The 143346-nt window shown below is 43.5% G+C and overlaps 6 protein-coding genes, 2 long non-coding RNA genes and 1 other non-coding gene across 21 annotated transcripts; 3 read left to right on the top strand and 6 right to left on the bottom strand.

Moving 5' to 3' along the window:
* Positions 1 to 5416: 5416 nt before the first annotated feature.
* Positions 5417 to 15091, bottom strand: sdsl (serine dehydratase-like). 5 transcript variants are annotated; one of them, XM_047610590.1, is made up of 11 exons: positions 13682 to 13940; positions 12721 to 12913; positions 12140 to 12482; positions 11214 to 11374; positions 11088 to 11124; positions 10858 to 10997; positions 10655 to 10743; positions 10335 to 10568; positions 10119 to 10249; positions 5835 to 5921; positions 5417 to 5732 (listed from the first exon to the last, which is right to left on the bottom strand). In XM_047610590.1, exons 1-11 carry the CDS (start codon positions 13759 to 13761, stop codon positions 5629 to 5631), a joined length of 1599 nt encoding a protein of 532 aa, XP_047466546.1. In that variant the 5' UTR covers positions 13762 to 13940; the 3' UTR covers positions 5417 to 5628. The 5 variants fall into 5 exon arrangements, with proteins under 5 accessions (XP_047466546.1, XP_047466547.1, XP_047466550.1 ...); XM_047610591.1 differs by lacking the exons at positions 12721 to 12913; positions 13682 to 13940 and adding an exon at positions 14133 to 14253; XM_047610594.1 differs by lacking the exons at positions 12140 to 12482; positions 12721 to 12913; positions 13682 to 13940 and adding an exon at positions 15061 to 15091.
* LOC125023379 lies at positions 5929 to 10025 on the top strand. Its single transcript, XM_047610595.1, has 6 exons — positions 5929 to 8231; positions 8344 to 8415; positions 8509 to 8627; positions 8716 to 8776; positions 8889 to 8983; positions 9093 to 10025. The coding sequence occupies exons 1-6, from the start codon at positions 8187 to 8189 to the stop codon at positions 9478 to 9480; spliced, it is 780 nt and encodes a 259-aa protein (XP_047466551.1). The 5' UTR covers positions 5929 to 8186; the 3' UTR covers positions 9481 to 10025.
* Positions 15092 to 15351: 260 nt separating the features above from the next.
* LOC125023376 (apoptosis-stimulating of p53 protein 1-like) lies at positions 15352 to 59007 on the bottom strand. Of its 5 annotated transcripts, none has more exons than XM_047610586.1 (24): positions 58555 to 59007; positions 46020 to 46167; positions 43436 to 43543; positions 41302 to 41363; positions 32946 to 33041; positions 29514 to 29570; positions 29240 to 29360; positions 28901 to 28980; positions 28624 to 28785; positions 28362 to 28502; positions 28085 to 28274; positions 27609 to 27737; positions 23829 to 23896; positions 23373 to 23565; positions 23045 to 23272; positions 22724 to 22936; positions 22303 to 22453; positions 22169 to 22206; positions 21717 to 22084; positions 21327 to 21464; positions 19974 to 20107; positions 19428 to 19594; positions 19099 to 19298; positions 15352 to 16973 (listed from the first exon to the last, which is right to left on the bottom strand). In XM_047610586.1, exons 1-24 carry the CDS (start codon positions 58561 to 58563, stop codon positions 16932 to 16934), a joined length of 3243 nt encoding a protein of 1080 aa, XP_047466542.1. In that variant the 5' UTR covers positions 58564 to 59007; the 3' UTR covers positions 15352 to 16931. The 5 variants fall into 5 exon arrangements, with proteins under 5 accessions (XP_047466542.1, XP_047466541.1, XP_047466543.1 ...); XM_047610585.1 differs by lacking the exon at positions 58555 to 59007 and adding an exon at positions 50491 to 50766; XM_047610587.1 differs by lacking the exons at positions 27609 to 27737; positions 58555 to 59007 and adding an exon at positions 50491 to 50766.
* A 2151-nt stretch (positions 59008 to 61158) lies between these two features.
* Positions 61159 to 68535, bottom strand: LOC125023729 (protein tyrosine phosphatase type IVA 2-like). 5 transcript variants are annotated; one of them, XM_047611209.1, is made up of 8 exons: positions 68389 to 68535; positions 66509 to 66651; positions 66299 to 66424; positions 65251 to 65939; positions 65067 to 65159; positions 64556 to 64686; positions 63540 to 63614; positions 61159 to 63397 (listed from the first exon to the last, which is right to left on the bottom strand). In XM_047611209.1, exons 4-8 carry the CDS (start codon positions 65344 to 65346, stop codon positions 63286 to 63288), a joined length of 507 nt encoding a protein of 168 aa, XP_047467165.1. In that variant the 5' UTR covers positions 65347 to 65939; positions 66299 to 66424; positions 66509 to 66651; positions 68389 to 68535; the 3' UTR covers positions 61159 to 63285. The 5 variants fall into 5 exon arrangements, with proteins under 5 accessions (XP_047467165.1, XP_047467167.1, XP_047467166.1 ...); XM_047611211.1 differs by having other exon boundaries at positions 68385 to 68494; XM_047611210.1 differs by having other exon boundaries at positions 66509 to 66648; positions 68389 to 68493.
* Positions 68536 to 69261: 726 nt separating this feature from the next.
* Positions 69262 to 76404, top strand: gjb9a (gap junction protein beta 9a). The gene is made up of 4 exons (XM_047611908.1): positions 69262 to 69568; positions 72750 to 72980; positions 74142 to 74443; positions 74530 to 76404. Exons 2-4 carry the CDS (start codon positions 72810 to 72812, stop codon positions 74870 to 74872), a joined length of 816 nt encoding a protein of 271 aa, XP_047467864.1. The 5' UTR covers positions 69262 to 69568; positions 72750 to 72809; the 3' UTR covers positions 74873 to 76404.
* LOC125024187 lies at positions 76201 to 81370 on the bottom strand. The gene is made up of 4 exons (XR_007114709.1): positions 81202 to 81370; positions 80944 to 81092; positions 78216 to 78341; positions 76201 to 77104 (listed from the first exon to the last, which is right to left on the bottom strand). It is a non-coding gene; the product is annotated as an uncharacterized LOC125024187 (long non-coding RNA).
* Positions 81371 to 83886: 2516 nt separating this feature from the next.
* LOC125023642 lies at positions 83887 to 112899 on the top strand. The gene is made up of 3 exons (XR_007114658.1): positions 83887 to 83962; positions 111357 to 111492; positions 112391 to 112899. It is a non-coding gene; the product is annotated as an uncharacterized LOC125023642 (long non-coding RNA).
* On the bottom strand, positions 84235 to 84316 carry trnas-gcu. Its single transcript has one exon. It is a non-coding gene; the product is annotated as a tRNA-Ser (tRNA).
* On the bottom strand, positions 85302 to 88230 carry marcksl1a (MARCKS-like 1a). The gene is made up of 2 exons (XM_047611034.1): positions 87921 to 88230; positions 85302 to 86689 (listed from the first exon to the last, which is right to left on the bottom strand). Exons 1-2 carry the CDS (start codon positions 87996 to 87998, stop codon positions 86144 to 86146), a joined length of 624 nt encoding a protein of 207 aa, XP_047466990.1. The 5' UTR covers positions 87999 to 88230; the 3' UTR covers positions 85302 to 86143.
* Positions 112900 to 143346: the final 30447 nt, after the last annotated feature.

Genomic DNA, 143346 nt, shown 5'->3' on the forward strand with positions numbered 1-143346 from the left:
TCCATTCATTTTTATCAAATTAAACGGTAATTAAGCTCATTCTGCTGTTGTGAGTCAATCACAAAAAATTACTGCTACTTGCTCGTTCCCTCCCTCAAATATAAATATACATTACATTGTGTGAAGTATTTCAGCGTGCTTTTCCGGCCTCTGAAAACCCATGCAGCTGTTGGATTATATGTATGCTGATAACAACCTGTTGTTGCCATAGAAATATATAAAACCCATTAAGTTTTATTTTAGGACTCAAGTTATACTTGCCGTCATCGGGTTGCCATGGATACATCCAGCAGCTGCTACCTTGTGATTCCCTGTGCAGAACATGGGCAAATGTTACCCATTCGAGGCATTAGTAACACCCCATCTGAGCATCCTCGCTCTGTGTCCCTCCTAATTTTAGATGCACAATTTATCAGGCACAGAAAGATGCGTGTTCCAATGTGCGCCATGCATCCGAAGCACATTTTGCGAAACGCATCGATTACACAACCGAAGAAGGTTTTGTAATATACTCCTGACATGCAGTTTATATAGCATCACCTACACTCCAGTGCTCTAATAGGAGGATGCGATAGTTGATCAAGGCTTCTCAAAAAGGCAAGGCAGAGGAAATCATTGTGCTTTGGCCATATACTCACAACGACATCAGCAATGTCTGATATTCACACACGTTGTGACCTGTTGTTGCAAACTGAAAGTTTTGCGTGCTAAAAATCAATGACTTTTTCAGCCTGCTACTTGGTGATGCTGTGTTTTTCGGGAGAGGTCCGAAGAGGTTGCATAGTCAGTTAGTTGGTCAAACAAAGACAGAGAACAAGTTTGAAGAGCACTATCTGAGTTTAAATCGAATGCATGGACTTACCGGTATATAAGATTTTTGTTTTAACTGGGAATGCATGAATTTGAATGTGACACATCAGATTGTAGTGAGATGAACAGACACGACATAATCGTATTAGAGAAAATATCTGCCAATAAATATTTCCCAATCTATGTTAGCTGGTGTCCCCAGGCTGCTTTGGGATCATTTTGGCAGCTTTTCACATTACTTTTTAATGCTGGTTTGAAGCCAAATGAATGTGGATTCACTCTCCTCGAGACAGATGCATGCGCGTGAGAGCTGAAAGTGCACTTCTTAAGCCACTTTCTGAACAGTAGAGAAGAGCTCCATCTGTCCATCAATGGCAACATTTACATACATCATCATCAAATGGCATCCCAGTGGCTGGCTGCAGTTGTGTGTTGCTGGATGATTTCGATCAGCCGCAACATTAAAACCACCTACAGGACAAGAAAATAACCTTGTTAATCCTTGACGAAGGCAGCCATCTCAAGCATGATGCAGGCTGACACAGACGCACACACAAAAGCAGTTTATGAACAACTAAAAATTTCAAATTCCACAATATCTGTGGGATGCACTGGAACAAGCCTGATGCATAGGACCCCCACTAACAACATTCTGCTACCAGACACCACAGGCGGCACATTAGGTGGTCATAATGATATGCCTGGTCGGCGTAATTACAAATGAAATCCAAAAATGGAAAGGATCACGTTAAATTACTGTTAAAGACTTCAAATGCAAGCTCGCCCAGCATGCTTGACCTCTCAACACCTCGTAATGTCACTAGGGTTCAGCTGCAATCACTGTCCAGGTAAAGCTTTTTACTACAGCGACGACTAGAACAACCGTGAAAATGTGATGACCTGCATTTCGAGGAGTTCACTGAAAACCAAACCAAAAAGGGGAGAGAAGTAAGGAGCTAACAATAGCACGCTGGTGATGGATTATACAAGATCCACACATGTACAGTGTGAGAGACATGCATGTGCTAACACACAAACACAGCCACACAATGTTTCCCTCTATATCTCCTCCATTCATTCTTGTTTACTTGCTCCTATTTATAGCTGCTCAAATGCCCTCTGCTGGGCTCATCAAAGCATATCCTTGCTGTTGTCATAGAAATGGACCGGCGCGTCCATTAGCTCCTCCGCCTGCCAGCTGCCCAGATCACATCCACCCAAGGCTGGAGCACAGCCGCGGGTCAGGTAGATGGATAATTCACACTGGTAATATCACAATTATTCAATCGCTTGGGGACACGGCAGATAATTACTCACGGTGTAAACAGGAGTTAATACAAGTGAGCGGATGAGACGACTCCTGATAGCTGGAGGTTCTCTTCTGAATGAACCGAGAGGCTGTTGTTTCACATTTGGCAGCATTTGCAACACAGTCATGTCCACACCACGTATGACCTTGCAGTGCCAAGCGATGACAGCACCCAGTTGAAACCAGCTTGCTGCGGTTCCGGGTGCTGCCGGGGAAAAACTGGTAACTCAGAGGAGCGAATTATAAATGTATTTTCAGCCAGCCACTCATTATAGCTGAAAGAGAGGTGTTTCATAACTGCCATTCACTGACTTATATCACCAAGATTATATTTAAATACATTCGGCAGATGAAGAAAGGATGCTAGGCAACAAGCCTCTCAAAATATACCAAATGTTAAATTAAAATAATTGTTATATTAATTTACAGAATCCCTGTTACAAATCCTCAATCTATCTCTCTCTGTGCCTCTGTGTTGCTAGGGTGTCTATTACAAGGAAAGTAAATTGGATTTCAAGCTCTTTAATGTTTCCTGCATTCAGCGTACATTAAAACAAGCCTTGAGCACCGACTGTAGTATTGATTGGAACTTCCAAGTTTATTTTTGAATGATACATCAATTGAAATTACCACGGATACTGGAGGCCTTAACCTAATATCTTCAGCGCACTCCTCCCTTGATGCGGTCACTTTTAGCATTTTTATTTGTTGCACTTAATGAGACTTGTATACTTCTCAGCTGGTAGTCTGGTCCACTGAGTGCCTCATCCCAGTTCGACAAATTAAGATGTCTGGTCTGATTAGTCTTGATGGATTCGGATGGCAGGGTCAGAATTTGGCGTTTAAAGCACGGATCCATCCATCCTGCCTTGTGTCAATGGTTCAGGCTGGCGGTTGTGTAATGGTGTGGGGGATATTTTCTTGGCACACTTAAAAGTCGACTGCCTACCTAATTCTTGTTGCTTACCATTGTTGCTGTCTATCCCTTTAGAAACAGATTAGTGATACTGTGTAAAAAATATACAGTGGCAACAAGGACCACAGTCCGGTGTTGTAAAGTCGTTTGGCCTGAGAGACGAATGACCTCCTCAACCTGTCCGTGGAGCAGGACAGAGACAGCAGCCCGTCAATGAACGACCTTCTTTGCCTGACTATGGTGTCATGTGGAGGGTGGTGGACATTGTTCATGATGGACCTGAGTGTTTTCAAGGTCTTTCCATCTGCCTCCGATGTCAGGGACTCCAGCTCTCTACCATAGAGCTCTTCTTCTTTATCAGTTTGTCCAGTTTCCTTCTTCTTAGAACTGCCTTCCCAGCACTCCACAGCATAGAAGAGCAAACTGGCAACAATAGTCCGGTAGAACATGTCCAGCAGCTTCCAGCAGATATTAAACGATATTCATCTCCTAAGGGAACAGAGACCACTCTGACCTTTTGTGTATATGGAGCATATCTTAGCCAACCAGTGATCTAGCTGTAGACCCAGACACTTATTGGTCTGAACCACCTCTACACACTCCCCGTTGACGGTTACTGGCTGCAGGTGGGGCCTGGACCTCCAGAAATCATCTCCCCGGTTTTAGTTGTATTGATCAGAAGGTGGTTTGCACCACACCATGAGATGACGTTGTTCACTAGATTCTTGCACTCCTGCTCCTGTCCATCCCTGATACACCCCACAATGGCAGTGTCATCTGAGAACTTCTGCATATGACATGACTCTGTGTTGTAGCTGAAATCTGATGCATCCAGGGTGAATAGGACAGGAGAGAGCATGGTCCTCTGTGGCGCTTCATTGCAGCTGACGATAGTGTACACATCTTCTCATAGCCACTTCCAGTAGAATATGCTTCGTGATGCAACGACTGGTTTCTTGAACATTGCAATGAGTTCACTGCACTTAAATGACCTCCACAGTCAGATCTCAATCCAGCAGAGCTCCTTGAGGACATGGTGGGACAAATTCTTTGTTTATCTTCAGATTTCATTGTCTCCTACAGATTGAAAAGACTAGATTCAGCAAAGTGGACTGATGAGACACAGGGCCTTGTCCGTGTTTCTCGGGGGGATGTTTTTCTTTTTAAAGCACGGTGGCTTGGCAACCTGGATTTTAGTTAGCTCCAGCGCTCGTCTTGTCCGAATGGAATCTTCCTGGACTTCTTCCACGGAGCTCACTTCCTTTCATGGGGCGATGTTTGATTATGTCCATGCAGAGGTCATTTTCCGCCGTTGGAAGCATATATCTGTTTAGACTGGGGTAATTTTTCCACTTGCAGCTACTTCCACGGAGGATGGACCTCAGTACAGCATGTTTGTCAGTTCTGCTTTACCATGTTTTCATTCTCTTCATTCTCAATTCGTCTACACTCATCGGATCTGTTCGCCTACGTTCTCTGAATCCAATCTTTTAAGTTCATTCGTCTGACGTTCCCCCTCCCCTTCCGCAGGATCTCAGCCAAGGTCTCCATTAGCTCATCAGCCTCCCTAGCATCTCTGAGGTCATGTCTCTATCTCCTACGTTCATCTGGTACTCTAGCGTGCTTGGAGACTGCCTTGGACTGAAGACACCTGGGATCATAACTGAAGACAAGAGTCTTCTTGAAATATCCAGACTTATCCATGGGCGGCTTTTAATTTAAACACTGTGTAGAAAGAACGGAGCAGTGTTTTTCAGTGTATAGAATCCATCATAAATCACATATTCAGCCTTCAATACTACTTGATATTCTGCAAAAGAAAGTGCATGATGAAATTAATGCTAGAGGCTGAAAGGGCATCCCTTTATTTATTTAACTGAATACCAGGAAGAATAATAAATTATGAACATCTCACTCTGAACAAAACATATATTTTAAGCACATCAAGGCTGCGCTGCGAACTTCATCATCATTGCAAAGCTGACACGAGGTGTCTTTTAAATAGACACCACTGTGTTGTACAGTAGGTTATACAAGTGTCAAGCGCATGAGGTCCATTATCTGCTTGTGCTCTTTGTTATCAACCTATTATCTTATGCAACAGTGCGAGAGCCGTCAAGGGAAACTGTATCTTCAAGTTGTTAAAATGAACTCGCCAATAGATTTAATTTAATTATATATAACAATTAAGCTGCAAAGGTATATGTTGTTCTTCTAGAAAACAATATATCTACAAAAGGACAAAGGGAAGGTTAGAAAGAAGAAATCCTGAGGCAACGTGTCTGAAAAATGAAGTTTGACACCACCATGTGGGGAAACTTGGAAATTGATCACTGAGGTATAATAACACACATGCATACCGACATTAAAAGACTCAGCAATAATTTATACTTAGAGTTTTATTTGAATCATGTTGTTGCATTTCTAAAATTGACACAGAAATATTAACAACTAATTCATTAATTTCTCTTTTCTTCTACCAGAAATCCATTCATTCATCTTCCCAATCACCATTCACAGACATAGGGTTTTTGTCATGGTTACATACTCTCTCCCTGCACACGCACGTACACACCTACTCTCATACACCTGTTCATGGCTGGAGTTTGTGTTTGAGTTTGGTCAGTTGCTCCATGTTGATGCCGCTGCCACCGCAAACAATCACCAGCAGGGGGCCTGAAAGAGGGGACAGGCGGCCTGCGAAAGAAAAAGAGGCAGGAAAGACAAGAATCTTCCATCTGCTTTTCTTCTTGAGGGAATCATTGTTGTACTAAGTGATGACGGCTCCTGAATTGTTACCTTCATCCTGTAATCTGAGGGTAAGTCCACTGTAGATGGCTGCTAGCGCTGCTCCACACGCCATCTCCACCAACACCCGCTCCTCATCTACAAGACAAGCATGTGAAAGTACATTTACTCAAGTGTTGTGCTTATTACTCAGTCTAATTCAAAGTACTTCCTACTAGGTTATTTTTGGGTAAAAGTTTCCCATAGCCCCTCAAGTCCAGTATCCACAGAGGCTAATTTTCTGATCTCATGTAAAAACCATTTGGAGATTCAAGGATCTCACCACGCAGCAACAAATATGAAGCATTCCTGGTGGCATGTATGTAACAGCTACTACAATGAAAAGTATTACAGACATGGCTGCACCCATAATATTCATAAACAGGACTTTTACTGCGTGCAGCATCCTGAACTCAAATGTATTTACTTCAACATCAGGTACTGTCAAGTACGCCAGTGATTTAGTCGCCTCACAGCAAGGAGGTTGTTACTCTCTGTGCCGAGTTTGGATGTTCGCCCAGTTCATTCGTTATTCATGTGCCCTGGCTTCATCCCACACTCCAAGACATGCACGTCAGACTGATTGGTCATTCTAAACTGGAGGCAGTGAGTGTACCCCACCTCTCCAACTGATGGGATAGGCTCCAACTTATCCTTACAGCACAAGCTTTATTGATAATGGATAGATGGACATTGTGAACATTAGAAACATTCCACTCAGTTGTAATCGGCTTTTGGATCTAATTTCTCCCTATATCTGTGTGGGATTTGTCTGGGTGCTCCAGCTTCTTCTCAGTCCATTGACATGCTTGTTAGGTTAACTGCTATCTTGTCTATCTTTGTGCGTTACCACTGTTATAGACTGACTCTGACCTTCTAAGATAGGGGGTTAATGGTGATAGATGGATTGATGGATAATGGACTTGTAGCAGTAAATGTGGTTGAAGAGCAGCATTAACATATTAATCTAAATTCAGTCCTGCATCCAGTAGAATCACAGTGTTAATAAATCAGTGCTCTTAAGTTCCTCATTATCATTAAGAAGACACTGAAGCATGTTGAATACTGATGAGAAAGAAGGTTCAGACCTCAATTAACAACTTCTTAGACAGACACCAGTATGTGCAGCACACTGACAGCATGCTTTTAAGTCTGTGCTACCAACTTTTTTGGTTGCGCCCCACTGCAGTAACCCCGGATCTCCATCGGGTCCATCTGCACCGCGGTCATAGCTGGGGTAGTAGATAATCCACTACTGTGTATAAAAGGCAACGTTTGCATTCAGTTTTACCCGGACCTGTTCTCCCAGGACTGATGAGTTGCCTCATGACCAATGACCAGCAGCATAAACTCACCCAGTGACTTAAGTACTTAGGCACTTGTCAGCCTATCAATAGAAACTCCATACCAAGACTTTACTCCCTTCCATTGTTGTCCCTTAACATCCAGGTGGTCAAATAATGCTCAAGTGGATGTCTACTGTTACCAACATAAAGATTTTTCTTGTTGATGAACAGTATATTTTTCACATATTAGAATACAGCCCCGAGCGTTGGCTGGCCTCCTCAAACTGAAACAACCTCCTGGAACTGTTCTGTTCCAACACATCGAGCAATCCTGACGCTCTACAGGAATTTATCATTCTGGGTGAAGCATTGCAGTTTACACCTGACCTAAAAGGACAGGTACACCGATCAGCCTCAACATTAAAACCACTGAGAGGAGAAATAAATGAATTCAGTGTTCTGTTGGGAAACGTTTGGACCTGGCATTCAGTCATGTGGATGTTACAACGTTGTGTCGTTGATTACCAACAGAATGTAAGCAATAGCCACTAGCCCCTTTCAGTTTCTTTGTGTGCTAAAATGTTGGATCCAATTATAACTAACTGCAACATAATTTCCAGTTCAGGGTTGATCATAATTCCAAAGTGAGCGATTTTCGTCAACACACACGGCAACTTTCTGTCTCGTACATTTGTTCATATGTGGATTTTGTAAATTTTTATTTTATACTGTTTTATGTAACTAAATTTTTACTCCTCCATATAAATACATATGTTTACTATAATGCCCAGTAATCACTGCTCACTGGGCTCATACCACAGTGTCTTATTGCAGCTGTGCATTTGGGCCAAAGGTCACCTAGAGGTGTTCTAGAATGTTCTAGAATGTTGTTGTCACAAAGTCAGAATTCCGTTGTTCTTCCCTCTGTCTAACAATCGTCATTCTTCATCTCGAAGTGACTTCGTTTACTTGCGTATCGAGGATTTCCTGAGAGCTTTAACACGTTTCACCCGACTCGTTGTAAGACATTCATCGTTTTAGTTTAGTCAGTTCCGTATTCAGACAGCCTATCCTATCCATGGCGTTCACTGAAGGAAGTAGAGGCATCTACAGCCCCATCAGGGTAAGGATCAGTTCAACTGTCTTCAGCCTGATTCTAAACATTTTCAGATGTAGGTAATACAAAATAAGAGGAGAAGAATGATCTAATGAACAAATTGACCTTTTTTCCACAGGTGTTCTTTGACACCATCGTCTATGAGCGGCCTCTTCAGAACTGCTGGCATCACGGCTCCTACAAGTGTTATGTAAGATCCTCCACAGTTTCAAGTCTTCTATATCTATCTCTATATAATATATACAAGATAAGGCATTAACCCGTCTGATCTCGTTTTATTTAGATTGCACTTATTGCTGAACTTTTGCGGCTTCAACAGAACAAACAGCTCTCAGCTAACATATCTGTTGAAGACATGATGGAGCTGCTGATGGAGGAGAGCAAGAAGACTCTCAGAATCCAGTGAGTATTTGAGAAACACACCACACCTGACTTTTACTATGCTCAGAATAAGGAATTGTAAACATTAAACTTTTCTTTGTGTTTAAAGGATGTGGGAGTTTGAAATGGACGGCTTCCATAAGACCTACGCCAAACCTCTTGCCCAGCTGGTAAGGACCCACTCTGAACACTAGTTTGAATTCAACTGATACTTATTTCACTTCTTTTTCTTCTGGAAATATGTTCAATCTGCTCAACACTCATTTTCATTTCTTGTTTCAGGTGTGGGAAGTGAGCAACAGCATGAAAAATAGAGATGTGGAGTTTGAAGCCAGAAGGTTCCTCCACACCTCAGAGCCCATGCCTCACAACTTCCAGTAAGTTACATCTGCCATTCATTTCTTCTCAGCTAAGTTGTTTGGTTGTGATGTTTGTGTCGTTTCCTGAAGTGTTTTAAAACTAACTCTGAATAATTGTAACCCACAGACATCCCATGATCATCAGCCAGGCCAAGGAGTTTGCCAGGAGGCTGACAGAGCAGCAGTGTGAGGCCCCCAGCTCCAAACAGCCTGAACCATGGGAGGTGGTGGCGGAGGTGGTTCCCAAAGTCCTGCAGGGCTTCTGGGACCTTCCTCCAGGCACTTGTGTTGACATGCCCTCCAAGAAGCTCTGTAAAATAGCTGTTGGAGTCACAAAAGCTGTAGAGGACCGGGTCTACGCTGCTCTGTCGTCCATATTCGTGCAGTTCACGTACACTCGCGCCATACGAGACGACATGGTCCAGTCTATCCAGGACAAAGTTAGACAGGCCTACACCGAAGACGTCTGTGCCATGTTGGTGCAAAACATGGTGAAAAACATTGATGTATTTTAATGTTACTGTGTATTTACCTTTGTTTTGGCATAAGTCGGGTGGTTGTCCCGCAGGTGGCAAAACATATTAGACGTGTTTCCTCCTTTGACTGCAATTTTTTTTATAACGTGATTTACATGCTGGCAAGCCGTCCTCAAAAACGACACCATGGTTGTTTTTCCTGTATCCAAAATTTGGAGGGACCAAAACAAAGCAACACACGTGGGTGCTGCGTAACTTTGTTTTCGTTCCGTTTGAGTTGCCCTTAACTACGGTTCCGGCATAATATTTTCTGACAGTATTCAGGAAACGTTATGATCAATTAATCGTAGCTCTTAACTGTGAAATCGAGTAATTGTGACATCCCTGTAGGTGGCTGTTGCATTTGTCCGGCTTGATGCTTGGAAACCGCGTCAATACGAACAGATCCAGTCGTTGGAAAACATAATGGATCTGGGGTTATTGTCAAGAAAGAAGGCACATTAAACTGAATATTTCCTGCTGTGTGGGCACGCCCCACCTGTCACAACTCCGTCCCCCACCAGTGGGTCACGCCCCACACATTGAAAAGCACTGTCTTAAGTCAACAGCGACCATATATGCGTAGGTTTGCATCACGCTATTAAACATAGTCTAATATCAGTTTCAAGGAAACCAACCTAGGAATCTTTGGACGGCATTCAGAGCCTGTTGGTCAGTCACCACTTCGGAGATGATGGTCACCTCGCTGCTCTGGCTGTATTCAAAGGCTTTCTTGCAAACTGTCTTTGCTCCCAGACATTTAGCTTCACTGTGGAGAGGCACACGGACAAAGAGGTGAGGCTGCGTTACAAAAACTACTGTGGGAAAACTTTTGCATCCTCCAAACATCTAACCTGGTGATGTCGTCCAAAGTGACCACTCTCCCCGCCTTGACCGCAGCGTTGAAACAGTCTGCCCCCACTGTCTCCATGGCGATAATCGGCACGTCATTCCAACCTGCGTCCTTCAGGCCCTGGACGACCCCGCACAGGAGCCCCCCTCCACCCACGGACACCAGCACAGCTCCGGGTTTCACACTGGGACCCAGCGAGGCAGCAACCTCTGTGATCACACTGGCGTGGCCTTGCCTGAGTAGAGAAAGATACAGGGAGTATATAGATAGTCTCTCACAGTTAGAGTCAATTCATCAGCATCACATTGCAGAAATATCTACCACAACAGGGGGTGATCAAACGGAGGAACATAGATGAGTCCTTCGGTTTCTGCCAGTCTCAGAGCCTCTGCATTAGCATCATCCCAAACCTGAGAAGAAAGAGACTGCTCTTGATTGTCTTGTCAAAAGACTGAAATCATGGTCCGATGTAAACTGGCATCTGTCCGCAATAAGATCGTCAGAAAAGCAACATTGCTCTTCACCTTGCCCACTATTTTGACAGTTGCCGTCTCATCCTGGAGCCTCTGGACCACCAGCTGAGGGGTAGAGGAGGGGACTATGATAGTAGCAGGCACACCCATTTTCCTGGCTACATAGGCTGCAGCCATGCCTGCATTACCACCTGGAAAAAAGATTGAGTTTCAGAGCCACACGGTCCACCTCTCTAGCTGAATTATTATCAGAATGTTCTGTGCAAAAGTACGCATGTTACCTGAAGAGCAGACAACTCCTCTGGACTGGCTGGCGAGCTGCAATGACAAACAATCAACATCTGGTCAACTGATTCAGAGTGGGGTTAAGGCTTTGGAGCACCAGAAGAGGCTCCGGTGTTTATCACCTGCTGGCAGAGGTGTCCAATGCCTCTGATCTTGAATGAACCAGAGGGCTGCGAGTTCTCCATCTTCAGATACACCGGGGTTCCTGCCAGCTTGGACATGCTGGTACTCTCCAGCAGAGGAGTGTTGACATGGAAATGCTCAGCCATGGTTTCTTCAAAAACTTACAAAAAAACATTGTAGAGGTAGAAAGAATAACACTATTAGCCGGTGAAGCTCAGGAAGAGGCTACAAGTGACTTAAGGAAGAGTATTGGGTTCATCTTTATCAACTGGTATTTATACTTTTGTTTCACGTATATAGAGCGTTGAGTTGTGTTTTAATCAAAAGGAAACTGATACATACATTTTAGCAGTAATATGTCTGTTAAATGTTCATGCTAAACCTTTAGCTAGCTGTTGTTTTAGCATTTAGTGACGCAGCCATTGAGTTCTCACGATAACACAACAGCATAGATATATACACATAGTGCCGCTGGTGCCCGTTAGAACGATGCGTCAACGCGGTCGCTGTCTTGGGCAGGGGAAAGCCACGTCTACTACTAGTCACAACTCATCGAGTTCTAAAGCCGTTTGTTTTTTGGTGAGCATGAAAATGTGGAAAGGGTAATATTTACTTTTGAAGAGTGTGAGGGTGTGTCAGTGGAATTTTCATTGTTTCTCTTAAGTGTGTGTACGCTTTTGGCCCATGCAAGGGCAGGGTTAAAGCAAATTCTCTCTGAGTCGGAGGAAAGCATGATCCCGCCTTAGTTATTTCCAGTGCTATTTCCACAGATGTCTGACCTTTTTCAGGTGTGATTTTTAAAAAATAAGTGGTTCTACCCTGGAAATTCAAAATATGGGGATTAAGTTAGTCTTTAAACCACTAAAAAAGCGTACATTTTACACATGTGTTTGTTAAAAGGAACAGACCGGGCAGTTCAACCAACCAGAGTAGCTGTCGAGTTTCTGCTGCAGATTATCCGTTAGCAATTGTTTATTTTTCAAATCATCTAGCAGGAATTTCATAGCCTTTTTCTGCCTTCTTTCTCTGTCCCTGGCATTTCTTATGGTCCGCTGCGACGCCTCCAGCTTCTTGAGAGCTTCGATCAACTTCTGTTTTGCTTGGACTGGGACAAAGGCATACTGGTGATCCTGACTGAGCCTCACTGACGGTGACTTCTCACTGAGGTTGACTTCTCCAAGTCCGTTGACAGGCGAACGCGAACGTGATTGCTGATATTCTGCCGCTGCCTGAGGTGACGTCCTTTTCAACCTACGTCTACTGGGCACCTGGAGGAAAATAGTAAAAACTACAAATTTGAAGCCATAAAATCAGGTTGAATGCGACATAACTTATGGTAAAAGAATCCATGTGACATGCCTGTCCTCCAAGAAACTACGTTTTAAATGTTTATATTAAGGTTAATTCAATAGGAACAATTTCTAATCTATTTTATTATCATTTTGTGGGCACTGCGTGGTGTTAGTGAAATATTAAGATTATATGAGAAACTGTCACGACACTAACTTTGCAATGATGGTCAGGAAAATTAAAAACTGACGGTATCACTCCTTCCCTTAAACGAGTTGACTGTCCAGTCCTGTCAAAGTCTTCTGGTTTGAAATGACAGCTGCAGACGACTGAGTGCTCCTTTGGCACAAAAGCTCTCCTCCTGAGTGCTGCTGTCCATGCCTGCCTCCTCGATTTATCTTTAGGAAACCTACACACAGAACAACTCCATCTGAACAACGCTCAGCTCTGCATGCGTACGTAGCTACAATTCAGGCACATCACCTATGTTAGCAGTTAATGTTTAGGGGTGTGCATGTCTCCAGTACGCGACGATCCGATATAACGTTATATCGCAATACAGGCGGTAAGATACGATCCATGAATGATACATTTTAAAATTTAACGACTTGGTTCAGTTAGATTCGGTAGAATTTCGATATGATTGAATATGGCACGGTTCAATTAGAGGGGGTACGATGCAATCTGACGCCATGTTGATAGCAGACAATCATTTTACAATACGAATTAATCGTGTAAAATCCGAAGTTCTTCCACACATTGTACTTTATACTTGTTGGTGCGAACTTGTAAAAAGTTTCAGAGTCAGCCATTTTTAAATTTCCCTCACAAACTGACGCGGCCGCGGCAAGACAAGTCTCGCGAGAGTTCTATTGAAGGGGTCGGGACATTAAGTCGAATTCATACAAACTACACTGCAAACGACTGAGGAGTCCAAGTACTGATGCACTCTCGTATCTTTCAAATCAAAATCGATTTTCCGAGTCATATCGGTTATTCGTTACACTCCTGTTAATATTAATGCCACGAAACTGATTTAATAGATCATTTAGAAATAACATGGTCTACGTAGTACAATTACATACGGTGGCTGATTGCAACTACTTTATGTTAGCTTAAGAGACACATCAAATTCAACACGTGCATAACTGTTAAAAAATATAATACAGCGTCTCACTTGTGAAATGTTATTCCTTGTTGCTTAGTTTTGGCGTTTCTTTCGTGGGAACATCCGTAAGCGGCACAAAAGTGTGGCATTTTAGTGTTAGTCTGATACACTGGTCAGAATCCCCTGCCCAAGATGGCGACCGTGTTGACGCGTCCCTGAATGTTTTTTATCCCCTCCAAAAACTTTATTGACAATTTGCAAAATACAAATAACAAAAAATAAACAGCCACCCAGTTTATTTTGGCAATGACACGGGTCACCAACAGCAACATTGACAAGCCTGATCGATGGTGGTGTCTATGTGCTCCATCTAACTATGACACAACACGACGTAATGTAAAATGCATTCATGGTAAACCACTGTAAATCATTGCCATGCACTAATGGCAATAACTAAGGTGTTACACTGCACTGCAGTGTGTCTCAGCAATTTGTCTCAAGATATTGAATGTTGACTTACGCTCGGTTAAAAACGTCTCGTTGAACGAGCCTCTAACCGTGCAGTGTTAAGTCATATTATGGAAACTGTCTCACAATTTGAGTGTTAGCTGCAGCGTGATCTAGCTAGCTCCGTCAAGTTAGGATTCACGACTGCCACTTCCGGTTGTTGCTACTTCAAAATAATATGACTGCGAGACTGTTCTGTGTCTCTCTTTGTAGAAATTCGCTCACGTTTTACATGAAGCTTTATAATAAACTATTACTGATCCGTATTCCTGCTGTGCTCTGAGCCATTGCACCGAAATTTCATTTGGTTGGAAATCTAAATGACAAAGTCTGTCTTTATCTAAATATGCATTCTGATAACACGGGTTTCTATTATTTTGAAAGATATTTCTAGTATTCTTTTGATATGTGTGCTAACTTAACATCTTCACAATTTATTCATGCAGTGTATAGGCATACGTTTTAGTTCTTGAATGCAAGGAGAGGTGCATAACAGACACAAACACTGTGACCATGACTTAATCCAGACTAAAATTGTCACAAAAAAAAAAGAAAATGTTAAAATATGTTTTTCCACCTCATATCTAACTTGTTATCTATTCATATCATTGTAAGCACTCTATTAAATGTTCTAAAAAAAAAGAAAAAGAAAAAAAAGTCAATTGAGCCAAAATTGATCCACAGAGCAAACTAAAACATTTTCTCTGATCCATAGGTGCAAGCAACTACTGAAATTCTGGTGGGTCATTTTTGTCCGAATAACACAACAAATGTTTCACTGTTACGGTAAAAAATGTTGTTGTGTTAAAATAGCTGTTAAGGATCTCATGAAACCTTGTTCCCATAAAAACAAGGAACATGTACCTTTAACACATTTTAACTTGCAAATGGGTCAAATTTGACCCTAATACAAAACAAAGGTTAATCAGAAAGAAACTTACGTGTGCAACGTTTTCTTCCAGTGCTGAGACTTGAACGACCTGTGAACTATAATTCCTCTCTAAAGTCCACAGTTTATTACCATGTCTTAAAACCTCTTCTCTCTGTGTTTCTTAAAGACATCTAGCCAGAGGGATGCCTTTATAGTTTTCTTTTTATCATAATGTATTGTAACCATGCTATGCTATCTGTTCATGCTATGTATTTCCACCTTTTCCTAACACATATCAGCCTGTTAAAGTCCTTTGATTTGTGTTCAGACTCCTCAGCGAGCACACACAGTTTTCGTTCTCTGCAGGGATTATAATTCCTTTATTATTATTATTGTACATTAGCTGTACAGTTACAGGTTGCATTTACACAAAGTAATGGTATGCCCTCTTCAGAACAATGTCCCCCTCTCACACTAAACATCAGTCAACTTATTGCTTCATATTTTACACTTCATGTTTTGTGTTCAAGGAAATGATGCAAAACCCTTCCTGTACACTGGGTGGCAGCAGTGAGTGGCATCAGAAATGAAACGGGAGAAGTCTGAAGCAATAATAATAATAATAGAAAACAATATATATTTTTAAATAAAACAACAGAATCGGGGGAATAATACATATCATACAGGAACAGAAATATGAAAATGTGAAAAAAGATGAAGAAACTTTTTTTCATCTTCATTACCTCTGGGCTAATTAGCCCCTTTTTAATACTGACATATTTTACATATTTTGCTTTTTAAGTCACTGTTCTGGGTTGTAGAAAATAAACACGGGAGTTTTAGTTAATATGATTTAGTTCATGGATATTAAATCCTTAAATCTTATGGGAAACACTGCTCTATTTTATTGTTCGTTTCGGCTCCTTATACACGAGTGGCGCCAAGACGAGAACCAGTGTCTTTATTCTGAAACGAAAAAATGACTAGAAGAAGTCCGATTATCCACCCCTCACCTTTAAAAACATTTTCTACACTATTCCCACACCTACTTCCCTTCCTCTCATCCTCCTCTCTCCCGTTTTACCAACCCGCGACTGCTTTGAACAAACGACAGAAAACATCCAGTGATTCATAAATACTTTTTAAATCAGTTTGAGAAAATAGAAGTAAAAATATTTTTCTTCTATGACCTCAAACATTTTTTAATTTGACCACTATCTCAGCGTCCGTGTGGGACGGTCCCATGGTTTCACTTCCTGCTTCCTCCGTCCTGACTTTGCTAACACAGTACTGAGAAAAACTTGCTCGAACACTTGCCACTTTCCTCTCCAGCTTCACTTTCACGTGTCCCATCTCACACATACTTTCACCAGATCTGTAAATTTCACAGCGTGAAGGTGTTTCCTTCACCGCCATCCAGTTAGAACACTTCCTTTTTCTGTGTGGTTAATGAGGTTGGCGTTATAAACATCCACATAGGTGTTCCTTTTTTTAATTAACAACCTGTGAAAACGTGTAAAGATGAAAAATGTTTGGACATTTTCCACATATTACGCTGGGCGGATGTTCGATGCAGCAGCCAAATGACGTTTCATTTTTTAATACCTTTGTTTTGTTTGTTTGTTTTCAATTCAGCGTCTCTCATGCTGCTGAACTCTCGTGAAGTTGTCAAGCTAAAAATGAAGATTCAGGCAACTTGCTGCAGCAACTCAGTGAAAATATATTCTGCTTCTACTGTAAAGTGGCTCCGTCGCATTCGAACAAACGAGAAAAAAAGTGTCTCCGTCTTTGCCTCTTCTTCTTTGCTCTGTCAGCCTCCTGACCTCCTCCGACTTTTTCTGCTTTTCTTTCTTCGACCGCCGCCTCCTCCTCCTCCTCCTCCTCCTCCTCCTCTGCTTCTTCATCTTTTCTGTGTGTGTGTGCACATTCATGGTCTGGGCTTTATGCCAGCGAGCGTTGTCTGGGTTTGATCCTTGGATACAGCTGGAGAGAGGGAGAGAGAGAGAGAGAGAGAGGGCAGGGTCACTACATCATGTTAACATTGTTCTCAAGGTGCCTGAACATCATGAGGCCGACATTAAGAAGCCGTTTCCGCCGGTAAATTATAGCCACCCGTTCCACTGAGCTGATGGAAACGAGTATTGATGATGCTTCCTGTCTGCTGTGAAGTGTTAATGTAGCTGTGTACGCGGTTACTACCAACACTGAGGCAGATGGAATAAAAGTCAAACATTACCAGTCCAAAGCATTTGTAATAATTATTAATATAAGTGAGACACTAGTTAACAGTTTTCCTGTACGGTGCAGTTTTGAGGATTTGCACAGTAGAGAAGCGTGGACATTTTTAGAAAGAGCAATGAAAATGTTTTTTTTTTTTTTTTTTTCTTTTTGGAAGACGAGAAGCTGGATGGATTTTATGGGTGGATTTTATTTTACTACCAGTTGCTAATTTTCCCACAAGATTTACCATAAATTCGAGTTAGCAACGAATGCCTCCTCTGAACACTCAGTGAACTACAAGATGGACTGATGAAGGTTCATGGAGTCACAGTGAAGTTGACTTCTGACCTTTTGGATGTGAAATCTCTTCTTTGTGTCGCATTAGACATTTTATGTGACATTTGCACTTGATAAGGTCAAAAAAAAAAAAAAAAACCCTGTTCTGTGAGGTCACAGAGACCCTGACCTTTAACTTGATGCTCATCCGTGAATCAAAGTGGACGTTTGTGGGAAATTTGAGAAGTGTCGCGGAGACGGTCACTGGCACAGAGGCAACAACAAATAGTTGTATCACACGATTTAACTGCGCCGCTGATTTAAAAAACTGCAACGCCGCTGCATCACAACTTTCATCTGCGCATTTTCACTGATCAGAGACTTCAAATTCAAACATGTATTTCAACAATTGGGTTCGGCTCAGTGTTGCTGCTTTCATGCCCAGTTGGGTGGTTTTCAGTTTTATTGTACAGATAAAAATAGAGTTGGGCGGACAAACAAACTTTGGGCTGGTTTGGAATTTTTTTGGCAGAAGATTCGAAACAAACTTGAAGTATATTTACTTCTTACGTGTGTGTGTGTGTGTGTGTTTGCTCTAAGAGTAAAGAGTAACATGCCTATTGTTAGTGATGTAAGTGGGACATTTTTCTACCCTGTGGATATGGAGTTGAGTTTTCCCATCATGCTCAGCTGTACAGCGAGTTCTCAAATGTAGCGTCTTCTGTCGGTTCAGGCACTTAAACTACATTACCAGGGGTGTAGGTCAACGAATTAACAAGGTGAGACGCCGACATCACAGAGCGCAGACGGTGGATTGATTCGGCTTTACCTTGTGCTGCTGTAAGTCACACTGAGGCGAGAAGTGAAGCTGCCTCGTGGGTTACGACGACGTTCATAGCTTACATCTTTTTAACAGGAGGTTTTGTTTGACTGCAGCAGTTTGATCTTGTTGATTTAAATGTGGGAGCTGTTTTTAATGTTTAACTGACAGATTTTCACTTTGAAATTGACATTTTCCGTCAACAGCAGGATGAAGGGTGTGGCCAAAAAAAAAAAAAAAAAAAAACATACACCGATCACTGCTTTCATTGAATGTGTGGACAAAGAGCTCTTTCTTTGACTCTGGCGCTGTGGCATTTTATATTTGCGTGCTGGCAGAGATATACCTGTTTATGCTTGTGATGCACTCTTTTATCTCATTCACCGACACGTTCGAGGAAATCACCACACTGTCGGCACAACACCAACGAGTAAAACAGGCAGAGACAGAAAGACTTACTGGGGGGGACAATTCATGTTTTTCACAAATTGGCCCCCCCGGGATCTGCACCCATGTACATAGGGGAAATGGGTGTCAAGCAGATAAGTGCTTCCCCTTTTTTAATATCTTAATTCAGAATATAATTTACCTGTGCCTCAACTGCTTTTCTTTCTATCATAGCATAAGCAATCTGGGTAGTTAAAGTACTAACCAAGATATCAGTCTAATACTTTGGGAGGTTTTGTGAGCGTTTCTGAACAACTTTTGGGCTGGAAACCATCAGCTGTATCTGGCAGCGCTTGCGCAATAAGTCGTACCCAGCATTACACTGAGTGTCTTGCGTTCTCTTACCCCCAGCAGGTTTCTCGGTATATATCCTTCGCGATCGTTCAGCCGCGCCCACCACCACTCCGTCTCAGTGTCGTCGCGGCGACGCAGGACAGTAACAGCGTCGCCCTCGCTGAAGGACAGCTCATCCGCCTGCTGGGCGGTGTAGTCCCACAGAGTGTAGACCAAGCCTTTGTTCATCACTCCCAACTTTTCCTGAACACCTGCAAGGAACAGAGAAGAGTTAAAGAGGTAAATTCTTGGATAACAGAATTGTTGTTAATTATCATAATTTGTATTTTTTTTAACATAAATTTCACTGACTCGCCCTGATTCTTTCCGTTTGCACCTACCATAGAGGAACTGAGAACACTGGGTGTAGCCCTCTTCCATCTCTTCACATTTGTCTGCCGCAGTTTCAACGTCACTTATGGTTGTGGCGAAAATGGCCGCCCCCGACTCCACCAGCATCTTACAGAGGTGGACGCTGTTACAAGAAGCTGCACAGTGCAGAGGGGTCCTGAGAAGAACAACATGTTAAACGGACTTCAGACATTCCTCCGCCAGCCAAGGTTCAACCAGCTCCAATAAACACAGGACATGTTTCACGTTCCAGTGATCAAAAATCAACAGGTTACAATAAGCTGATGTCGGGCTGATGGAGACTAAAAATAAATTAGACTAACGTCTGAATACACAGCCTCGCTACATATGGTAATCTCCTCTTTCAATACTGCTGAGGAAGCTGAGCCAAAATGAATTTAGAAAGTCAGTTATCTCTGTCTTTGTTGCCTCGGCCTGTGCTCATTACTCAAACTCCCAGAAGTCTGTGGGCAGCCGCTGCTCTCTCATTAGTCTGGATTATTGCATGATTCATTGACTGAGATGAAGACACTGACCATCCGTCACTGTCGGCTGCGTTCACATTCACTCCAAAGTCCAGCAGGAACTTAACAATGTGGTGGTGACCAGCGCACACGGCGTTGTGGAGAGGCGTTATGCCCTCGTCGTTTGGCATGCTGGGGTTTTCCACCTTAAAACAGAGATGTGCACATACAGACATGAGACAAATTCAGAGATGCTCAGATTTCAGCTTCGAGAAAACCTTTACAGAGTAACGCCGCATAAGTGCCGACTGGCAAGTTGAACAGCAAAACTCAGGATAGCTGTTGAGCAGTCCTGCTTCAGGGTATACTGTCAGACTCAGTTTGTTGTAGCATCAGATTGTTTCCTTGAGAGCATCATCTGGAGTTTTGAAAGTCAGTAAGCACTTTTTCCCTCCAGTGAAAGATGTCAGAGATAGATGGGGGGTTTGCTTCTAGAGATGTAAGGCTTTGTTCTCTCCGTGCTGCTGTAACACACTGGGATAAAGAGCCCGTGTCCTCAACAATAACTGCATGCCTCGCAACTGAGAGACCACCTCTCCCCTGACACAGCTGTGGAAGATCAAAGATAGAAAGCGCTGCCGTGAAGGTATTGAAAAAGCTTCACACTCTTCTAGTGGATGGCCAATCTGTTGAGACAATCTGCATGTGGGTGTAATTATTGGCAGGTAATAACGTTATTCTGTTGCATAACAAAATATTTCTTCCCGTTATTTAACACAGAAAAGCAACTTTTAGAATTTTAAGTGGAAGTATTAGACCCAAGCTGTGTCTGTTGAGAATATGAGGCCCTGGTGAGTTTGTTGTTTCAGAGACATTTTTGGTGAGGATTCAGAGCATTTCCAAGTCCAAACGTAGCCTTCATTTCAACTGTTTTCAACATACCTGTTCTATGACAGAGCACTCTCGTGGTTTAGATCCTTATAAGACACAGGTCACGTTTTAGATGATAAAAGTCATTTTCTTCACATTGTGTAGGTGAAATGGCGTCCCACAAGGCCACATACTGGGCCCAGTATATTTCTATATGCTACTATTCTATGCCCGAACTTGCAGCTATGTACATGACGATCTCTTCTACCTTTACGTCAGTCCTAATGATCTGTCTCATCATCTCCATGCCCAACCATGTGAATAACCTTGTTACCTATAGTTTACCTACAGGCCATTTATTTTTATTATTGTGCATAGTTGCAACAGAAGGTTTCAACTTTTGTTTTTGTATTTGCTAATTTTTTGGTATTTACTAATTAGCGGTGTGAAAAGCTTACGATGTGTTTGGAAGCATAAAAGCATATACGTCTGAACCATAATATTATACAATTAATATAACAAATACATGTTACTGCAATGTAGCCTAATATTTACCTCATATATGATTCTCTGTACCAGATCAAACTCTCCCTCTAGTGATGCATCCAGCAGCAGAGCTAGAGGGTTGAACTTGACTCTCAGACCGTGGCCCGTCCGCTCCGATGAAGGTTTCTTCAGGTTGGTTCGCTTCGTCTACAGCACACAGACAGAGGGAAACAGGAAAGTGTTGACAATGTAGAATAAGATCTGCCATGTAAGCACTTGCTGCTTAAGTTGGTACATTAGCTCTTGCAGAGAACAATTATTTTGATTAGGTTAGCATATTTCTGTCTGAGAAACTATTAAAATGTTTTGTTAGTATTCAGAGTGAAAAAACATGAATATAATGTTCTGTCGTCCACTTGTTTTGATGTGTGTAACCAGATTTAATTTTACTCCTACTACCTTAGGCAGTGCAGGTGGAGCAGGAGGCGATGGAGAAGGGGAGGCGTGGCCTACTGAGCTGTTAGCGGGACTAGATCCTCTCTGGTTGTTATTGTTCTGATCCTCTGACTTATCAGGCGCAGGGGACGTGCTGGGCTGCATTGTCGGGGACACATTATTGCTCTTCTCTGCCTTTGCTGTCGTCTCTTTGGATGTTTCCATGACAACAGAGGGAGGAGACAAGCGACGGGAGTCAGAGTTCAGGTTCTGACCTTCACCTCCTGCGGTTGCCAGACTAACTTGCTTGTCGCCAGGTTCTACGTTCCCATTGGCCGTGTGGATGTTGTCCATGTCTCCCAAAAGGCAGTCGGGCTGGTAGAAGGTGTTGCCTGGAACAAAGAGGGAAAGTTAAACGTATGCAGCACCATTTAGACCCACTGATGTCACTTGGCCATCATGGCTCAGTGCCTTACCTGAGCCTCCCTCCATGCCTCCCGCCAACGTGTTAAACCTGTAGCGCCGAAACAGAAATTCACATGAGCGTCATTAAGTAAAGGTTTCACATCTTTTTTTTTTCTAGTGGGCTGTATCATACAGTGGCGCCCACCTCTGGTACAGTAGCTTTTGGATGTTTGGCCCCTGGGGACCCTCAGGTTCAGTGATGGAGCTGCGTTTCTTGAGAGGTCTCGGCGCGTTGCTGAGGCGTCGACGGAGAACCTCCAAGTCTGCGTCACTCTGGTATCTTAGCTGGGAGTGAGCTGTGGAGAGCAGAGATGGAGAATTAAAGTATTTAATGTGAGTCTGCAGGGTTTAAAACCAAACATTCTCTTATTTTTGTTGTTTATGGCAAACTAAGCTGCTCCTGCTTCTACGATTGTGACTCAGATCTTAGAACTTAAGAGTGTGATGAATAATTGAGTAAATATTTCTAAATAGTTGTTCAGCCCCTAGTAGGTAATGCTGCTTCACTTAAGCTCAAAGTCAGCCATAATGATCCAGTTGTGTTTGTTCTTGTTTCTGGGACCTACCAACTGGGGTGAGTTTAGTGGGGCTAAGGGGACGAGGGATGTTGTCCACGCTAGGCGGAGGCACAATCTGCCCATCAGTGGTGTCTCCTGCTCCTCCTCTGCCTCGATCTTTATCCATGACATCCTCCCCTGCTGACTTTACGCCTCCTCCCATGAAGAAAGGGACGGGGGATGGAGAAGAGGACGATGTGGGGAGGATGGGTTTACCATAGACTGTGGGACAAGAAAAGGAGAGGTAGTGATGTATTTTCCCTTGCAGACATAATACTTATACAATACATCTTCTTTCTAAACTTCTAGTTAATTTGTCCGTTGAATTACCTGCTTTGACAGTGGCCCTGTTGCTGAGAGATCCATAGTTTTTGGCTTGAGGGTGTTGGAGGTACATGCTGTAGATGGAGCTGCTGTTCATGGTGGCGGGGCCCTTCCTCGGGGACTGCGGCCTGGAGGGATGGTCTGGGACGTAAGGACGCACGGCCACCGCCGGAGGGGGATCCGTCCGCTCCGTTTGTGGGGACAGAGGAGAGGGTTGGGAGGTGGTGGCCGGACCTAACAGCAGAGACAGGACAAGCAAAACACACAGTGAATGCGACGGTTCATCTTTCAGTTTCTCTCAAACAAACCAATTTAAGAGGCGGTGTTGGATTACCTTGGCTTGAATTAGGAGGGACGGATATACGCTGCTGTATTTGCTGAGAAGAGGAGGACGTTGTAGAGGAGGTGGAGGTGGATCGAGGCCAGCCCAGAGTACCGGGGGCAGAACGGGGCAGGGAGCTTGTGGCACAGTGATGCCCCGCTGCCTGGTGGGCGGCGCTGGGGTAGGTACCATAACCAGAGGGAAGCTGACAGGAAGGAGACACAGACACGAAATCTCCATGACAGTTTCCAAAGGAGATTTTCCTCCTAAGAATTTTCAAGTTGAAAAGTTCAATCCTTCACTGCACTGGTCAGCAAATTCAGAGCCTCACGGGGGCTTTAAACGAAGCGAGTTTGTGTAACGTGACTTAGCGCACATGAAATCCTTTCTCATCATTCCGGCGTGTATGAGAGCAGCTCCCATAAATGACATCCTTCACTTTTATCGAGTCTAATGTGGAAACAGTACCTGCTCTGGACTGTTGGTCCTCCAGTCCGGCACATTCTTGCTGATGCTGGGCCACGGCGCTTCATTGGCTGAACGGAGGGAGACAAAGACAGAGCGGTGTGAGAGAGAGAAAGAGAGAGCGGAACAGATGAGAAAAGGGAACAAAGGTTAAAACAGGAAAGGCGATTAATGAGTGGAAGAGGCAGACAAAACCCAAACAAAAAGCAGCGTGACAAAGCACCGTGGAAAAACACAGGATCAAGGTAAAACAGAGTTAGTAGTTAGAGGGTACGACTAAATCATTACATGTGTTATAATGAGAGGAGGCCTGGGAGCTCACTTGTTGCTTTAAATTAGCTGTGTTTTCCCGTATACATGGCAAGGCAAGCAAAAATAAAAGCATGTTATTATCCATATATAGCAGAAGACGAGGCTGCGAACATGTGCCCCATTACTTAGCACCACAGCACACGGGCAGCGCAACAATTATGCCATGTCTGTCACACACTCATCGAGTTATTTTTAATTTGACCCGACGTGTCTGCCTCTCAGTTGTCAAGCCTCAACAAAGCAAACACTGTAATGTATAAGGACAAGCGCTAAATCACTTAACAACTGCTCGACATGATTGATTAGAGTGTGCACTCCACGGCAAACATGTGGTTTAGTCCTGTAAGTGGCGCGGCGGTGGATCAGACGAGTCTCCGATCATGTGCTGGGTTATGAAATGTTTGGGTTGTGCTGATGCGGCCGGATAAAAAATACACACATTCGTAGGATTGGGTTGGGCTGGGATTTCAGCTATAAAATATGATGAAAAGATACGCTCTTCAAACTGACTTGACCTGACTGTGCTGTAGAGACCCACTGGATACGCTGCAGTCTAACCTCAGGCTCCACAATAGTAGTGTTACATAACTCCGTTCAATGAACTAAGGTCACATGTCTGGCCTGTCACTAAATCTCGATCCGATGTTGCCTATTAACATGTGAGGGTGAAGGTCAGTGGCTTGATGATTCAGAGTTGCAAGAACTCATCTACGCCTCGCCCATAGAGGCTCATTAAAAGGTAACAGCCTAACGTACTCTACTACTAATCAAATGTTTGGACACACCTTCTCACTGAATGAAATGAAAAGGTGTGTCAGACGATTTCTAATAAAGTGATCTGACTCACAGATCACAGACGGACCCGCCGCCCATGAAGTCATGTTGCTAAAGTGGGAAAGATTGCACGATAATATTTACTCCTTTACTTGTGGGGTGTGGACAACATTTAGCATCGATTTTCAAAGTGACGCTTTTAAACTGTTACCTAACCGTTTGGCCGAGCTGCCTGTGGTGCAGCCACGTCGCAGTTCTGGCAAATGCCAGACTCACACTGATTAACTACTGAGCCTTGTCAGTAAGTACAAGGAGCTGTGGTTCCGTAACCTGTTGACTGGCGCTGTAACGCGCTGACCTCAGGAAGAAAACAACAGGAACGACAGGAAACAAACAGCTCTGTGGAAACTTGGCCGTCTGCCCGAGAAGCTGATTAGAAGCGGTTGCGGGGTGTCGGGGAGAGAAGACAGAGACCATCACGGTGCGTCCTGGTGCTAGTGACAAAGAGGTGACTCGGGCCAAGAGTTTACTGAAGCTTGCTCACTCTTTATATACATCTAAGTACATTTATTTAGCGTTAATTTAGCAGTCTGACATTTTGGGATACATGGGACTTCCCTGTCTTGCCAAGAGTTGGGTAAGATGTTTGATATTGTCACATCTATTGGGAAAATATGAAGCTACAATCCCAAACAATCAGCTGGTTAGCTTAGCTTAGCATAAGGACTGAAACAACTAGCCTCATAGATATTATTACAATTACTAATAGACTTAAGGTTGTAGATATATACTTGTAGGTTGGTACTTATTAATATATAATTAAATATTAATGATGATTATTGTAAAACTAACAATACTAACTGGCCAAATCTAATCTAATGGACACACCCCTACAACAAAACTTTCAGGATCTGTTGGTCTGTATTTGACTCAAAAACAAAGCTTTTGTGTCAGGGAATGTGGCACGCAGATCTTGTTACCACTTCCTAGCAAATATTAGTTCAGGTCAGTGGAATATGAAACCATTTTTGTCCAACAATGTAATTCCTCGCTGGGAGTTTTCTGGAATCTCGTCTTAGCATTCGTACGGGAAATGATAGATATTTACAGCTGAATTCACAGCTGCCATGTCCCCCCCCACCCCACCACTCACTCCCACCCCCACCCTCCTGTTGTATGCCTCAGACTTCCTTTCATTCAGTAGTTGAGCCCAGTGGACTGTTGACATGACTTACAACTGTGTATTATCCACTTTACATAAGCCTGGCAATAAATAGAACTGTGGCATTTGCTTTGGCATTCAAGAACACAATGGGATTTATAACAGTGCCGGGTCAAGACACGTTGCTTATATCCAGCTGTAGTACTAAGGATTTTTTCGCACTGATATTTTGTTCCAATTTGGGGAGCATTTGATTCAGTATTATAATAATGTTGTGTTTGTGTCCACAGGGCAGTCGAGACAAAGTTGTGACGCACTCCACATTATGTTCTCGCAAACAGTTCTGTGATTAGTCATAATTTTGTGGAAAAAATTAGATTTCAGGAAACAAGGATATGTGGTTCATGCACCACTGCTGTGTATAAGACCAACATGTTCGGTTTGATCAAGCACCGACGTTATGTGTAGGAACTGTTTATATAAATTGTCAAGATAAGAGCAGTCAGCTGGACTTTGGTTTCTCTTTGTGCTAAGCTAACTCGGCTCGACTTCATGTTTGCTGCGGATGGAAGTATATTTCTGCCGATGTGATGGAAAAAATATTTTTGAGATACTGAGCCATTAGTTCAACAACGTTTCTACAATGACTTGTTTTTTTCCATCTCATTAAGGAAATAGGTTTCCACAGATGTGAGGGCGATGGCTCCAAATGTGAGTGAGAAAGCGAATAAGCGTATTTCCCGAAATGTGGGTTATTACAGTAGGCTGGCTGTTAGGATGCTTAGACTCTTTACTTCAGCGTTTCACTTCTTCATTCAGTACAATTAGCTCCAACGTGTCAAATATCTCAGCGGTAATTATTCTAAACGTGCAGCTCATGATCTTTTCATCTCTTTACAGCAATTTACCTCCTGCTTTCCCCCATCATGTAGGGAGACACGAAGAAATAACTGAATATGAGCCTCGATGCAGACTGCAGTTTGCCCTCAGTTTATTTTCTGAGGCTGAGTTTCCTAACCCCAAGCAGCTGCTGGCTATCAGATATCACGTCTGTGTCCTTATACGAATGACCTTTACATTTTAGGGTCATTTTGTGCAGCTGATTCAATTATGTTCTCTGTCCTAACCATCTGGTCTGTATTGTAGCACTGACAGGAACACACTGTGAGTGCCCCCCTTTGATTTTTCTACCCAGGATTCTCCTCACACTTGACTTTAGAATCATTAATTGATTTATGAGCCTCCAAGAAACTGAAATATACTGTAATGGTATAAATGAAGTGAATTAGTACAGAGAAGTAGTGCCTATACATGTATATTTTCCCTTAGTGGAAGTCCATCAGTGACAAATGATTTGATGCTTTCATATGAATGAAGCAGATCTTAGTTGTGGTTAAAGAGCAACTTGTCTCACATGTAGGCATCCACACACCAGGGGGCACCGAAGAGAGGGGTTAAAGTTCAAAGTTCTACTGATCTATCACCAACGAAGCTAGTTGTGAGTATGATTCTCTAGCGACTTCTCTGGGACTCACTGTTGTTACTGTCCCCGCCCTGAGGGGACCGAGGTCCCTCCCACGTCTCAGTGGGCTCTGACAGGACGATGTCTAAATCTGACACCTTCCATCGGCTGGGAGGCCTCTTGATGCCACTCCTGTCCTCCTCTGCGTGGCCACACCCACCGCGACAGTAACACAACCGAGCACGAGACAGCGATACCCACCAAAAACGACACGGACGACAACATCGGGATGACATCAAGGATGACAGCAACAGCCACCACAACAAGCGACACAACAACGATAATCACAAAATCACCATGTTGAACCATGAACATCGGAGGAAACATCGACGACAACAGATACGGGGGAAGGAGATAAGGAACCAACAGACAGGACAAAGAAATAAAAAGAGAGCAAGTTAGAGCTCAGACAGAGATATGAGACATCCAAGTCTTGAAAGGAACAGCGTCTTAAAATGCCAAACAAAGACGCACAACCATCCTACCAACCTGAGAGGGAGCGGATGTGGCTGAGCGGGGTGGGTTTGGGCGGAGGGTCGGGAGGGTACCCCGCCTCCTGTCTCCCGTCAGCCGGAACCTGGATGTAGGGGCAGACGGCCGCCACTCGCCCCGAGACTCCGCCTCCAGGCTGGGAGGAGGTTTGAGGAGAGGGCGGGCCTCCGCCGTTCATGCGACTCAGCTGGAAGAGAGCGGAGAACGAGACGTGCAGTAAACGTCGAAGTAGTGGGGTCAGTTAAAACATTATAACGAGGTTAAAACTCTGTACTTCTGCTCTCTTCTTATGCAGACGTTCTCTCAGGTCACCGATGCGTTGGTCCATCACCGTCACCTGGGCGTTCCTCTTATTCAGCAGCTCCTTGTTCTGGGCCAACCTGCTGCTCTGCTCCAGGTTGTGACGGTTGCGAGCCTGAAAAACAACGCAATTCTTACGGCGTGTGAACCATTTCCCACCTAAAGATGTGTTGATTTAGCTTCATGATTTCTCTAATTTAAAGCAAATCAGGGTTTTATGAGAGAGTATATTTTACTTGAAGCTCCTGGTAAAGCTTCCTCAGCTCCAGGGCTGCAGGGCCAGACAGGGACGATCCTTTATGGCCGGTGGTGGCACCCTGGGACCCGGTGGGTGCCCCCTGACCTGGTGGGTGCAGCTGAAGGCGTCCTCTCCTCAAATCCTCCAATTGTTGAGTCAACTGGTTGAACAAATACCAGAAGACAAATCTCACCCACGTGTACAAACCAAATAAATTAAAATTGAATTTTAGCGATCCTGAAAAATAAACTCTAAAGTAAACAACTCTCCGCTACCTGGTCGACTCTGACGACCGCCGACTGCAGCTCCGCCTGCTTCTCCTGAAACAAGCTGCTCACATGGTCGATCTCCGCAGCTGGATTCAACAGACACAAGAGAAGCATTCACCACTGTTCCCTTCCCTGTTGGAAACTATATTACGCAGTGTAAGCCACGTTTAAGCTGAATGGGATTTCGGACGTTTTTCTGTGAACAGTTTAAAGAAATCCCTCGTGCGGGCTTCCTTCATCCTGCAGCAGTACGACTATTTCAGATTAAATTCATGGTACGCAGTTCCTTTAATGTGTAGCCTGTGATCCATCATCATCATCTCTGCTGTGTGTGTCGAGGCTTACAGAGGTTTCCGTTGATCAGTTTGCTGTAGTCGACTTGGCCCCTCATGGCTCTGATCTTCTTCAGCTTCGCTTCCTGAGTTTCTACTCGCTCCTTCAGCCGCTGCAGCTTCTCAGCTTCGGACTAAAGACGAGAGGAAAAAAAAGACACAAGTTAAATTTATATATAATGTATAGACACTTTATCTAAGACGGTTTTTGAACCATCGCAAAAAAACATGAAGGGTTTTAACTTTAAGGCTTTTAGACATAAGGAAGTTAAACATCTGGAGCCCACCTGTGTCTGTCCCTGGTTAGATCTGCCTCCTTGCTGAAGATACCTCAGTCTCTGCTCCTGCAGGGAAATCAGATTTCAGCGCTTTACAAAACCACAGAAGCATTACCTTTTTGTTTGTAGATAAGTATGACTAAGTCCTTGTGTGGGAACAGTGCTGGGTTATGTACATTATGTCGTCAGTACTGTCAGTTCAACCTGATCAAACCAGCTTATCTGCACACAGACACGGTGTTTTACAAGCTTTCATATGCAGCATGGAAGGCAGGAAGAGAACATGCAGTACAGTCAGTGTGTTTTTAACCTGACACACTGTGTAAGGGGAGAAAAGTGTTTTGAGTCATTCATCAAGTTTTTAGTCCAGCTTGCTATCCTTTACACACACTTAGGTGTATTGTGTTTCAGCGGCTACACATTCATCAAGCTGTCATGCAGAATTTCGTTAGCACGTTCTGTTGCTGTGAGTTTGCCGTCTGGAAGACGTCGCAGGCTGCGAATACACTGGCAACGGGATCATTTCCTAGTGATTTTTCTTAATCCCTTTGAGAACGAACCCTCAGGTGTGTTCACTTCTCAGCGCATTGCACGCGGCCACTGACTGATCGATTGACAGCGACCCCCTCGCTTTCCTTTCTAATTGGCTGCAACACGATTCAGGTTAGATAGTATCGACCATGCGGCCTCACCGGGACATTTGGTAGAACCGATCCAATAAGTTTCCAGAGAAGTTCAGTTTACACCATATTATTTTCTGCATTTGTGTGTCTGCATTTGTCCACATAGTTAAACACCACCGGGCGTCGACGTTATATGACACTGATGCAGTTACATTGTTGCAGCTAAATATTTTAGACCCATCCACCACCCAACTGTCCGCCCGCCACCACCAACATCCCACACCTCAAACAACGTCCCCCAACCATCACACAGGCCGGAGACACCCCCTGCCCGACCAAGGAGACCCACATGGGGGACGCAGACAAGCACCAGCGCAGCCAGCCTAGATAACAGGCTGCAAGGGCAGAAGGCCATGGTGCCAGTCCCACGCCCGGGTCAAGACGACCGCGGGAGGAGGGAAGCTCCATCCCCCACAGGAAGCCCCCAGCCCACCATGGAAGGGAGAGGGGAAGCGGCGAGCCACCGTCTTATTTTCAGTCGATTGACTTTGACGTAGTTGCAATCTTAACACCCGTTAGCGTGTTATAAAAGTTCTCCTTCTCCTGGCTTCTTCTAAAAAATTTAAAGGTTGCACATTTGGTTTTCTGTTGGAATATTGCTCAGACCACCATGTTCGCACCATCGTATCCTTTCAACACCCACCACCCACTCTTGCTAAGTGGGAGTAAACAAACGCACCATCGTGCTGAAACCAACAGGCGGACTGGAAACGCAGCAAGAGCCGCCTTCGTGCACCGGAGGAATGAATCAGATCCCAGCGGGAACACAAGACGCCTTAACTGGAAATAGTCATTTGTCTAATAGAAAGTAGTCCTGCACCTGTTTTTACGTAACATTGTTTAACTGTTCAATTTATCAGCCCTGTTGCTACTGTAGTTTTGGTTAGTTTGAATGTAAACTCAACAGCTACCCACCCAAACGCTCACTGTCAATCAGACACTGCAGGTCTGAGTACTGTTGATGCACTGCAAGACTTCAAGGAATAGAGGAAGGAATGGACAGATGGAGTGCATCAGAGGAGAAGGAGAAAAGTAGATCTAGCACAAAGTGAGATGGAGATTAGGCGACAAACTTAGAAAAAAATGGTTAATCACCCTCAAGTCAACGTGCTCGCAAACAGTTATATAACTGGCTATAATTTTGCCAGAGTTCGGGAAATCACAAAATAATCAAATCAAAAATGGAGCATCAGCGGGGAGTGTGTTCACGGGCATTTACTGCTGATGTACCAGCGTTCTGCGTATGAACAACGCGCTCGGTTCAATTGAGCGACTACATGTCGGCGCACTGCTGCTGCCAGACAACCCAAAGGGAGAAGACGAGCACGACAACCTATTCCTCGCTAGGTAAACTGCTTGGTAGGGGTAGTCGTATGGGTCTGTGGGTAACATGTGTTCACACTGCAAACAAAGCTCTCCGGGGAGCCACTGCAAGCAAGCTGAGACCAACACTTTCTAATCGGTCTGAACTCTGTAGATTTGTTCCAGGACGGTGTGCGAATGCTAAACCCTGGTTCCAACCAACTAGGCGTGAAAGCGTCTCAGTAGGGGTTACCCACCCCCTGCTTTACAAACTGAACATTTTACGACTTTGTTCAACAGAAAAATGCACCTGTCAAGCACACGGTAGATATCTGATCGCATCATTTGTACTTTTTGCAACTTTCAGCAGCCATTGATTTTCACTCATGTTGTCCGCGTGTTTGTTTTCGACCTCCGCACACATGCTATAAAAAATAAAGAGTCTGCAGAGAAGCAATAGGCAGCGAGAGAGGAAAACAAGGCCTGCCATGTGTGATGCTGACTGAGGCAGTTTACACCTCTCGCTGTATCGTGCTGGCACGTAGTACAGCTGACCTCACACACACACACACACACACACAGAGGAAGAGGGGAAACGGAATGCTGGCAAGGAGCCACACATCATTCGCTGGGGACGCTCACGTGTTAATAACACGTTACATAACAATGGCTTGTTTCATCACATAGATAAGCGAGAGTAAAAGTTGTTGCTCCTTGGACTTTTTGTTCTTGGAAGTCGTCAGTCAGTGACACATTAATGTCGAGAGGAAGAGAAAATGGGGGAATCTGTGAGAGTTTTCCATCCAGCAAGACCAGGAAATGCTTCAGCACTTACACGCTGGAAGGAAACACTTCGCTGTTATTTTACAGTAGCGGGGAAATTGCCGCTTTTAAAAAAACCCTGGATGTCAGCATAACACCGACAGAGAAAGAAAGTCACAAACTGGCAAAATAAACGTCGGTGTTTGAAAGCATTTATCCATTTTAGCCTAAGCAGACACTTAACCAAATGAAAGCACACTCCTTTTTTTCTCTCGCTGGCCCGCCCTCCTGACTCTTTCCTGGAGTGCAACTCTGATCCAACTTCCCGGCAGCTGTGGCTCTGCGGTGAGCTAATTTCCTGTCAACTCAAAAGTCGCTTCCTAAATGTGGGAACCGAGACAACTGACTGAGTGACTGAGACTTTTTTCCCACACAAAACCTGGAGAGGATAATAGTGGAGATGTCTTTTCCTGCCAGCCCTTCAACCCTGACCTGGATCGCACGTCCTGCTTCTGTGCCGCGTCTCTAACGTTCACGCACACATTCCTCCGATGCCTCGCTGCTGACCTTTTCAGGCAGACTCTCTAATGCAGATAACCTCACGCTGACCGACAGGCTATTCATCCAGAAGCTGTGTGTGGGCCTGAGAGTGTGTATGTGTGTGTGTGTGTGTGTGTGTGTGTGTGAAAGTTACCTTGGCGACCAACATCTGTTGCTGAGCCTCGATTTGTTGCTGTTGTCTTGTGGCCATTTCCTGGAGCTCAGACAGGGTCAGCTCCACACGGGGAACCTGCACACACAACAGAAGCAGAGGTGTATGTTAATGCACAACTGCTTCCATCCATCCACCGGGCTGTCGCTGACATGATGAAAACCCAAAGAGTGACAGCAGATAAGGCAAAGCTGCACATACATATACAGTATATCACCTCCCAGTTTAGGTCACGGCGCAGCTTCACTGTGCTCCAGAAATGTTATTAGACTAGCAGCTGGTGGCCTTGGCAGGGTGACAGAATTATCGTATGGGTTTAGTGAAGCACTGGTAACTACCCTGGTCACTGAAGTGCTATTAAATGCACCTGGAAAAAAAGATCCAGAACTTTTTACTTGGTGTTAAGATGGAAATATGTATGAGGCTATGTCTGAGAGTGGGGTAAGGGTCAGAAATGTCTTTAGTGGACAACAACGGAAAGTTTCAGCCCGGCTACATCCTGCTATTGTGTATGTTCATGGACACACACGTGCACATACACAACTGGTGTAACATAACATTAATTCCAGTCTGCAGTGAAGTCACACAATTCTGAACTAGCGACTGTCCCTTGTGATAATAATCTGTTTACACGTTTACACCTTAAAGAACTAGAACTCTACGATGAGTGATTGTAATTGTTATACATACTTTATTACAAAGTCATATCTGGAATAAACTATTTGCTGTGATTGTAGCTTAAATGCTTGATAATACTAAAGGTTTTACTCACTCAAAGTTCACTGGGGTCAATTTGTCTTCCTTAATTGAAAGAACAGCGACTCGCCTCTCTTTCTCACTTGATGTTTCTGTTTATTTATTTTACTGGTGTGACCGTGTTTATTTTACATACAGTTTAATCTGGCCAAGTGAGAATCTTAATATAAACAGGAAGGGGCTTAAAATAAAACCCTGAGGGCTGCCAGAGTTAAACAACAAAACAGAACAGAATAACAATAACAACAACACTGAACAAGTAGAGTTTGTGGTGTTCAATGAACTGATAAATTATGATGGAAATTCTCAATCAATCTGTTAAGGAGGGCGTAGTCGGTACTAATGGTAAAATTAACTTCAACGTGGCTAGTAATGGCACTTTAAGGTCATGGTCAGGTCAAGTTCGAATAATCTTCTTCATGGGTCTAAATGACTCTGACAGGAGCTGATAAAAACATCATTAATGTGACGAGAGCCCTTGGGTCATGGTGGTCCTTAGATATGAAATGAGTAAATCAAATTAAAATCCCAGGTCACTTAACGACTCAGGGAGCATAGGTTCTAACAGGCAGCATTAGCAGAACGCTACATCAGTGTCTGTGATTAACGAGTCCAGCGGCCACGCTCTGCTACAGACAGCCTTGAGTAATGCTTAAAAACATACTGCAGCCACGGAGAATTCCAGCGTAATGCAGACTATATCATGCAGCAGACGATGTCATTATGCGCCGCGTTTCCAGTCCGAGGTGCCACCTATCATTAGGTAACTGCTGACCCATGAGGTTCTGCAGATCCTCGCTTTGATGTGCACCGCGAGGAGTCCGTGTATTATTAGGACACGGCTATCATCACGTGAAAACAATGCAACTAGTGATGCAGAGGGACAGAAATACATCTAGCAGCCAAAAGACATAAAGCAATGACACACTCAGTGGTATCAGAGCAGAAATCTTGTTTTGCAGTTTGCTTTGGCATGCTGCATGGATCACTTCATTATAACAGTGCCTGCTGGTCCAGCTTTCTGTCAGTTGACTGTCGGTTTTTCTGTCTTTGCCGTCCTGTATACACTATATTCATTGGTCACAGCAAAGGGTTACGGGTATTTTAAATATAAGAAGATGAAAAAAATAGGGTTGCAATCGTTAGTGTGTTTTGCTTCTGAATCATGACTGAAATGTAACTTCTAAATGTTACACCTCCAAGTCTTGTCTAGTTAATTCCCGTTTACGTCAACCTACGTAGCTTAGTACAGCAGTAAATACTTATTAAATTAAAGTTCCTATAATTACATGGCATGGAAATGTACATGTTGTAATGATGTGTTTGATTTTGTAGGAACTTTCAATGCATATTTGTTTCTGAATCCAATCAAGGATCCTCAGAAGTACATTTAACAGGCTAACATCTTGATATAGAACCTAAAAAGCGGACATGTAAGATGTGTGTTTTCTGAAAAGCAAGTGCAGTATGGAACACTATTAGCACTGCACAACGCGCTGCACAATTTGCTGACTTGATTGGTTTCAAAACATCTGCAATATCATGTTTGGTTGGATAACGGATCACTTGTCAGTCAAAACAGTGTGTGTGTGTGTCTGTGCGCCAATGTTTCTTCTGGGATTCCCTGCCGGTTAAGTTTAAACCCTCGAAATGTTTCTCTTTCTATCTTTGTATTGTTTCTAATAAAGACACACATCCCTCAGTTCCTGAAAAGTGAACAATTCTCCTGACGCTCAGCCTCCGTGTCATGTATTCATGCTGTTAACACGCCGCACGACATCCTGCAGACTGCGCTGCCGCCTGCGAGCCCCCCACTCCCCCCCACTCCCGGCTGACGTTAACATGCAGTTCCTATCAGCGTCCCGTCGGGCCGTATTTACCTGCAGGCTGTCCCATGTGATCCTGCAGGAGCGGACTTTAATTTTGCTGCATTGTCCTTCAACAGTAAATTCCTGCACCAAATCCACCTCATTCCACTCCATCCTCGCTGCCTCTCAGAGACACAGCAGCAACTCTCTGTGGCTTCAGATAGGGAAAAAAAAAAAAAAAAAACGTTCCCGGAGGCTGAGATGAGAGCCGCTTAAAGGGGGGGGGGGAAACGGGAGCGATCCTTATCGCAACTTTCCCTCTCGTCCGCCCGGTGATGTGCTGTGATTTACGACACTCGCTCTCCACCTCTCTCTTTCTCTCTCTCCTCCTCTCCCTCTTGCTCTTGCTCGGCCGACTCTCCCTCCCACCTTTTCTCTCTCTCTTTCATACAAACTCTCTTTCGGTCATTGGTGTGTTCTAATATGACGTATGAATGGAGAGCACACCCCGATAATGTGATCCTGCATTCAATTACTGCAGCAAACAAACCGGTAAACTTACAAACTGCTTCTAAAAGACAGAAGGGAAGTCAACACCTTCACCGGTTTCTTTATACCTCTCTCTTTCTTTAATCCTTATATCACCTTCTGTTCTGTACCTCCTGTCTCTCCTTTCACCATAGTCATCTAATTGTTTCTTAATTTCCCTCCGCTCCTCCCTTAATCTCTTTATCTCTGCACCTCCACCACCACTTTATCCGTATCTGCATTCGTTCATCTCTTCCCCGCTTTTCTTGTCATCTCTCTGCAGCTGGCTTTTTGCTGCAGCGACATCCCCTTCTCTCTCTCTCTCTCTTCCTCTCACACCTCCCTTTTCTCTTTCTCCCACTTTCTCCGAGAAGGGAAATCACTGCAGCACAGCCCGGTGGGGCTCTAGCTGCTCTCAATCAACCCCTGCCTCTCCCTCCAGATGGTAGGAAGATGACGATGGTGCCGGCAGATTAGCGGGAGCGTGCGCAGCGATCCCGTGCCACGCGTCCCCGACAGTCGCGGCCAGCGGCGCTCACGTATGTGCATGCACACAAACACACACACACACACACACACACACCGGAGTTAACAGTTGACTGCTGCTGCGTCATATTTTCATCCTCTCTTGCTCAGTCTCTCTGCTGCGTCACACAGACGAACGCATGCATCACAGATCCAGGACTGAAAGCTGAGAGCAACTGTTTTTGCTGTGACGCATTTTTTATTTTAATTTTAAGCATTTAAAACTGTATTTCCTGACCACGCACATTATGAAAACTGGATATTTTACTGTGTCCACAGGTGCATGAAGCATTACAAACTTCTTCAACTGTTTATGTGATTATTTCAATCCCCTAAAATGTATTCGACTCCAGCCTTCTACATCTGAGTGAAACTTCTCTCGAGTACGGCGGAGCAAACGGAGTGAAGATGTTATTTTTTTTAAATCTTTGGTTGCGGTTCAGTTTTCATCATGGGTTTAATGTCTGAGATTGTGGACCACGTTTCTCAAGCATGGCCTCTTATTAGCAGAACTGAACGTAGGCCAGAATGTAAATTCTTCCGAGTGGAGGAGAAGAACATGGACACTGTGAGAATCTGCTTGGCATCTGTAGAGTTCAGGCATTTGGGGTTTTAAGGTATTAAGAGCTGTATTTGAATGAATCAATACTTCCTATCCTCCGGTTAGACCTTCATTTAGTCCAGTAGGCTGCGAGAAGAGTTGGCTGCTTGTAAGGCAGTGACAGAAAAATCAAATCCTTCCATCTGACAACACAACTCTATACGATCCAGAGCTACAGTCCTAGTTTATGGGAGAAAAAGCAACAAACTCTTATGACAGATTACAGTATTAGGTGTCAATTAAACATGGGAGCGGTGGTGGTTCAGTCTTTTTTAGACGCAAACTACTTTCTCATGTTGGCAGAGTTGCTATCATCTATAATAATAATAATAATAATCCGAAGCACATGGGGAGATTTCACCTTCTTAGTGTGTGTATTACATTCCCAACAGTTCTCAGAGTTGCGCGTACGCACACAGACGCACACGCTGCTCCGATCATAGGTCCCTCCAGTAATAAAACCCATCCCATAGTCATCTGCTGGGAATCCCTGTAAAAATATTCCTCCTGAGCTACAAAAGCAGCCACGGCCGGACCAAAGGGGAAAAGCTCTGTTATTAATGCTGCTCCAGTAACCATCACTCACACACAGCAGGGTGGCCTGGTGGCTGCAAACACCGCCCTATAATGAAAGATGACATCTTTGAACAGCTTGTCCATCAACGGCCATGTGTTCTGACTGAGGCGAAGCATTGATGTAACGTAGAAAATGTAACATGCTACTAATTTATACTTTAAAGTGATATCTACAAACCATCGCCAGGACTAACTTGCGTCACATGCGGTGATTCAAGTCCGTCCACGTCCCTGAACCCCGGCTATCACATTTCCGAGGCCCTTCTTGCGATGACCTACAGTGAAAACATTCATCTTGATCCACATCAACACAACCCCTGACATATGTGTTTAGTCGAGAGCACACACCTGACATCTTAATATATCCCTCGGCAGCTCTGACACACAGCTGGATGGGCTAGAGTTACGCACAGTTGGATCAACAAACTTAATTCTGTGCATGTGGACGTGTGTGTGTGTGTGTGTGTGTGTCTGTGTGTGTGTTAACTCAAAGTGTGTGACCGTCCCCGTGGTTGCTCTGAGGTCAGAGGAGAGGTTTATAACAGGGTGTGTTGGGGAGGGGAAGGACGCTGCCTGAGTCAGAGTGTTATGTCAGATTCTTCTACTGAAATATTATAATAAACATATTCACTGGTGAATAGCGAAAGTGAAACCCAGCACTCAGTTTTGAACCAGCCAACCAGCACTAACCAAACTCATACCCTTTAGTAAACATAGTATATAATGTCACTGTATCATAACTTTGTGTTATTGACCATAAAACTCCTCTTTAGATATATATCTGATGCTTCTTTGTGTGTAATGTAACAATATAATGTATTTTCCAACCAAAATCATGAACCTTCTACTAACTAGACACGAGTCTGATACTGAAACAAAACCTTTTTCCTTCACAAATGTGTGTGTGAATCTATCCACCAGCTTGTTAAAAACAATGGTGTTTCTGAGCATCTCACAAGGCGCTAATAGCGAACTCTCCAATTCCTTTCTTAAGATACGCAACAATGACTACGGATTGATTTTATAATTTGTGCAGTTTCATACTCTGAAACAAATCTTTGATTATCGCTTGCACACGTATCCCGCAAGCGATACTTCTACTCTTTGGCTTCATTTGTTGGCGTTGCTAAAAATAAAGTGAAATGATGGATTTTGTTTACCGGGCCACCTTCAATTACTAAAGTTAGAGACAAATCACTGTAATTAGCGCATGAGATATCTAAAGCCACTGCAAACTAAAGTAATCCCTCTCTCTGTCACAGTCACCACTGTCATCGCTGTCATCTTTACATCATTCTGCGGAAAAGAAACACCATCTGGTGTGTGTTTGTGTGTTAGAGTCAGCGAGCGCTTTTGGATATGATTACACGGTGCCAAGAGTCACGCCCTGACTTGGAGTCATCGCGCATCCACATCCCGAAGCAACGCTCACACATACGCTCTCGGACAAAATAACGCTGTCAAGTCGAAACACAGATGGCCAAAACAAGCCACACCCAGCCTTCACGAAGAGTCCAGTTGTGACGAGATGTAAGCCACACCACGCTCCGGTTCAGTGACACACACGTTGAGAGACACGGCCTTGACACAGGGACAAACTGCATGTCAAGCAGTCTGTGTGTGTGTGTGTGTGTGTGTGTGTGTGTGTGTGTGTCATTTGGATCGTGAACAGACTGGAGTTTAAGGGGACAAGAAAGTACACACACACACACACACACACACACACACACTCGCTCACATTTCAAAGTCACCCCTACGTTTGATCCTGTGAGCTCCAGTTTTTCAGTGATTCCATTATTTATGATGAACTGGCATGAGAAGGCAGCAGACACACTAAAACGCACTTTTCTGAGCTCGGCACGCACACCATCAAACAAGTGTAGCAGCGCGCACACACACACACACGAACATAAAAGAGAAGGAGAACCATTTCCAAAACTCACCCCCGCGTTCCGCTCTTGGCTCAAACTCTTAGTGTTTGGCAAGCCAAGTGCAAAAAGGTAGAAGAACGAAGGAAGACGGAGACCTCAAGACGGGCGTGAAGGAGTGAGTGAGGTGAGAGGAAGAGGAGAAGGGGGAGAAGGAGGAGAAGGAGGAGCTGTTTGGCTCGCTAACAATCCTCTTAGCCTGGTTATGTCATGGGACCAAGCTAATCCTACCTTCACTGACTGACCAACACACACACACACACACACACACACACACACACACACACACACACACAATGGCAGACTGACCAGCAGACTGACCAACACAGTTACGCATGCACCTACACAAAAACAGAGATGGCGAGTGGTTAACCGAGGCCTAAACAAGATGAACAAAGCAAACGTCTGCACCGGAGTTAAACACGACGACTGACATGGTTGAAAATAGCAGTTAGTGACAAATAAAACCTTCCTAGCATGAGGTCAGCTGCTCTTTTCACTACATGACTCATTATTGTATGAGGAAGATAACAGCGTAAAGCAAGCTGGCAAAAGAAAACACCGTTAGCTAATGGGAATGAATCAGGCTAATGACAAGGGGCTAATTCCACCTTTTTTCTGTGGATATACTGTACATACACAGCAATTATAAATAATGCAACAGTCTGTACAGTATCTACTCTTTGTGTGAGCGTGCGTGTGTGTTTGTGTGTGCGCATGTTCACATGGTTCTTACTGCCGGAGCAGTATAATCATCACTGTCACTAATCCGCGGGCTAATCCGCTAGACTACACACAGAGACAAATACGTACACACAAAGTGCACATGCATTGTGTGGCATGGGAATACCCGCTCACACAGACACACTGGTGTATTTATGAAACTGCTTTCAGGGTTTAATTTGTGTTCCTCAAATTAGATGCTGAGAAATAAGATCCAAGCGGCATCGTCCGGCTGCAGACTGGCCTGGTTTTTTTTTTTTTTTTTTTTTTATTAGAAGCCACAAGTCTCTGAGCTCATATCGCTTTGTTTTTGAAGTCTGATGCACATCGCAGCCCGCAGATCCAAGTGCTTTTAAAGGGACACTGCCCGGCTCAGTTAAAAGCTAGAAGAATCCACACAACTGCATTTTTAACGTGTCGTCTCATATATTTCCAAAACAAGTTAGTTTGACACACTGACGTGCTTTTGTGCTAGGATACACATTTAGAAAGAATCAGCAGCCTCTTCCCTCCGTTTCCTTCCTTAATGCTAAGATCATTTCCTTGGAACCTCAGGGGGGCGGCACAAGTACACAAACCTCTTATTATTTCTTATTTATCAACAGAGCCAGCTAGCTGTTTCCCTCTGTTTCCAGTCTTTGTGCTAAGCTAAGCTAGGGGTAAACAGGATGTAGCTTCACATTTTTAACAGCCAGGTGTCGAAGTGGTATCAGTCTTCTTTATCTAGGCCCACAACAAATAAAAAGATACTTGTGTTCCAAACATGCAGGTATAGAGGAACATTTCTCATGTGTAAATATACTGTATGTGATCTTCTGCGTGTACCGGACATAACATTGTATCTGGGTGGAAGCAGAATCTGTGTGTGTGTGTGTGTGTGTGTGCGTGCCTACCTTGTCATTAGCACTCTCTGTTGCCTCCGTGGTCCAGCTCTGCTCCAGAGGCTGCTGACTTCCTGCATATAAATGAACAATGAGAAGAAATGTGAGCATGAATATTAAAATAACATATTAAAATGGACCTGGGTGTAGTTGAGCCTTGTGAGCTGACACACACACACACACACACACACACACAGAAACAAAGAGAAGAAAAGAAAGAAAGAGAAAGGTTTTGGTCCTGATTAACCACTCAACCACATGTGTGCCTTAAAGTAAAGATTAATGGACGGCAAACATTGCTGTGAAAACTATGACTATCCTTTCCATAACACTGCGCATCAATCGGGAGTTTCTTATTCTATTAACAGGTCTTGATGCACGGCTTCATTTTCTGTCATGATATGTGTGTAAAAATTGCTGACATATTTCACGCTCTTCTCACAGTATTGTCTACGGCACTCTGCCGGTGAAAGGTACATATTAAGTGTCTTTATTTATGTTCAGTCTACTATCCACTAATAAAGAGGGCGTTGTTGGCAGCGTGCCTTTTACAACACCTCTAAAATGCTCAGGGCGAAGTGGTGGCGTGAAGTAAAACCGATGCTGCTGCCAAGGCTGTGTGCACGGTTGTTAAAGACATCGGAAACATGCGGCAGAAAAACTGACAATGATACGCTTTGTTTTCCTTTATTCTATATGTAGCTCTATATTTCTCTAGTGGCGTAATCTATAAATAGCATCATTTGTTTTCCTCCTACTGAGACCAGACAGGGTGAATCTGGGCTAATCCCAAGCTGCTTCAAGTCGGTTAATAAAGCGCTTACTGTACGGCAGTACTCTGTGTTCAATACTGTCCACGGCCAGTAAATATCCAATCGGCATCAGTTGATTAGGTGTTAAAATACGGTGGAGGCCACAGAGCAGTCACACTATAGGACAGTTAAGATAGTAATAATTTATCAACTTATCGAGTCATTTATTTAAAGGACTTATTTGGCTATGAAAGAGGGACAGAGGAAGTCACCACAGGCGCCCCCAATAAGCCTCAGGGGGCAGATGATGTTAAATTAGCCTGGTAGGAGGTAATACATTAGGGTAATGTGATCCTCCGGTCCTTAGCTCGTTTAAGGAGCTGCTTTATAATATTAGCTGCAGAGCCAAACGCAAGTTGGCAGCACATGTGGAGGGACAGTTTGAGTCCCATCAACCGGCCTGTCCCTTAAAACCACAGAGGACGTCTCCCGCTGTGTCAATATGTACTGACAGCTTCAAAATCACTTCCAAATTACAGAAACAGGCGGACCGAGCGGGAGAGGCTGCCTCTTATCTCCTCCGCAGGCAAATAAACCCGCAGCTGTTCCAGATCTGCTGCTCATAAACTTATTATAGATTTGTGTGGAAATGAGGTGTAGATCTGTTTCTGTTCAGCAGGGCGTTTGACAGGCAATGGAAGCAGGTGTAGAATAAATATAGTATTAATAATGTGTTAGAAATAGACGGTTAACAGTAAATGAAACGCATGAGGAAACATTAATGGGCTCTATGACTCAGCCAAGACGGCTAAAAAAAAAAAAAAAAAGGTGTTACATACGCTTCGCGGGTCACCAGCATATGATAATAAGGAATTCTAATGAATGGTAATTATGTATTTAATGAATGAGGGGTGAAATGGCAGCACACCAGTAGGTGGTGAGGTTGTCCCATCCCTGCGGGCAGCAGGCACAAAAACACTACGGCACAGTGGAGCTATTCCAGCTATGAAGAACTAGTTTAGCAGGCCGGTGTCACAGGAAGTATTCTTTACAGCGTTGAGCAACAGCCAAATATTTCAGCAGAATCTCCTCTGACATCTCTGCAGCATTCTTCTGTCCTCATCCTCCCACGGCCACACCCGCCCCATTATGTAATTCTAATCATCTTATCTGGCTAATTACTGGCCAAGTCCCTGACCTCACCTCTAAACCTCACACACACACTACTGACACTGGCTTTATGTTTTCTGCTCACCCTCTAATGGCCATCCCTGCAGAAAATGTTTCCTTTAGAACGGTCCCCTCGTCGGCCAACGACTGGATATTAACTATTAGTTTGCTTTAATGGAAAGCTTTCATGGGATCGTCGTGCGTGTGTATTTGTCTTGCCGTACCTTGTGGCCAGGAGGGGCAGTGTCTGAGGTAGAAGCTGACCTCGGGCCTCCTGGCCCCCCACTGCTGAAGGAGATCCAACAATAACAACTCCTGTGGGAGAACTCGCTCTGGGAGAAGACACAGAGAGAGAGAGAGGAAACCTTTGACAGAGTTCCCACTAATTGTTGAGAAACAACATCACATTACTGTGGTGCATGGCCAGGAGCCAGAAAAAGGTGATTCATATGTTAGTCAATTATTTACTATACATTCTGTTAAACAACATATCTTCACAATTACTGTACACACTTCCATTGCTCTCTGTTTGCTGGCTACAACTGTATAACCTGAACCCATTCTTAAAACACATTTACATAGTAGGTTTGAAACGGAGATCTCAGTTTCCAAATATAACATACATATATTTGAGAAGACGTCTATAAAATGATGTACTAGACAGCAACGGTGCAGTACACTGATACATGTTGTATATATAATGTAAACAGTACCACTCTGACTATTCTTCTTGTTTTTTGAATGATCTCTGTCGATCACTACTGTGGAGGGTAACAGTCGTCTTAAATCTCTTTAGAGATGGTTCTGTGAGTATTTCTGTGCTCCTCAAATAATCTCCTTTTTCTGTGCCATCATACATTTTCACACAAGAGTGGAAACCTTGTCAATCATTCTCTGTTGTGGTCTAGAATTGCCGATTTATTATAAAGATCCAATTCAAGCACGTTTAACAACCTTAAACAACATTCTGCTCCGAATAACAACTGACATGCGATCATCGTTTTCTACACCTCTTCTCTAATCAAGATCCTACTGTGCCAGGACAGGCCTCTAAACTGGTTGTGTTAGCTCACAACTGGCTTGCGGGTTCATTCCTCAAATTCAGACACTGGGTGAGACAGAGTTCTCCATTATGTATTTACACATGTATGTGCTCTAGAAAGCAGAAAAAGTAAAAGAAAGGTCACAAGTGTAGAAGCGTTTTGATAAGAACAGCAGCAGCATTGTGACCGTGAAATACATCACTCTATCACAGCTAAGTGCGCGCATGTAGACAATGTGTCAAGACACACATACAACAGCCATGAGGCCATGTGCCCTTGAGGCACGGCCTCTCTTCAAACACTGACAGTCTGACACACAATCTATTCCACCCTTTATTATGTGCTTCTTTACAGTGTCACCTTCTGGGACGCAGCGTAGTATTAGAGCCATTTATAGCCCGTCTGACCGCTCAGTCACACCGCGCCGTCACACAAACACACTGTGTTGTTTCTTCGACGGCGGTGATTGAATGTATGTGGGCCGCGCTTCAATGGAGACGGCAGTTTTTAGTGTCTGTATGTGATGGACTGGTCTATTCAAGCTTACAATGGCACACAGTGTCCAAGAGGCACTTAGCGCTCTATCGATTTCTAAGGATTTAACCGCGATATACGTCTGTTTATAACTGGCTTTGCAGTGTGTGATCTAGGTTACAGTCACACGCGGTCCTTGTCCCAGTTTACATGCAACGGAGAAAGTCGAACAACTGACGGGAACATGTCCTCCTCCTCCCCAGTAGGTGGCGATATGTGTAATTTTCGGGCCCCCTTTCCGGTTGACCTATTATGTCATATAATAAACAACTGGAGTCGTTAATGCGGCGCACAAGAAGATGGATAATAGTGTAGCTTTTCTTAATCTTGCGCGTAATGTGCGTGACGTTTCTGGGAGCTTCTGCCATGTGGCTGCTCAAGGTGATTCTTCCACCAACTCTGTTTACCTTCTTCCCCGAAACTACTTTCTTGGATGGTTTCGTTCTGAGTTCACACGCCAGCGTAGTGGTCGTGGGGCGTGCGAGCACACGTTGTACAGTTAAAGTCTAATTGTTCATTCCGGAGAATCGCATTATCTGGGTGCCTTAGTCAGCCCGATATTAGTCGGAGTAACGTCTTTACATGTTTGTCACATAGTACTAGAATATAATCAGGTAAATACTGAAGACAAGTCGTCGATAGCAATTATATGATAATGAGACTCAACGAGATTCAATTATGTAAGAACAGTTTGTGGCTCCTTTTCATTAGTTTGATATTCCCTGTTTTGTCTTGGCTTTTATGACTGCAAAACCAATATTTGACCAATCCTATATACAAATTTCATTTTATGTCAAAAAGTCAAAGGACTGTGGGGGTTTCTGAGTGACAGACCCATCATTCATTCATTGTATTTAGCCTATCCATTCATTCCCACAGCGGGGTGTACACTTGGAGTAGTGGGTTTGTGAGTGACGATCTTGCTGAAGGCACCTCCGCCATGGACACAGTGGGATGCCAACCCCCATGTCCTCATCTGACGATGCAGTTCTGCTCAGATCTGTGGAGTATTTTAGCATCTTCCAGCTGAGAAGCCAGGTATTTTCATCAAGAACCGGTTGAGACCATATCAGAGTTATATGGAGAAGAACATCAAACGAAGCTTCTCATCTGCTCAGTGTGTAAATCGGCAGCTTCTGTCTAACAAACTGAATTAGATGCGGTTACAGCTTTTTCTGCTTTTTCTTTAAAGGCAATAAGAGTTCATATTTTTTATTTATCGTGGACTCACCATGGCCATTCCATATCTCAGCGAGGTGACACTCCCCCTCTCCGGCCTCTTTGCAGTACTCAACCACGTCAATCACTCTGGTCGCCGGAGTAACCGGGACCTCTGTGAGCATCTGCTGGGTGTCATTGAGGTAAACTGTCAGGATCACCTGTAACCATGGAAACAAAGGGGATTACATGTAAAACATCCAGCATTCCCATTTTCAGGATATCTCCCACTGACGAATGACTGGGAGCAAGTCACCAGCTTTTACTGAATACTTTCCTTATCCGTTTATTGGTAGTAGTTAATCAGCTCCTTGTAGCTGATAACAAATGATCAGAGAAACTCTTATCTCTGCATTCAGGAGTCATTGTCTCCAGGCTGTGTGAAAGTGACTACATGCTGATAAAAGTCTAAAAGTCGAGAGACTGAGTCAAGATTGGATCAATAAAACCACCTACGGAGCTGAAACTCAGCTAGACATTACGTGGAGGGCAACGTCTGGGTAAATTGGAACTCCGGTCACATACACATGGAAGGGTTTTCTGAGACTGGAATGAATAGCGACAGAAAAAGCAGTTTTCATAATGAGGCTGCAAAATATGTTCATGTCAAGCTGTTAAATCAGCAGGTTTTCTGATGAAATGAAAAAAAAAAACATTAAATCATATCAGAAAAATTTAACCTGAAAATCACAACCTATGCCTCTGAAATTGGTTTTCAGAGAAGATTAAAAAAAAAAGTACGTAGATATGGACACTTCTGATCTAATAGCTAGTTGAAGCACCCTTTGATTTGATTCCAGCACTTAGGCTGTTTGGATAAGAGTGTATTAGCTTGGCACAACTTAACTCGGGAATAAAAGATGATTTATGTGCGTTTCATTTTTGTTTCGTTTTCATTGGTTTTCAGCATCAGTGCGTGGGTCGTGATTTTTGAAATAAATAAATAACAAGTTCTGATTAATAATTATTAGTATTTTATCTTTGTTAGATTTCTGTACATAACAAAAACACACAATTCTATGAATCATAGGTTAAATCCGAGCAATGGCATAATTTTGAAGAATCTAACACTGTAAAGACTTAATACCTTGTCCTGTCAGTTTATTATTCTTATTAATGTATCCGATCTTTAAGGCATGAGCTGGACAGAAATGATTCCCACCCCCCATTATTTTGTTATGAAATCCCGTACATTCTGTGGTCAAAAGATTAAAATAGCAATCGGAAAAGGACATCCTGTGTTATCAGCTGTGATGTCACCAGTGATGTCATCAGATATCAGATAGTCAGTCTGCAGTCGAAAGATACATTTAGGGTAATCTGGGATAGGAGCACACAGACACTCTGAAACACACACAGATACAGATACACTTTTAATCCCAATGTTGCTTTCTCCTGCTCTCTCTCTCTCTCCCACACACACACACACACACACACACACACACATTGTACCCTGTCTACATACAACAGGATGCACAGACATACACTCAAAATATATACTGTACACTAATCCGGGGTCCTCTACACACCTGTCCCAGATCGTGTGAAGTAATCTGTGGTTGCATGCAGACAGACTGAGCAGAGACACATTCACTAAAGCTCGGATTAGACACACTCGTTTGACACGCGTATACCGTACAAACGCATGCAAACTCTAAAGCCCTGCTAACACAGTAGGGGTTATCGCTAGTCCCGCAATATATTTAGAGCAGGCTAATCACGGTGTCATGTTTCCTGTGGTCAGAAACATCATAGTGTTGGCAGGGATGAAAGGACGTTTCATAATCAAATCATGCAGAGTGGTTTTGGCACTGGAAGCAGATAGCGGTGAAATATTAACAAAAACGGTCACTATAACTGAAGCACAGACACACGCTGTCATGTGATGACGGTTGAAAATGTGAAAAACAACATCATTCAATGCAGATCCACTGAAGTTAAGGTTATTTACTTATGACTTAGGCAGGAGTTGTTTAGATACATTAAAGAGATGCTAGTGCAGGTCACTGAGGCTTTACACTGAGCCCAGGGTTGCTACATGATGTCCTGAGCTCCCATTAAAGAAGAGTCACTTTCTCTTTTGAAACACTACTGAAATTCTTCCACATGCCCATTAACTGTGCTGGTCGTACCCATAATTAAGTGAGCAGACGTTGGGCCATAAAAAGGGTAATATTTGGAGCCTTAAAATGCACTTCAAAGGATATTGTTGTTCACATCGACTGTAAATGCAGAAAAATTTGCTCTTGTCGAGAGAACAACCTGGCAGGACTTTGAAGCTGAACTTTCAAAAGATCCGTTTCTTTCTTAATCATTTGTTTTGGCTTGTTTTGAGATTTTCAGCAGTTATGTCAATGCAGACCCTGCCCTCCACAGGGAAAAACTATTCACTAAGGCTACACTTCAGATTCTGCTTACTTTTTAACACGTTACTGCTGCTATGTTCACTTCCAGATTTCCCAAAATACGGTGTGCACCAAGGTCATAATGAAAGAACGTGTGTGTGTTAAATGCACATTAACAAAATGTATGTCATTAAATATAATTTGCGTTAACTTAATTACAGCAAGTTAGCTGTAAGACAGCTTTACTGTACTGTTGTAATTGTGATATTGTATTTTTAAGCCTGGCCAGGGACGAAGATTAGCAAATTAGGTCTTATATACATCACATTTTCCCTGTTGTCTGTTTCAATGTTGTATGTATGGCCCCTGTTAGATATAACAATAAATAAAATAAATAAATAGTTATGTAACGGCTTTTAATCTTTGGTACAGTAGGCTAGGTTTTGTTGTTCGTAAGCTTAATCTACTCAAGTTTTAGAGCTCTGTAATTACAGCATGTTGTCCCCTCTGCCCCACGTATCTGCAAGGTACCGGCTCCAACTAGTAAAAGTGACGTAGATCATAAACCCATCCGGCTCCACTGTAAACCAGTGCCTGCTTCATCCTCCTTTACAATCAATCTGTGGCTCTCGTTTTTTTCTTAATGCTGCACATTGTCTTGCGTTTCTTCCGTTTCCAATGCGTCTCCTCAGATTGTAATGTGTTGAGATCTCAGGGCCACTAGACACACGGGTTAAGCACGGTACACGGCGCCGTGCAGAGATGAGTGAGAGCTAAACGGTGTCTTGTGATCCTTTGGATCTGGGATTCTCCAAACTGGAGCGTAAACACATGTTGACACGTACATCAGAAAACTTTTTGTCGTTTAACTCTGTACCACACATCGTCCTCACAGAAACCCTTGCTTCGTCTTTTGAACAGGCTTCAAGTTTGATTGAACAGCTTGCCTAGAATCGTGACACATGTGAAGGTTATTTTAATAATAACATTTATAAATACCATTTCAGTATAATATATTGCACACAATATACTCCACCACACATTCTGTTTGTGTACGGGGCAAATAAAACAATCTACCATTATGATATCCAGGATACTCCAAGCCAAAGGGTCAATAAATAGCAGTAGTTTGCATTTTATTTGTGTACCTGAAAGATGCACGGACTTTAAGTGTCTGCCATTTAAAGGGGATTTAATGAGCTAATTCCCAGCTCTTTGTTTGCTTGTTTATTGTGAAAGTGAAATAAGCCACGAGAAAATAGTTATCTTTGTGTTTAGAAACCCAATCTGCTGTTTACTCTCACTGCAGACGTCAAATATGGCCACAACAGGTTAGGTCCTCTATAGATAGCCCTGGCTATATAGGTCAAAAGCAGACCAAAACTCACAAATAGGCCAAAATAAAGAAGATACACATGGATGGCTCTTTCAGATTCTTCTACACCAAACTAACTATGAGCGTGTTCATCTTTATTGCATGTGCACGGGACGGCGCTTAAGACGTTAAACCATAACAGATTTAAAGTACGGGATGATCAATGCGCTCATTAGTACGGACTCTCTGTGTTCTCTGAGTCGTATCTCTAAGTCCTTATGTTAATTTGAGTTTTTAAGGTCAACTTCTTTCTGCTTGTTAGTGAGCACCAGCACAGACACAGAGAGAGGGAGAGATTGAGTTGTGGTTCTTAAAATGCCTCCGGTGCTGAATGGAGTGACTCCTGCTATTTTTGGCATTACAGGCGAAAAAGAGACAGTCAGAGAGAAGAAGTGAGCCGTAGAAAACATGGATGGTCATGTTATTAATTGCTCAGTGGCATTTCAACACACGGTGTCACTTTTAGAGGGGTGGGGGGAGGAGGATGGCACGGTGACAACTTGCTCCCCGTGTCACAGCAGAATATTAAAGTACAGTAAACTCAAACCAGGTCTTTTCTAACGCACAGAGCCTCCCGCTGTAACGTTAATTTAATCAACTGAGTTGATAAAAGTGTCTCAGTGAAAGGAAACCAAACTCACACTAATGTTTAAGTGAAAGGCACACACTTCATGCTATTTTTCTTCCGTGTATCACACATTATTGCGTATAAAGCGTTTAAAAATAACTCTCACTAAAGTCAAACTACTTTCTGTCTCACTCACCCATTGTTTGCTTGTCCTGCTTTTGACCTTCTTCTTCGGCTTCCTGCGTTTACTCTGTTTGAGGATTTTAGTCAGAACCACCAGTCGCTCGAACACAAGCCCCAGAAAGCGTCTCATTGGGAAACCATGGCCCGGAGGCACAGGCGGCGGCGCGCCGACGCACGAGTCTCCGAGCGCATGTGCGTCCGACCCGGAGAAAGAAACGCGGAGGGATAATTAACGGTGTCACACAGAGAAAGTGGTGCCTTTGTAGGTGACAGTGGGTTTGAAATATGCGAGTGGGTGTGCGTGAGCCCGGGCAGGGAATATAGGAGAGTGTCTCATCGGGGGGGAGGGGGGGGGGTCGGCTTTCAGTAAATGTGAGGAGAGGGAGAGGGGGTGAGATAAGAAAGAGAATGGGGACGCTTTTTGTGCCCCCGTTCCCCATGTCCCCTTTTTTCGTTGGTAGAAGCAGACGATCTGATGTTGTTTTTTATCTATTTGATATGGTCCTCCGATATGCGTGACGCGTGAAGCTGTTGGGAGGGTTTTATTCATCGAGGCCGGGTTAAGGTCAGGGTGCTGTAGGCGTTTACACTGTAAAAGTTTAGTATTTCATGATCCAGTTTAAAAAACTTTAAATTATTAGTTAGTTAAGACGCTGATTTCTTCATATTTCAAGCGGTGACGTACACTCCAATGTATTTCTAAATATTAATATAGGAGTATAATCATTTATTTACACCGGAGATGCAAATACATTGGATTGGAAATGATCTGAAATGGGAACAAAACTGTGCTGCGGGACAAACTGCTGCTGTTAGCGAGGCAGAAAAATGACTGCAAATAAAATCAATGCCAGATTTATTCTTGTTGTTTGTTTGCACACTAATAAATCTGCCTTATCTGCTCTGCTGATCCAGCAGCTCCACTATTATTCTAATTAAACGGATCTGTTCCGTGCTCATCTAGGATCAACTCTTCCAACACTTCCTTCTGAGTTCTCAGAAATAGGAGCGTGTTTTTCAGTCAAAAGAAGCTTTGTGAGCACCAAACTAACACGTAACCATCAATCACAAGATTATCCACCAAAATAGTCGTTTCGCTCGGCTCACTCCTTGATAACTTCCAGCATGTGACAACTGTATAGTCCTAAAAAAAAGTCCCAGACGTTACGTTGCCAGACTTTTTTTTATAGCTCTGAGTGCAGCAGAGCTGGAGCCGGTCAGGTCAGGACCGGGGTCAGGACTGACAGCTTCACTTAGAAAATCTTCAGCAACACAATCCTTAAACACAGGGTGTTTGTTACTTTGTTCAAGTGTACTCCCGGTGTTACTCTAAAACTGATCACCTATAAAACACTGAATGCAACAGTCATGATTACAGTAATTCTCACGCCTGATATAACTGCATTGCTGGAAACAGTTACGTGGAATTCTTCCTCTGGTCTTTAATTGCGTCACTTTTGACAGACAAAAAAATGCTTTCAAGCGACAAGTGACAAGGAAAAAGCTTGAGCAAGAGACCCCGGCTGAGACGGGGTCTGCCAGACAGAGATAGAAATAGAGGGAGAAGGGAGGAGAGATACATACACACATACATTCACACATACGTACATATATGCATACAACTGGATAAAGCATGCAAGCAGCATACCGCATACAACTGGTATAAATGATGCAAGTCACATGGTAGATTTATAATGAATAAAAAGAATGGATGGATGGAGGCTTGTCAAAAGTAGCATGTTTACAACACGTTAAGGGAAAACTTTTAACAAATTATTAACACGTGCATGAGCTGCTATTATGACCTCAGATGGCAGTTTGGGAAATAAGCAGATAATTTAACCCTTTGGAGGGCAGTAATATCAAAAGCCCTCAAAATCCCAAAAGAAGCTGATGCCTGCAAGCAGAGAAAAACAAAGTTCTCTGCATTTACTGTCAATAGGAACTGAACAGGGAGTCAAGACATGGATAAGCGCACAAAATCCCAAAACACAAACCTGAGAAATATCCCTTTAAGGTCCTTTTTTTAAACAGACGTCAGAAAGAGTGAATAATTAGAACAGTTGTTCATTAACTGTGGAAATCATGTGGTTAATTAAACAGTAAACACTGTGTGTATACAGCGTCTGAACTGTTTGGACTGTGGTGTGGAGTGAGGCTGTCCAGCAGCAGCAGCGGTAAAAGCTGGGGGGCAGAGATTAGAGAGGCTCCACTGATACGCTGCAGCACGACTGCTCTGTCCCACACGAAAAGAACACAGAAGGTGCATTGGCAGAAGAGCTGTGCCCCCCCCCCCCCTCCTCTCTCTCTCTCTCTGTCACACATACACAAGGTCACATGTTGGCTGCATGTGCTTCACATACACACACTAACACCCCGTGTCTCCACCACATCTATTAGAGCGGGCAGAAAATCGGCGGCCGGTTCAGAGGAGCGGGGGCGTCTCTGCTGACTGAAGTGATCAGCACAGCATCGCCGGCGCGGCATCTCGTTCACAAACACGCCGTCATAAATCACAGATGAGCCGTCGCGCGGGGTCTGATCGATATTTAGGCCCCGCAATCCTCTGCAGCTGCTTCGTGGAGACCAAACTATCATAACCATTTAGTTTTGCAACATCAGCCAGATTATGTTAATCCAGACAAAGTGATGAAAGTTATATTCAGCTCATTTAAAGTGGCGAGTGCCAGTCATCATAAGTCAGAGAAGAAGCAGCTACGTGACAGAAGTATCTGTGACTGTCAACAAATGTTCTTCTAAGTTCTTTTAACAAACAGTACTGTACTTCCAGCTACTACACAAGACAAAACCACATAACAGATAATCAGACTCTGCCAAGTTCTAGTGGAATAATAATATTGTGGAGCCTGTTGTCCTTGTGAGGCCGTTTTCATTTAAGACTTGGTTTGAGAACAAAGGTTATAATTAGGTTATGGTTAGGGTCAGACACTTGGTTGAGATGGTTAGGGGCTAGTGAATGCATCATTATGAGCATATTATGTGCATTTTTATATGCTCATCATTTAGAGTTACGGACCGGAGCAGTAACTTTGTGCAGTCTCATCTGGTTACCTGTCAGCTCCACCTATCCAGTCAAAAAAGTTGGTCCGTAAGTGAAATTCAGATGTTTTTTTTAAACTGATGGGTTCACTGTGTTCCCCTGCTTCCCGTCTTAGCTGCGCTAAAAGGGTTTGCATGGAGAGTCTGTGTTTATCACGGTAGAATACCGCTATTAAAAGTCAATCTGATTGTGGAAGAGCACAATCAAGTATTGTTAGCAGCGATCATTTGCTAACAACGCTGGATAATTTGAGAGGCCCTTAGAAGTGACTCTCATTAATACACAGGATAAGATGTTACAATCCCTTGTGTCATGATCTGAGGCAAAACTCATTTAGAAGCCTAGTCCAACTTAAAAACTGACCAGCAGTCAGCTACCAACTAGCAACCAATAAGAGGACACCAGCTAACTAATCTAGCCAACAGCAGCTGCTAAGAAGTGATGGGACATGGGACATGCAACTACACTTCAACCAACACTTCTCCCCTCTGCACAGATCAGAATTAAAACACTAGAAGACACCAGCTAAGTAGCCTAGTCAACATCAGCGGGCAGTATGCAGCACATCGTTGGGTTTTCAAGCGGGCGCCTCCCTTCACCGACGTTTCGTTGAGTTAGGCCCACGACATCTAAAGAAGGTTTAACAGTGAGTTCCAGCGTCCTGGATTCACCCCCCTCAATGCAGCCACCACGCAACCGTGTGACTTTCAACCAAGAGATTAGCTTAGCCCCACTACTAACTACTAAAACCACTTAACTATTCAGCTAGCCTTACCTTCAGCATGCTCCCCAGCTAGCGCGTCTCCTCCTTATCCACAGCCGCTCACTCACTCGCTCCACTGCCAGGGACACGTTGTTTACTGCGACCCTCTGTTCTTTCCCGCGATTCTTTCCCCTGATAATTTGAGAGGCCCTTAGAAGTGAAACTCTCACTGCTCTTGACCTTTTCTCGGGATTCATTTTCCTTTTCTGCTTTCAAAAAGTGAGAGGACGGCAAACTCCTCTACGCTTCACAACTCCATTTTGTCTAATTTTGCAAAACAGAAATTGCTGGTTTCTCTAGGCAACAACTTTATGCGATGAAAGATTTTCAAAAATGCATTCAATTTATATGTCTCGGTATGTGAAGACCCTAAACCGAGACCTGTTGGCTTTTTCTCATTTCTCTGCAACCAAGTAAATAACCATACATCTGAATGAGACAACAATACGTAGAGTAAACCAGACCTTTAGTGACTACCCTGTGACAGCGGTGTCCACTACTGCAGATATGTCTGCGTTGTGTAACCACAGCAAAATTAATATTGGTAGCTGGGATGGTGACATTTGTGTGGATGTGGATTATGTAACAAATGTGGTTAGATGGTGTTTGGGCTGCTTTACTTTTAAATTTTGAATGATGGCGGACTGTGTTGGGATCTGGGGATGTATTGTGCTTATACATGCTCTACCAACCATTCAAGGAGAGGAGACCCTCTGGGAGAGAAAGGATTTTCAGTCTGTGCCATTTGTCTCAGCGAGGTTTTTTTTTTTTTTTCGTCCTGTCCTGCCCATTGTCTTAGTTCTTCCTATTCACTTCGCTGCATTTCCTACAATTGCTTCAGCTCTCGGTGTACACCCAGACCCTTACTGGTCTTAAGACCTAAATGAATTCAGGAAGATGAGCTAAGAGCAGATGGTGGCAGCGGCCTACGTGGTGTAACTTGAATTTTTCTGACATTTTAGACAAAGATCTGCTCACCAGTTAAAGATGAATCATGGCAGGATAAATCAGCTAATGTGCGTATGTGAGGGGAAGGCATAACTACCTTTAAATACCACTCATGAGGACATTGTTTTAGGCAGCCCATCGACTAAAATTACAGTACACAGAGGACACAATAGTCCCAACATCCTGTGTCTCCAGTGAAGCAACTTCAAGTAGCATCTGCTAATAGACTGTAAGAATTTACAAGTATAAATATAGAGTCAGAATCTGTATGTAGTGGCACTCACTGAGGACAGTCTTGGTAGTAAGTCAACGCCGACAACTAAAACAAAGTCTTAACGGAGTAAATAAATGCAAGGGGGCAACGGCTGTCGTGTTATGAATGAGAATTATGGATGAAAACAAGCACGACTGGAAAGAAATACATCTGTGTGAGTGCAGTGGACCACAGTGACAGCTGAAGGTGATTTGCGTTCCAGACACCCGAAGCCCTGCAGCCCACACCCAAACACACACACACACACACACACACACACACACACACACACACACACACATCAGTCAGTAGCGTCTCTATAGGAACTGCATGTGACCAGTTAAACACTGGCTTCCTGCTCACTGAATAGGAAACAACCCTCACACTCGGGAGCCAGTTTAGTGTAATACTTAGAGTGTGAGTTGATAAATTGTCCAATTTCATGGTTTAATACAAAATCAACCTTCATGTTGTCATGTTCATGTATGGTGTAGTTAAGTTAATTAGTTAAGTTTGCAACATTGTAATTGGTTTGAATCTTCCATAAAGGCCCTTTGTCAGTAGTATCATCAACATTAATACAATAGGACATATGGTAGTTTGTTTTGCTAAACGTCAACCTTTTACTAGATACTATTTAGTGCTGACAATCTATGAATTTATGACACAGATAAAATGCTAATACTGAAATACTACATTTTCTGGTCAATACAAATATGCCCACAACTATAATAACTACAAATCAAGCCTTCATAGACTGAAAGAGCTAATGTCTGTATTTCTCTATTTTGCTTTGTTTACCACAGAAAGATTTCTTGATTTGTTGTTTTGATTGCTAATGTCAATGCTCACGAGTCATAAACTTGGTAACCTTAAGCTACTATTTCACAGATTGGCCTCAGTACTACCTGGCATCATGAGAAATGAAGGTAGGGACAGTGGTACTGCCAGCTCTCTGCACAGGAAAATGTGTGTTGGCTGTTTGACATTTCAGAAGAAGTTGCCAGATGATATGAGGCTCTGTTTTGCATTTGCTGAATCAATCATGTGAGCTGTTTTAGAGGCACGAGGACAAAGCTATGAGAAGAGCAGCACGGAAAAGTCAATACATTCCCTCGGCAGACTAAATAATCAAATGTGCCTGTTGATAGCACCTTTGGGCAAATACTCTCACAAGGGCTGTGAGTTATAAAGCAGTGAACTGTGGTGGAAGCTGAAAGTCCCTGGACTTCGGGTCAAATGATAACCAAAAAGTCTGAATATATATCGATATTCAAAGTGAAGTCAAAGGGTCAAGGTAAAAGCTTTCTCTCTCTCTTTCTCTTTGCAGTAAACACATCTCTATATCTTCAGTGTATTGTCTGGAGCTGACAGCCGCCCAACTCTGACACAAAGAGGTGTAGTGTTTTCTGCATTTGTGTGTGAGAAAGAGAGAGAGACATGGCAACTGAGAGGGGAAGGATAAAATGGAAACACAAAAGCTAATGTTAAGTGATTACAGGATGGCAGGTTGACACTTTCTCTATGAGAGAGGTTTTTTGCATGTTCATAAACATCTGTCAGTAAGACACGTTTCTAATCACGTAAAACGTGCAGATTTAACCGTGAACATTTTGGGTGTGAGATCCAGACTGAACAGAGATGCATGAAACTGTTTCCAGTGTTCAGGATGAATAAATGACAACTACGAAAGTGAGTGAACAAGTGCGGTTGAGCAACTGGGCGACACATGCACAACAGCATACGCGCTGTTTGTGCAACAGTGTCAGGGTGTTCCATGCAAACGCACAGACACACACTGACAAACAAAGTACAGCTTTGGATCAAGACCATGACTCCTTGACTTATATGAAGGATGAAATAGGTGTGTTACCTAATATCCATTATAAGCCATGAATACAATGAAGGAGGGAAATCCATCTATTGGACTCCACTGAACCATTAATCATCAAATGTTTATACTACTGAAAAAACAAAAGAAAAAAGAAAAGAAAAAAACAACTCACCATTATGTTACTTTGCTAATAGCGGACGACAACTGCTCGATGTCTTGTAATTCTACATTTTTACATGCGCATGTTTATTTTATTTTATTTTATTTTATTTTAACATGCTGAGCCTTTTTACTCTTTGGACAAGCTCACAACGTTTTGTATTGACAAGCAAAGAAAAGATGCAGGAATTACATTTCTGGACAGTTTTAATTTATTATTTTACTTTTTACCATAAGCATTTGCTAAGCCACATAATGTATTGTTCTGGAAGATAAACAGAGGGAAATAATGATAATAAAAAAAATCAATGTAGAGTAATAACCAAAATGCAGTAACTACACAAGCACTAGCTAATTAAGGCTAACTTCGCTATTAGCGTTTGAGAAAGCTAATTTGGATTTTTTTTCCTGATTTCTTATAATTAAAAACTAATATTTATGCAAATTCCAAAGACTAAGCCGTCCCAAATATTATTATTTTCGTGTACTTATTTGCTATACACTTAAAATGAGTCAACAGCTAAATCTTTAATCACATTGAAGGTAAAAGTGAGGAGATAACACACAGTATCCTGGTAACCGCTAATTAGCCTAGCATAGTTGCTTAGCACTAACTCCAGCTGCTGCCGGCGCAGCCTTAGAGATAATCACGTTTTGTCTTGGTGGTTTGGGTCATAGATATCAAATAATGCTTAAAGCTGTAAAGAAATACGTCAAATATTAAAATATTTATTAATTTAAATATATATCTATTGGCATATAATGATGAATATGCTTGTGCAGATAGTACAAGCTAACGTGAAGCTCATTCGTTAACGTTATTTTATTAATGTCAGTGACTATTATTAGTATTAAAGGTTAAATTCAGGGCTTTTTAAGTTATGCAGAGTCTTATCTCAAAGTTTGACTTCAAACTACAGACACCTCTGTCTGTCTCTGACGGACTGTGACTGCTCTCTGTCTTTGTACGGAGGTTAAGGGTGGTTCTGGTTTAAAAGGTGTATAAACCTTCACATCCTGCTGGATTCATTCGGGACAAACACATCAATGAAAACTCACCGGCAACATTCCTGCGGGTCAGTCCGATAGTCCTCCTGTCCCGTCAGAAAAAGAAAAAAAAAAACTTTCTTCTCCTTACTTTTCCTCCTCCCTTCGTTTGCGTGCGTGTTTTATATCGTTTCCAACGCTTTCAGATACTTTTCCATGCATCCAAGTCCTCCTCCTCCTCTTCTCTCTCTCTCTGAATCCGGCCAAATTTCCAGATGCAAGCAAACCTAAAACTCCAGCTCCTCTCCACTTTCCTCTTTCAATCCCTCCCTCTTCCTTCCTCTCTCCCCGTCACACACTCAGCTGTTTGAACCCCACAGGGGAAAATGCAGCTGTACGTTTAAAAATAATAACCTGCAAACATCCGTTGTAGTCTCATTATGAAAATGTCACTGATTGCATCCTTTGATCAGCAGCGGGCGGTCCTCTGGTTTGTTCTGCGGGGTGAACTGGGTCACGATCATCCCTCCCATCTGGCCCCGGTCTACTCCTCCTCCTCCTCGTCTTCCTCCTCGGTCTCCTCCTCCTCTTCCTCACAATAAAAACCCCGTGGGTTCGATAAAACACGGAGCAAAAGTAGCAGGCGGGACACTGTCCACTGTAATAATCCATACCATTATCCGTAACACGTTATATCGTGTTGATTAAGAGCGCCCTCTCTCGGCCGCATGAGCAACGAAAAACTTAAAACACCAGAATTCCTAATATTATCCCAGCAGGATCATTTTATATTTCTAATACACTGCTGCTGGGACACACGGACTTAAAAACAGTGATGAAGAAAGTATTTAGGTATTTCACTTAACTAAAAGTTCTACTTTCACACCGTGAAATACTCTGAACACGTGTTGACAAAAGTAACTCAAGAAAACGTATGCGAATATAATCAGGAACTGTGCACAAAATATCAAAATAAAAGCACGCTTTGATGACGACCCTTATACTTGTCTTTTACGGTATTTGTTTAAAATCCGTGATTCCTTTCAGTATTTAGTTTAATTTGAAAACATAACTTTAGTGCTTGCGCTCATTGTCTGTCCAAAAATAAAAGGAAAAGCACACTGAGACATTAAACCCTTATTAGTTCTCTTGTGCAGAAAAGCATTACATTTTATGAGTATGATCTTCTTTGTAATGTCGTCAGATATCAATAGTTTATAAAGTAGTACAATTTCCATGTTCTAGTCAAAAGTAGCTCCCAGAAATGGAAGTACTCGGTTAAATTTGTAGATGCTCAAAAAGTGCAGTTTAAAGTGGCTCTTGCAGGGCTCAGGGGTCTACTTTTTCCCCCATTTCATTCACAGCAGACTTTCAACCAAGACTCTTATTTTCTTTGGTTAGAGGAATCAATTTCAAACTGAAAATAAAAGAGATATAAAGATCTCAACTGTATATACACTGACCACACACGAGCTGAGAGCTGTTCATAGCTGTCAAAAATTCAGCAGATAATTATAGGGCCGCAGCTGTTGAAGATGTTGTACGTGAGGGTTTGCCCTCAGCGTCATGACCTCTCATTTTAAAGTCGTAATTTACAAACCATAAAAACGTGGAACCTTCGCAACTACTTTGCCGGAATTTTTTGTAGTTGTAAGTGTTTATGAGGGAAATGTTATTATTTTTTGTGATGTGGTTCACCGTTAGCACAGTCATAAATTCACAGTTCAAAAACCACTGCATGTGTCTTCTGGGTGGATCATTAAGAGCTGCGAGGGGCAGGACATTACCGCCCTCTACTGTCTATGAGCAGTCAACACACAGGCGGAGGATCCCTGTGAACTTCACCTCTAGATTTTATTTACATCTCTAGTGTAGCAGCTGTTCGGTGTATTTGATTAAGTCATATTAACTTAAAAGCACAGACATATAGCTATGGCTTACCTTCTGGTGATAAGCGAGTAGTTTCACATCCACTCAGCTGAAACGAATACAGTCTAACCAAAAGTCCTGAGATAAATAAATACTTTAATGTGATGTTCAACTTGTTTTCCCTTGAATGGAAAGCAGTCAGTGTTTTCTCTACATATTTCCTTGCTCAAGTCTCAGATTCAGTTTGTGGATATCTGTTGTATTCATCCGCTCTGGCCTTTTGTTCAAGGTTAGCTCCTGTGCGTGTTCGTTGTCAGGCCAATAATAAGTCAATAAGTCAGTCAATAATAAAAAAAAAAAACAATCAACCTCCAATCATTCGCTGTCCTAAGTGACACTGCGCTTCCACTCCGACAGCCACATTCACGCGGCATCACCACGGCCAGAGGCGAGCTCGCCCACAGAGAGTTCACAGAGTTTAGGCTCAGCTTCGCACTGGCCAGCATCCTTTCACAGTCCAATCACGGTGACCTGGAACTGCTGCACAAGCAAAACCGTGTGAGGCTAAATTACCAGAGAAAAACAAAAAAAAGTTTCCATTGGCATAATGGTCCTGATTTTTCATTATCGGACGTCATTATTGTCATGATATATTTAGGAATTTGGGATAAATAAAGTATCTATCGATCTATCTTTCTTCAAGAATTTGATCAGTATTAAGCAAATAGACACTGGCTGACGCACTGAACTGAGTTGTCGAGATGAAAAACCTCCTGTTGTTCTGTGACAAACAGTCAAACACCAACATTTACAGTACTAAACACTTTAATTTTCCAATTTGACTAATAGATTTTTTTTTCTCCATCAGACGGACATTGCACAAAGAGACAATCAATAAATAAATAAATAAATAACAGGTACAAACAGATACAGTTGACAAAGGGAAAGGAAACAAGATCCTACAGAAAAACAATAACATCACAGAGACCAAGATCTTACAAACACAGCAGCTGACCGAAGAATTACCCGGAGACAGACAACGACTACGGCCACTAAGGTTTCGGTGGCAGCCACGTTGGCTCCACAGACACAGGAACACACCAAGTATTTGACAGATTGTCCTATTAATTAGTGAAAAGCTGGGCAGCAAAACAATCTTTGTGTTTTTGCGTTAGCGAAACATCAGCCTTCTTTTGTTAAATGCTAGGCTGAAGGCAGCATCCACACTAACACTTTTTTTTTTTTTTTTTTACTTTTTGCTTAATCTCTGTCCACATGAGTGTTTTAGTGTAATCTCGTTTTATATTATCTCCTGAAAACACGTGTCGCTCCACGTTTGGGACCCATGATGCAGCTGGACACGGAAACAGTTGCAGATCGTTTCGACTAATATATTCCAGAGCAAAATGCAGAATTTAACTGCACAACAGCTACTAACACACACAACAAAGACGACAACACTTGAAGTTTATCATCTGTGTTGGATTAACCACCGAGAAGTGAAGGGGGTTGTGAAATCGATCGGAAGGTCTGAAAGTGTCGGGTTTCTTCTGGTCCAGACTAAAACGCAACCACGGAGTTTTCAAAGTAAAAGTGTTTGTTAAGGTCACAGTTTTCGGGTTCGGAGCTGTGTGAATACTGAGGAGAAACGTCGAAAGGCTTAACATTTAAGCCTGTCGAATCTAAAAGTGTATCAGTGTGGATGCAGCCTAATAGCAAATCCTCTACTATCGTCCAACTGTGCATCCAGGAGTGTTATCATGCAGATTACCACCCAATATAATCTACGCTTAATAGTCAGCAGGAGGATTATGATCTGATAGTGTATACTGCCATCGCTCATCGCTGTGTATGATTAAATATACAGGTATATGTATAGAGATTTTATTTGTTGTTAATGTTTGAGAGCTAACAGAATAATCTACCAAAATATTTAAGTGTTCCTTTGTTAATACATTCACCAACTGGGCTTTAATTTGTTGGTTCACTGGCATTGGTGACATTATGACGGTCAGCGCTGAACATTTACAGCCAACACAGATTCACATCGTTTCTTTCTAGAGAAGCAGCCTACGGCTCCACTCTGGGACATATGTTATAGGTAGGTCAATTTTACTCTTGTTTGATAAAAGTGTGTCCCACGTTTGCATCAGACTGAGGACACTTTCCTCACGCTCATCTCTTTTTTTTTATCCTGACTTGCTGAAATTCTTCGTCACGTGCGCCTCGATCTGGCTGCAGGACGTCGATTTGGTCAGTGTGGATGGTTGGAAATGAATGAGCAAGTTTCAGGATTGTTGTTCAATAACTCAGCACTACTCTGAATGTACATGTTGTGAGCTTTTTTTTTTTTTTTTTTTGAGTATTTTTAGAGTTGTCGCTTAGAACGAATATCAAGCTGCTGTCAAACACACCAGGTCTACAGATGCTACATTGATCATGATGTCTGATCCAAAATTAAAGAGTTTGAAAGAGCAACTTGCAGGTTGTCAACTCAAGTCAATTGACGAGCATCTCTATCTGGGCCGAAGTAACAGCTTTTACTCCCGTTTATACCGATAAGCCTGCAAATGAGTCAGGAAATATAAAATGAAAAATTAGCCAAAGAGGTCAACTCACTAAATGACAGTTGCTCACATTCATTATGGTGTAATCAGACACATTGATTTTAAATGAACTAAGGATTTAAATTGTAAAAATTTCAACCTGCAAGTTGCTGTTTAAAGTCAAACAATCTTCACTTGTAATAGTAAACAGTGAGAAGGTGAGCTTTGGAGCAGTTGTTTTGAATTTTTACAAACAAACAAGCTTTCAGTTCTGTCTGACTTTAATTCAAATAAAGAGTATTCCTGGGTACTTTGCTACATGTTCGGGCGGGGTTACAAATCAAGGAACAGAGATAAAAACTTCTAACGCCTTCACTTTTTAAAATGCCTACTGTACGCAGCAGCTCTGTCCGTTAGCGTCTTTGGAGCGCAGACACAGTTTGGGCTTGTAGTTCTCAAGGTAATGCAGCTGCTTGGCGTTAAGCGCTCCACGACGCTTCCTGGGGGGGAAAAAAAAAACGGAGACGTGATGCTCAAAAAGAAACGATATTCAAGAAGTGAGAGATGGATGTGTGGGCAGTTAAAAGGGCAGAACAAAATGAAAGGAAGCAACACAAAGGAACCACGAGGACTGGTACTCACTGTCTGATTAAGTGCACTGCATCTTCATATTCCATCCCACACTCAATGAGAGCCAGGGCCACCAACACAGGAGCTCTGAGGACACATCCAGACAGTGTCACACATTTCGGATCAACTTCTCACAATGTCGCTAATTCTGTGACTCACATCGCCTGGTTTGTTTTTTGGTAATGTTTAAAGAAAGAAAAACATGAGCACAGCTAATGTTATTGACACACCAAGGAGAGCTATTGACGGCGTAGGGTGACTGTGACGCTGTCTCATATAGCCTGGACAAAAAGGTTTCACTTGTCCGCAGACTACAGTCAATGACCAGCTGGCACATGCATTCACGTGCCACTTCATTAGACACACTAGTGAAAACAAATGAAAATGCATTTCTTTAATATAACTCAGAGCTTTCATTTTGGAGGCTGTGGGCTGGTGTACTATTGAACTGTTCTGTGTTGTACTGACGTGTTTCTATTCCATTTCAGTGAGTGAGCTCAGCTAAATGTCCCTTTATACCACAAACTACATCCCCCAAAACGAGAAAATTATATCACCTTTCTGATTTCACTTTAAACTGAAGATTATATCAGTGAATAAGAGGGATTTAGTGGAGCACTATCACATTAGAAAGGACTGTGCTTCAAAGAATGGAGTTCACTAGTGTTACTAATGGTTTAGCAAGTGAGCGTACATTCCATGCTACGTAAAAGCGCACAACCCTTCCCAGCAAGTCACAAAACGAGAGCCACAGATGTTCAACGGCGGCCCGGCACCAGCGACGGCCGGCCATCAGCTTGGTGCGTCAAAGCTTTAACCAACAACGGAGGTTAAGTTAAAAGCAGATTACAGCGGCTGGTATTGTGCCATTTTAAAAGAGGCCCACAACAGAGCTTAATACACAGAGCTGAACAAACTGCCCGTTCACTCCATGGTTTACATAACAGATTGCTTGCATATCTAAAATAATTCCCTCACATGTAATGAACACAATACAAAAGCAAACCGCATTTCAGCTTCGTACTGACCGTCCCAGTCCGGCAACGCAGTGCACAGCCACACAGGAGCCGGGCTCCTCTCTGAACTTCGCCTGCAGCAGACTCAGCCAGTCATCAACAATCTGGTCTGGGGGGGCAGAGCCATCATCAAATGGCCAATCCTGGAAAAAGACATGTCTTTATTGCAGACTACATATTGTTTGTGGTTTTGTGATCTTAAGTTGTTCTATTGCTGAAGAACGTTCTAGAAGTTGCTGCATCTAACCTGTACTAACAGCTTTGGAAAATCAGCTGATGCCGTGCTATGTTCGCTGCTGCCAGTTTATAAAGAAAGTGCAAAGGAAGCTCTATAACCAGCCACTGTAGCATGATTACAACACTTCATTACTGTACTCTGTTAAAGTGATTTATGTGTGTATTTATTTAGATGTTTGGGTCATCTAATCCCATAATGGCAGGGATGTACTTAGACAGCTCTGAGTCATGATCCATCTCTTGTCTTCACTTATAAAAGACCAACAACACCCCAGGGTGTACTTACCACGACTTGTATGCCTTCTTGTTCCACTGGTGTCTTGTCATACGTGGCAGTGCACACCCTCACCACGGTGTTAACGCCAAATGCCTTGAGATCCTGCACAACAAAACACATTGAATTTACTGCAACACGACCGTCTCTTCTTTCAGGATAAGAAATGACACATAGTAAGAGAAACACGTGGTACCTCTATGAATCTTCCCATTTGTGCATTGGTGGGATTGTGCGTGATGAGAAATCTCAGACAGTCGTAAGAAATCTCCACTGGAGCTGGTCGGTTCATTTTCAGGGTTCCCAATGAAGAACAAAGGCCAGAAAAAAAGGACTGTGCTTCAAAGAATGGAGTGATAGGGAGTCCTCAAAAATAAAAAATAAAAACGTCTTCTGGATGTTTTTAAAAAAAGCTATTAAAAAAAAGCTTCTACTTAAAGAAAAACTCAACAATTAATTCCACTACTATATCAATATTGTTCCGGAAAAAGCAAAAATGTTCTATTCCTTTGATAATGAAAAGTACAAACTAAAGAAACTATTTTTTGGTAAAGAAGTAGGCAGAAAAAACTTCCTTGGCAATAAAGGACAAACTAAAATTGGCTTGGTCAAAAAAACTTAGCAGAACGAAGACCGGTGAGAACCCACTCAAAGTTCTGAAGAAAAAAAAAGCTCGGCCTTTCCTTTCTATTAAATCTGTTAGCCCATTCGGAGAAGACTTCCACAAATCCAGGCAGAAGAAGAAAAAAGGAAAAGCAGGAAAGAGGAAGAGTAAAGAGAGTAAACTCCTGTGCTGGAACCAACTCCTCCACTTCTCCCCAGGACACGTTGCAGACTGAAGGTTGGCTTGTCTTCATATGGGTCGAACAGGATGGCAGTAAGGACCTATGAGGACACAGAGATTCACTGCTTCACTGCTATAAGCAAGCATGACTAAAAGTAATGTTTCATTATAAAAAATCTCTACGGTCCTATTTCAGTTGTGACTCTAATGTGAGCATGTTTCATCTGAAAACCAACTCTGCATGGATTATATTGAAATAGTTATTATTTCTTGGGTCAAGCTATGTGGGGCTAGCCTGGTGTGGTCAAACTCAAGAAGTGAAACACCATCTGGATTTCATCATGGTGCCTGCTTCAACCAATACGTAGATAAAGTGATTACTGATTGCAACAAGTGTTCCTGTGTTAATATAACATAATAAACAACCTTAATGTTATGTACAGTGAGTGTTGTGCACCACCTGTGTGTATGAATGGCAGTGATTGTGCCTAGCTGGTGTCTCCTGTTCACTTGTCCACAATAAGCAGCAGGTGCTGGGCTTGGCAAAACTCCCCTCCGAGCCTCGCAAACGCCATACATGTGCAGCCTGGGAGAGACAAAGTCATGATCAGGTGCGACTGTGTAGCGGCCGGTTCTCACTGCATCGACACACGAGGGCCTGTGTACTCACTGCGCTGAGAGCTGAGGAGCTGGTTCATTGAGCGGACACAGGAGAATGTGACGGCTCCGGGATGTAGACACACCATTGATGATGATGCTGCTGCTTTTTCTGGGTCCTGGCTGACAATGGCCCGCTAGCTTAGTGCTAACCTGCTGTGTAGAAGAAAACATGTTATTGTTATGCGCAATGTATACTATCACGCATGGCTACGCAAGGACCTTGCCAGTGTCAATCTCGCTCACTCTGTAAAAACTTCACCGTTACGCCAGTTGGGTTTATTTTTTATTTCTGCTTCCTGCTTCACTTTCAACATTGGAGACTGAAACTTTCACCAAAATTTCGCAGTCATACAAATGTCTGTATCACCAAACCTCCTTGTTAACCTTACAGGTTTTTATCCAAAACAATCAATTCGAAAATCGCGGAGATGAATAAACTGCGGAAACAGGTTCTACTAACAAGAGGACCGACAGCTGTTGCGCTCTGCATCACTGCAGCGAGTAGTTACATTTCTGGGGAGGCGCACATCACCTACGGAGTGATGCTCTGCGTAGGGCCGGGGTTGACGCAGAAGCATAAAGTACGCATTACTCAGCTTCAGTGTCGTGTGTTTCTGGATGTAAACCAGTTTAAGTGTTGCTAATTCGTCTATGTATGTGTAACAGGGTCAAATATACAGTACTGTACAGTATACAGTATTATAATTACACAAAATCTGTTTCACTTTAAATTGTTCTTACCTGATATGTTTGTCCTCCTAAGTTGTTATGTGGAATCTTTAAAACTGAGCTACTGTACCCCTACGTTTATTTTCGGGGGTCCCCCCACCACCACCCCTATAAATGTGTCTCCCGCCTTTACCTCTCCCCTTTTCTTGTTGTGCTCTGGAGAGGTAAAGCGACACAGTAGTCACGGAGATTTATGTGTTTTAGCTATGTGCTAAAGCTATACTGTTAAAGTTCGCTCGCTAGCTTAAAGCTAACATATTTCTGTCCTTTAATGCGTGATTTTGTTTTCATTTATACTTTCGTCAGGTATGCTTTTCTGTGTTTTAATGTATTGTCGGCCCTTTTCCTGTTGTGCTCTGGAGAGGAGCTCATGTTGTTCGTGACTGATGGGAGGATTTTGTTTTCATTTATACTTTCGTCAGAGAATAAACGGAGACTGCCTCCTCCAAAGAAATCCTGGTCTGGGCCATTAATCCTCATCACACAACGCAGAGGTAAAAACTAGCCGGTTACATATGCTAACCGAGAGAGTTAAAATTATCCAAGTGGAAGCTTATTTGAACACGGATAACAGAAGAAAATATTACATTTTATCAGAATGTACGTAGAGTTACATGGAGGGACTGTCCATACAAACAAATAGCGGTTCATTTCTAAGATAACGTTACGTTCAGTTAACGTTACCTACCTAAATCAAGGGTCAGCTGTGATGAGAGTAAAAAAAAGAGCTAACTAATCCGAATAACGTACAATTTGAAGCTCGTTGTTTATCTAGTGAAACAGCTGTCAAGAAAATGTGTGTTAACGTTGGTTTGTGATAACGTTAAATTACCGAACGGCTAGCTAGCTAGCTCAACAACAACCCCGACAAATACGTAAACTGTCACAACAAAGGTCGTGATAAAATGTTAACACATGGTTTAGACACTGACTCACTGGACTCAATCAATTGTGGCTAATGTCAATGCAAGATCCGCCAGCCAGGTCATGGAAAAATCAGGTCAACAACCGTGTTCACGGTGTAAAACGGCAAGCTAACACGTCCAAGCTCAGAGCATCCGCCGGACTTCAGCCTTCAGCGCAGTGACCTTGTTAACGCGGACAACGTGTTAGCTAGACTGCATCGACGTTAGACACGAAGGATTCACGATAGGTACTTACAAAACGCAGTAGTTTCGCGAAAAATCCAGACGCGTCTAATGACAGAGGAGAGTCTGAAAGGAAGACATGTTGAACAGAGATGTCAAGTCAGCCGGAATAACGACACCACTTCCGGTTGCAAACGTTTAAAAATAAAACCATTTCCGGTGTGGTTCAGTTTTGTGATTTACACACTTGACAAAAAAGGAAACGTACAACAAAACAACCAAAAGATTTAACTCTTCTACATTTTACAACATAGAAATCTGATTCTTACATTTTAATGTATTTTAATAGATAGATAGATAGATAGATAGATAGATAGATAGATAGATAGATAGATAGATAGATAGATAGATAGTTTATTGTCCTACAGAATAGTTCCATATAATACAGTTTTAGCTTCCACGACAACAGCTTCATGACAAAAAAAAGTTATTTTCAAATTTTGAACCTACAGTAACTGTAACATTGTTTGGTACACATTTTGCTTTTAAGTGTTCTTAAAATTGTACTCTTAGACTGTAGACATTTTTTGTCCTAGTTTCTTCTGAATTCATTTCGCAAAATATGATTAAATGCCTGTTACAACCTTCATTCACGACGTGCCGGTTTATAAACTGCTACAATAAGTTTCTGAAGCTGTTTAAATGTGCTTGGTTTGTTCCATTCATCTGTGTTCCATTTGCATAACTTCCACAAACCTCACTTTAAGGGTGTGGCCTTTTCCTCTGTCTCGCTTACACTTTTTCTCCTACACACACACACAGACACACACACATACACACACACACACACACACACACAGAGACAGAGAGAGAGAGAGAGCCACAGGCATTCTGGTTGGGTAGGATGGATGTTGTGTCCCTTGTGCTCAATAAAGCATGTGTCAGTTTCTTTACCTATTCATAAGGTGTTAGGTTACATGGATCATAGGGAGTGGAGTCTCTCACAGGCTCACCAGACAGAACATGTAATGCCTGTGTGCTCGTGTGTTTGTTTGATGACGTAGCAGCTGCTGAATCTGGTTTGGCAGGATTTCTGAGGAAGGGGCGAGAGAGTAGAGACAGGCACAGAGAGAAAGGAGCTGAAGAGCTGAAGCTGGTTTCTCCCTCAACTATTTTCAACTTCTCCGCTGTCTTATCACTGGTCTCCTGCTGGTGTCGACATATTGACCGGTTGAGCGAGGCTTCAGCACCAGGTACGGTTCTTTTTCTCGTTTTATTTTCATTAAAGTTACTGTATCTTAAAGTCATGACTAAGCAGTAAACAAAAAAACTGTAGCCAGAGGTGTTTAAATGCTGCGTGGGCTAGATTACCACAATATTTTTTTTCTGTGTTACCCCCAAGAAAAGAGGGATACAAGTTGTTCGCTATGCCACAAATGGGGAAACCACTGGAATTCAATGCAAAAACACACCCACGACGGGAGTAACTTTTCCTTTTCGCCGTGACTGAGAGTCAAGTCCATGAAGATAGTGACCATCAATGTAAGGGGAAAAAATGAGATGTTCACTTGTAGGAGGAGTGGCCTTCCTCAAAGTTAAAATTTTCCACATTAAAATGAGCACAGGAGTATTTTAGCGGCTTAAAAGAATAACGCTTTCCCCTCATAACATACACTCTCTCGTGCTAAAATAAAACACATAATCTGGAATAGGACAACGCTCTGTGACATACCAAGCCGTCATTATTAGACATATTAAGTTCGGTAAGTAAACTAGCGTCAGAACAACTTAACCACAAGGCTGACTGGTGCTGAAATCTGTTATTTGGGTTTGAAACATTAACAGAGAAAAAGTTCTCAGGACTGAACCACTGCTGTTTTCTGAAATCCAAATAGTTTACTCTTTTCTAAACAGTGAGTGGTCCTCCACTGTGCCTGAAACCATACATGCCTGAGGAGCGTGTCACAGAACCCATATGGATTTTATTTCTCTAGTTTTCCACCAATATAGTGGAAAGAATAATTTAAGCCTTAAAGGTTCTTACAATCGTCAGTTACGGTCCAGTCAAATTTCGTCCTTTTCCCTTTGAACCCTGCACCCCTAGACTCTCCATCAGTTTAATAATAATTCACGCGGAGCTTGATTTATTGGAGATTTACGTCAGCTAACGGAGAAATAAATTTTGCTTTAAACCTTCGATTCTCAATATGTATGATTGTGTACATGTATGATTCATGAGGATCTACTAATTGTTGTTAGCGTAGAATGAGATCTTTATATATGCACAGGGAGTCTCCCACACAGACTGCCATGTTGTTTTGCCATGTTTCTATGGTAGCCTAGAAAAGACAAACCAAACAATGGTCTGAAGAGGGCCTTTCACATTGTTATGCTGAAGTAACAGGCATTATGGGTTCTCGTTAACACATGGACTGGGAGGGCTACGGCCGCCTCCACACAAATATGATTTCCGGGCGAAACCGCAGAAGTCTTGAACGTTTAGGTCGACCTTCGTGACGGATCTGGATTTTTCGGTGACTGGAACCGCACCTTCATTCCACGTCCCAGTTTGAAAAAGACAATTGCACAGCCTTTTTTTCATTCGTGTGGATGCGGACGCGATGATGTCGACATCGACGGTCAACATCTCATAACAAAAAAAACATTAATGGCGGAATACAGACTTGTGACGGCACTAAATCGTCCACAGTGTTCCTTTAGGGTCAGGCTGTCTTCATATGGAAATTGTGAACTTAGGGTTATTTCATGCGAAGTCATGTGCATGAAATGGTTGGAGTTCACTTGGTAACAATACCCATAAGTTGTTTAGCAAGTTAGCAGCTGCGTAGCTTTATGTAAGAAGTGCAAAGACACGATTAAAGGATGGGGTCGTTGGGAATATCAACATTTTCCTATGTAGAAACCCTTACATGACAAAATAATAACATATTGACTTCTCATCCACCTCCACCATTTCTGAAACTGTCAACAAACAAATCAAACCTCTCTGGAAGTTTCCAGTTAGAAGGTTGTGATTATCACAAGAGGCGGCAGCTCTTACGAAGTTTACTCTTGAAGGCAGCATAATATCCAAGCAACATAAATTTTCTGAAAAGCTTTCTGAAATTTTTCCAGAAGTTTCATACCAGTTGAAGAGTAAGTGACTCACCAGTGTCATAAAAAAGTACATGTAGTACATTTTGTTTTTTAGAGATATTTGCTAAGACAGACACTGCCCATAGATAAGAGAAACCGCACATGTTTGTGCCAAGAGGTTTATGACTGAAGTTATATTTATAGTGGCATACATGACTGAATGGCTGTTTCATTCATGAGCCTCATTCTCTTCACCCACATGTGTCACCGCGTTCATTAAGACAGCAGCAGACAGACACGCGGCGGCAATATTTACTGATAACACACACACAGAGGTTAAACGCATCCAGAACAGGTTCAGAGATAAACACTGTGCAGATGCTGATCAAACACACAGATGTGCGGTTGTGCTGGACTCACGGCGTTAAAAGCACATACACCCGTGGCTGTGGAAAAGCTGTCAATTAGCTTAGCTTAACTTAGCATAGCAAGTGAAGAAATAGTGTACGCGGCCAGCTTTAAAGCGAAAAATTTGACAATTTCCAAGATGGCTGCCGTACTAGCACTATAAAACACTACTGTTTCTGCACTTTCTACGCTTCAGTTTTGGTGTAGCTTCCTTCTTTCTGGTAAGTGTTGCCTTAACAGAAAGAACCACTTTTCTGCTAAACTAACCCAACCAGTTAGACACGGGCTTCAGTTGCTTGAGAACACAGAGCAAATCTCCCATAAATCCTGAACTGTCTGAAATTGACAAATTAATCTACACGTTTGTGGGTTTAAAAGTACACCAACTGGATGAATTGGTTTGATGGTAAAGATAGTAGTTCACGTGTCAGTGTTAAGATAACTGGTTGGCGTATATTGGTTCGTCAATCATGTGCTGCTGCCGGTGAACAAAGACGTCAATTTCCACCCCGACCCTGACACGGCTTTATTTTCCATGGCCTGTGTACATTTTGTTAGACTTACTGAAGCGTTCACTTCTATTAGCGAGGAGTCTGATAATATTAATAGGCCTGAATAATAATTTATGAAGCATTTAATAAAAAGTAAGCAGGCTTTCAACTCAGTTTGTCACCACGCATTAGAGCCTAAGACACAGAGGTGTAAAATGAAACAGTGTTTCTAAATGTTAACTCTCTCGTCTGGGAGTGTGTCTGTTCAGCTGCTTTGAATGATTTCCTGCATGCCCACACATGTACCCATGTACTCATGTAGCTGACATGCATCAGAGAGAACAAGGTGTGGCTAATTCCTAACCGTGGCAATTATAAATGTGACATCCGCATTGTAAGGAAGCGTACATCTTATTTTCTTTCTCGCTCTTTTCCACAGGGTGGACTTGTGTCCATCTTCCGGGCCAGTGCAGCAGCAGGAGCAGCAGCAGCAGCAGGGATGAACTGGTCGGGGCTAGAGAATCTGTTGAGTGGAGTTAATAAATACTCCACGGCGTTTGGGAGGATCTGGCTGTCTATGGTGTTTGTGTTCCGTGTGCTGGTGTTTGTGGTGGCGGCGCAGAGGGTGTGGGGCGATGAAAGCAAGGACTTCGTTTGCAACACTCGTCAGGTAAGAGCCGCACTGATGCTACTTTCAAGTGGATTTATAAGTTTGACCATTAGTAACTGTGACCTATGTGACCTTTCCACACGAATATCAGTTTTTCCATCACAGGGAGCATTGCTTCAAGTGGAAAAAAAAAAAATAAAAAATGCTCCTCCCGTAGAAAAATCCTGAATTGATGAAACATACTGTGAGATAATGCAGATTTTCACAAAATAGATTTATTCCTGGTTCAACTTTCTCACTATCAAACATAAAACAAAACTGTCCCGCAGATTAAATCAGGCCAGCAAAAAACAAACAAAAAAAAAAAAACTCACACCCACGCCACCACTCCTTCATGTCACTCCCGTCCGGCAGGTACCACTGGCCATTACTACTCTGAACAATATTAAGTAGGCCCTACAGTCTGTTGCTCTTTTTTGGGGTGTGTGTCTTTTATCACGTCTTTCAATGTGTGTATTTCTGCACGTCTTTTACATGAAGTCTATGTGACTGTTCCTGTCAAACAGGAGTTTATGCCACCATCTTATCTTATCTTATCTTATGCTCAATGTTAAGTTTTCCCTCAGCCTATATAAACTATTCAAACTAGCAGTGTGTTGGCTATCAATGCAACAAGAAAAGTCTCAGTAAACCAGAGGGTAACTCTCTGGCATCCAGTACCACAACTTTTAAGTTTTAAAGCTTTTAAGCACAGGGAGTACTATTCAACCAGTGAAGACAGTAATAGAGTAGACACAAAGACAGATAATCCAGATCTTCTAACCCAGATTTCATTGGGCTTGTTAAAAAAAAAACAAAAAAACACAAGAAATGAATGCTTTAGCTCTGAAATTGTGTTGTGTAGCTTCAAATATGCGAATATTTAGACAGTGTTGAGTTGAACTACGGGAAATATGGTTTTAAAGTTTACACCAACTCTTATGATCTAAAAAATAAATAAAAAATAAAATAGAAGTCTAATGCTAAACTCTGCATTTAACACCCTTGTTTAAAGTTTACTGGTAAAAAATACAGCTTATCATCATTATAAGGCTTTATTATCCTGCTGTATTTACATATAGAACTCTCAAATTCAAATGTTAATAGAAAACTCTATAAATACCAGCAGTCTCACTAATCTTTTTTGTCTAAACTAATTAAACCTCTCCGACTTTTTCTCAGCCCGGATGCACCAACGTGTGCTACGACCACCTCTTCCCCATCTCCCACATCCGTCTGTGGGCGCTGCAGCTGATCTTCGTCACCTGCCCGTCCCTGATGGTGATGGCCCATGTCAAATACCGAGAAGGGAAGGACAAGAAATATGTGGCGCTGCACCATGGCTCCCACCTCTACGCCAACCCTGGCAAGAAGCGGGGGGGCCTGTGGTGGACGTATGTGGTCAGTTTGGTCTTCAAAGCTGGATTTGACGCCTCGTTCCTCTACATTCTCTATTACCTGTACCACGGATATGACCTGCCCAGGTAATGCTGGCGACTTAATGCTGTTCAAATGAAAACAGTGGTGCTCTCCACTGGCTGTAAACCTCCACTCCGCTCTTTTCTTTCAGGTTGTCCAAGTGTTCGCTGGATCCGTGCCCCAACACTGTCGACTGCTTCATCAGCCGCCCGACGGAGAAGAAGATCTTCATGCTGTTCATGGTTGTGTCCAGCGCGCTGTGCATCTTCATGTGCATCCTCGAGATGATTTACCTCATCGGCAAGCGCATCGGCAAGCTGCTGAAACGGCGGCACGAGAACGAGAGGCTCGTGTTCGCCGACCAGCACGAGCTCACGACCATCGCCCCCCCCAGGTCCCAGTACAGGCGGCCCGATCCGACGCTGACGGAGAGCCAGCTGAGTCTAAACAAGAGGGATAAGGTTAAAGAAGGCGGTGTGAGCACGCCGCTGTAGGAAACCACGGGGCCACCGAGCAGCGGGTTTGTGATAACGGACGGCCAACGGGAGCACAAGTTTGCCCTAATGTAACTGCTGAGACTGACGGAAGGGTTGCTCCTGGGTATTATGATCCTGTGATCGAGCCGAACATAAAACATTCATGATTCTCTTTCGGAAGAACGAGCGACGACTTCAGCCGTTGCGTTGTAGGACGTTGTTGGAGAAGAGGACTACTGCGGGGTTATGCATCACATTTCTAACTGTTTGCCGCAGACTTATGAGCAGAAAGATTCACATCACGCTGACTTTTACGGCACAAATGGAATCTGATATATGTTGTTCATACATCTGTTACATTTAATTACATATTTATGCTTCTTGTAAATATCATAGATTGCAGCACTTGGTAACTTCGGCACTGTTAACAGCACCCGTAATGATCAGACAGAGAAAAAGGCTGCCTACAGAGTTCTACGGGTTCATATTTCCTCCACTAACGCGACTAAAATTAGGCTGGAAATGCAATGAGCTGGTCCTCCATGAAGGGTTGAATTAACTCTTTGCCTTGTAAGAGCTGCTCTTGGATTTTTTTAAGTGCTGCCTGGGGTGGATTTGAGAGACCTTAGTGTCCTATTAAAAAGAGCCTTAATTAGCAGGATTCAGGATGCACAACTTACACTGCATTGCAGTAACTCAGCATCAGCTCTAGTTTAATGTTGGAATGATGTTAAAGGATGAGCTTATACTCACATTGGCTAAAGGAGCAATTTGTAAAATATTTCGAAAATATTTCTAGAAACAAATGATGTAGTACCTATACTGTCCACACGGGGTCGCTGTCGTTTCTGATAAACACTGAAGCCGCCTTCAACATGATATGTACAGAATATCAATACACAAAGATTGTTTAAGCCTTGGCAGAAGTAGAGTAAGGAGCGAGTATGTTTACAACTAGCCATCAGAGAACGTGTGCTTCTGCAGTATCACTCAGGACTATAAAAAGTGGTATTTTTTATTTTAATACAAATAATTTCTACGACACAGAGATGTTGGAAAGACTGGTGTTCTACAAATCATCAGCATAGCCGTTATTTTTTTACAGGTTTTGTGGATAATCTTTGGCTGTTGTTTTTTTTGATTGTCACATTATGACAAATTGCCTCCGATCTTCAGGTTTGCAATACAACCTCTTTTGTTATATTGGTTCTTCAACCCCCTTTCCTCCACATTGTATTATTCAGACATTGTGGACTGAACGACATCTGCGGTTACTTGAGCTGAAACGTGACGGACACAACCGGGTGACATATCGTTAGCCTAATATCATTATTGTACGGTTTTGGAAAACAAAAAAAAACACAAACACAGTCAGTCAAAAACGACTTGGGCAATGTGTATGTATGTATGTGTAAATCTTAACTCTCACTTCCAGTTTGACTCGGAGTCAGCTGGAATGTCATAATTAACCACTAGTTTCTTTTGTGTGGACTGTTGTTGTTTTTTTAACCACTATAGTGATGTAAAATAAAAATACAGGTCCAACTGTTTGTGCAGACTCCTTTTAAGAACATTTTATGCAGATATGCAGCACATGCCTAAACACAACAATACTACTTTCAATTCCATTCACAAATGCCTCAGATTTCATTAACAGTATACACAACAAATAATGTCACACACCACAACCAGTAGAAAATATATCAACATACACACACACACATATATATATATACATATACACACACATACACACCCACACACACACACACACATATATATATCCAACCTGACATTTCAGCAGAAATACGTCATCTCTTGTGCACAGAGCCTATCAAGTTTCTTGATGAGTGTCGTATTCCATGTGAATAATCCCTTATTTCCAGTTCTTGTCACAAATATTACAGCTGTTGCCAGCCCTCTGCAACTGTTTGCTTCTCTCATAATCTCTACTTTCACCTATAGTGCATTTTAACCTGAACGAGTATTGGACACTGGCAATACAAACTTATAGGTTAGTGTACATATCAGAAAAAAGACTAGAGAGCCGAGGAAGCAGTTTTGTCAGTGGCTAGTTGACGGTTGCTGCACTCACCTGCAGCTGATGAAGTTAGACACAGGATTAAACAGTCGGGCTTCCACTGGATCAGGGTCGTCTGTGTCCTCTCCTGTCAGAACCGTCCGCTCCTCCACGTGTTCACACACAAACACTCTCCACTGCTGGGATACGCACCAACAGCACAAAGTCAGCTGTAGACACACAACAACACAATCCACCATTGAGATCATCATCATCGTCCATATCACCATGGAATACTTGTTTTTTTTTTTTTTTTTTTACATACTATCTACTTTGGTAATGGGACAGACTTATGAATTAAGATCATCAGACACTAGAATAAATAAAGGATTAATAACTGTGTTGACATTTGAACAGAGGGACAAGTGACCAGTGTCTCCCTGATTGGTCAAGCTGGTTTAAACCTGTTTTCTTATGTCTTAAATGAGAATATTACAACACAGTTGTTCCTGTCACTGGAACATTTTACTTTGTACATGTAAGTGTAAGTGTAAGTGGGTTTCACTGAAACCACTATGTCATTAATTCATACTGGCAAAATAGAAATACACACTGTTGATTGAATGTCATGAAGTGACAAAGCACACACAGAACCACAGGCACAAAAACTGACCTATAAGGTTTTGGGAGTTTGGTTCTGTGTGGAAGTCAGGCAGATAAATCCATTTAATGAGAGAGGAGTTCATGAACAATGGAGTGTTCCGACGCCACGGGTAGTCTACAGCACAAGAGACACACAGATACATAGAAAGGTTTGAGTAGAAAGGTGGAAATGGGTTAATCATTTACAGACTGGCACTGAGAATACTGAAGCCAACAGCTTTTTTCAAATACATCTAGTCCTTTCTATTACTCTTTATGCACCATGCATAAAGGCATGCAGGAAAGGGCGTCCGGTGTGGGATTCGAACCGGGGCCATCTGCCTCAACACCACCCCAAGAAAAGTAAAGCTTTTAAGGAATTTACTGCAATGATGTATACATAAGGACTGAAAATTGTTGGTAGCCATGGGTACTAATTTATTAATTAGTTAAATTAATCTGTTCAAACTTTCTGCTGCTCACATATCGATAGAAGGCAAATTTATTAATAAATACATTTATCTCATTGGGTGAGTCTCAGGCTTTGTAGCTTAGTTATTTACGTGATCACCTTGACATGATTCACTGAAACTTATTAATCAATTAACGGGAGAGGTCCGAGCATGGCCCACGCTACAGAGCTAAGGCAACTCATATAATCTGTTTTGGGAACAACTAGGAAGTGTGAACTGGCCATACCTTCATGTATCCAAGCGCTGTGGCATCTTTCCTGATGCCGAACCATTTGGCTGGGTCCCCTGGCTCATTATACAGAGTTGAATTCATCATCTCCTCAGGTGATAAGTTGGTTTCATTTCTTGGAGGCTGTAAAGGAAAGAGGAAATGAAGGACTGATAAAGGACCTTTACCAAAGGTCACAAGCCCTGTTCACACATGGTGGCCATTCATCTCAGGTGATCCCAAGTAGGCAGCTCTTACTACAGGGATGAACACACTAGAGGTGGGCTGGGGTTGAAATTCATCCCAGATTCTTTTTTTGGAGTGGCCTTATATCCGATCGCACGACGGACGCAAGTGGAACTGTAACTTTCTGTGCAAAGACCTATCGCCAACCCTGTCCTGGACACTGCACCTGTACCTGGCAATGATTTTTGGTGGTTCCTCCTCCACTTTTCTCCTTGTCTCCCTTTTATTCCTCCTTCTTCTCCTCCTACTCTTCCATCTCCTTCTCCTCCTTCTCCTGTCCCTCCTCATTTGTCTCTTCCTGCTAACCTGCTGCTTGGTCCAGTGTCATCAGTGTCCTGGCTGACTGTAGCCACGTTGATTTTAGCCCCTCCACCACAGAAAAGTTACGTTAATTTAGCACATTTGGCTGCATCCTGTACTAACTTTTTTTTTGCCCTTAATTTTTCAGCCCCACCATCTTTGTCTGGCTTCTTTCTTGTTGGCATTGTAACCTACTTCTTCACATGCATATCCTTAATTAGACCACCTATCTATCCATCTATCTATCTATCTATCTATCTATCTATCTATCTATCTATCTATCTATCTATCTATCTATCTATCTATCTATCTATCTATCTATCTATCAAAATTATATTTAATCCCATTCCTAAATTCTCAAAAGCCTGTTATCCACAAGTAGAAAACTCAAAGAAAACTCAAGGGACAATATAAAATTGAAACAATACATTAAATAAGATAATGAAGAGGATAATTCCTAAAGCACAAAGCAATGAAAACTGACAAATGATTCAACCTTTGTGTCCACTTCCTTAATGATCTTATCGTCTTATTGTCTTATCTTATAACCAGTGTTATTCTCTACTGCTTGTCACGTGTCAGTCATCTAACCATGCCATAGCTTGGTGATTACTGATAACTTTAAATGTGCAACACAGGAAGGTAACCGAAAACGTGAAGGGAGAAAATCCATTATGAATTGACTGCACATCCTTCTACACAATGGTTGTCAAACATGACATCCAGGGCTTGACATTAACACCCGCCAACCCTTCTCAAACGGCATCTGAAATAACAGCACTGCGTGTGCACAGTGTTTGCTCATTGGTTCATTCGTGACCGACGTCACTGTAGTCAGGCGTGCTCTGGGAGAACATGGATAATGTGGAGGCATATTGCAGGTGTCAGAAAACCCGGGGAGGAGACAAACAAAAGAAAAGTTGAAACGAAGGATGGGGAGACAAAAAAAAAAAGACAGGGCTGTTTAATGAACACGGCTCTCTTGGAGACTCGATTCTGATTGGCGAATCGCCAGTATTCAGCGTTCATTATTTCTCCGCTGCCCCTAGCAACGACACAGACACCCAACTTTAACCCACTTAATAACTCGGAAAATGGAGTATTTTCCAAATATAACATTTCATTTATTTGGAGAGGACAAAAGACTGGATGCATGGCTGAAGAATAACGTGTCCCCAACAAAGAAGAAGAAGAAGAAAAGAAAAGAGCGCAAAACGAGCAAGCAAAAATAACTAGGAAAGTCATTTTACACAAATAAAATCTCTTTGAATCATTGTTTTGTGTCACAATATTGAACTTTAGTCATTCTAAGTGGGCTTTCAATAAGCGATAAGAAACCATACTTTTTATTACTATAGGCTGCATATTTTCATATAAAGGAGCTTCAGGTCTACACAGAACCTTATCAGAGCTGAATACTTGCTAATGACCTGCAGTGTTGTACAAGGGTCATTTACATTTAAAAAGTTAGTAAAACTTTTTTTAAAGATATTCTGGGGGGATTTTACACCTTATATTAGATAGAGACAGCTGAAGTGAGACAGGAGGGAGGTGCGAGAGAGCGGGAACGACATGCGGTGAAAGGGCCACGAGCAGGAATCAAACCCACACTGCACTGAGGACCAAAGCCTCAGTGCATGGGCTGAACACTCAACTGACTGAGCTATACGGCAGCCCAAAAAGGTTGTAAAGCTAGTTGAAGTAAACTTTAGCACATTAAACATAATTTCCCAAGAACAAAATTGCAGCTACTGAAAATGCTGTGTGGCAATGGAAAAAAAAACAGCCGGTGGCTGGTGAACAAAAAAGTTCATGTCAAGTCCTGATGACATCCCAAAGTTGATCACACACAGAAAACACAGAACAACACCTTATATCACTTGGTAATGGTTATATCATTTTAAAACTATAAAAATATATATTAAATGAATACACATTAAAATACACACACACACACTTCAAATTATTTATTCACAGTTTGTTATATGTCTTTTCCATGTTTATTTATTTTATGTAACTTTATAATTGCCCATTTTTATTTGGTGTTTTATGCCTTTAAGGTCTTTTATACTCGTAGACTTTTTTCTCCCACTCCCATATAATTCTTTAAGTGTATTCCTGATTATTTCACATTCCTTAACTAACTTGATGATTTAATCTGACCCTGAATAACGATCAGCAAAGTTTAAAGACTACATACAGTTCTTGTGTGAAGCCAGTGAAGTCTCTCCAGTATCCAGGAAAGTCTTCAAACTGGTAAGTATAGATGGAGACCAGAACCAGCACGGTGTTGGCCACAACAAGCCACCAGAAGAGCTTTAAGAGACGCCTCCATAGAGAATAGTACACCTGCAAAATAATCACAAGTTACAAGAGATGAGTGGAATCAGTGTTAAACCAGTGTTAATATTATACGTTAGACAAACTGAATCAGGGCTTTCTTGTTGTCTGTTCATACCTGATAGAGACACAGGCAGAGCAGGAACAGCAGCACATAGATGATTTTATAAGCAACAAGTTTTCCAGCAAAGGAGACCATGGTGAACATCCCTCCAGAAACGTAGATGCAGTATTTGGCAGCTCATGACCATCGCTCCCAGAACCTCCAGCACTGATTCATTATCTGTCTCTTCTAAGACAGACACGGGTAAGAGGGAGGGAAGGATGTCTATGTTAAAATGGCAGGAATATAATGTACACATTAGTCTGTAAAACAAGGATAGATAATGGGGTCATTTAATGGACTCCACAGAGGAACTCTGACACAGATCCCACAAAGTTTTAGAAGAAAACAACAGGGGAATAATAATTTCCCTTTTATATAATAACACCAAGGTTATACTGTACCTTTAAATATATAGCATTTCCTGATAACTCAACACAGTAAATCAAATGTGGTAAGACAATACAGCAATCTAGAGTATACAACATCCTTTGTCATAGAATAGTTTTTGCTCTGCACAATATCGCAGACCGAAGTCTGGAAGTGGAATTCCATGGATGCACCTCCAGTTTTAATAACAGTTTTAATATTTTATTTTGTATTGTTAGGATTATTTTTTTTGATTTTTGCCTACACGTGTGATAATTAGTTGAGACTTTCTAGATTTTATGTACAAGTGTGTATATTAACTTCACTAACAATTATATAATCAAAATAAAGAATGAGGTCCTCAGTGAGAGGGTCAAGAGCATCAACCCTGTTTAAGTTTACTTGCATTGGGTTGATTCATGTTGAGAAAGTAGCCATCGACTGACTGGGATGGAACATATGAGCATATATATGAGCCTGAGAGACAAAATAGAGAATAAGGAGCTGTTCTGAAGTGATAAAAGTTGCAAAGGAGGAAGTCACACAGTTGCACGGGCAGAGAGGAGGAGCGTGGGGGAGCAGGTGATAAGGGCACTGTCTAGGGTGCTGTCCCCAGGGAGTGAAGGACTGGACTGGGAATAGGCCCAGAACCGGACCGTCCACCAACGATGGGTGAGTCAAGTTTAAATCATGACTTCCCTCACCTGTATCCAATCATATTCATTGTGTTGAAACTATAACATCATAATGACATGAAACTTTGGAAAATCATCCTTTCTGGGAGGTTCGGCAAGGTTAACAGAACAGACCAGGTCCATGTGCATGTATTTCTATAATCCAACATCAATACATTTGTGAAATAGACAGCTAAAAGTGGTTTTAGTTTTTCTTCCATTAGAATTAACAAACATGCTGACATTTTGCTACCATTATGTCCTGGTCAGACAGATTATTTGTTGATATTCTTGTTTTCTAATCATAAAACTACATATTTCCCTGTCACAGACCATCAGCCATGTCACAAGAAGCACAGTGGCCCACCCTGGCTTTGCCAACATAAAATGAAAGGAACGGCTGCCTCATCCACTATAACCACAACCCATCCATGCTGTACATAAAAAGTAAGCTACAAAGCTTGTAAGGTTACTACTGAAAGTCATTTAGTGTTGTGTCATGTTATTGTAAAAACATAGGGAGGAAGTGGACGGATACAACAAGATCATTGGAGTTGATATTGTCACAGAAAATCACTGCGTACTGCAAACTCTAGATTTTATGTCTATGTGAAAAACTGAAACCGGACCCCAGAACCAGAAACAGATAAAATCTTACAGAGAGTCTCCCTGGTTACAGCCACTGAGTAGCAAAAAGTGACAGTTGGCCAAGGAGATTAGCTGCATTAGTTTGAATCATAGGTTTTAATAGCGTCTAAATTGTAAAAAATAATAATAATAACAACTACAAAAAAAAAAAAAAAAAAAAAAAACAGGCGAAGAGCTATTGTGTGATTGTTTGTACTAACAGATTTGAAAAGCAGTCAGAGAAATATTTTTAGAGATATCTCTGACTCCCAAAGACAAGAGAAGTAAATGGATCGCTACATTAGAAGAAACAACTGGAATCTAGGCACAGAAACCTGGTGTTGTGGTTAAGTTACTTCTTAAGTTACATTCTGGAGGGCTGTCAGATGAGTTTGGAGATGTTGTTGTTTTGGCGTAGTTACGGTCGACAGTAACTATTTCAGTTCCAACAATAAATAACAATAAAACAATCAATGTAATATTTGCGATCACTCCTGATCATCCTTTTAACGTCCGGTCGGACATTACAGTATTGGCTAATGGTATTTCTCAGTAAAGCTCTTGGCGTTAGCGTCTTTTCTTTAGCTATATTTATCATAATGAAATGACCTAAAACTAACTTGAACTAACTGAAACTTTTCCAAATCCATTGTATGGATCATTGTTGAGTGTAATTGTCCTTAACTTGATCTGATAATCCACATTTTTCTCAGTCTTGCTGTATTTACTGATACATTTCACTGTGTTTTTGCTACTCCGTGGATCATATAGTCTATGCTAGCGATCTATGTTAGCGTAGCACTCTGTTGTAACCGGAAATACGTCACCATCTCTCGTGCATAGAGCCTATTGTCAAACATATTTTATATATATATATATATATATATATAATATATATATATATATATATATATATATATATATATATATATATATATAAGACTATAGTGAATAAATAAAGAAAAACGTTTACCTGCGCACACACTAGTCGAAGTGGCATCATGCCAGGCAGCACGGTCATATTACTTACCTTGGCAACATGGCCTCGTGCACTAGCTTCTGCAGCACCGACTGTCTTCACGTACCAGCTGTCCTCGAGTGTGAATGTGAGTAGTAAAACTCTATTAAACGTGGTTGTACTTCGTATTTCTACACCTGTGCTAGCATAACGTGTCGTGCAGCTAACGAACAAGCAAAACAGGACATTACTTTTTGAATAGAAATAGAAAAGTCATTATGTTGAAGCGGCTCATGAAAAAACTCAAAATAAAACTGAGTTTGAAAAGGTGAGGACAAGCAACGTGTTGTGTCTTTTGAAGTCTGTGACTTTTTTAATGATAATGTAGCATAATTAGAAACTTACATGGGGAAAATAATTCGACGAGGATGGGATTCGAACCCACGCGTGCAGAGCACAATGGATTAGCAGTCCATCGCCTTAACCACTCGGCCACCTCGTCATACGATGGGAGTGGTTTCATGCATGACGTAGACGCTGCGATACAGTTTCACTAGATATGTTTGGTGAAGAGAGTTTTCGTTTCCGTGCCACATTAGCAGCAAGGTTTACAAACGAGTCTTGTAAAATACAGCTATAGTAAATCGCTGACTAATCACCAACAACGTGCAAACGAGGTGTTAATGTGTTGACTGAAAGCACATGGGCCGAGTCGATCACATTTGTGACCACCAGAGGGAGACACAGGCCAGCTAAACGACCAAATAAATTAGGAAGGAAGGGATGGGCCCGACGTCCGTTAACTTGATATGTTGGCATTTCGTGTTGACATATTATGTCAAATACATAGGTTGTTTTTGTGTGGCTCACATTAAATGTTCTGCTGTGTATATCTGTAGCTGTATGGGAACAAAACCCATTAATAGATACAAAGATCGAGTGACAGTTGTCACTCAAAACGCCCACTCCCCTAATTATCCATGGAATGGATAATTAGCTGTTGTGACCAAAATAATTATTTTGCACCAGAGCGTGTTTATTAATATTTCTGTTAATATTTCTTCTTAAGCTGTCATTGGATTGCAATTTTTGGGCATTGTCTTTTTTTCAGCCCTAGAGGTTATATTTTATGTAGAGAAAGAGTGTGTGTGAAATGCTGTATGGCAACATCCACAGTAGCGTGCATATTTCATTAGTAGATATAGCCATGCATATATAACATGGCCTTACTTTTTTATGTTCTTGTCTAAATGAGTTTTCATTTCTTCTTTTACACTCATGATCTAGGTGACTAGCGATGTCATAACTTGGATGTGTGTAGACATTCAGTCTACATCTATTTATTTTCTTTGTGTTGTCGTTCCACTTTCATATCTAATGTGTGACCACGTTTGTTTGTATGATGTAAATCTGAACTAGAGTGCAGTTTTAAGTAGTCCAACCTTCAGGTGTCTCGTCGGTGTGAATCACAAGGCAGAACGCAAACAGAGGGGATCAAACATTTATTTACCCTTATTAAAAGTTACAATAAAACCATTAACATCTTCAAACGATAGCAAAATAAAGAGAACCAAAAATATTGGCCAAAACATATTTACAGAGACAGTTTGCAGAGAAAAAAGCTCACATTTTGTACACAATCCCAACCCCCTGCGTCATAAACTCTGAAATGTGAACACTGCAATACTCAAGAAGCTTGAATGTGGTTTTAGCCAGAAAAAGAATCAAAATGCACGAACAAAGACATAGCTCTTTTCCCACCTCCCCTCCTCGGTTTTCACTTTTCTAAACATGACAAAATACTTGAAGTTTGGGGGTAAAACAAAGGAATGTAGAATTCTAAAAATTAATCATTTGAAAGGTTTATGAGTCCGTATAACAGTCATTTCGAGTGAGGGAGATGGTCCGCACCGTCCCGCTGACAAAATTTTTTAGATCCCAAAGAGATGAGAAAGAAAAGTAAGATGTTATAGGGCTGCCACGCTGTTAAAAAGGATGCTTCTCCATGAATTGGGAAAATAAGTCAGTATTCCTGATTCGCTCCACATCCAATCCATTACCTTCGCCACACGCCAGTCCCTGTGTGTACCATGAGAGGGGGGCGACACAAGCCGACGCTGTCATCATGAGAGGGCCCGGTGAGATTCCGTCTGTCGAAGAACTAATAAAAGGCAGTGAACTGGTGGTTGAATCAGCAAACGTGATATATCCTTTGTCTTCTTTTGTAGTTTTGTTTTATAACTTTAAGAACGTGGCACAAGTCTCTCATATATATATTTATATACTTTAATCTTGGAAAATCAGTTCAGGTGCCGTGGCGGGGGTGCAGTCACTCTGCCTGGGCCTCGCCCTCGGAGGCTGCAGGTGTTGTGTCCTCGGCGGGGGCGGGGGCGGCGGCCTCCTCGGCGGGAGCGGCCTCTGTTGGTGGAGCCTCCTCTTCCGCCTTGGCCTCTCCTTCGGGTGCGGGGGCTTCAGCGGCGGCGGCGGCGGCCTCGCCCTCTTTGGCCTCGGCGGCCGGCGTCTCCTCTTTGGTTTCCTTGGCCGCATGGCCGTTCTCCTCCGGCTTGTCCTCCGCTGTGGGGGAGGTGGCCTCCTCTTTGCCCTCCTCGCTGCCCTTCTTGCTCTTCTTCAGCGAGATGCCCTTGAACTTGAAGGAGTTCTTCAGGGAGAACTTCTTCTTCTTCTTGGCCTCCTTGGCGGCCTCGCCCTCGGCCTTGGCGGCCTCGCCTTCGGCGGCGGGAGCGGGCTCGATGGCATCCCCGGCGCCGTTCTCGCCCTCCTTGGCTGGTTCGGCCGTTCCGTTTCCGTCTGCGGCGGCCACTTCCCCATCGGGCTTGGCTGAGACGTCGCCGTTAGTCTTGACATGGCCGTTCTCCTGCAGGGAAGAGAACCATTTAGTCATGGATCAGACATAATCAAGTACAAAACAGACACACACTGCTTCTTGAGATGTAAATTATGTTATATATGCAAATGAAAACTCACAGATGGAATTAACACATATTTGTGTATAAATAAATCGTGGTACGGGACAGATTAGCCTTAACTAATTTCCTTCAGCAGCTTAAATGATTGAGGGCAGCTGTTTGCCCCGACTGTAGTTCAGAGTATTCAACAGCTGTCTGCATGACCCGGAGCAGACGCGTGGGGGCAGTAGTGCTGCACCAAAACACCAACACGGCCAGCGAGTCGAGGAACAAAGGAATCCCCGTGAAGCCTGGTCTCTGCTCTCATCCAAGAGCTGCAGCTCGCGTCTACCAGGTCTCTCTCCTGGAGCTCAGAGCAGCCAGCTCCCTCCAGACACGGCACAGACACGTAAAAGCCACGTCCAAACCAACACCGCGCTCTTTAATAAGAGACAGAGATCTATCATTGTAAATGCACCACGCAAGTTAATCAACATGTCTTATGAACAAAACGTAATTGATCTTCTGATCTGGGGTAATTTTTTTTTTTACCTAATTCGGCGCACACAATTTCTACAAACTTCCATTTTTTTTTTTTTTTTTTTTTTGCCATGCACGGAAACCCGCCTGTGAGAGCTGTAGGGCTGGAGGGGGGGAAATGAGGTCTGAACTGGCGCCCGCTTTGTTTGCAGCTCCGCAAAATGCGCCTCCAGCAGAGCGCATTTGCATCCTTTGCACCGTTCGCCTCTCATCTTTTGTTCGACGCGAGAGCGACTCGGCTGCTCGACCGCAGCCGACTCATGAGAGAAAACGTGATCCAAACGCACGTCTAGACCAGAATATGACTCCCCTTCCTATAAAAAATGTGCGGCTGGGTCGCCCCCGGGGGAGCGGCAGATAGGAGAGGAATTAACAAAGGCAGGTCTGGTGCGCGCTGAGCGGGGACGAGCGCGGACGCTCGACGGCTGCTCTGCTGGAGGTCGCCTTGGTTTTAAATTTCGTTCCCCCCCCCCCCCTTCCTAAAGTCATGAGGATGGCTGAGGCTCCGGTCTGCTCTCAGCTCAGACTAAGAAAAAGCAACAGCTGCTCTCCCACATCGCAGCCCTGCGCCCAGCCCTGGCACCCATGCTGCCAGTGGGCGGTGGGTGCCATGTGGCTCCCCGCTGATGCTCAGCACATCAGGGTCCGCTTTCAACTCACCTGGCCGTTGGCTTTAGCAGCAGCAGGGTCGGCTTTCCCCTCAGCAGCTACTCCACCCTTGGACAACTGGGCTCCCATCTTTATTTTTCCTTTTAGGTGTTCTTAACAAAAAAAAGAAAATCGAAAAAGAAAAACCTGGATGAGTTCGGAGGTTTAAAAGTCCAGATCTGGGTTGGGTGAGGTCTTGCCCAAAGAGGTGAAAAAAAATCCGAGCTCTCCTTCTCCCTGGCGAGGACTTGGATACGAGAAGATCCCCCTTTTCTGTGAGTGTGAACCCCACGGCGGCTGAGCTCAAATTAAAGGATGGCAGGGAGACGACTGTGAGTATTTCAACCGCGCCTCAAAATCGACCAGAGTCTCCTCCCCTGGGCGTGACGGCCGGGCCCTGTCCAATCTGGAGCGGCGGGGGGATGGGCCTCCTTCAGCCCCCTGTCACTGCAACAGTCTGCCACTCCACTGGAGGATCAGCAAGACTTTTCCAGTTTTTCACAAGTCTACAAGATTTTGGAAAGATTTTAAACTTTCTTCATTAAGTTACACAACACTTTAAGTCCAATCTTGTCTCAAATGCGGCACAAGGAAGTCCAACTCTGTAAAAAAGAAAAAAAAAAGTGCTATAACTGTTGCTTTAAATGATGTGAAACCACCACAAATGCCATCAAAAGTGTTTCATCAGCTTGCTAACCTAAGGGTCAGGACCCCACAAATGGCCCCTAGATCAGTCTGAAGGGTCACAGCTTGATAAACAACTGTAAAGATCAGAGAGTTTTGCCACTAAGATTTATTCAAGTCTATTCAAGTGCATCAGAGACTTGAGTACCTTTTAGGTTCAAAATGGTTCAAATCAGTATGTAAAAGTTCATTATATCAACTTTCTCTTGAGTCTCTTTTCGACTTTGTCCGAACACAACTCCTTTTCACACACTCAGCATCATCCCATCGCTCAAACAAGTCCTCGCTGATTGTGTTTCTCGACAAAGGAAATAAGTTTGTCAATGAAAGACGAGGAATTTTAATGACCTCTGGATTTTGAGCAACAAGGCCGGCTTTCCAGGAGTGAACTCGTTGCGTAACGCGCGGCCCTCTGTGGAGACTCTGCGATGGACTGGGTTTGCTTTGTCACCGACGCAGACAGGGAGACAGTGAATCAGCCTGTCAGCCAGTAATGAGGACTCTTTGGCCAGACCGCTGAATCCCACGATCGCGGCGGTGACACTGCATTTTTTTTTTTTTTTTCTTTTCTGGTTTTGGGGAGCCCAAAGCTGGTGGGACACTCTTGCGATCCATTTAGGTCAAAGGGCCTTATGTTTCAAGTGGAGTTATGAGAGCCAGTGGGCGGCTTCTGCAGCATGGATGCATTCATTTATGTACGGCAGCTGCCTCTTTTAAAACCATTACTCTTAATTCCGGCAACCTTAACCAAATTAGCCTTTCTTTCCCATCAACAAGGCCCTCATTTGTCCCAAAGATGAACCCATGTTAACAAAATGGCACTCTGTCTGCTTGTCATCCCTACAGGACTTCATTAAGTGGAATTTATGGTTTCCTCTCTCTTCAGAGGCATCCCTTTGTAGGTCCATCTCTCTCTGTCTCGGTCCCCCTGTCATTGTTTCCATCAGCCCCCCCCCCACACATAACACGCACTCACCAAAACATGTCACCGCTGCGGTATGCGAGGCATGCACACACCACCCAGAGAACCATCTCCAGCCACACAGCGGGGACGAGCTTCCAGGGGTGGATCGCACCCCAAGGGGCTCGAAATCTGCAGCCACTCTCCCGCCCCTCCCAGCCGACCACCATTCTCCCGCACTCAGTCAAGAAAGAGGACAATGATGTTTTTACCCCCCACCCCATCCATCCCCCATCCACATGCTTTTGGGATTCCTCCACATGTCCTGATGTGGGGACGCCAGAATCGAAATCCTCGCTCTGGCCTGAGGTCTGTGTTCCTGACTCGATCAGAGCGGTGTGTCCAGTCTCAGGATTTGGATAGCTCAGGAGTTACTGTTAAACAATCATTAGCATTAGTACCGGCACTGCTTTATGCACTTTTAGTAAAAAAAAGAAAACGTGGTTAAACTCACCATTAACCACGTAGTACACACTAGCAGAGCACACACTAATAGAACGCACACTGTGACGATGACACGACCCGATTTCCATGGGAAACTTGAGATTGCGGCCGGACGACTTCCTCTCTCCCCTCGCCCTGCCAACTTATTTCTGTCACGTTTAACATGCTGCCCCTTCTCCTCTTCTCACACTCTCCCCTCCTCGAGCCGGTCAAAGCCCCCGTTTGTGCCGTCGGCCATTTTTCATGCCCCCCGACACAGGACGAGCTCTCAAATCCCCGCTAAAAAGCCCCCATTGTCTCTCTTTCTCTCTGGGCGCCAACTGATGAGCATCACAAGTAGAAAGTCAAGGGAAAAGATGACTGGAGAATCGGAAACATGTCTCTGGGGCTCCTGTTTGCTTTGGGGGGGGGGGCGTTATCTTTGTGGCGGTCACCTTGAGCAGATTACTTGAGCACGTCAGCGTGATGAATATGTAATTTCCCGAGGTTCCTCAGTTTGTGAGCAGTTCATGCATAGACAATTGCAAAAACAAGAGTGCAGGCTGTTTCCTGTGCGCTTCATTTTGTTTGCGAGGGGTTGATGGTTGCAAATATGTTGCACAGATAAAAGCCTGCACGTCTCAATACATAATGTAGCGTCCCTAAAGGAGGCGCAGTCATGAAAAGGGGAAAAAATATGTGTAGGCAAACTAAAATCCTCTCGTATTAATGTCTCGCAAAGAACAAATGCAACACAGTTTTTCTTTTTAATGCTGCTCAAATGTGATTTCTAAGCAGCTCCGACAAGCAGATATTTGAATTTGATTCCGTATGTATGATCTAGTTGGGCCTAAACACAACATTTGCATTGCCAAGCACCTAATTACAAGGAGAATCAGGTGCACGGCCCTCTTAAGTAGGCTGAGTAGGGGTGCGTCGACTTAAAAGAAAGGCCTTTGTGATGCTAATTAATTCGATCAACTGGCTTATTGACTGCAAAAAGGCCCTCGCCAGCAGGCGACCGCAGAGCTGCACATGGCAGCCATCTTGGCTGGGGGCTCGTGCAGACGTATCGGCTCTGGCTGTGGCTCTCGGAGGAGGAGGAGGAGGAGGAGGAGGAGGAAGAGTTGCTAGCGTGGTTGTCCAGTGCTCAGCCAGGCTTGCGTGTCTGACCCGTCTCATTGATAAAACAGTCGTTCCTGTCACAGGGGAGCTTTGAGACGCAGAGCGACCTCTGAAAATGGAGGGAAGCTATCAGCAGTCAGGCCGACGTGTGTAAATTTCCCCCTTTCTGCTTTTCTGTCTCTCCGTGCGCCCAAGGTGGCAGACATGACGCGACCCCCTCCACCACAACCACCTAGATTTCACTGCTACGGAGCCGGTCGCCACGGCAACGGCCACCTCCGTCGACGTCTCTGTCTGGTGTTCCAGTGGAACGTGGTTTGGTGGGAACCCGTTCAGGAGCGGAATGGAAGAGGATATGGCTTGGCCGCTGTTTTTGTTTGCCTTATCATCCCGGCTGTGTTTATTTGAAACGACTCTGACTCCCACAATTTATGCAGCGGAGACTCTCAACCCTCTCGCGGCACCGCGGGGAAATGAAGCGTGGTTTCCTTTTAACCTTCACCCTCGCTGACTCCCCGTCAGCCTCTGTCTCCCTCTTCCTCATCATGAATTCTTTTTTCTCTGAGACACATCTGCTGTTCATCGCCCCTCCGCATTCGTCTCTGGTGTGAAAGCTCGAGCCGGTGCGGTGAAATTCGGCCAGCGGTGGCTTGTTTCTGTCTGTTGTCATAACATTGCAGGCCAGGTAAGGAGGCAGAGAGAGATAAAGCAGATGGCGAGACGAGTTAAAGGAGAGGGTGAGGGGTTAAGGAGCACAGAAAGTGTGGATGAGTGAAGCAGACGGAGGGGTGCTGTGTGTGTGTGTGAGAGAGAGGGAGAGAGACAGGGGCATACAGTAGTAGGGCAGCTCATCCCCACTGGCAACTGCGCTGCAGCGTTACTAGGTCAGTGTGCCATCTTCTCATTCATCATTATCGCAGCCTGCTCTTCCTCCTCTGCTCTCCTTCTTCATCCCTCCCACACATGGATGCGTTTATTCTCCTCGTCTCACACACACACACACCACAAAGAGAGAGGCGCTAACGTTGAGTGACAGAATGGATCGTAAATCCAAAAAACACCCAATAAAGGACACGCTTTAGGTGCAAACATTCTTACCGGGTTAATCTTTTATCACCAGAACAACACTCGTCTCGTCTTAGACAGTTTTATACATTTACGGGGCAAGACGGATGTCCACAAAGCGATGGAGAAAGAAGACCATATGGTGAAATGTTTTAGGTTTTGCCCGTTAAAAAAAACATGAACTAATCTCAGCTTCGAGGCAGCGCGATTGAAGAACGACCGGTGCAGCTGATTGACGGATGAGGCAAACACAGACTTCGGTTCCTACCACAATATCTTCCATCGCCACAGCAGGCTCGGAGCCTCGGGCTAACCTGGATGGAGCGGCAGAGGTGTTGATTCGGATTCTGAAAAATGTATTTGTCCCTGGGGGGCAATTTAAGCTGATGGTGTGTTCTTTTAAAATACAGAGCAGTGATGGTGAGGAGAGCTAGACCGGCCACTCACCATTAATATTTTCCTGTTCAGCTTTTTTCCACCCACTGAACATTTCCTGTCTCAAATGTCAGAAACATGTGAGACAGGAAATGTTCAGTGTGTTTACCTAGACAACCTAGTGACCAGCTGTCAGTTACAAAGCAACGGGTAACGAGTAAACGTCTCTATATGTGCTCCAACCTGAGTCATGTTTGTAGCATAACTACATAGAAATGTTGTCTGCTGGTCCTTGATCCAGCTCAGAATATTTTCCACATATCTGCCATTACATTGTTGTAGATAACTAATGCTATATAGTAATAATTGAGCTAATAAACACCATGTTAGCATTGTCGTTGTGAGAATGGTAGCACGTTGGGTTTAGCATTCATCTGCGCCACCTCACAAAGTTACATGGCAGCAAGAGACGTGGTTTATGTGCAAAAACCACATGCATTCGCACGACTGTTTCCATGGTGTTTGCCTTAAAAAATCCATCAAAATGAAATGATGAATCCCTTTCATGTCCTTTCAGTTAGTAAATTGTGAATCACATTTCTTGAACACAAAGTGTATGCACTGACAACTTAGATAAGTGTCCCTATTAATTATTAATAACCAATTATTTATTATCATGCATAGACTTGGGACATCTGTACGCTAACCATGGAGCCCTGGGGTTAGCTTAGCTTACCAGGAAAATGATTAGTTCAGCTCTATCCACAGTTTACAGAATCCGTGCTTTTAGGACTCCCAATAAACAAAACATACAGTGCATCAGTGAAATGAACTCATTATTAGCTTGCGTCAGCCCCAGTGACTTCCTGAAATCTCCACTGGTTGACTTTCAGTAATGTTAGATGCCTTGGAGAGAAGCTGTGATGTTTAGCACTGACTGCGCAATCATCATTTTTAGTGGCAGAACTTGGGTCGTGTAAAGAAAAGAGACACTTTAAAAATGGCGCTTTATTTGTGGCTGCTCTGAGAAAACCGCTCTAGCCCTATTTACAGAGTCAAAATAGGAAGTAAAGTTGCTTTTCAGATGCATCTTTCTTAGGTCTGAATAAACGCCCTGGCGTCTAGTAGACACAGCGGCAATCTTGCTAGGTTGGCTTACGAGACATTTCTTGTGAATGAACGCAGTCTTGCAGACAGAGAGGCACTCACGCGGTTACTGCGAATTAAATCGTCGCCTCTTGTCAGAAATCCAGAGCATCAGATGTCCTTTGACACTTTTGTGAGTTCAGTTTAATGTTGCGCAGGCAGAGGCAGAGATACGGCCGACACGCTCCGCGCTGTGAAAAGCAGACCGATAAAACATAACACGCTGGGTAATATGACAGCTTTGCATTCCTGCATATAATGAAAAGGCCTGAGCCTTAAACAACACACACACACACACACACACACACACACACACACACACACACACATACATACACACACATATATCTTCCCTGCTGCTCAGAAACAGTTGGCGGCAGAAGTGCTGTTTGTTTGCCAAACACAAAGACATATATACGACAACAACCACTTGCGTGCACCCACATGCAAATACATTTACCCCCCACTGGTGGTCCACACTCACACACAGACAATGCACACACACACATAGTCAGACTCATTAGCTCAGCACTGGGTTATCTGCTTTGGGTTTTTTGGCCAGTCTGCGATCATCACTCTCTCTCAGCCCCTGTGAGTTTTTTCCACTCTGCCAGCTCCTTGCACCCCCCCTCCTCTATCATCTTCATTGTAATGCAGATTTGAGGGTGGAGTGGGGGATGGGAGCAGGGGCCTGGGGGATGGGGAGAGAGGAGGTTTGTGGCGAGGCTGGGGTTGGTGTTAAGTATGACCTGGCAGCCCCGCTGTGCCTCAGCGGGCGGTCCGGCGTGGGCTGGTGGGGGGAGGAGGAGGAGGGGAGCCCGATAGAAAGAGAGAAAGAGAGAGCTTTGAGGGTTATCCCCCCTGCCTGTATACATGACTCAGACTTCAGATATCATCATCATGAAATGAAAAGATGGCAAACACGCCCCCCCTCGTATCTTCACGCGACAGTAATCTCATCCAGGAGCGGAACGGAGAAGAATGCTCGACGGCGTTTTGTGCTGTCTAGACATAATGAGCTTAATGTCACCGAGGTCATGTTGTTGTCCTCCCTGTCATAGACTAATACCACGTCAAACTAACTGGAAAATGAATAGTGATCATCATTTGCAAACGGCTGGGTATTAAGCTGTGCGGGAAACGGTAAAGCCGTGACTCGGAATCTCACTAATTTGCCCACACAACCTGCAGCGCGAGGCAGTGGTGGGCAGATTCTCCAACAAGGGTGTGTGTATTAGTGTGTGTGTGTACAATGAATTTGTGTGTAAGTGTGCATTTGGGGTGGGTAGCTGTTGTGTCTGCAGCTTAAGCTACGGCCAGGCTCGTCCCAGCTGTCGGATTGTAATCCAGTTTCTAGCTCTGTCGGAGCACAAGTCAAACGGTGGCTGCAAAACCTACGCCATCCCTCCTACCGCACACACACGCACACACAAACACACACACACACCACAATGGAGGGCAGAGATGGTAGACAGCAGGAAAAGGCCTGCAGCGAAAATAAATAAATGTCTAGAGTCGATACTCAGCCATTGTGCTTTAATGAGCCGTGTGTGGGCTGGATTCATTGACTTTGCACCTCTTATTGCCATGAAAAAAAGGCATCCAGCTCACTTCTGTTGTTGACTCCCCCTCTCTCTGTTTGATTGCACGGAATTGCACTCTCGCAACACGCAAAAACAAGGTCGCTCAATTAGGATTCTTAATACAGTTAACTTGTACACGCTTGTAAATAATAACAACAATTAGGTGATAATGTGCACGCTCTAATTTCCTGCCTCCCCCTTTTGTGTGTAGACACCAGGATGCAGGTTCAGACACGGGGCCGGGGATTTAGTGGCGTTCGATCCAGCGCGACGCAGCTGAAGGACGACTTTCACACCCGCTCCAGTCAGTCTGGAGTTGTGTGTGGCTCGCGCCGCCTTGACGTGATTTACGATTTGGTTGTCATTTTTGCTCCACTTTTTCTTTTCATCCATCTGCCATTGCAGCTGGGTAGTCGCGGAGCATCGCCGCGATTGTGAGTGACCTATTTATAACCCGCTCGCCCCCTCCATCTCTTGCCCCCAATTCTCTCCCTTGTCCTCCAGTTTATCAAAACATGGTTACATAAAAACAACTCCCTTTGAACCGGCGCTGGGCAATCTTTGTGAGATATTAAATAATTCAGGAGACGAGGTGAGGCGTTTAGTCTGGGTTATTTAAATCTCTGTCTTAAGGGGTATTCTTAGCCCCAAAAGTGGCATTAAGGAGACATGTAGGTGCAGTTTTTGTCTGGAGAAAGTCAAAAGAGGCCAAAGGTGACATGTTTGCTAACTCCGTTCTGGTGAATGTGGATGGGAATTCACCTTTTGTCTTGTGCTTAGGTTACCACATAACAGAAGCCACATTGATATTATCTTCCACGAGTTGATGAATATAGATAAATGAAACATCTGTGTTAGATCAGTATGAGGAAGTTTCTACCAACTGATATCCGCTGGCTAGTATAAGCCGCAAGTTAATGGTTTATTGAGATTTTTCATGATAAGCCAAGTTAGCTAGAGATCAAATGACCAAACATAGATTTAACAGGAGGAGAAAGTGTGGCATTTCATGAAAATACATACAATTAAATGAACTTAGTACATACAATCAGACACTGGATTAGATAATGTGAAGCATATTGTCTGCTGTAGAATATCTGCTGTAAGTGTGTCGTGTGCATGATCGCCTCAAGACATCAGATGTCAGTCATGCAAATGAGGTCAGGAGTCTCCAGCCTGAAGGGTGTAATAACTCCTTCTCTGTGCTACTGAGTATTACACTGCAAAAACAATCACTGCCACTCGTCAAAATCGCACCTAGCGTGCTAGCGTTGACGTCGTGCCAGCCTTCTCAGTTTGCGCTGCCTTCCATAGTGCCAGCACGCTTCCCTCCTTCTTATCAGCACTTTAATTGATCTACAGATATCTGAGTGTACTCGCAGCGTAAGCGCTGACCTCACCTCCACTGCTCTGCCGAGACGCCTGCTCTACCAGCCTGCCCAGTTGATTCTGCATTAACCTCCCGGTACACTGGGCCTGGTTAGGCTCCTAACCCTCCGGCGACTGCCCGACAGTGATTGTGAATGATTGATTAGGGATTGATTGGTTGAAACAGGGGGGTAGGGAGGGAGGTGGAGTGAGATGGGAGGTTTGTGTCTCATCAGGAAATGAGCACAGTCAGGTTAGGCAAAGATTTACTGTTACTGCCTACATTATTCTCTCGTAGGTTCGGTCCTTGTCAGAGCCTGAGATACTGCCCTGACGGAGCGAGGCATTAAAAACAAAACGGGATGAATATATCTGACGGTGACAGGCTCAATATGACAGACGCCCGCTCCGACAACAGCACACAGACGAAAGCTGTTTGTCAGTTCCGAAGGGAGACTCCTTCTTTGTGTGTCGTCCCCTTGGGATGGGCTAACAAGGTCGTCATGGGTCACTGATGAGCTTTGACTGGAGATCAATGGGAAAGCATCGAGAAGACCTTTAGCATCCACAGTGGGCATGAGGGACGACAGCAGGTATGGTATTGGGGCCAAGGGCATTGGTTCAGGTTCAATTCTCGGGAGGTTGTGCCCCATATGATCAGGTGCCCCAGTGTAACATCCTCAAATACCCAGCATGTAAGCCGATCAGGCACCATTCACAACAGTGAGGGAGATAATCTGCTTTAACCCAGCAACATTGGCTTAGATGTATAGATAGAGGCCCATGATTTGATGAAAGTGTCAGCTTTTTTATTGATGTCACCGGTGGATTTAAGCCTATAGACGTGTAACCTAAGCACGTAACCTGTGTCACGGGGAGATGACCGGACGCGCAACGCACAACAGGAGCAATTTGATCGCTGCCCATTGTGGCCTGGTTTCTGGTGTGGAGCGCCCTCGGGAGAACTGCTGCTTCTTTCTGCTAAGCAAAGGGTGTTGGAACTGACAAGGCTATTTGGTGTCATGAATTTCATCCCTGGAGCGTGGGATGAATGTCGCTGCAGCTAAGTCGTGGCTCCTTTTTCATAAGAATTTGCCCCAAAGGGGCCCATTCCCGAAACATTCCACAGTGTCCAATTCTCACCCCAAATTTAAAAGTAACCAAAACCACAGCGCTCTCACAATGCAGTTGTCTAAGGGTGGACAGAAGTTCAAATGATTCCCAGAAACGTTTATTCGAGCTTGAAACCCCACAGGCTGTGTTTGGTAGATGGGCAGGTGATAAACCGCTTAAAAGGGCATCTTATTAAACCCTGCCGTCTGTCTCTGTGCTCTCTGCAGAGTATTCAGAGGATTCTTTTAGGGAGATTTATGTGGGTGTCATGGGAAAGTTGGTTGAGTGGAGGGAAGTAGTTCCTCCTAATGGGCAGAGTGACCCTGGTCTCTTCAAGGTCAGTGAGATCTGAGTAATTAACGACCAGCGGCGAAACGGTCTGACCGCCGTTATCTCGCCGCTGCACTCGTCATTAAAAACCCCAAACCTTCAGAGACTCCTGAGTCAACATGAGAACCCGCCGCACACCTGTGCGTGCGCGTCCGTGCGCCCACACAGACGCACTGAAGGGCGTTCAAGGACGCGGTCCTCGGCGTGATCGATGGGCATGTCGCATGTGCACGCATTCCCAAAAGTTGCTGTGTCACACTCTGACAAGTGGGTGCCTCAGCGCAATAATGGCTCAACTATAGGCAGGAATCTAACTCAATGAGCTGAGTGTCTCGGGATTCAGAGCTGCACACGAACAACAGCTCTTCCTAATGGGCTTGTTTCTGCCACTCAACCTATAGACTTAGCCCTCTACGCCCCGTCCAACCGGAGCCCGGGTCGCCTTATAAGGAATGAAGGAAGGTGTGAGCCTCAGGCAGATTGTCAGCGAGCTAGTCACTGCTGGGCCTGATGTATGGCCTTGTTATTCCAAACAGAGAAGAGGGAAACGCCTGATTATTGATATCTGCTAAGTGTCTGGGAAGAGTAATGTGGTTGTCCGGCCAAGCAGCTGTTCACCAAGCTTTTGGCAGGTGGAGCAAATCAATAGCAAGACGCACCTTTCAGATGAGGTTAACGGATGAGATGAAGGGGGGGGGGGGCTGCTGTGATGGAAAGATACCTGTTTTAGCTGCTGCCCGGGCCTCTCCTGCAATTACACAGGCAATAATGCTGTGGTGATGATTCAAGCCAGCCCGGGAGTTGCCTGCATGTTTGCCCAGCAGTGTCTGTAACGCCGTTCCAAACAGACACAATGGGTTTGCACAAACTATCCAGTGGCTGAGGTGTTGTCTCTATTACGATCCCCAAATTGGATTCAGCCAGTGTAACTCTTTCTCCAGGTGTCCTCCCAACCCCCGACTGACTCAGATGCGGCCTCGTATAGAATAAGACGTCTCTCACCATGCGTGGCGTGCTCCCTGCAGGCATGAAACACATTTCCTTGCTGAGCCGCTTTTCACTTTTTCATCAGCTTGCATCACTGGATGTCGCACATCAGCCGCTGATACATCAAAGAGTAGGAGCCATGCACGTCTTTAAACGCACAAACAGGGGAGTATATCTTAATAATCACACCGAATACAGTTGTTAAATGTTTAGCTGCATGTATGGAGCACATTTGGGACTCACTTCTTTGACTCTACGCTCTGGCTGTCGCTGTCTAAGAGTAAAAGGTACAGTAAAACACACCTGATTGTTTCTCAGCCCTCATTCTCTTTCTGTTCTCTCCATGTTGCTCCCTCTGGTCACTCCTCTCTCCCTTCCTCTGTTGTGCAAATGCATTACTCTTGTAGCTCCCAGTCTGAAGGGAGGGCACAGTGGCGTGCTTGTGTTAGGGCTTGGTGAAAAATACATGTGTGTGCGTGTATGCGACAAAACAAAAAGGTAAAGGACAACAGTGTGTGGTTTATAATTTTATAGTATGTATGAGTAAGACTCGGGAGGCGAGGGGACAACCGCGCAAAAGAAGCGAGATGAAGCTCAGGGTGGTTATGTGGGAAGAGCTTTTGTTTCTGTGTCATGACACAGAAGAAAAGGAGAGGACTGGAGCCCGCATGCCCCCGGCTATGTAAAGAATAAGCCTGTGATCTGTACATTTTCTGCCCTCTCAGGCAAAAGTTCATCCCAAAATAGAGTCACGTCCATTAATAAACCATGTACCTGCTGTGCATCCCAGCTTTTTTCCAGTATCCCTGAAGGAAGGAGAGACCTAGAGGAGGGGACAGTTAAGCTTCGCACGAACAGAACAGGATCTTTGTAAAGCTCTGAGTCACGAGTAACACTCATGTCAGCCAGTTCTGGCAGCGTATCTGCATTATTAAAAATGTTTTAATGGTCAGATGTACATTAAATATTCACTCTCATCGTGCCATTTGCAGTAAATCTCTCTCCGTCATTTCTGACTCCACATTTTCCCCCTTTCACCTCCTCCTGCCCTCATGTTTTTTCTCCTTTTTCCGTGCCCTCTGCCTTTCTCTCATTTCCCCTGTTGACTGAGCGGCGGCATCACTGACAGGGATCTAAGTGGTTGCCATGACAATACCATGACGACAGTGATGGAATCCATTTGGGGGATCGCATGAATGGAAGAGTTTGAACCTGAGGAGCCTCACGTCTGGTGGCTCACTGCTGACGGGAAAGAATGGCCCAGCATCCTGTGCTTGCGGTCGCAGATATTATAACGTCCATCACGAAACCTTTAGCTGTCCCGAAGTTGAGGTTCACATCGTGGTCGGTCAGCGTTTTACCTTTTTTAACATTCAAACACAGTTAGTGGTTTTAACCGACACTAACATTCATAATCAGTCAGTAATGTCAGTACAATTCTGCAGTATTTAGATTTAGATCGAGTTCGATGCCAGCCTTTTAGTTCTCCTCTATCCGTTTGTCTGTTTTGTTTTGGTTAACTCCATCACACTCTGGAGCCAAACAAGGTTTTATAAGACTTTTTCTACACGTGTAGCTGTACTCTCCAAGACCTACAAACAAACCTTTGAAAGAAAAAGAAAAATGAGTGCACTGTCTCTTTAAAGATGCGCCGTCTAATCTTCTAATCTCCTGCATTAAACATATCACCATATATACGTATTACCTTACAACATTTGGGATTTGGGATGAGATGCAGCATCATTCAATACGAGGAGAGTGTGGAAAGTTGAAAGAAGGGCCGAAACTTAAACATATGACAAAGATGTGATTAACGGTGGCGACGGTTTAAATGACAGCTGCAGTGTTTGTTCTGTGGGGGAAACGAAGCGGACAGGGACAAGCAGTGGACGACCTGCGTGCCGTAAGCGCTCACCACTCGTCCCACCACACTGAGGAATCACAGGAGGTCAGGGTGGGCGAGAATCGCGATGTGACATCCATCATGGCGACCACAGGCCCCAGCTGCCACCAGCTGTTGTACATTAAGCAAAGTGCATCGGCGGATTTAGCTGAGCCAGTTATGGGATAACTCAATAACATTACTGCGTTAGAGGCTGCCTTGAGCTCTTTATTTCATAATGCATCGCGATTTTAACGCACGGTCCGCACATCTAAGTCTCCGGAGCTGTCGTGAACTTCAAAGCTGATTACTGCCCCTAATGCTAAGTTTATAGGTCATTACCATTGGCCTCTGCTCATAAGTTCAGGTCTTACTACACCTCGTCGTCTCCATCTATGAAAACACTGTTGATATTAAGGTTATTGTACAGCTGGAAGAGCAGAATTTCATTAAGCAAGGCCGTCAAATCAGATTGCTCAATGTTTCTCTGGCCTGCTGGGTCTTAATGCCTCCACAGAAGTAGGTTAAGTGCCTCATGCCAACACAGAGCGCCACACAGCATGCCTGCATAAATATGACCCACCACAAGTGCCACACAAGTGGTCCTTGGTGAATTGCCAGGGTTCCAAAAACTCTCCCAGTCTGCAGAGAGAGACAGAGAGAGAGACAGACAGAGAGAGAGGATTGTGAAAGTCAGCAGTTGAAAAAGGGATGAATGTGTGGTCAATTCCAAGAAATGCCAACATCTTTCCATCCCCTGCTGGTTTACTGTTGGTCGGGGTGTGTCTTTGGTGTGCGGTGGACTTAAAGAAAGCAGCGGAGCAGGGAGTGAGAGTGCAGTATGTAGCAGGGCTTTTTGACAGTAATTGTTCGGGATGGAGGTGGCAGCTGCAGGAGAACTCAGGGGCAGAAAGGTGACTCCCTACTTCTTCTGAGTTCTGCTGCAGCCATGTACACGCTAATGGAGATAAATCTGAAACAGCGTCTTTTTTTTTTTCCTCCCCGTTTTGGCCTCCATCCATTCTCAAATGACCTTTGCCACCATTAAATACATTCTCAGAAAAAGATTACATCTCTGTACATGAGAAAAGGAAGCCAGTTACTTGAGAGAACTTTACAGAAATCCTTGTGTATGTCTTAATAACAAAACTGCTGAGTGTCAAACTTTCTGTCCTCTCGAGATCTCTCCTCTGATACTGTAAGTCCAACAATGCTTACCCTAATACATGGCCTAAGTCCTTTTGTGATTTAAACACTCTCTGTTTTTCCGTGTGATTATATATGTTCATTGCCCCCACCCAGTTACAAGACTACATATTTCGCATTTTCGACAGTCGTTTGCTGTCACCACAAATAAAATCCTTAGTTAGTTTAGTATGGCAGCAGACACATCAAGTCTACTACATCTATAAACTGAGAACATGAAAAAGACAAACTGGCAAAGGTAGCTAGAGCCAGCAGCCATTTAACCAAGCTAACATTAGCAAGCTGGACAAACTATTCCCTTTCCTAATGGAAGCTTGTTTCCATAGCTTATACCTAGTTTAGCCTGCAGTCTAAGCTAATTATCTTAAAGTTTTAAGGACACCACACAGGAAATGTAATAGGCCAGACAACTAATAATATGGACGCATTCGTCAAACATACTTTGCACAGAAGACTATATTGTAGATTGTGTTATCTTTGGTGGAGGAGAAGCATTTTCCACTAATACCGAGCTTTCCAGAAAACATATTTGTGTGGCCTAAATTCTACTGCCAAGGAAATATTCCAGATGGTAATCATAGGTTCTAGTCAGTATTTGGACTTATAAGCATGTATTAATAGTTCAAGCTTGTCTTAAAGAGAGGATTTGACAAAGTAGTTCAACAATCGCTACCAACTGTTACATGAAGCCTGGCTTTGCTCCAGATCACAAATGCTTCTTCAGCTATCAAAAAAGTTCACCCTTGGACTTTCCGTCTTCACTTTTGATTGCATACTGTCTGGCTCAGCCACCTGGCTTTATCCTTCTGCTTCGATATTGGCTGTACGCCTGTTAGCCTGCCTCACTGTCTGTTGTCTGGCTGACCCAATGGGAGGTTATAAATACCTTTTACAAGCTTCCCTGCGACTATCTTTTCTTTTACCTCATCCTGTCCTTCACATCCTTCCCTCGATTTGATTCTTGTTTCGTCTGCCTTCCTTCCCTTCCAGTCTGTTTTTTGTGTGGGAGGTTGCACAGGAGATAACAAACACGATATATATACGGTATGTTTATGCCCCGAAGCATACAGAACACACCCACAAACTCTTGTGGGTGTCTTTTCTTGCCTTACTATGCAAACGTGGAGAACACAAACACAGCGTCTGTGTATGTCATTAGCAGTTATGGCTGCTCGTGGATAGTGGGGTTGCGTTTAGTGACACAATGATAAACCCAGTAGGCACAAGCGAAGAAAGAGTGGCTCAGTGGCTCACATGCAGGCCTGGGGGTCGAGCTCTGTTCATGGGGGTGGAGGTTTTGGGGGTTGCACCAGAATCTAATGTGGCCGTTATAGCAATGTGGGTCATCCAGAGGCTTGGAGAAAGAGAGAGAGAGAGTCTTCCAACTGGATGACCTCATTGCTCCTGCATTATCATGATTTTCCCAGTCAGTTGCTACGCTGGAATTCAGGGGGACTGTGCACCAGGAAGTACGTCCAATCCCTCTCACCCCCCCCACCCTCGGCGACAGTGCATGTGCACATACACACACTTCTTACCCGGGGGAGAGGAAACGTAGTAACGACAGCACTGAACCAAGAGGTCAGAGGTTACCATTACAAATGGCTCAGTCTCACGTTTAACCATTCAACAGCAAACTAATCACACTCTCTCTCACACACACACAGACCCACACACGTACGTGACCCTGAACCCCTCTCTGCGTCCATGGTGCAAGATCATGCATCTCACGGGTTGGGGTTTCATGTGGGGCTACAAAGTGGGCCCCATTTTCTCACCGTGTAAGTGTTTCCTCACTAATCTCTCAGGCTCTGTGCATGAGCGAAACACCAGAGCCATCAGCGAGAGAGAAAAAGATTGTGCCACCTCTTTAACAGAACATCTGTTTAGATCTCTAGGACACCGACCAGCAATCTTTTCCACTTCCATTGCTTCTCTCTGTTCCCCTTTTTCTCCCCTGAGGCCACCCCCCCCCCCCAAGCCCTGAACTTCTGCCAGTGACTTAGTGGAATCTGATTTGCGTTGACTATATTAACATTCTCCAGATGTTCGTAGTCAGAGATCTGACACCTCTGTCCCACAACTGTCTCATCACAGAGAGCAAAGAGATGGAAGGCTTCATTGTGTCTGTGAGCTATGAGGGAGTGCTCTATTTCAACATAGCATGAGCAGATATGTGAGATGAACTTGGAGCAGGTTCAAAGGAAATGAGGTGTGAGCTCTAAAGAAAAATATAGCTGAGGTAGAAGACAGAGGGAGCGGGATACAAATGATGCAGAAAATAAATGGGCCCACATGAAACAAGGAGATAAAGCTAACCAGAAATGTGTGTAAGAATCAAGAAGTGAAATGCTGAGGGAAGACGGAAAGTTTGTGCAGAAGTGGTGCAGCAGAGAGAAGAAATACTCAGTTCCCTAGACTCTGCCCTGTCCATCTGTTCAGTCTTGCCTTTGTGGGGTTTGGGGCTTGCCGCTTGTCCACAGGAAGTGGTCAGCCTCCCCCTACACCCCAGGTCTTCAGAAGAGAACACGATCCTGTTAATATAAACCCTGACACCCACGACTCCCTACAGGATGCAAGTCTTGCTTTGGCCTTCGAAAAACGCTCAGTTCCCAACTCCGAGATCGTCTGGGAGGCCAAACTCAGCCTCGTAAACAAAGCCAACATTTTGGAGTTACAAGCTGGAAAACATGTTTGATGACTGGTTGCTACAGGATCAGGGGTTTTATAGACTGTGGTGGAACGTGTATACTGCAAAGCTCAATCAGAACCAACAGTCTCCTAGAACTTACATGTATTGTTCATACTGATAAATAGTTTTGTTTTAATGTAACATTTCTTCAAGGTGGACAAAAAACAAATTATTGCCTTAATCAGACTCTAGCTGGACAACTTAAGTCCGTGCAAACACTTTAATCTGACTAAAATCGGAGTTCTCATTGTTCGATTAAGACACCCAGATAATGTGATTAGAATTCGGTTTTCTCCGGCATGTATACGCTTAATCAGACTACAAAGGGATAACATGTTGCCACATGCTCCATAACCACTGCGCTGGTGTGTGACCCCAGAACACAAACATCCAAGAAAGCCGCTACAGAAGAAGAACCGTCTGAGAGATAGCGTATATCTTATCTGCACCAAAAGTAACGCGCACATTACGTACGAGATTGAAAAATGTAGTATTATCCATCTGGTTGTTGTTTGAGATGCTGGTCTGCAGCATGAACCACTCTTGTTTTTTATATGACGTAATAGGCCATCCGGAAAGGGGGCCACATAAACATGGTATTATCCCACTGAAAGGACACATATCGCCACCTAGTGTGGAGGAGGTGAACATGTTCCTGTCACTTACTCTATTTTCTCCGCTGCATGTAAACTGGGACAAGGACTGTAGTCAGAAAGTTGAATTTTGAGCTGCTTTCTCGATTAAACTCTGCATGTAAAGTGTCTGTGAAGACTTAACAGTTACCATGTCATAAACAAGGCTAAAACAAAGACAGCTGGACAGAAATTAAGAAGCCAGATGTATGAGTGGTAAAACCTCCTCAAGAAAACTCAAATAAATCCTGTTTCCCTTTATTTATCCTGGTGTAGTGTGAATTTTGTCAGTAGAATCCACTCAGAACTACAAAGGTCAAACTCAAAGTGTTGATTTTGAGTACTCATGAAAATATATCATGTGGTTACCATGAAATTCTGTACATATGTCCTACATTTTATAGATGCTGTGACATATCTCATCTCATACCTGCATTGTTTACATTTGAAAATCAGTTGCACTACATGCCCATCCACCACCCCAACCTCCGCAACCTTAAAGTGATGAGAAATTATCAAGTTCGAACAAACTTCTTTTCCCAAGCAGCAACCTGAGCACAATCAGTCTTCTTTGATTTCATGTTAACTGCTAGCTCCGGCTAAACTATAACCATGTGACATATCAAGCTGATCATGCCTGAAGTCAATGACAGTTCCGACTGTGGCAAGATCAGTGCGCATACTTATAGGTGACTTACTGTGCCCATAACCTGAATTAGCACGACATCTGTTCAAGTTCTGTGTTGGCATGAGCCAGAACATTTTGAACTGAGCAGACTATGTGCATATGTGGCAGAAGTATAAGCACTAAGTTGAAATAATGACTTCTTAAATCTTGTTTTTGCAAAAGTCAACAGCCTTTATGACAGGCCATGTAGTTTCCATGTCCTTGTCGCCATTTAATTTACAGCTATGGCTCATTGTTTTGGTTACGACCCTGGTCTTGAAACCCGAAATAGCTTCCCTGTGAGGTTTGTACGAAATTCTGCGTATTTCTAGAAAACAAAACTCTTAGTTCCGGCTGTAAAAACACTGCAGTATGTGACATCAGTCAAGGAATTCATAGTACTATAATTTAGCTAGCAGAAGGCATCATTTGTCATTGTTGAAGCACCATATGTGTTTGTCTTTTCTAACAGCACTGAACCCCAGTCGTCTTCCATGTTTCATGCGCATGTGTGACATGTTAGGTGATGCATCGGTTGCAGCAGTTCCTACCATCTCGTAGCTCATGTTCAGTAAGAAAGATTCAGTCGGAAAGTGGATGTATAGTGGGGAATTATCCCAGCATAGCTAGATTTGATGAATTTGATCCACAAATTTCAGTCATTCTAAAAAATTTTTAGTATTCTGCACTAATTCTTTGAGAATTTGCTCTCCTGTTTTCTTTTTGTTTTTTTCATATGGGAGCATTTAGACCAGCATATCAGATGGTCAGAGGGAACATTTTTTCCACATGTGAAACCCCTGTGTATCTTGGCCTGTGCAAATGTTGCTGGCTTTCTCTGGAATTCTCTTTTTGTTGTTCGTTTTATCAGAGTCGCCGTGAGCTCTGGCTCTAGTACTGCCATCCTCCCTTGTGCGCCAAGAAGAAAAATCAGAGAAACAGCTACAAAGCTGAAGAGGTGAAGGACAAAGAGATGGCAATCAGAGAATGTGTTGTAGAGGGAGTAAGAAGGCAGCTCCTGGCGGGATTGACTCTAACCAGACTAAAAGGGTTTTCGTCATTTGTTTAAAAAGAACTATTTGGCGTCATCTTCAAGTTAAATCTCGTCACTATCTAAACTCTCGCATTCCTCCAGCTTCATCTCAAGATGGTGGGCGACAAACAGAGAAGAGTCTCTATCTGCTTTTTGTAAACATGGACAACCAGAGGAATCCCAGCTATGAGAGCTATGGGTTAGGTACTGTTTACACATGCATGCAAAACGCACACAAACACACCACACCGCACACATGCGCACACTGATAACAATGTAGTGCAAACAATCCGTCATTTTTTGGTGGGTGCCAATTTTCACAGCGGGCATGTGCGTGCCTGACTGTGTCCTTTTTCATGTTTGTGTCAGAATAAGTGTCATTTTTGTGGCACTTCCTCACTGAGAATGGAAATGTGTAATCTTGGTGGAGATTTCCCCTCGCAGTGCCGAGGAGAGGATGCTTGTTGGCTCCGTATAGTAATTATGCTGCACCGCTGTCAGTGCATTCTTTCTTTGTTTTGGATTTGCTGCAGAGGAGGCCGGGGTGAAACAACAGTAGCAGCGCTCGAGACAGCTAGTAAAAGGTGTGAAGTCAGCTGCCGTGCAAAGTAAAACTCTGAAAAACTCAATACTATTGTCACATCTTCATTATGAGTTCACAGTATCAGTGTTTAATGATATTTTCACATCTTCGTGCTATATATAGTGAAAATGATGTGATATTTAAATATGACCTCATGCATATTTTCATTAACGGTTTTAGGCCAGAGAACAACTGGTTGTTAATTCAAATTCAAATGAACACAGATGAGACATATCATTATGACCACCCGCCTAATATTGTCTAGGTCTCCCTTGTGCCTCCAAAACAGTTGTGACTGATCAGAGGATGGACATGGGTCTTCTGAGGATGTCCTGTGGTGTCTGAAGTCTCTTGTGTCTAGTAACATAATGTTGTTAGTGGGGGGTCTTTGGGTCCTATGGGTTGAGGGGAAGGGCCTCTGTGGATCATCCCACTGATACTTTATCGGTTTGGGGTCTAGTGAATATGGACCTTGTGCTGTTTAACATATTCTTTTAGTTGTTCATGAACAGTTTTTGTGTCTGTGTCAGGCTGCGCAGCTGTCATTGCTATGGGTCGGGGATGCCTGGTCTGGTCTGTTTTTTGTTTTTTTTTCTACAGTTTTTGTGCGCTCAGTGCAGTTATTTGTTGTCCACAATTCCAGCATTTCATAGTACTAAGATCTCCTGGATCTCCTCTTTTTGCTTTACTTAAATAAACAGCCAAAAACGATCATTTCTTTCACTAAAAAGCCTGAACTTGCTCAATTAATTGATTTCTCTGTCAGTGTTGATAAATGATCACGACACTATTTAAGGAAACAATCTTCTCCGCATAAGCATCCCTGTCATTGTGTCCATCGAAACAACAGGAATCACTAAATATGTGTCTGAAGTCTCTTGTGTATATTCAAAGTGACATTTTATAGTATTTTGAGTGGTTAAATTATATTTCCATGGACTAACTGCAAGGTGTGTGTTTCTTCAGGCGCGAGCATTTTGCTTTCCAATCTAAAAGAACTTAACCGCAGTCGCAAAGCGGGACGGCAGCTTTGGATCTGTTGCTTATCTGGATGACTAATGTGTATGTGAAGAAGTGCACACTCGTTAGTTTCGGTCTCAGCGTCTCTGGGGCAAAAATGAATGAAGAGACATATTTTGCCAAGCACAACACCTTGAATTACATAAATTATTTTTTTTTTTACCCTTTCAGCTGCTTTCAGTTCCTCCTCCAGTCATCCCAAACAGCTCCTCTGCCCCCGGGTCGCACAGGAAGTGAATAGCACCCTGCTGGGCAGCAGAGCATACGCAGGATGCCGAGCCACTCATCCTGCAGGAAGAGGAAGTGCCCTTGCATGTTTTCCCCAGAGACGCGGTGACACATGTGTGAAGGATTGTCAGAACGAAACAGAGAGGGGTACGAAGAGTCGGACTGTCAGGCTGATAAACTCTGAAAGAATTTACAACATCTGCGGGAGCCAGGAGGATATTGGGCAACAGTGGCTGGGCTGACGCTGAGTCACAAACTAATGAGACCAAACAAGGATAGGAAGCCATTTATTCTCTGTGACACAAAAAAAATGAAGCACCCAGATAAGTAGGGTGAATAGAGTAGCAGATATGAAGGATGAGGATATGCAGTTAAGTTTTGACACAGTGCTTCCGGCCATGAGAGGAAAGAGGAAATCCTTTCATGACCCAATGAGCTTCCACTTGAGACTAACAACACAGTCTAATAACTGAACGGCAGAGTAATCGGCTCTCTCCATCATCCCAGGAGTTTGCTGATTCACTGTGCTACGGTCTTTATGAAGTCTTGTGGAATTCAGCTGCGTGCTTATGAGTTCGCTTTTTGGCATTTGAGAGCCGCCCCCCCTCCCAACAGGTTTGACACCTCTTAGAAACTGGCTGTTTTTGTGAAAGCGTTAATGGCCCTGTGACACGCCACTCCCGGAGGCTAACTGACTGGCTGACCAGTCGGCCTGTTCGCCTGATCCTGCCCTATTAACCTGCCCCCCAGGAGAGATCAGAGGAGTCCGTTTCTCGAATGCGGCCCCATCCCAGTTGCCTCCTGAAGGCAGCCCTCCACCAATTAGGAGCTCATAAATAACATAAGGCGGGGGCGGTTCCAGATATGGGGTCCTGTTAGGCTAGATCAAAACAATCAAGATATGGTGTCAAAACCCATAAACCAATAAATAGCTGATGAGTGCTAAAATATTAATCAAATCTTTTTCTTTTTCTTGTCACAGCAGCCAGGCTCATTTACGTTCTTTGATAATCCATATGTCGTGAAAGCTGCCACACACATCCCACTCAGCTGAGATCAATGTTTAATTCGGGTTTTGTTTTTAGTCATTTAATTTCTCTCGAAGTTCTCACAAACAGCTACACCACTTCTTGAGAACAGAAGTCTTAGGAAGAATGTGACAGTTCGGCGCACGGTTTGGATTAACAACAACAATCCAGCAGACGTTTTTGAAGAACTGATGTTGGCTCAAGAGAAGTGTAACAAAGCTTTCAAAAGACTGACATGTGTAAACTATCTCCATCCTTAATCCTTTGAGTTTCCATTTCTTTCTTTCTTTGCATTCTTGGAATGCTTGAGTTTACTGGTGACACATGCCTGTGTTCTTCGTCTCACCTCCAGGCCTTTACCCAGTTTCAGGAAAAAACAAGCAGAGGTCTCTTCATTTGGAAAAGGATATCAGAAGATTGAAAAAGTTATCTATTCTTAAAAGAATGTCAGCCTTCAAGCTCAGTTGTATTTTGCGTGGGATGTTTATCTCACAGCATTTTTCTCCTTATATTCCCCGTAGGGAAAGGGTGTTTTCCCACAGCGGCCCAGCTGTGTGAGCACGGGAAATCGAACATTTTTGACAGGAAGTTCTATCGACACACACACACACACACACAGGAGCGAGTCAGGAAGCCTTGCCAGGCTATGGCCCGCCAGTTCATTCATAAATCTCGACACGCAAACACAAAAGAGCAGAGCATAACTGGTGAGACGAAGCTCCGTGTTTCAGACACTGAGATTTGACAATTCTGACAGGATACGTAAAGGTCAGAGGTCAAAGGTGGGTTTAAATCTGGGACGTGTGTGGGTGGTTTTAGAAATTTACAGGGAAGGGAAAAGGACTGGATCATTCTTTGACTTCACGTGTATCTTCTTTGTTATCTTCAGATAAAGCTGAGATAAGCTGTAAAGCGCAAAGGAATTTCCTGGAAAGATGCAGATCAGATGTCTTTATTACTCAGCTTTCTGGAATCCTTTATCTTCTCCTGTTACCTTTTACACACAGAGAAAGACAATGTTTAAGGTGACCCCAAAGATGAAACAATCTACTGTGCACACAGGGCAATTGATCATAATAATAAAAATGATTCTTATCACAGAGGCCTTTTCAAAGTTATAGCACATTCATATTATTTTGGCTAGAGTCGGAGCAGCTATTTAACCAGCCCAAAATAGCCTTCTAATTTTCTCAAAACTTGTGAACCTGCATCCTTCTAGATCAACACCCACATAAAGATTGTTTTTAAAAGGTGACATTACGAAATATTTTCCACAAGAGCCTGACTTTTTTTCTTCATTTTTTTTTTTTTTAACAGGCGTCAAGAAGTAAAGCGGAAACGTCAAAAGAGATATATCTGCTCCGACTTGCCCACGCAGGGCCCGTGGAGAGGGGTAATGAATGGGCCTGTGTGTGCCAGAGTTTGCAGTATATGTGACTACATGACATCATACGTGAGTAACATCTGTCTTTTTTTGCTGCTTTCTGTGACAGTGAGCTTGAAGGTAAGGAGGGAAGTGTCTTGTCAGAGAACCCGTGACAGGACAGAAAAAGAAATGAACTGGAGGGTGCATCATAATGAGAACTTGTAATCGTTACTCATCCTGCCAGGGCTGCACATTTTATCTGTGAACCGCATTGCTGATGATTAACTATCCATGTTCATTCGTTTTTTTCTGATTGCTTATTTTTGCACTTCTTTGTCGTTATGATTTTCCAAAGTGGCAACAGGTAGGCTAAAAATGAAGTGCAAGCAGGGGTCTCACTGAGATGGAGAGATTTCCTTTTCTTTAAAGCTAAAAGCAAGTCAGTCCTCATCGACCTTGGTGTTAAAATGCTCAGCCATACAGCAAATATAGCTATAGACATGTTGACAGTCTGGTACAAAACAAATAATACGTTATTGGTCTTTATAGCTAGTCCCCCTATTCATGACAATAATAACCACAAGCTCACATTATCCATAACTGAAAAGCACCTGGTTTTGCCTGGTTGGATATTTGGTTGTTCCTTGCTAATAGCGGCTAATATAGCCACGAGCCTCTTTCAAAAATACTTAGCGGACCATGGAGGTTCAGTAAGCTAGCCTAGTTTAGCATCAACATGGTAAACAGCTTGCCTGTGAAAAGTGTAAAAGTATTAAGTTCTGGTGTTTCCCTTCAATTACATCCATCCGCAGCATGAGTAAATATTACCTATAATATTACACATTGTGCTAAGCTATGCTAATCAGCTGGTAATGATAGCTTCAGATTTACAATAGTTGGAAAAGATACTGTCGGTAATGTGCGGGCACCACAGGGGACTGTCCTATCTCCATTTCTGTTCACTCTTCACACGTCTGATTTCCAGTACAGTTCTGGGTCCCACCACCTGCAGAAGTTCTCTGATGACTCTGCAGTGGTAAGGCGGATTAGAGCATAGGACAGTGATCACAGACTTTGTGGAGTGGTCCATGGCAAACCACCTACTCCTGGATGTGGACAAAGACCAAGAAGCTGGTCACTGACTTCAGGAGGAAGAGGACACCAGTGGAATCCATCACCATCCAGGACCTGGAAGCTGGAAGTAGTGGCCCAATACAAGTACCTGGGAGTCTACATGAACAACACGCTGGGCTGGAGGGACAACAGTGATGCTGTTTACAAGAAGGGCCTGAGTAGACTCTACTCCATTATGGACAATCCATCCTATTCACTACACCAAACATTAGAGGGACGGAGGAGCTCATTCTCCAGCAGACTGATTCAGCTCCGCTGCCATAGTGGACGCTACAGAACTTCTGTTATATCTTACTCTGTTCAGCTGTATAACAGTCCACCTTATTGTAAAACCTAAGCTACTATGACCAAGTAGTTTCACTTCCCAATAAAGTCTGTCTAAGTCCAAGTCTTATTATCTATTCTATGGAAAGGCAAACAAGGATAGCTCGCGAAAAGCACCTTTGTAGTTTTGTGACCTTTGTATTTCAGACAATAATGGCTTCAAAATAAAGGAGAACTTCAGACACATCATTCTGGAATCTCCCTTTAACTTATAATACAGTATAGTCACTGTCTTAGGTGGATGCCTGATATTTTAATTGGCATTACTCTGCTGTTTCAACAAGGCAAACAAGTCCTAATAGGGTGCGTCCGTGTGTCCGTGGTCCTCTCCGCGATTTCCAGGGTCATCACCCCCTCCTTCCACCTCTCCCAAACCTACGTGACCCCTCCCGGCCGGGATGCTCATCCTGTTTCCTATAGTTTCCTCCTGCCCGTGGACAGGAAATGACTGGAGCCCACGGATACGCACACAGGGGGGAGCTGGCAGGAAGTGATCTCACAAGCAGCACCTGCAACCAGGAAATAGAACAACCCCAGCAGGGAGGTGGAGGAACGGCCCTCGTGCACTCACACATAGAGTATTATGTACACAAACAAGCGCCTAACCCACAAACACCCTCTGACTTCCCCCACAGCTGTTGGCATTGGAACCACAACACAGGAAACGGAGTGTGAGCACATTTCTCAGACGCACAAGCACAGATCCTCTTTGCTCATCAGCACAGTCTGTTTAACTTGCAGAGAGAAACCACCTAAAAAAAAATGGGGATCTTAGGTTGACATCAAGGAAAGTAGCTGTGGTGAATGTTTAATTCTCCTACACTAGGGCCTTCTTTGCTCTTTGCTCAGGGACACACTGACTTGAGGTAAATACCTTCTTCATTAAAGCTCTAATTTAATTTGAGGCATGGTGGGGTTCTGGAGAAAAGACGTGTGTGCATATAATTGTGTTTGTGCCAGGAGGATATTCCCCCAAGCACTGTTGGTGATGTGAAACGTTTGAAATTTCATTACCTATTTAGGAAATACATTCCAAGGTCTTATTGATCACACAGACGGTCGAGTAATTGGAGCTAATGAGGAGTGGTATCCCATCTTGGAATCCATGCCACTGTTGAATGAAAGGGGAGTCCGCAGCCAGCTCTTGATTTGCTTAGCTTAGCATAAAAACAGGCCAAATGGCTGGGTGGCAAGCATGGCTTTGCGCACGTATGCTACTTCATTTAGCCTTGCCTTTCAGATAGTGGCTCTTGTTGGCCAAGAAATGCATTCCATAAAGTCATTTGTTGAGGTTTTTTTTTCCAATCAAATAGGCTCCACTAGAATCTAGAGGTGCTATGCTAACAAGTTGCCAGTGGTACATTCACATTTATTGTACGCACAGGCTATGAATATTTTCATCCAGGGCAACAATTTAGTAGGGCAACAATGGCAGATCTTCACGCTTCACACCAGCATCTGTTCCCAAACTGACTCGTGTTTATTTGGCTGGATGGTCGAAGCTTCTCTAGACTCTTCAGCAAAGCATTACCAGACGATTGTGTAAATGCAGATGAATTTGGGACAAGCTCCAGTTCGTTTGTACATCTTAAGGAAAACTATAATGACCACTGAATGGCCTTGATTATCTGATAACAGCAGTAATATTCATTCTGCTCTCTGTTATCTCTTATCCTCTAGAGGGCCGAGGAGCTAGAGTCTATTCCAGCTGGCAAAAGGGTGTACACAAGGCAGGTTGCCAGTTTATCACAGGACTATCACACATGGTATCTAGAAAAACAGAGAGTATGACTTGAGACCGGGTGTTGGAGGGCTCTGAGCCACATTTTCCACCTCAGCTTATTTGAGCTATTTTGGCAGAAGTGGTCATTAGTGTATGTGTCCATACAGGGTGACCGTTCTAGTGAACATTTTTATACTTTGGCATTGTGTCCTATGGTACTCGTTACACAGTCCCCCAACGGTCTTCAAGTATATGAAAAAGATGTTCCAGTGGAGCGACTGTGACTTTAATGAAGTGAATATGTGCTGCCCAGATAGACCTCTTTAATTCACCCATTAACCAGTCAATGGGAGTGTGCACTGTGTGCCGTGCGACAGTGCAGAGTACTCACTCTGAATAAGAATTGGCTGAACTGGCAACAGACTACTGTACTTCACTGCACTGAATCTGTCCCACTCAACAAAGAGTGAGGGGGAGAGAGGGAGAGAGGCAGAGATGTGGGCCAGGCAGATAGTGCAGCCCACTGACATACATTCTCCAGATGGAAAAATGGAGATTTACTCCTTTTCTCTCTCTGGCTCTCTCTCCCATCCCACCTCCCCCACCGTTTAATCAGACTTACTACGGCCAGCTCATTCCTGAGTGTGAGTGAACCATTTTGTATTCTGTGCTGGGGAAAGCTTCATTTCTCTTGAGTGTTGCTGCTTGTTGTGTGTTTTGGACAATCACAGTGGAAACAAATCTGGATTTTTCTCTTTCCCCTTTCTCCCATTCTCCAGCTTTGCAGCTTATCTACATGATTCACCTCATCTGGTCTCCCCCAGCAGCGTATTTATTTCCATTGTAACGTATTCTGTCATCACAGTCTTCAAACACCTTCTTGATCACTGGAATGCTGCATTTCGGTTTCATCCCCGCCCCCTCCAGATCCGCGGTCCTCCTCTCTGTTGTCATAGTAAGGACCCTTGTGATTCCAGAGATTCCAGTATGTGAAATACAGAAATATTTTTCCACTACAGCTCATATATCAGTATGTATGTACTGTAAACATGCCACTGTTGTTTCTACACCGCAGGCCAAGCCGAGAAAGAATAGTTTTGCGCTGCCAAATAAACACCCTGCACATATTTGTGAGAGGGGTCACCCAGTGTGTTCCCTTGACGTCGTACGCGGGATTAAATACTAACACAAGAATGATGCTGCAGGAGGAGAGTGGGCGACTTACTAATCTGTCGCTTTGAAGGCTTGGCTCACAGGGCCACTATTCACAAGTTGTATGAAGTAAAGTTTCAAACTTTCTCACGGCTGTTAAAATTTAATACCAACACTCTCTTTGCAGCATTGGCCAACGTAAACATAATACAGCTCAGCACCATCAAAGCTTTGCTACTTGTGTCAAACTTGATACTTTGGTTCAGACCACACTAAAGTGTTGGGAGTCCCCGCAGGCCTGCTGCAGTCAGTCTGTCAGCAGAATGTTGAGTAAAGCGTTGCATCCTGGGACTTGTCTTGGTTGCGTTTAACTCACTGACCCAAGGCCATAAAAACAACCCTTCTTCAAATTAATACAACGTACGCAAGAAGAAACCAGACCTAAAGCTGTTGTTATGTCACTCGTAGTGGTTATTGTGACGCCAGCATAGTTCCATAACCTTTTATACTTGTGCTTAATGCTAGGTGTTAAAATATACAAGCAACATTGCTAAAATAACACAAGTAATGAGCAGGAACTATGCTGTTAAAACTCAAACCGTTTTCTACATCTTTTTCAGCTGTGGCAGAAATCCCCTTCAATTAACTTTTTGTTGGCTGGGAATCCCGGCATTGATGTATCATAAAGAGGCAGACCTACTAACAGACCCAATCTCCCAGCTCATTCATTTTGCCGAGCCCACCAGAAAAACTGTGATTTGGGACATCAGCCGCACAACATCAAGCAGCAGTGCACGCCATCGCTATTCCCATGCTGTTGTGGGCTGCAGTGATGTAAGCATTTATACTTGTGTGGGGGTTGAAGATCACAAAGTATAAGCATGCCGTATATAGGTATATCAAAATCAGTGCAACACAGAAAATAGAGTTTAGAGTTTTCTGTTTTTCCCCAGCTGTGTTTTGTCGGCCTTGATCGGTCTTTTTGTGCAGGCTCACGTCACGCTTCGGTGCAGGGAGTAGAGCCATGGCATACCTATGGCATACTGGTGACCTACCTTTACCATACCTATGTCGTAAATAATGCTTCAAAGCGACATGCGACCACAGGTCTGGCTTTGTGCGACAACAGTGACCATGAGCCCGGTTTGAGGAGGAGGCCTGGAATGATAGAGGGGTCAACAAAACACTAAAGTTATTTGAACATCAATCATCACCTTTCTCTAACCAACCAAGTTGTATTTGCACCCAATTAAACTTTAGAACATCACTTTGCAAAACAGCAGCCATCGTGGCACCAAATGGCAAGTAATTACACGATTGACAGAATGTATTTGTTATTATTTTCTTCAGATTTTTTTTCTTACTAGAATTGCAGAAATATGTCTTTGTGACATACTAACACTGAAGTTTGACATTAAACAGTTTTGACAACAGTTTTCATTTTACTTAGAGTGGTGGTCATGCGTAGTGGTGTATGTCATCTAACAGACAGATCAGAATCTGCTTTGTCTTGTTCTGAAGGGCAGTTCCAACAATCTATCTCTGTTTTTTTTGGAAGTTGGAGGACTTGTTTTTGTGACGATGGGCTAAATGTACGGATAATTCTGACGGCTTTTAGCGCAAGACAAAATCCATCCACTGATTATTTTTCTCTTGCTGTAAACTAACAAAGTTAAATAAAGTAGAGCGGTGGCTTCAGAGCAGCCGTCATGAAACGGAGCTGTGCCAACAGAAAGAAAAGAAAGCGACAGACAACTTCTCCAAACCACTTCCAATATGACCAAAGGCAGTGTAGGCAAATGTCTGCGGAAAGAAAAGAGTCAGAGTAATCTGCCCTAAGTTAAAGGACAAAAAGTGCCTTGCCACCTGCACCTTTGCGCACCCTCTTTTTTTTTTGTTGTTGTTGTATCACTGTTTTATGTTGCTTATCTGTCACACTTTTATTGATTTCCTTTGCTTCTTCTGCAAACGTTGGGCGCAGCCAGTGAGGGGTTATTGGAATTCTTGACTTGTGCTGATATTTATCGACCGCCCCTCCGCACCCAGTCCCCCCCCCCCCTTTTCTCTTTGCCCTCTCTCCTCTGCCGTTTATTTTCCTCCCTCTTTCTCTCTGCCAGCTGTCAGCATTGGCAGAGCGCCACACAGACGCTTGCCGCTCGGCTAGTGACAGATGCAGCAGCAGTCAGGCAAAGAGGAGAAAAGGAGCGAGAGTCAAAACAGACAACGGTCAAAAGAGAAGGAGTCGAGGGAGGGAGGAAACAAGAGCGAGAAAGAGGAACGAAAGAATTGGTGAAAAGGTAGAAGAAGAAGGACAAGTGAGACAACAGAGAGCTGGCCCACCCCATTGTGTCAGAAGGGACACGGCGCTGGATTAGGCCATGGCCAATAATCACAGCCAGATGGGCTGTGGAGGGGAGTGGACAGAGAGGGAGATTGAAAAACAAGATAGCCTCGGACATTTTCGGAGTTAGATTACAGCGCAACTTTATTCCGACATTTCCACTCGCAGCTTTGTGTACAGTTCTTACATAAAGTTAACAGCTCCCAACACTGTGCTGTGGTTTAGAGTGCTACAACTAATTTCCTTGCAAGATTGCATCACTGATAGGCCACATCTGTGTGGCATTTAAGTCATGTTGCCCTTTTTTCCCCCCTTATTAACATTCCAGAGCCCATTCCTGAGCCACTGACACCGAGATTACCTTGACCAAAAACATGGCTGTTTCCCTCCAGCTTTAACACAAATTGCAGCAGTTGTTTCTGTTTTCGAACGAGCGATTTGTCACCCGTATAATGTGTACGTATCAAGTGTCAGGGCTGCACCTTCACTCCGAGAACTCCAAGAAACCTTATAGGACAAGAAAGTTCCTGGGAAGGGACCAAAAGAGAAGAAAAAAACACAATATTAGAAACAGGTTTGGGGGATGCCACACTGGGATATTTGTTTATTTGGGCAAATCGGGCTCCGTTTTCTTACTCTCTTCCTTTCAGCACTTGAGGCACCCTCTCCTTCAGTTTCTGCCAGCGATATCGCCACCTTTTCAGCCAGGAAACAAAAAAACAGTTTAGCATGTTTGACCAGCTTTGCTTTGCACAACACACGTGGCATTATCATGAAAATGGGACGTGTTACACAGCGATCTGGACTACATATGAGTCACTGAACGGGTATAATCACAGTCGACAGGCTGATGAACTTGGCCAAGGCTATTCACGCGCCAAACAAAGGCACAAACACACACAAGCAAACAAACAAATGAGCCCGTGACAAAGCCGCAACCCCCCACCCTATCTGCACCTTGGCCGTTTCAGCCTTTATGTCATTGTCTCCGACCCCAAGTTTCTTTGTCTCTTCTTCTACCCCCATCTGCCGCATGTGGACACGGCCTCTCTGAGCTAATTCACTTCCTTGGACACCATCTGCTGTGTGACTTTCTACAGTAAACTGAGCCTGGCTGGCCATCTCCGGGAGGGAAGGGGCTGTGTTGTCACCTGTTCAACACGCCACCTTCTGCCGCCCGGCATCGTTTTTCAGCGGACGCTCCACGCTTCGACGGAGAGAGTGTGACGAAAAGGGTGTTTGTCAAGCATTAGCACTTCACTTATCTGATTTTTCGGCGCCTAATGACTACCTTATGTCTCGCAGTGTCCGGGCAAAATCATTCATTAGTCTAAGCTTGCATCCTCTCTGCTCTGAGGAAGAGAGTTCAAATGGCCCTGCACGGACTTAAAGATAATCCCTTTTATAATCAGCCTCTAGGCAGATGAACTGAAATGATGTCCTTTCTTTTTGGGAAGTAGTTAAATAAAGACGGTCCTTGCCTGTAAGCCACACCAGTTTAGAGTTGTTCACAAGTTTAAAGGACTTGCGGTTACGCCCGGCCCCCTACAGTAGATGGTTTGTTCCCCATCCCGTTTTCAGTAGAGAAACTGGTCAAAAATGTATTAGCTTCACAAGGGTAGGGGTTTTAGTTTAAGACTAAGGAGTAATATGTTTCTAAAAAAGCACTAAAGATGTTTTATGCAGCTTTCTAACGTTAGCTAAGCTTATGTACTGTACATGAATCACAGATATTGTGCAATATTTTAACTGTGAAGTTAGTAAAATGTTGTTAGCAAACTTTACATATCAACAAGTACTTACCTCACGCTAAGTGTTAGCTTGCTGTGCGTTAGCTATCAGTGAATTCGTGGTGGGTATCACTACTGATTTCTGATCGGATTCCAACGTCCCAATATGATTCTATTTGATTAAATATCAATTTATCTAATATTGTCCTCAGTTCCAGGGATCTGCGGTATCTGCGGTAATTCCACAATATTTTATGTCTAGTTGATGCATGTGTATGGTGTATGTGTCTTCTTTGTCGTACTGTGGACTACATATTATTTAGTACTTATCCAGTTAGTTTTCAGGCCTAAGGTTGTTGTCAGAATATTTAAAAACCAAGCCCTATATTTAATGTAGAATATAAAATACATTTTAAACATATTTTCTATCAAAGTCAAAACAGAAAAGCAATGCCAATTAATTTAACTTTATTTAAATTACACAGTACAGATGACTGCAGACTTTAAAAATCTACTTTAAGGACAAAAATGAACAACCGCGGAACTGAGACAATTCCCTGTAACTATTCCTTATGAATTTAATTATATGTCATTCCCTAATCAGCTAACTTAATTACCACAGACTTCATTACTGAGCATGTCAGCTTCTTGGAGGTGAATCTGGATAATAATAGCAGGACTGTGCTGTTCAATTACCAAGCACAGCAGGTGATTTTCTCACAGAACCAAGAGGCCAGACTTTCAAAAATGTCAGTGGATTAGAAGCTTTTTTTTTTTTTTTTTCACTCAAAGGTGCTATTCACCTCTAAGAAAGACACATGCTGCAGGAGCGCTCGTGATCTTACCAGCATAGATCACCCGCAAAGTTAACACTGTTCAATTTTAAGCCTGGAAATTATGAATAGGTATGAAAGTGAATATGCTTTGAAAGAATATCTCATGATCTGTAAAGTAATACAGACTTTGGCCTAATCCTAATGGATGTGGTCCAGTGTGTGCGCACTGCGCTGTGGAAACAAACGGCCTGTCTCTGCTCAGTTTCCTCCCTCATTTCCAGCCAGATCCATTTCTTTTTCCCCTCTCTCTGCCTTTTCGACCTTTCAGCTCTCCGCCCCTCGACAGAGTTGGATTTCTCCAAAGCTCGGCCCAGGTTCTGCCATCTGTGGCTTGTGCTTTGACCCTTTTCCATGGCTCAGGAAGAGAGCGGGGTTCTAGGGGGAAGACTTGCGTTGCTCCCTTGCTGGCTGACTGAGGGACTGTTGACGTGACAGCTGGGTGAGGAAAACATTCCCCGGCAAGAGGACTGAGACGGAGAAGACAATGTGGATTGTATGGCGGGCTGATTAAATGCACAGAGAGAAAACATGTGAGTGACATGTGCATGTGCACACAGGCGAAAGTACATGCACGCAAGCCCACAGTAGCAACTGGAGCCTTGCAGCTGTTGACACTGCAGCATGAGAAGCTTGTGGCCCTGGGAGCACAACGCAGTTGCAGCATCCCTGCTGTTAGAGTGGGCAGAAAACGACTGTCTGCTGAATATCTATCGGTGGGGACCTCGGTGCCCCCCCTTCTCCCTCCCTGCTGTCTTTGAGGAGTTGATAGCGGCCCTTCATCTAGCCCTTATCCAAGCAGCTTGTCACTGCATTGCACTTTCTCCCCTTTAATCTTTTTTAACAGGGCCAGCAGAGTTCAATTTATGACGCCGTCATCTTGTTTGGCTCCATTTCGGACCCTGGCTCGGTTTCAGTACAGCATTGTAAACAACCTCTAATGCTGAAACTATACTTGTGTCGCTTTGAGCGAAATGCCATAGAAATATTACATGGCTGTGTTATAAACTGCCATGTTTTGTTTGTTGACCGCGAAGGTACAGAGGTGCCTTCGTCATCAGGGTTTATGATAGAGTTGTCTACAGAAGTAGTTTCTTAAAAAGAAATAAATACCCACACCATCTTGAGATCCTTAAAGTCTATTTTCCCTCTATTTTCCATTCATTATCCCTCTGTCCATTTTGGTCCACATGCTGTGGGTTTGCACAGCCACGTGGAAAATGTGTGTCTTTCTAGCTGTGGTGGCGCATGACTGATCTACACAGTAATCTTGAATAAATGAAACAGTCCCCATCCCTTTTTCACCTCACTCAGAACAAGTGCACTAAACTACCACGTGGCCGCCTGAATAGTAACTCATTCGCCGTACGCTCCTCCCATCTCCAGCGATCGATCCCAGCGCTCATTAAGTCCAATCAATTCTCATGGAGGATCGATCTACAACTGATGCTGCACTCATTCAAACTCATCCGTGTCAGGAACAACAGCATGGGCGCCTGATACGGCCGTTTCTTGGCATGATATATGGATGGTCTGATCTGGCAGACGCTGGCTGCACCACGTGTGTCTTAGCGAACGCGTAGCATACACAGGATGTCCGACGCCGTCCGGGGGATATGGAGTGAGGGTTGGTGGGGTGGGCACTGAGGTGCTCTGGCGTGGGGAGTTAGGAGTCGGGGGAGAGCTAAAGTAGAGGGATGGTCTCCATCTGTCAGCCTGGCCCACTCTAAAGTGGCCATCACTCAGGATTGATTAGCCACGGGCCCATTAGCCCCCTGGCTTTTTCTCTCTTTCCACTTCTTTCCTTTTTTCCAGGCTCTCTTTTTCCCTCCTGACCATCAATCTTTCTCCCTTTCGCTCAAAACCATCTCTTTCCATTTTAAGTGTCTCTCTTTATCTTACTCCCTTGCTTTCTTATCCCTCTTGGGCCTCTGTCATATCACTCCCCTTTACTCCTACTCTCAAGGTCCCAACTTCTCTCTCTTTCTTGTACTCTCTTATTTTCCTTTCTTTCTGTCTCAGTGGCTGGAGGGAAATGCCTCCCACTGATGGAGCGTGTTGTTTGATTCCTCCTTTCAGACCGACTAGTGCCATCACATCTCTTTATCCCCTCTGCCCCAGCCCTTCGTCTGCTTTTATACCAATCGCCGCAGTCGTCCGAGCGGTAAAAACCTGATCAGTGCGCCGGCACACGCAAACGGTCTCAACCATCCTGCTGTCATGACAACAAGATGCTGTGGGGCGTGAGGACCATTACTCTGCCCATCCATTTAGGTCAATGTCCTCTAGATCCTGGGGGGATGTGTGTAGCTAAAGGGGTAGAGGATATTCACAGAATATTGGATTGGTTGTGGTAGGATTGGCAAAGCACACTTTAGAGACGGACAATATATAAAGGGGTCAAAGTGGTACTGCTGTGAGTGCATACACATACGTGTGTGTGTGTGTGTCTGTGTGCTTGCTTGCTTTATGTGAAACTTAGTGTGCATATGCACCGGCATTTCCTGCCAGTAACAGTTTTATGTTTAGCAGCACTGGGCGCTGCATTTATCTTTCTGAGCCAGAGCATATTTTAACTATTTATGTACTGCTGAGTTGTTAAATACACTAAATGATAATGCATGCGTTGTCTGTTGGTCTATTCTAGACCGCACTCAAATATGTCATAGGATTACCATGAAATTATGCACAGTGGTTGATTGTGGCTTTGGCTCTATCTCTCTACATATTTAGAAGGATCACTGTGGAATAAGGTTCAGACATGTGAAGAACTTTAACAGCTCTGTGACCACTCTGTGAACCCTCGACTCTAGACAGCAGAAGCATATGTGTGTCCCCTGAGTCCAAACTAGTGAAGTCTGCTATAGAGCAGATACAAGTGGGTTTATGGTTGCAAAATATGCCAAAAGGTAGCCATCTGGATGCCCTCTTTCTCTTTCAAACACTAGCTAGGTTTGCCTGTCCTAGGTGTGGATGTACCTGTCAACCTCAGATGAAGCAAATTAGCATTAGCATTAGCTAATTAGCATTAGCATCTTGCATTCTAACAAGCTAACTCACATGCTGAAAGATGCGTTGTTAGCTTGTGTGCACAGACTTCTAAAGTCACTGGATATAATCACTAAAGTGGGAATACCTGATAAGTAGGATCCTTCACAAGTGTGTGATGGCTGACTTGGCAATTGTGCGGTCAGACAAGGAAGTGACGCTGCAGGCATGCTAGCATTATGACAGGCCTAATGGCCGCTGGATGAAGATGTAGCTTTGGTGACACACAAGCGGGGCGACAGCGTGAGGAGAGCTTCTGACTGTGGCTCCACGCCTGCTCACTGATAAGACAGCAGAGTGCTGATTGAGTACCAACTTGTCTGTCGTCTGCTTCTCCCAGACTGCTGACAACTAACTTCTACTTAAGAAGAGGCTCGTCAAAATCACGCCTCTCGAGAACAAGACAAGAGCCCAGTGGCAACGTGCACACACACACACACACACACACACATCCTGCCTATCAACAGTGGCGCAACTCACACAAGGGTGGGGTGGATGTGGCAGTAGCCTGCGCTCAGGCTTGAAGGCACGTCGGAGAAGCCCGTGTTGCCAGGGAAGACCACGCGACGCCGACGGGTGTCCCTCCACGTCGACCCCACCTCCTGGTACCTTTGGGGGCTCCACCAGTAGCCTCCCTTCCCCTGGTGCGGCGTGGAGAAGCTGGGCAAGTCCGGCCTCCAGTAGCGCCTCACGTACAGGGGCTCGTACAGGCTCAGACGAGGCTTCCTTCATCGGGAGATGGGGGAGTAGAGGAGTGGAGAAAAGGTGTGGGGGGGGATCAGAGACAGAAAATCAATACATCAACAGCATTACCCAGTGTACTCATTTCCTCACTGTGTGGCCCTATTTAATCACAGACATAAAAGCAAGGGCACGCATACTGAGCAGTCTTTACATATTTCTCGTTTTAGGAGACAGATTAGGATGTTGATGCCGGTGTTTTTTTGCGCGACAAGGCTTCTCAGCGTGACTCATCTGCCAACAAAAGTAAATTAACTCTCCTTCTTCCGCTTCTTCCTTTTCTTTTTGTTCTTTCCTCGCACCCACGCTCCATCCAGCATTAGCGTTTTTGTCACGGTGCCAGCCCGAGCCACCGAGAAGTCATTTACCTTGTTGGCACCTCACATCTCTCATTGACCACACCAGACCTGTAATTAACTGGCTTGCGCCGTGGTGCAGGAAGAGGGATTAGATGGGGCAGAAGGAGCTGAGGGGGAACAGGTGAAAAGGATATATGAGTGTACATGTGAATGGGCGTGACTGAACTGCCACAAATATGATGGCGATGTGGGTCCAGCGACGCTATCTTGTTACTGCCGGCCTTTAATGAATGTAGTGATGAATGTGGAAACCCGCCGGCTGCAGTCACAGACAGTGGGTAACTTTAGAGCGACCCCCGGGGCTACAGTGGCATGGAAGGGGCCCCAGACCCTTCACCCACCCACCCACACACACACACACACACACACACACACACACACACACCACGACGCACACATCTTTCCTTCCCTCCATCTCCTCCCGATGAGAGATGCTTGATTCAATCCACAGAAGGCAAAGCAGAGAGCTGCTATAAAACCTCACCTCTGGCCAGTCTCATGGTATAGACCGTGCATGCAGTTTTAGCATCCGAAAGTAAAGTGCATTTTCAATAGTGTTCCCCATGTATGGTCCCACAAGGCACTGAATACATCAAAACATTATTGCTTGAAAAGCACAGACATACGCCACATCAGCCTGTCTGCAGATGCTTTTGAGAGGCTCTCCGCGTCCCAACCAGCATGGTGATGTACAGCCCTGTATTTTATTTCAGCAGGCCCCTAATGAACTCACTGATGTATGAGCTTTTTTTTTTTTTTTTCAAGAGAATGTCTCTGGCCGTCCCTCCAGGAGCAGCTGTAATCAGACAGCAATCAAATGCACTCTGAACAGCATCCGTCTTTCGGCCTCCCCCCCCCGTCTGCCTTGCTACCTCCATCCCCTCTCCTCTTCTGACTCACCCGGGGTGAAAATGACAGACGCTATCCCATCCGAATCGACCTGATGAGATGCGGTTTTCATTTTGAGCCGAGATGAAAAAAAAAAAAAGCCTTGTCTGACACTCAGACGTAAAAAGCAACACTTTCACAGTGCCGGTTTGTCTTTACATTTAAAGCAGCAGAAGAACAGAAGAACAGAAGAATCAAATGGATTGAAACAGATGGTAAAAAAAAAAAAAAAAAGAAAGAAAAAAAAGCAATTTCTAACATATCTGTCTCTTAAAAATGTTCCTCTTTATTTATTTATTTTTAAACCAATGTCACCCCGACCACAAACCTGTGTCACAGTGTATTTCCCTGCAGTAAGAATGTGGACAAACAAAATTAGAGCGTCCCTTGAAAATTCTGCCTCGAACACACGTCCGAGTCAATTTGACATGGCATCGTTGCTGAAAACAACTCATGTCCTCAATTAGAGACACAATGCCTTGGTGTGGAACCAGTGCAAAACATAAGGCAGAAATCTGCAGCCAATGGTAAACATGGTCTTATGAGAGCGAATGCCACCTCGGACTTACCTCAAGATGTAATTAGCCACATATTCGGCCGTTTCTGGATACATGGCTGCCCGTATTGTGTTGCCTCTGGCCCAGCGCAAACTGCTTCCTAGATATGTCCACTTGCTGTGGAGCATGTACATTTGTGCCTATATGTGGGTGTGTTCCTAAGTCATCCCAAAAGGGACGGTTTGTGTGCGTGCCTGTTTTAGCAACCAGAATCCCCCCAGGTGAAATCAGCTTGAGCGCATCTCTACTTAAATAGAGTGTCTACCGGGGCTCTGCGGCTGCATCAGAGGAAACCATGTAGGGACTAGGAGCATGAACCCTCTGCTTGGTTAGTCCTCAGACCTGATGATCATCTAAAAAACCTCTTCTTTTGTTGTCAATGTTGGACCTCATGCTAATTGCACTTAGATTCCATCTAAGTGTATCAAAATAATAAATAAAAAATAAGTCTTGTGGAGCCATAATACAAGAAATATTCTTGAGTTAACGACGTCCGAATAATTGTTGATGAAAATAGCATAATAACTCGACCTAATACACATCGGAAATGAAAAGGGAGTTTTTAGATTTAATGCAGTGTAAGCCGACTCAATGGGATTACATTCTAAAAACAATCAAATGCGATTGCGATGACATGCAGTAGATGGGACTCATTTCTCTGGCCTTCATCCCGCTGTTAAGTATCCGCAAAATCCGCCATGTTCTGCAACTGAAAAGAGACTTCACGGGACGGCCTCAATAGTGTGGCGTTTCTGTGGCTGCACGTGTGAAGAGAATGGAGTCTGTCTTCTGAAGAGCTGCTGGAGGAGAAAACATAAGCATGTCATACAGTACTTTTTTGCCTCATTAAATCTGCAGACGTGCCCTACTTTCCCCTTCCTCTTCCATTGGACTCCCGTGCTAGTGAGCAGATTTGGTGGTGGATGAGAGTGGGGGTGTTTCATTAAATATCCATACACCGCGAGCCTTGCTGCAGTTTTACTCCACATTATGTGAGTGTGTGCGCGAGGGAGGAGGTGCACGTTACGCATGTGTGTCACCACGATGCCCTGCCCTTTGGATTACTTATCCATCCTGTTGTGGCTCAGGCAGGCCAGCACGCTACTCTCTATCACCACAAACACACTGATAAGCTTGTCCTTCCAGCCTACCCCCATCCTCCTTTTACCCCCCTCCCACCCATCCTCCCATGTCAGCAATCCAGGATTCTTTCTCTGCCACACCCACCTCCACCGACTCCCTTATTCTCTCCCATCTCTCTGATTTTTACTCCCCCCCCCCCTTCTTCCATCACAGCCTGAAAGCTGTCAAAACACTGAGCGGCCTTCTTGATATCAAAGCACGCTGGAAAACACAGCCCCGTGTGACTGCTGCTCAGGATGAATTCAAGAAACGTTCAGTTGTGTTTTGACTCCACAGACTAGTGTTAGTATAAAATATTCACAATATAACCAAGCGCAAAAAGCCATCTCCCTCCGATGTCACAGTCCTTGCGACGTAAGTGAAATGCAAACAGATATGCGTCAAAAACAGATGTGTGCGACGTCACAGAAGCCCGACAGCAGGCTGGGTCACATAGAAGCACGTGGAAATCCCACAGATTTTTCTCCCCTTTGTCTCTCAGGTGCAAAACCGAGAAAATACCCAATTTCCGCCGCAGCTATCACCGTGGATTTTTTGAAGTGAGACAGAGAAACAGGGAAGAACCATAGAGGAACTACCGAGGTCAGTTTCATATTTCGAAAGTGGACGAAAACCACATACATGTTCGTTGTGTCTCACAGAGAAGTGAGTGTTGTAGCGCTGTTTGTTGTTTGTTTTTTTGTTTTGTATGTGTCCTTGTTTCCATGCTCGCGACATGGCTATCTAGTCAGAAATGTCAACCCGCTGTCTGGTCTGCTCATCACTTTGAAATATCTCACCTCAACAGATGGGCTATCATGAGATCCGGTTCCCTGACACTGGATCATGAGTTCACTGATTACCTGAGTTTTCCTCTACAGCCACCATCTGGTTGACAGTTAGTACTTTTGAGTGAGTCTCATGTCTCAACCGTTATTGGATGAATTGCCATAAAATTCGTCACATGTTTATCTTTTGCTCTGGTTGCATTAAAATGACTGTAGTAATTACTTAACTTTTAATGACTTTAATTGTTCATTTTGATGCCACCTGAAGGTCTAAATGTTGATTGGTGTCCAGACTCATTATTTAGGGATTGTTTGACAGTATATATATATGTATGTATGAAATTGTACAATATTTATATATATTCTATAAAAAACTATATATATAGATATTTAAGATCATTTGTGAGAGATATAAGTTGTATATTTTTGTCATTAGTAAATGTTAGCATCCAAACGTGCAATAGAGTAGGATGAAGACAGTAAAAGTCGTAACTGCAGAAAAAAATAGCATGTAAGCATGCTAATGTTGGTATTAAACCAGAGCGCTCATCAAAAACCCAAAATGTGAGGTCGTCCATTGGCGTGAGTATGTTAGCAGCAAAAGGAATAAGAGCAGAAATCTGTGTTATGCACATGTCGACTGTAGGGACCACCTCAGCAAAATAAATTTTTTAGCCAGAAGTAAAAGAATTATCAACACAGATTTGGTGTCCTCATCAAAGAGACTGTCTGGCGTATGGCTAAGGAGGCAGAAAGAAGAAGTCAACAAAAATTGTTTACCAGTGACCTCCTGGATTACAGAGTGTACCCCCTTCCAGAAAGTCTGTATACGGCCACATGACCAAAACAAGTGAATAAATGTACCATCACGCCAGCAAGAGTCCTTTATGACACTGAAACCTTCACTGGCTGCCAGTATATTTACGGCTTTGACTTGATGTAAAAGATGTGAATTTCAAAAGCTGCATTCCTTTATTTGGCAGCGCTGAGGTTAAAACCAGTCTGCTGGGTAAAAATTCATCATTCCGGTGACATAAAGGGCGTTTGTGGTGAGCGATGGCTGCAGTGTATTATGATAAATGTTTTACAGTGAAGCTTCACTGTACAGTTTATCATTAATACAATCAAAACTGTATTAAGCTAGAGATTTTTTTTTTTATCACCAAATAGATAAAAAAAGAAGTTTACTGTACACAGTGCCAAAAATATTGGGCACATCAGGTTCATAATTTATCGGCCACTTGCTCGAGGGTTTTTCAGGCTATATCTAACTCTGGGAAAAACAAGTTTTGATGAACGTCGCATTCTGAGAAAAGTTTTAAGTGAAGTTTTGAGCTTGATCTCAGAGCACTATCGTTCAGGAAGAAAACTTTGGAACCATAGATTCCAAATATCACCGAGATAAAGTAAGTAGTACTGTACCCGAAACTAATAACTCATCAGTGTTTGTCAACCAAGAGGTGAAGTTCTAAAAATCCATTAAAGCATATGACAGAGACACAGTGCTTTGCTAAGAGACGCCATCCATCATATTAAATGAGGCAACTAGTAAAATCTCCAAACAGGACTTAACTAAGCTGCTAATCAGCATACAATAGAACTAGTTTTTCACTTTCAATTAGTTACTGTCACTGTTGTTTGGTGGTAGTAAAGAGATGAACATGATAAAACAGTCGATGAGTAGAAACTGGGTCTTAGCTGGTAGAAATAAACTCTTGTTCACAGGATTATAACTGCAATCTTACAAAGTTATGGTGTAAAAAAAATTCCAAACCACAGTTCCAAATTGAGTTCAATTGAGTGTCATTTACAATGATTGATTATGTTCGTCAATGCAGCAGTATGTCTCTGCAAGCTTTTTTACTTTTTAAATGAGTGACTGCCTCTGATTACCAGAAGATAAAGTGAACTTTTTGCATTGTCTGGTTTTCAGGACATTTTTAAGTTTGCATGCAACCAAAAGACAGACAACCTTTTTGGAAAGATGGCTCAGAATGGCGATGTTGTATATATTTGTTGAACTCAACAGAAATGTGTCACTTTGACCTCTTGTTCCCAGAGGACGAATCCTACTGTGGTTTGCGACGTGACCTTCCTGAGACTAAATGCTAACAAACTACACTGAGACAGCTCACACTGTAAACAAGGCAAATATCCAGATGTTTGATGCGTTTAGGTCAAAGTATCAGTGTGTTAAAGCAGTCTCCACTATGTCTCATGTAATAAACAATGTACACTATTCACAAAGCCCTATGCTGTAACCAAACACACTTTGCACGAGGAAATGGTCCAAAATGGATTTCCTTCCTTTTCTCAGAAAAATTTCTCTTCTTTTTAGCCTCCTACACATCATCGACTTCTCTGTGTTCTGTTGTAAATGCAACTATTGATGAAAGTTTATTAACTTCTCGTAGACTGATTGTAGGAGTAAACCAAGCTTCACTTGGTTGTGAAATTCAAAGGGTAGTGTTGCACTTCAAGTTGCGTACTCACTGGAAATGGTGATGGAAACATTTAATCGGCTAATCTAGCTAATACTATCTGCCAGCTAGCTAACACGTGTGTGTGGATATGTAGAGCACAACACTTGTAAGGTAAGCTGTTCAGGCCACGTGTAGAGAGGTAAAGTTTGCAAGAACCTGAGCCCGTGTACAGTACCACATGAATAACTACACAAGTGAAGATTCTGTGAAGTTTATGCCACACAGACCTCAAGTAAAGCAACATAACCACCACCCCATTTTTTCAGAACTTAGTGATAATAATAGAAACTGCAGCCTGTCAGAAGAACTTCCCCATCGCGGCCACAGCAGTCACACTCAGTGCCAGAGACCTGAGTCGAAACCTGTTTCAAGCAGACAAGAGGACTCACATGGGGGTTGTCTGCAACTATGGCATGCCCATGTTTATGTGAGAGCAGTACTGCCTGGTGGAATTTCATGCTCCTTCTTGTACAGTTGACTCAGTGCCAGTCGATCAGATGTGATAACGGTATGTACAATGACTAACAGAAGCCTTCTCTTAAGGCCTGTCATTCACCCGTCACCGACTTACCACACACTGTGCTTCCCTCAGTCATCAACAATGGCTGCTCTTGTGAAATTCGGGGCAGGCTGCCCGTAACCAACTAATGAGCTCCTCTTTTTTAAGGTTCATTTTTGACTCTTTGCTTAGTGTTTTGCCTACCCATCGAAAAAGAAATCGAAACCAAAAACAGGAAGTGCCTTTTTTGCCCATCTTCATGTTGACATTTCGTTTGGGTAAAGTAGTAGGTGCGAGAAAAATCCCCTACTTTCCCAGCAATCACTGTCAGAGCTACGGCTAAGAGTAAAAAAGTCCCTAAACTCTGCAGGAGTTGTCAGACAACTTGTGATATCAGAGGAGGGGACAGGCAGGGACTAGAAGCACACGCTAGCTCGCCAAAATGCCCAAATCCCACTTTTTTAATTTTGTGTTTTAACTATATTTAACCACACTGGTCTATTTAAAGAACTCGTCCATTTTGTCACTTTCAACTCAATAATGTCACGATTTTAACTTGGAGAGGATCTCATGTGTAAACAAATGAGGATCCTCTATTTTTAATGTAGGATTAAGATCCATATAACAGACAGTAGATTATAGACATTAAAGAAGCTATGTTACCCATTGTCAAGACACAGTAAACAGTGTGGCTGAGTAGGATTTAGAGCCTTTGTTCCAAACACAGTAAAGTTTAGAGAAGGCTTAACCCCAGTATTCTTTGTGGAGTCTTATAGGATCCACAGGGACACATCACTTAAGTGGTAAACGTGGTAAACGTGGCCTCCTGTCATGCTCCCTGGGAGTTTTTCTTTTGTGGGAAGCTCTCCAAGAGCCTGGTTAGTCGAAGTTTGTTAACCGCAGTTTCAAAGACAAATGATTCATCAATGTCACGATTACGGGAGATTGAGTTTTTCATTTCCTAATGAAAAATCAAACAGCACTGGATGGAAAACAGACCTACTTTGAGCCGATAAAAGGTTCTCTTCCAGGAACCGGCTTTTGAGGAGCGAACTTAAAGGAGGTTCTGCTCATCAAGAGGTGACTCACTTATGATGGCCTTTTTGGTGGTTTTTGCATCATTCACCCAGCTGCACAGTGCGGGGTTAGTGCACACACACATGCACTGTATTCCCCCCGCCCCCCCATATATGTAGATTTCTGCTCGAAAGGGCACGAATACCCCCCTTTAGAACTTCTTCAAGGAATTGGTTGACCTTTTGGAAAATACAAGTTATTTCCACCTTTGCTGAGAATAAGATGTACTGACACTGCTTTTATACAGTAAATGTGGCACTACTCTGACAGTCTCTCTCCAGGTCGTCTCACTAATCCAAAACTACAAATAATAATTGGATGACCTGAAACATACTTGTGGTTTGGCCACCAGCACAATGCTCAAAGCCTGGTAAGATGGATTCTGGTGTGGTCTTATCAGAATCCATCTACCTTGCAAGTTAAAATGAGATGGGCCTCCACTTTGTATCTATGACATCATTGATGTGCTGGAGCTCCATACCCTTATGTTTCCTGTTTTGTTTTGTCGCCTCCTAGTAATTAGCCATAGACCGCTTAGCCATAGGCCATGAGCTATGTTCTTTTTAGATACGTTATGTAAGTATAAACAAAGTTTAAGAAAATCTCCGTGACCAGTTAAGAAACAGCTCAGCTGGATGTCGTAAATCATATTTTAGCTAATGTCTCAACATGTTGATTTATTCATCATCATTAAATGAACAATTTCACACTAAAAGAAATATTATGCCACTTTGTTGGGTCTAATGTTTTTATTTTAACTGAAATGATTCAAAGACAAAACTCTGTGAGGATACTCAAATGTGGTAGGTTTCTGTGACAAATTTATTAACTTGTAATTTACATGGGGGGAAAAAGCATCATAGCTCACATGCACAGCTGAGGCTCGCATCAGATTGTGGTTTTTACCGTTATGAGAATATTGCACCCACATGGGTTCATTATCTTAACGACAGTCACTCTGAGCCTTTGACTTTTTTTTTTTTTTTGCGTGCATGAACGCATCACTAAACGGCAGTGCTTGCATCGGATGCACACTGTAGACATGTGTTGAAAATCAAAAGCAAGCTGCTCTGTCAATTGTCAAGTCATCACAAACAGTGGAAGTGAGAGTCAATGAGAAGCAGAGACCCGAAGCTCCACCGCAGCACTTCTTTATTATTTATGACACGACTTACTCTCAGCTGCTGCGCCACATGCTTTTCAACGTATCGGCCGGACGGGAGTGGAGGGCCACATCGCACGTTTGCTGAAAGCCGCTTTGCTTTGTGTGTGTAAATAGGATGTTGCTTTAGAGTCATCCAGGCATCTCTCGGCCATTGGCTAAGCTCCACACGCTGATGTCACCTCTTGGCACGACTTTGTGATCTTTGGACCTGATCAGCAGTTCTGCCGCCGCTGACCAATCGACTCGCGGGGGGGTTTTGACCCCTGGGTGGTGATGTCATGCAGCAAGGAATGCAAACAAGTGGCCCGGCGGGGTGCGTGAGTTCCACTGTTGTCTGGACAGCACACACACCCTGCCAGCTGTGACACTGTTGATTTTTCACTACACAAGCTGTATATTTAGTGCGCTCACTGGTAGCTGTGTGTGAAGTTGCTGTGCCAACGTTTGTTTTGGTTACTACCCTGTGTCAACCTCTCAACCTCCACCACACTTAATCTTATCTCTCTTTTAATCTTAATGATTTATGCTACTTTTACACCCTGATTCATCTTTGACCTCAAAAGTGGCATCATCTGATATTAAAGAACTTTACTCCTCTTTTTGGTCACTGCTCAGTGTGCCGCTTCCTGTCTCAAGGTGGTTGCACAAAAAGTGACTCACTTGCTCAGCAGCGATGCAAAGCAGCATTTTAAATAGCATAGTTTTGAACTGAATGTGTGAAACTCCTCCAGTGTCGGGAGGGGCGCTTGAAAGGTGTCAGATCCGAAGTGCTTTTGAGATCAAAACTGCTGATATTGCGCCGCCGCCGTCACGGGCCCCTGGCAGGGCAAAGCGCTTCTCATGTTGCACTGTTTATTTAATGGCTGCTTTACACTTGACACGCCGTGTGGCTTATGCCGAAGCAAACTATATTTGAGGCGGGGAAACCAAGACTGATGTAACCAAACAAGAGGAGGGCCAAGGGAAATACCTACGTAAAATAATGTTATTTGTGTCCGAAACAAAAACTCTGCACACAAAAGCCACAGAGCCTTTATTACTCCTGCCTGCTTGGGTAACTTGAGGTTACTTTCACACCATAAATGAAAAATGCTTCCTGACAAAGGCTGCGGTTTCTCCCCACACTTCTCGAAAGGAATAATTAGCTCTCTGACTGATCACTCTTGTTATGCATCACAAACTACAGACCGCTCGATTTTACCACTGTGAGGAGTTGCAGCTACTTGGGGACAGGGGGGTCAAGCGAAGGCACCCTGGTGTTGCTGGATGTTGAGGCTCTGGGCCCTCGAGGAGACTGAGGAAAACCACAGTCTCTGTGTTTGAGCCCTGAGACTGACTGTACCCTGTCCTTCTTTGTGGTTATTCCATGTCAGTGGTGGTGTTCGGCTTTGGAAAGTTCTGCTGCCTGCAGTTTTTGATTCTTGGAAGGATTAGTAAACCAGAGTCACATGACCTCGGGTTTGTGTTGGTTGGCAGTCACAGCGTACTATCTGTGGTGTTAAAAGTACGGCTTTACAGGCTGGGCTGTACTTAACAAAGTGCTCGTAAATGATGTGGATCGTAAACAGTAATAGTACTGCGTTCATAATCAATACACAGTCAGTGGCCAGTTTATTAGGAACTGATAGGAAAAAAGTAAAATAGACTCCAGAGGTTATAAAGTTCAGTTTTAATGGAAGTATAATCGAATGTATAATTTGATGGTTAACCACAATCTGGAGCTTCTTTCTGGAGTTTTAACTCAAGAAGGTCAGATTTATTTCATTCATCAGCTTTGTCTTGTTTTTCCAAATAAACTGCATTTTACTTGTTACTTCAGGAATGTTAATTTAGAAAAAGAAATGTGTGATTCTTAATATTATTTTCTGCTTGGACCGAACCACTGAAATCTAACTTGGGCTAAACAGACTCCTTTCACTAACACAGGGTGAAGGAAGCACTGGTTTAGTAGGACAGTGATTCTGCAGGTGTTGAAATGTCCGGAATGAAAGTAAAAAGGGTACACGCACACAGGAGGAGTCTAAATGTCAGCGAAATTCAGTAACTCAGCAACAAACTAATGGACTCACTGCTGCAGATGGAGCTAAGGCATCAGTGATGGTATTTTATTTTGAAATTCGGCACGTTTTTGATGATCAATTACAATAACCATGAGCCAGGAATGTCCAACCGTCAGCTACAAAGCAACATTCAACGAGCGAAATTGCTTCATGTGGACAGGGTTAAACAATACAACAATCTGTCCAAAAGCTGGCTTTTCAATCAGAGCTAGCTGAAGCTGACATATTGTTTTCCAAAATACGTCCAACAGTGGTTTTACCCTCTCGTGAAAATCGAAATGTGCAACAGCTGCAGAATAAACTGCATAGAAATTGAGGAGCATTCAAGTTCAAGTTTATTGTAAAACCGTGCATCAGTTGTCAGATGTACTCTTTGTACTTTTGTGTGGCATACAAATTACAATACTATGACACAAATTGCAATTGTAATGTTTTTTTTATTAAGGAAGGTTAGACAGTAAAAACGCAAATTGAAAAAGAAAAGTGGCAAAACTTAAAATGCACAAGTCAATGGGAAAATCCCCACGAGCGTCAGATCCTCAGTGACGCTTTGAAGTCTTCCACACATGGGTGCAGTGATTTGTTCTGCTGTTCTTCAGACGTGCCCTTTGTGTGTTTGAGACACGTGGCCTTCACAGCAATCAACTGATCTAATCTGATCTTCTGATGCAAATCAAATTTGAAAACTTGATTCAATTATAAAACGCAACTAACCTTAATTTTTTTTTCTTTTTTTTTTCTTTTGGCTTTGGCTTCATGAACATCTCTACAAAGCCTTTTAATCCAGTACTTCTAACATCTTATTAGTCAGCTGCTGGCCTGAAATGAAGGATTTTTAATCAGATTGTTCACAATAACTCTCCCTGACCTTGCAATTATCCCTCCACGACTAATTACACAAAGCAGTCATGTCTGTATAGGCACTGTTTAAGCCTGATTTAATGGGCATGTAAACCACTACGAGGTTAGTGAATGGCCTCTCAGTGGCTTCTCCCACAGCATTCAACAGAGGCCCATAGAGGATAGACACAGGCCAGTCGATGGGAAAATGCATGCCGGAGCAGCCAGCACCTGGCAACCCAAATATTAAAAAGGCCATTAAGGCTTTATTTTGCCTTATAAAGACAGAGGCTTCCTGTTTTTCCGCCCTCGCCTGCCATAGGAAATGCATGCTGAGGATTGTTGTTGTTTTTCTTCTCTCCTGTGTGTGTGAAAACGTCCTGAATCATTAGGATGAGCAAAGTGGCAATAAAGTCCTCTGCTTTTACAGACGGTCTTTAAAAGCAGCAGGGATCGGGCTCTTTCTGTCACTTTTATGGACTCCCTTGCCTCATACAGCGAGCGGTTCAAATGAGGAGAAAGACCTGACCGGTGCTACATTTTGACTGAGTGACAAACAGCCATTGATGGCTCTTCTACAATGGCTGCTTAAGGGGTCACAGATATGCCAAAGAACAAGACGGTCCTAGATGGAGGCTGCCTCCATCCAGGACTAAAGCACATACACTCTGCTTAATGATTATAAATTAAAATATCTGGAAGAACCAAGGCTGGGGAATACATGAAACTAACTATAAATTACAAGAAATGTTAGACTAAAAAGAAAGGATGAAGAGAAATCTGGAAGGAGGCAGTTTTAGTGAAAGGTAAAAAGAGTATGTAAGCTGCAGCTGAAGCAATGCAATGTAATGTTCTGAATAAATCACAATTTTGTTGTGCCAGCTTAACATTAGGTTACTGTTGCTTTAGTATTTTGCGTCTGATGCCATCACATCCACATCCTTCCCGATTTTCTAAGAAGAAACACTTGTTTCTCAGAAGTGTTTCAGAAACTTTGCTTAAATGGTAATATCACTAATAATGTATTAATGTGTGTTTAATCCAACTGTTTTTGTCACATTTAACACCATTAATAGTCCTCAATAGTTCACCAGCTTGGCTCAAAAAGTATTAACGCATCGCGTAACTACATGGAGTGTTGTTGTTGACATTGTGATGTGGAATCGTGCAGACTCCACACAACGGCTCAACTATGAACGCATTTCATTTGTTTTCCTCACTGCATCAACTCATGTCAACTCCACTAATGACTTTATGTTTAAATTCTAGTAAAATGAATACGCTTCATTAAAACATGTGGCTTCAGATCCTTTCCGTTCATCTCAATACGTTTGAAATGATCTGTGTTGTTTGTGAAGAGTTTGCTCATTTGTTTCATTAGCACAACGTGGCTCATCTTTCACATTACTGACACTGTAGTAATGATCAGTACGTCTGGTCATTACCCATTAACCGTTACCCCATGAGTCCTGTGTCTGAGATCAAACTCTCGTTAAGCCGAGGGTTGTGTGCACAGACTAGGAACTTTCCAAGTCTTAGCATCTACTATGTCACAAGCCCCATGTTGGGTGATGGGGAGTGCAGAGAAAGGGGAAGTAAAGTTGCAGTGGAGGCCCAAGACCCCAATCACAACTTAAACAGCAGGACTTCCACCTGTCAGCATCCTTACTGCTCTCCTTCCATTTTTCATTGTCGCCCCTTCTCTTCCCATGTGTTCGGACAATTGCTCAAAGAAGCACCACCAAGGAGAAGAAAGAAGGTTTCTGTAAGGTCTAATCCTGGGGAGCCAGAGAAAGAGGTCGGCTGAGGTTTCTCTTTCTTTCTCTCTTTTTCCCTGTCCAGCAGTGCTGTTTCTTGATGAAAATGTCCTGCTGGATGAGGGCATTAGACGCCCGCTCTAATCCCGTGTAATTTCCCACAATCCCCTTTGCTTGCATCCTGCCAAGGAGGCCTTCGGCGCCCTGCTGAGCCCCTAGTTGCTGGCTTTGGCGTTCCCACACCCCTGCTTAAACAGTATTTCCTCTGCTGGCGGAGAGGAAACAAGACGCTCGGTCGCTGCTTCCCTCTTCCCTTTCATCTCTCTTTTCATCAGAGCCACACCAGAACCAGAAACTAGCAGCAAAGTGATGAGTGCGTGGTCAGACTGTGACCTCTGGCAGGAGCAAGCCATGGCGCAGGTTTTAGTCATTAGCAGAATTAAAACCTCAGTCCACTGGTTGACCCAAATCACATCTGCGCGTGTGTGTGTGACCTTGTAGCATTGTTGTCCTCCGCTGCTAACCGTGTGTTTATGTGCAAGGCTGTGTACATTTGCCCCCGTCATAATCCCGTTCAATCTCCTTCTTACGTAAAATGCTTTCTGATCATCTTTTTTATCGCTAGGCGCATCAGAGGGTCAGCTGGGGAAAGAGCCCAGTGACACAGTGCCTGCCCCTTTGCCCAAATGTCTATTTCAGAAGCATCTAACAAGTGATAAATCTATTATACATGCTACGGTGTTCTCAATAGTCATGTAAGCTGGTGATGAAAGGGGCTTTTGGATGAGACACGATTGCATAAAAAGCACATTGGCAGCTCATCAATGACTCATTCAGAGCATGTTAGCCATGGCCACCACAGAGGCTTCTACTACCATCTACTGAGTCATCGTTAAAGTCAGGGCTTCTAATCTTGTCCCAGACTGATGTTTCTGTTGGATGCTTTGTTTCGGATGCTTTTTTTTACGAGACAACTAAGACATTTATGAAATTTACTGAAATTCTCTGACCGAAACATTGCTCTGTGTATAATGGACCATTAGCACGTGGGTTTATATTTTATTTTCCACTGTTAATGTGTTTGTCATTGCCAGTATAGCAAGAGTCTACGGTCATGTAGGAGCTTTGTGTGGAAGCTCTTCATAAATGTTAAATGCTAATCCTATCAGTGTGCTAACGCGCTCACAATGACAGATCTCTAATACTGATGCTAAGCAACGTTTACCACATTTACCACTGCAGTTAGCATACTAACATTTGCAACTTAGCACTAATCTCAGACTGATGTTCATGTTATTAGCATTGCATTAGCATTTTGTAAACCATCATCTTTTTGAGAATAACCTAAGCAACTGGTTAGGATTCTCTGGAGAACATAGCATTAAGTTAATAGTTGTCAATATAATTTATCCTCTGGACACCATGAATGCGCTCTCCAACCAGTAGTTGCTGATTGTTGCCTCTCACGGAGTGAAATTAATAAAAAACTAATAGTTTGCTGAGTGCCAACTCTTAAAAAACATCTCCAATAGACTTCCATTCAAAGGGTCAACCTCTCTGGTGAAATTCATTGTCAGTAAACCTTTTACCCAAGTCATCATGTCATTAGCTAAATTTAGTTATTATGCTCAGTGTGCTGGTGGTATTCTGATACCTCCATCTAGAATTGTGCAATATATTTTCTGGTTCAGTTGCCATTTTTTTAGTTTCCTTATTTTTTATTAGTTATTTTCTAAATGGACTCTAAATTGAATGCACTTTACTTGCTATCGTAGTGTACACGTGTAATGTGTACTTTGATTGTCTTAATGCAGATGTTTTGGTCAAAATCACGAAAGTGCTAAAAGCGATTGTTGATATTGACCCTGTCTTTTGTTGTATTTACCCAATTTACTCAAATGATCAGTTGGGGGGGGTTCTTTGTTTGAAGGTCTTCTCTCTTAATCAGCAGTTTTTTTATACCATATTTAACTCTCAGTATCTAATGCATATGCGATGATACTGCAACCACACTGTCTCACTGTGTCAGGGTTATCTCAACAAAGACAGACTGTTTCTAATTGCTTTCTGTCCACAGTCCTTCTCCATGTACAGTATGTTTATGTAGCACAGTAGAGCTGTTCACAGATGTATAATGTGAACTTACCTACAGATGAACCTAAGATCTTTGAAGTCATGTTTGCTTTGACCGTGACCACTATACTAACTATTATGACTAAGCTACGAGCTTGCAGTTATATTAAGAATGCACAGAGCTGACTGTTTGTTTAGCCTCATCGCACGTGTGAATATCACAAGAACTCAGAGTGTGAATATTCGCTCTGCATGCACCATAACTGTATGTATGTATGTACCTACTTGTCTGCTTTTTCTCTGCATCAGAAGCAGCAACAAATGTCTGTGCCCAAAATTGGCAACTCCTGCTGCAACTCTCTCTGTCTTTGCAGAGCAAGTGGTTATTTCTGCAGCGACACCTCTGCTGCTTCTGAGCCTGTGTAAACACAGCGGTGTCACACAGACGAAGGGAGGCCCGACACAGTTTCCCATCACCACTCATCATTCAGCTATAATGCGTATGCAGCGAGTACACACATGCACGACACAGACGTAAAGGACGGTTAGTATGCCCCCAGCTGTTCTCAAACCAGACTGAAAACAATTTATTCACAGCTGAAAGCAGGCAGGTCTATTTTTAGCCTGTTCCACATCCAATTAGTCATTTAATCACAGAATGTACGTAGATGAGTAATTCAAGACATCAGGGTGCCTCCAAGTATCTTGATGAGGCCTTCGCTGCAGCTCTTGCAAACTTCTAACCTCAGTTCAGTTTCCACACCAGACGGAGGGTAAATAAACGGCAGGAAATAGTTGAAACAATGATGCTGGTGAGTGTTGACATAGCGATGTCTTGGCCTCTGTTTCCCATGGATATGAAGTTTTAATGAGTACAGTAGAAAAAATAAACGACAGTGCGGTTATTGACAAAAAGTATTGCTAGTTGTCCTTGTGGTGTTTTTGTCCAACAACAGAGGCTGGTTGTGTGTGGGCTAATTTGGTCAAATGGTGTAATTAAGAAAGTTGTATTTTATACACACATGTATTCTATACACTGTAGAACTTCAAGATAGAATATGATACATTAAGATGGTCAACCAAGAGCACTAATAGGCGTAAACAGATCATTTTACATATCATGTTTGAATTAGAAAGCCAGCCACACCGTTTAAAAAAAAAAAAGTACAATTATGGTTATGTGGTTAGATGATGAACTGATATAATGAACCACACGAGTTGTAGCCTGTTGAGCATCTGCATGGAAATCAAAGCCTATCTCATGCGCTGGTGGAACGCTCACCCCTGCCAAAAACCACAATCAACTGGAGAGATGTGATGTCAGCAGAGATGCACAAACACAGATCATTTTTTTTACTCTCGCTATGAAAATAAAATGACGAGAAAATGAAGAAGGCTAGCCTTGAAAGGAGCTATTACTGTAAAGTTAAAATTAGGAGCTACAAAACATCAGAAGAAGAGGGTTAGCCTAAAGTGACATACTAAATGTCACAAAATGATCAAATTATCGCACATTACATTATTGTAAATCATACATTACAAAGAGGGCAAAATTACTGCACATATACAACAATTACTGTACATCTGGCAATGCTCTCTGTACAGTATTTTTCTCTCCAGTCAAGAACAGATGTTGGCAGCATGTCGTAGCATAGCAACCGCCGGCTCTCAAACGACAGTTAGCCACAGTAAAGGGAAATAAATGTGTCTAATATGGATTTCACTAACAAAGACCACGTCCTAATTGATGCAAGGAAGTTTATTGGATGAAAGGGGTTCGAAGGGAAAGGAAAGGAAGGAGAGGGGTGGACTCTTTGTCCTCCTGACTCCTGTAAAGAAAAATGGAGGAGAAGGCGAAACAAAGATAGGGATCGAGAGGGTAGGAGCCGAGAAAAGAGACGAACAGAGAAGAAAAAGAGAGGGGTGAGCACTGAATATGGAATGACCTGGGGCTTTGCCTTATTCTTGAACCAAAGTTAAAACAACTTTTCACACAAGCATGTGGAGCGCGAAACCCTACGCTGCACTGAGCTGTGTTTGGCAAACCCCACACGGTAGCCGTCTGCGGATCGATAGAGGACAACTTCTTGGGACTCCCTCGCTAATGCGCCAGTCACCGCAGGCGAGCGGGGCCAACTGTGGACAGCGAGTGGACGACGCGAATGGAAATCCACTCAAATGATACAGCGGTGGCTGACTCAAGTAAAGAAAGTTTACTCTGGAGCAAGTTCACTGTCATCACTTCCCCCTTGTCTTGAGATGCTGTTTCTTTCTTTGGAAGCATCGGAAAATCCCGAGCTCAGCAAAACCTAAATGCGGCGCTCTCGTTTCCTTTCAGATTGGCTGCGCTGGTGGAACGGAACTGCAGGCAATCCACTCTGTGTATGAATTACAAGGGGTTGAACATCCAGTTAAAGAAGCATTGTGATTTACAGCGGATGAGAGAGTGATCAACTTTTCAGTGTTTTCCTCTTGTAAAATGTTTCCCTGGCTTTGGACTTATCTCCAAAACACTCGACGTACCTCAAGCCTCCTGTGGTATGTGCGGCTGCTAACGTTCTGGTGGCGCTGTGGGGAATCGTCCCAGTGAGATGTGGAGATGGCTGAGGGAGCCAGATGTAATCACACAGCCGTCCTGTCTGCTGTGTGAATGTAAATCATTGAAACCATCTGAAGGCAGTGATTGTACCGAGCACCACCTGTGGATACTTTGCAGCGGTGGTGCTGCAGTGTGCTTACGCTTGCAGGAGGCAGGATTGCGTGGGAACTTCCTGACTGGACCGTGTCTCCTCTACGGTGTCCCCGCTATGCTCCACTGTGGAATGCAAGATGGTGGCGGCCACCACGAGGCTGTCTCTGTGGTCTGCCGCAGTGGGAACAACAGAGAAACGTTATGAAACTCGAGCTGACTGAATCAACTCATCTTCAGGGGTGGCTGCTTTGCCTCCAGCTTCTGACCCGAGCGGACAAACAGCACTGGAGGGATTTCGTCACTGGATAACACTCTGTGTTATGAAAAGCATATTTCATTGCAGAGCTCTGGCAATTCCTGCGGGGTTAAACTGATTGAAACCCATATTTGAAAGATGACAGGGCCAGAGACACATTTTGACCCACATAAGTAAATCCCAGCATCCTCTCATCAGGCTATCTTTTATCTTCTCCATCCTATTATTTCAATCAATCATCCTCCTCCATCTTTCTGCTTTTCATCCGTTCATCCAGCCACTCCAACCCCCGCCCACCC

Source organism: Mugil cephalus, chromosome 17 (assembly GCF_022458985.1).
Source record: "Mugil cephalus isolate CIBA_MC_2020 chromosome 17, CIBA_Mcephalus_1.1, whole genome shotgun sequence".
NCBI lineage: Eukaryota > Metazoa > Chordata > Actinopteri > Mugiliformes > Mugilidae > Mugil > Mugil cephalus.

Excerpts from the sequence above, each read along its gene's own strand:
- LOC125023379 (XM_047610595.1), top strand. The coding sequence starts at position 8,187 with ATGGCGTTCACTGAAGGAAGTAGAGGCATCTACAGCCCCATCAGG. Across the intron at positions 8,628-8,715 it reads AAGAAGACTCTCAGAATCCA|GATGTGGGAGTTTGAAATGG; the intron begins GTGAGTATTTGA and ends TTGTGTTTAAAG. Across the intron at positions 8,984-9,092 it reads CCCATGCCTCACAACTTCCA|ACATCCCATGATCATCAGCC; the intron begins GTAAGTTACATC and ends TGTAACCCACAG.
- sdsl (XM_047610590.1), bottom strand. The coding sequence starts at position 13,761 with ATGCCACACTTTTGTGCCGCTTACGGATGTTCCCACGAAAGAAACGCC. Across the intron at positions 12,914-13,681 it reads CAAGGAATAACATTTCACAA|GTTTCCTAAAGATAAATCGA; the intron begins GTGAGACGCTGT and ends TTCTGTGTGTAG. Across the intron at positions 5,733-5,834 it reads CCTCAGATTACAGGATGAAG|GCCGCCTGTCCCCTCTTTCA; the intron begins GTAACAATTCAG and ends TTTCTTTCGCAG.
- LOC125023376 (XM_047610585.1), bottom strand. The coding sequence starts at position 50,607 with ATGAGACGCTTTCTGGGGCTTGTGTTCGAGCGACTGGTGGTTCTGACT. Across the intron at positions 28,786-28,900 it reads CGGTCGTCAGAGTCGACCAG|TTGACTCAACAATTGGAGGA; the intron begins GTAGCGGAGAGT and ends TTGTTCAACCAG. Across the intron at positions 23,273-23,372 it reads CCCTCCTAATTCAAGCCAAG|GTCCGGCCACCACCTCCCAA; the intron begins GTAATCCAACAC and ends CTCTGCTGTTAG.
- LOC125023729 (XM_047611209.1), bottom strand. The coding sequence starts at position 65,346 with ATGAACCGACCAGCTCCAGTGGAGATTTCTTACGACTGTCTGAGATTT. Across the intron at positions 65,160-65,250 it reads AAATGGGAAGATTCATAGAG|GATCTCAAGGCATTTGGCGT; the intron begins GTACCACGTGTT and ends TTTGTTGTGCAG. Across the intron at positions 64,687-65,066 it reads AAGAAGGCATACAAGTCGTG|GATTGGCCATTTGATGATGG; the intron begins GTAAGTACACCC and ends GTCTTTTTCCAG.
- gjb9a (XM_047611908.1), top strand. The coding sequence starts at position 72,810 with ATGAACTGGTCGGGGCTAGAGAATCTGTTGAGTGGAGTTAATAAATAC. Across the intron at positions 72,981-74,141 it reads TCGTTTGCAACACTCGTCAG|CCCGGATGCACCAACGTGTG; the intron begins GTAAGAGCCGCA and ends ACTTTTTCTCAG. Across the intron at positions 74,444-74,529 it reads CACGGATATGACCTGCCCAG|GTTGTCCAAGTGTTCGCTGG; the intron begins GTAATGCTGGCG and ends CTTTTCTTTCAG.
- marcksl1a (XM_047611034.1), bottom strand. The coding sequence starts at position 87,998 with ATGGGAGCCCAGTTGTCCAAGGGTGGAGTAGCTGCTGAGGGGAAAGCC. Across the intron at positions 86,690-87,920 it reads CTGCTAAAGCCAACGGCCAG|GAGAACGGCCATGTCAAGAC; the intron begins GTGAGTTGAAAG and ends TCTTCCCTGCAG.